Below are 121,528 nucleotides of genomic sequence, written 5' to 3'. Positions count from 1 at the left end.
CTATGCCTCTTTCCTCTCTACTCCGTGTCCTTCCGCGATCATTTATTTCTCCGAGTTGCACTACACTTGGCGAATCTGCACATCACCTCTGCTTCTACACCAACAAACATCCACCCTCACTCTTCTTACCCTTCGTCACATGTTCATGTTCTTTTTCAGGCCAATCTTATATGGCCCACAGCTCACCCATGCGACATCAACAACCTCTTTATCACCAGCGAATAAAGGGTCGGTTGTGACACCGTTATAAGGTGCCCCTTATATATACCGCAAACCCCGGGCCAACTTGTTTCTTTTTGCCCCCGCATGTGCACGGGAGATGCCCTCACAGCCCGTGGAACATTCGTGAGCGGCCCAGCGCATCACCCACACCTGCAGAGCCAATGGCGGGTGGATTCACGGCGGCGGACTACGCGGTGCTGGCGTTCCTGCTGGCGCTGTCGGTTTCCATCGGCGTCTGGGTGGCGTGGCAGGACCGGCGCCGCCAGAGCAGCAGGAACTTTCTAACGGCGCGGGGGCAACTGGGCTGGCTGCCGGTCTCCTTGTCCATGATGGCCAGCTTCTTTTCGGCCGTCAACGTGCTCGGCCTGCCTGCGCAGGTAATAGCCCCTCTGGTCGGTTACCTGAGACACAGTGACTCCTACCTCATCTCACAACTACTCACACTGGAGTTAAAGCTACAAAAGTCAAATGACGCCTTCACAACGTGGGCAGTTCTCACGGCCTCACTAGCCAGCCTCCTAGATTTGGGTGTCGTCGCGTCGCGCTCATATACGTTCCACTCCACTACAGGAATTTGTGACGTGGAGTAAACGGCGCGTAATGACTTGCTAAATAAGGTAATAATAGGCGTGGGGAGTTTCTAGCAACTATGAAAATGAATTGGTCACCAGCGAGCATGCCAACTAATGGACGAGTGAGAAGTGTGCGTGGAGAGAGGAATGGGCGGGGTGGAGGGGATAATATCCGATCGTGATAAGAACGCTGTGATAGGAGCCGCGCTTACGTACTCCTTCATAGCAGTCGGTGATGGTGCTTTTTATAGATCTTGAGACCTTATCATGCGTGTAAGCTTTGCATTTCACTCCAGTAAAGTGAGTCTTGCTATGATGACCAGAAATAGCAGCTGCAAATAGGATGGCGCCTTATTCTCCACTTCATCTTCAGTGTTTCTATTCCAATCAACGCTCGTGCTATAAATAAGTGACTCTCATCACGACGGAACAGAGTATGTTAGAAGGAGAGGGAGAGAGAAAAGGACGGAAAGGCAGGGAGGTTAACCAGGCGATGCCCAGTTGGCTACCCTACACTTGGGGAGGGGAAAAAAGGGGAAAAAAGGAAAAAGTATGTTAGAAAGTTTGAAAAATGGCACCGCTTACAAGCCTTGAGCAAAGTGATCAGCATGCGAGAATCTCTGCCTCTGATGGCGCACTGTTCAGCACTAGCTGATGTTCCAGGCACTGTCACTGCCTATTTTTCACGACACATGCTGCAGTTTACATTTGACCGCCTCTGAGCCCTCGAGTAAAGAGAGATGAGCGCTAGTAAAAGCACATCTTGTGCCAATTGTGCACGTGACGCTGGCTCCTTCTGTTGATGGAGGAACTCGTCTCGCAACCAATAGAAATAGCAGAAGGGCAATACTTTTCTGAACAACCGCACAGTTTAAGTGGGGTTGACTCTGCAGTGCAACTTACCACATTAATATCGACCGCCAAAGTCCGCTGCAGCGTCAGTCGAAGTGGGCTCACCAATGGCCATTCCGCACTCTTTCGCGGCTCTTGCGGCTGCCGTGGAAAGGAGTTCAGCTCGCAGCCTGGTCTTCAGCAGCTTAACGTCTTTCCCTGTGAACAATTTGGTTGGTGAAAAGGAAATTATTCATTACCGCCCACACATCCCAGCCATGCGGCTACAGAAGAAAGGTATACAGCTTTAACAGAAACAGCAGTTGAAGCAAAACTCTTTCTGGTTGCGGCACGAACCCCGAAACGCCGCCTGTCCAGGCCAGTCGCTTACAAACTGAGCAAACGAGGATGGCAGGACGAGCCGATTTCATCTACTCCTCGATGTGGATCCGGTTTTTAAGGTATTCTCCCAAGGTGGAGTAGATTTCCGCTTGAGCGGGTGTTAATAAGCATAGTACTCCTTTACTTAAAGAACACTCCACCTACGGGAATTTTCTTAAATAGATTATACTGGTGTTCGTATACGCTTGGTATATGCTCACCAATTAATCTGCTGTGCATTATAAAGTGCATGAACCATGTATATGCACGCCATGCCCTGAAAACGTACTCTATGAAAAAGTACAGGCCATCTCGCGCGACTGAGTTCGGCACTAATAGGTGGCTTTATAGTGAATAGCAGAGTAGGGACGGGATTTGTCCTTACCCTAGAGAGCACGGCAATCACGGAACACCGCAGGAGTCTGCTCAGGCCCCGCGTCTGCTGGCATGTGTAAACTTCTCACAGCGTGAATACGCTCACCATAGTCAGCATAATCAGATGGCAGTAGGCAGCAATAGTCAGGCGTCAGCACTGCAGCCAGTTGAAGCTGCAAAGCGCGGCTTACAAGAATTCCGCGTTGCCATGTGTGGTAAATCCGTGATGAGGGCGGACGTGCGAAGATAATCTCCAACTGTTTACGTCGCTCCCGGTTGGAGGACCATAAATCATCATTTGGATCAACCGCACCTCCAACTCGTCCTGCCCACTAAGCGTGGGAACCCTGTCTAGAGGTGCTGTGCACATTTGCATAATTTTCTGCACCGCTGTTGCCGGAAGTTACAACGCAAGATACACGCTGCAATTTACAGTTTTACCATCTGATAGGGCCCTTTTTAGAGATTACGCTGTAGCGTTCATGTTTTCGCGTAACCACAGCGCTCAGACACACGTCCAAGGCGCAGGGCAGAAAGACTTCTTGGCACCGTTTTGTATCGTTACCCGGACTCGGCGTCTAGACTTGTGGTTCCTGTGCATCGTGCACGTTCGTCATGCTTTCAAGAGCGCGTGTGGCGGAGAAAGGGGTCGCACTGTTCTTGTTATCCCTTTTTTGGCTACATCAGGCGAACAGATGGAGCCACTTTCGTTGCTTTTGATGCGCAATAGCATCAACAGAGTACATTTGGTTTGGTTTGGTTTATGGGGTTTAACGTCCCAAAGCGGCTAAGGCTATGAGAGACGCCGTAGTGGAGGGCTCCGGAAATTTCGACCATTTGCGAACATAACTAAATGGAGCACGCTATTCCGTTTTAAGCGTAACCATGACCTTCCCATCGGAAATGAAGACACACTGCTCATTCATGAGAATGCGCACTAGCGTCCATTACCAGCATGCACATACTGCAATTTAAATCAGGCGACATGCGAAAAAAATTAAAAGGGAATGGCGTGCTCCATTTACTTTTGTCCACGCCACTATAACACGTACGGTCAGTGGAAACAAAGCAATATTATTGTGCCCCCCGCTTTATCACTGCTTTGCCAAAGTATGCTAGTTTATAATTGTTGATATCATCCTTCGCATTCTTGCAACAACGTTCTAGATAGCGATTGCAACACATGGCAGTTAAGGTCAGTAAATAAAGCGAATATCCTGGAAAGCAAGCCGGGAAATTGTTAAAGCGATCTCCTTTCATCCTTTCCTCTCAGAGTGTGCGGTACAACGCATAACCATACTGCGGCTTAGAAGTAACAAAAAATAAAATGCAGGCTAACGTAACCCTTAAGGAATGGCAGCACAAGGAAGACAATAGACGCTTTTAGCATACCGTGTACCATGTTACCGAGCTACCGGGAGCCCGAGTGCCGATAATGCGCATGCGCAGATTGCTTTGAGGGCACCAGATGGCGCAAGTTACCCGGCGGCTTCGCGCGCGCTTGTCGTGTTGGGACCAATCAGCGCGTGCGGACTGACGGTGGGAGGGCTCCTGTCACTCCGGTAAAGGTAACACGGTACACCAAAGGTATCTATTACTTTAAGGTCATTGAACAAAACGCAACGTTTTATTTATTTTTTTTTCGTCTATAGCGGTTTGCGTAGTTCTTGACCAGTCATGCGGGCAGGGGTTTGATTACCATAGTAAGTGCATGACGTGAGAGCAATGTCGTAGAAAAGCATGAGAATTGGAGGAAACGCATTTAAACGTTGCAGATTGTTGGCTAGTTGTTATTGTAGGCTAGTAGGGAAAATGGCCCCCTTTGGCCGTTTGCTTCCCCGATTCTGTTTCCACAGAAAGTTTTGCCTGTAGCTCAAAATGTACGTTAAACACTAACCAAAACAATCAAATGTTGCTATAATCATTGTAAGTCAATGTAGATATACGCAACTGTTCATGCGCAAAATTTTCTTTAAAAAAATATAGTTATACCTATAGAGTATCATCAAGCAAGCAATGTAAGAGCAATTCCGGTTAGTATGGAGTTATCACATAGAAGTTTACTGCGCAGTAAGTTAATGCCTTAGTTGCACTATGGAGCGTGCATTCATTTCGCTTATCGCACTCAGCATACAGGCGCACACTGATCTGTCAGATTGAATTACGCACACCGAAGGTAATAAAAGATTGAAGCCACCTGCTTGCATAATAATACTGTGCATGCTGAAAATGTGCACAAGTTAACTCGTGACGGCATGCCACTAAGCCGCATGACAAGCGGCAACAGTCGTTGATGGCTGATGGGTTTACCCGAGACCGTCCAACCGTACGTGTAAAAAATAAGTTAAACAAACGTAATCTTAAAGTATCTGTGATAGCCAGTGTGCATGACCGGCTATATATATATACGAAAACGTGCATTGGTAATCGGTACTCTTGAAACGCCAAAACCTCGAGCCTGACATGAAAATGTAATGTGTAAATGGTTGGTTTATGGGGTTTAACGTCCCAAACCGACTAAGGCTATGAGAGACGCCGTAGTGGAGGGCTCCGGGAATTTCGACCACTTGGGGTTCTTTAACGTGCACTGACATCGCACAGTACACGGGCCTCTAGAATTTCTCCTCCAAAGAAATTCAACCGCCGCAGCCGGGATCGAACCCGCGTCTTTCGGGTCAGCAGCCGAGCACCATAACCGCTGAGCCACCGCGGCGGCTGTAATGTGTAAATGTTAATGTACAATGTAAATGTGTGCAATGGCAGTTCGCCATGTCAACAGAGCATTGACGTCACGCTCTCGAAATGAATCCTTGACCGTGATTTCTCCGGGCGCACGAAGGACAATGCATTGCTTATTCGGAGCCGGGCACATATACATTTACCCCACGCTGATAACAGCGCGTGGACAGCATGCAGATATCCGGGGCACGAGAGATGGCACAACGCTAGAGAGAAGAATCCTTACGTTCCGAGAGCTGCGCAAGGCAAAAGCAAAACGTCAAACATGGCGGACGTCAGCGAACGTCAGATGGGCTCCTAGCCCGTCTCATCGGCTGCGCGCTGCATGCTGGGAATAAAGTGCAGCCGCATCGGATGCAGGTGCCCTGGGAGAGAAACCCCCCCCCCCCCCTTTTTTTTGGAAACATTTTTTTCTTTCGCTCTAAGGCCACCTGCATCTGGCGAGGGGAGGTCGCCGAGCCCTTTATGTACCCGTAACGAAGTGTCTCAGTTTGCAGGTTACGAAGTCGTGAAAAGTGATTTGTTGTTTCTGTATAAATTACATGGCAGGTTCTTCCGAATCAACGTTTAAATCGTCCATTTTTAGGCTTTGTGACCATTGCAACTGCTCAGAATCATGAAAACATTAAAACGGCTCTCACTGTAGCAGTCATTGTGGAAGTCATTAGTGTTTGTAACTTATATATAGGTGGCCAAATACGTTACCAGGATTATAGCGCACAGCCCTTTTCAATTTTGACGTTTATGCCGACGAAACCCGATGTTTGGCGTGTGTGCCCGCAGGTGTTCATGCGGGGCTCGGTCCTGTGGATGGGTGTGTTCTCCACTTCCGCCGGAGTCCTGCTGTCGGCATATGTATTCCTGCCCGTCTACCACGGCCTCGACGTCACCAGCATCAACGAGGTACGCGCTACGGGCTGCGCAGTTCATGAAGTGAAACGGTAACTAAGGGAGGGTCACGAACTGGACCGCGTAACTTTCATAGAAGGAGTGGCCGGTGCAACACGGCGTCACAGGCGAAATCTCGAAAGCCATCGAAGGAAGCAAGCTTCGAGTTCTCCACACTATGCGGCATCCATTCGGTGTGCACAGTGACCCGTTGATGCAGTACCCCATTTTCAAACCGATTATCGTTACTTTGAGTTAGTTCGTTTATTCGACGTAGGCCTTCGGGGACGACGCGGTTAAAAACCCGCCCTTGATGCCACTTACTTCTATAAACCCCCCACACCCATGCCACACTGTTGGGCCGGCGCCGACGCCACCCTGTGACCGAGTCCGAAGAGGCGTTTGTTGTAAAAATTTTGGTTTTTGAGGAAAGGAAATGGCGCCGTATCTGTGTCGCATATCTCGGCGGACTCCTGAACCGCGCCGTAAGGGAAGGGAGGAAGGTAGGAGTGAAAGAAGAAAGAGTGCCTGATGGTCACTTTGTGTGCTATTCCTGCCAAGGGTTAAAAAAAAAACTGCATTGGTCGTACGTCGATTTCGCGAAGCATGGTTCCTTTGCTACGGTGGGACTGGATGCTGTGGCAGCAGGATGGATAGCGGTGGCACCGCAATTAGACCGACTGTGGCTGTGATTGGTCCTTCGCTTCCCCCCCTGCTGTTGCTTTCGTCATGAATAACATAACAGAAATGAAACGTTACAAACTATGTCCATACAACCTTATTGTCATTATTCTCCCCGCTTTTATTTCTCCCTCTCTCTCTCTTTTTCTCGTCGGTATTTGAGTGTCAGTTTGGTGTTCGCATAACAAAGCACCACTTCGTTAAGCCAGCTTAGAAAACGGCATGAGCAGGTGTATGAACCTGCGTTTGGTCACACGAAGAGGCTCAACTATATCATCATATCATGCCATGTCGAACAGCCGTGACGAACAGGCCATGCGAGTGCTTGACGGCAACGTTTAATGACGGAGTATAATGAAGTTAGCTTTTTTTGTGTGTGTGTGCACAGTATCTAAAGTCAGCTTCCCTGCGTAACAAAAACTCCTTTACTATGACGGCACCGCACGTCGTCAGGGTCGCAGTCTGGATGCAGTAATGAAGACTTCTGTCGTCTCATGCCCACGTGTGGTCCCTCTATGCACCTGCTGAGCTGCCGTGCAGTAGTTTAGCAAAACCGCACGCTTAATTATTTGCTTAACGTGCTTATTAAGCGGGGGTCAGCGGTGTCCTATAGAAATAGCATTTTTCAATATTTTCATTGCACTTTCAGACTTTTTATGCCACCACTCACATGGTGCATGAAGTAAAGTTTTAAAGTAATCGGCATTTCTGATGTTCGTCCAAAGGACCGGACGTGCAACTTAGCGAGCATGACGGTTTGGTTAATACCCCAAAGCGTCTCAGGCTATGAGGGACGCAGTAGTGTAGGGCTCCGGAAATTTCGACCAACTGGGGTTCTTTAAGAGCACTGACACCGCACAGTACATGGGCCTCCAGAATTTCGCCTCCATCGAAATTCGAGCATGTGAAACTGCCCCGATTGCCTGGCTCTCCTGTAAACGGTGTCATTTTCACAACTTTGTTGGGCCTTGAGTAAAACTTTCTGCGCGCAGCTAGTAGCAGTGGTATTAGGATGACGCCAGATAGCCGAAGTTTAGTTCGGACGATGAAGACCCCCAAAAAAGGCCGCCCAGAGACTGATAGCCATCACAAAGCTTCATTTCCTATCTGGTTCACTGATTTTTATGCTGATTAAGATGCCGCATGGATGTTCGATGTATTGCTGCCCTTATTTATAAAGTATCCACATTATGTGGACAAACTTGCTGCAACCAGCTCAACAAAAAATTCAGTCCGAAAAGAGTTGTCGCATCTCGCAATGGCGCTGTACCCTAAATCTTTTTGGCACCTAAAGGTGAAGGCACCTAGCGGTTCACAAGAGCAGCAAATTTTTATTGCGTGCTTTTTAAAACAAAGGCAATTGTATTTCATCCAACACGACCGAATATGTCTGGATGGACATCCTGAAAAAGCAAACCCAGGCTGAAGTCAATAAATCGCAATAAAAAGATCGCTCTTGCAAAGCCGCATCGTGAATTGGCTTGTTGATCGCGACTGCAACGCAGGGCAGAAGTGCGCAGAAATAACGCCGGAATTATTCTGGCTTTACAAATTTCCAGTGCGAAACCCTCGCGGGCCGCGGCGTCGGTCGCTGTGTTCCCCGCCAGGGGCTCGTGCCCCGAGCTCCAGACGACATAGATGTCTGGGATTCTCGATGGTCTTCAGGATGTTCAGTGCGTAGGCCGTCATGCGAGCTGAAGCTAGTTTTTTTTTTTTTTTTGATGCAGGGAAGCTGTCTTCAGGAGTTTTTCAAAGCCTCAATAGATGTTATTCTCCAGAACTATGCCATAATCAAGCAAAAATGCGTAATAAAGTTCTTACCGAACAGTTACCTTCCAAACACTGCCATCCCAGTGTTTTTGCGACCTCTGTTTGCAGTTATCTTTTTGTACATTTTCAGTACCTCGAAAGGCGGTTCGCCTCGATTCTCATCAGAAACATAGCCTCCGGTATCTTCGTACTTCAAACGGTAAGTGTTTTGTCGTTGTTGTCCGCACCAATCAGCGGTGCGGAATGGCCGGGCGCGGTAAGCGGTATGGGAAAGCGGTACGCGCTATGCGAACGGAAGATTTCGACTAACCGCCATTCAAAAACGCGTCACGCGTAAGGCATTACACGGCTGGCGTTGTGCACCATAAATTGCGTCTATAAATGGCCTGCACAAAGCTATTAAAGCTTTTTCAACAGTGCTCAAAATCTTGGATGAAACGCCCTGGATACGTATTGCATCAATCTCCTAATTCTGAGGAACACGGTACAGTCGGAAGTGCGCCCATCTGTGGCCTTTAACCAAGCCACACAGACCTGTTTACTCGTTTTTCGTGCCACAGGTGTTGTACACAGGGGTGGCACTCTACGGACCGTCCTTGGCAGTGTCATCGGGTAAGCTCCATTTTTGTTTCCCTCTTGTTGGGCCAGGGAGCTCGATAACTGTAGATTATCTTTATCTAGCTCTAAAACAGGGAGGGATAACCACCGGCACGAGACGTGCCCTTTGAAAAAGAGAAAATTGGCTGTGGTTTGACCAATGGCTATCCAGAGTAGAATTGCGGAAGCAACGGCGCGGCCATCGCGGCGGCGGCGGCACCTCTGAGTAACCCGCGTAGCGGAGGAGTCGGCGGTGGCCCCAGGGCCGCAGCTTGCGCCGTGTGACGTCACTCCTCCTGGAGTATGCACTGCTGGCGCTGCGGCGACGGCTCCGCGCTGCTCTGACGTCACTCGCTCCTCGCGCATGCGCAGTTGGGGCTCTCCGGGGCTCCGCGAAATCGCTCACACCTAGCGTAGTGTTTCTTCCGCAACAAAAAATAAATCTCATCCGCCTTGAAGCTATTGATACAAAGCTCCTCAAATATTTTTTTTTACTTTGGAGTTCACTCAATTCGGTGGTCGGTGAGCGTTAATGCATAAAAATACGAAGCCTTTGAAAAAAAAACACAAAAATTCAGACACACCTAATTGCCTCATGTTTTGGCAATTCGATAGCTTCAGAAGATATTGCTGCCTTCACCAGAAAGAACATCACTACCGGTAAGGCATCAATAGCTTCTAATGCTATCGCGTTGCCAATAAAATTTCACTTCCGGTCTGGCGGCGCCACTTCCCTCCAGCCAACGGACGAGTTTGATGACCCACGACCAGCATTTTTCCCGATGAGGGTTTTAATCCTCTCGCATCAAAAATGCGCCCTTTCTTGCGCCTCACTGTTCTGGAGGGGCCGTTTCTGTGCACTTGTTGTTACAATTTCTCAATTATGCGTGACTGCAGCAGTCTCCAGTCTCTCTGGTAGAGCTTCCGCAGACCTCATGAGAAACTACAGGCAGCAGACGGCAAGCAGAGGAGTGCTCTTACTGCACAGAGCATCGGAGTCCCGTAATCTTTATGTGCGTCTATATATGCTGACATAGCCAGTATCCCTCTGCTGTCTTCTGCTAATTTTAGCATTTTTGTTGCGAAAGCAACACTACGCGAGTCGCCGAGCCTTTTCGCGGAGCCGAGGAAAGGCCATACTGTGCGTGCGCAGTATGGCCGCAGTATGGCAGCGACGGCGCACAGCTGGCGCGCCGCCGCCGTCTCTGCGCCGGTGACTCAGAGGTGCCGCCGCCGCGCTTGCCAGTTGCACATGCGCAGTAGCGGCGCATAGCTAGCGTGCCTGGGCCGTCGCCGCTGCCCCATGCTCTCCATCTCCTCTCTCTCGCTCCTCGTTGCTTTCGCAATCCACCAGGTTTAACCAGAGCTAAACCACCACCATTTTTTTTTACATTGATAGCGGCCAGGTGGATCCGTTGGCTTGAGCCTTGTTTAGTTACTTGTACGCCTTAAGCGGCCGCGTGTTGCATTACATACTTCTCTCTCCGTGTCGATTCAAGTGACCGGCATGTCTGTGTGGTCTTCAATCGTCATCAACGGCTTGGTCTGCACCTTCTACACAAACATCGTAAGTGTGGAATGCGTCCCTAAAACTATAGAAACCATCCTCACACCAGTCACAGCCTTGATATAGGCCATTTCAATCGTTGTGAACTTTGAGCTACACTCTGCTTTGCAGCTTTTTGCTACTCTGGCGGCCGCTACAGCTTGCGCCAGTAGATCGCGGGCCTGAACATATCGTATACCAACTGTTCTTGACTGATTCAAGCCCGTCACTTTGCCAATAGCTACAGCAAATTGTATTGCAGCGGAGTGTCGACGACTGACAATTGTTTGTTATAGAATCAAGAGCTTAGTTTCCAATCAGTGTGACTGCTTGGTAGTGCTTCAATACAAAACATGGTGCTGGGCTAGTTGGTAATTCATACTTGGTGGGTAGTGCTACGATCCAGATTCAGGGCAGACACGTGTCATAGCTTTAACGCTGCCATCAACCGGCCAGTAACCTCTTGAGGCAATGTTTTAGACAACAGCCTGACGCAAATCTGAGTCCCTGTTGTAAAACTGACACTCTGCAGAAATACTGACTATCTTAAGAACGCAATGAGCTAAGAACCGAGTCTCATAGAAGTTTTCGGGATGCAGAAGCAACAAAGAAGCTGAAATCTGTCACGACTTGGGTGAGCAGATCGCATTTGACAAGTACACAGCGCAAATAGCACATTCGGTTACTACAAAGTGCACCCATCAGCTCTCTCTGTTGAGCTAAGAGTATATTTAGGTTTCTTGTGACTTCCGTCGCCTGAAAACTTCGGCGTGCTGTTAGAATTATCCTGCCACTCGGAAGCTGCGACTGCGCAATATCTTTCAGCGCAGTAAAGCAACTCGTGCGTCATGGTAGCCAAGTGGATCAACATCTACACGCGTGTAGATGTAGGCCTGGTCCCAAGGACAGACAAAAAAGCGGCTTTCTACAGAGCTATCGTATAGTTGAAGCCACGTGAGTGAAGCTCAAAAATAACAGAAACCGAACCCTTACGTTAGTAGATGTTTTTGCTCTGTCAGCCATGCGACCTTCACCGTATCCTGTATACGATACGTTGGCTCAGAGCACTAAAGTTGCTTTCGGGTATTCTCATCTTTTTTAACGGCGACAGCGTCCCGGATGCACTGGTCGTGCTATTTCCCTTTCCTTTTTCATGCTGAAACCTCCAGCATTCTTCATTCTGTGTTTTTTAGCTACAGCAAGCGGTAAAAAAGGCGAAAAACTGCTTTTTAAAAATACCGACTGGAAATGTTTCAAAGCAGCAAATAATGACGCACAGCGCATATCCACGAGTGCGCGAACTCGGACGTCATGCGCACACAAGGTTGCCCGCATAAATTGCCGCAACTGAGGACTCAAAACTGAAAATTTTGAAATTCATTTGCGCTGCAACAAATCGTCGCCCGGCTGCGACATTCGCCATTGAACATCAGAACACCGCAGACATTGTACCGTCAAAGTTTCTGCCAAATTTGTGGAGGTAGAAAAAACGTTGGAGCTGTCCTTTATCAATTGATAGAACGGCCGTCGCAGTATATTGTGAGACGGCATTGACCGTATACTTAACTTCGGCTGAACAAGTTTCTAAAAGCAAAGCTGTCACTGACTACCGCCGTTCACTGCTCTCGCAGTAAACTACTTTCCAGCATATTAAACCATTTTTTTTTACACGCGTGTTTAAAATGTGCGTGCTATCACCTTCTGCACCAGGGAGGCCTGAAGGCGGTGGTATGGACAGACGCAGTTCAGATGATATTGATCTACGCAAGCTATCTACTGGTCATCATTGGGGTACGTATCCCTCAACAATTGACCTTTATCTGTCGTCCACAGTTCTATAACCGTTTATAACCAATCCTTGAAATAAGGGAGTAATTACTCATTGACATCCACCCAAGCGCAGCCATACGGACAAAGGAAAGCTATACAGCTTTCTCAGAAACTTCGTAGTTAAATAAAAATTCGTCCTGGTCCGGGGTTCGAACCCGGGACCACCGCTTCACCGTAGCAGTCGCTCTACCAATTGAGCTAACCGGGACGGCAAGCTTATGGTAGGGCGAGAGCGAATTGATCAATAACTCGAAGTGGGAACTGTGTTGGTCAAATGTTTAGGGGAATCCCCCAAGGTGGAGTAGATTTGTAATAAGGGAGTAATTACCCTTTTGTAGCCGTATGGCTGCGCTTGGGTGGATGGCAATTAGTAATTACTCCCTTATTACAAATCTACTCCACCTTGGGGGATTCCCCTAAACATTTGACCAACCAATCCTTGAGTGTCAGCCAAACCATTGCCTTAATCTCCGCTTTAGTGCCAATCCTTCGTGGTCCAAACTCCGTCATCTTATAACCCTGTCGCCCACGGCGTCAGTAAGCTATTCAGTTGGAGACTGTTTGACTACCATATAACCGGTTCAGGTTTGGAAAGGCTAGACAAAACAGAAACAGCCTCTGAACTAAGTAACTCTTCTTTGTCGACTGCGGCCTAGAGGGGCCTTCAATGGGCATACGATTCGCTGGTACAGCGGTGTTTTCTGCACTTGCTGACGCGGGAGGACCATTGACTCTCTTTGCAATGGCCTTCCCAATCAACTGTTCGAAGGTTTCGTTAAAAATATTGGCGACACAGGACACAGGTCTATTCCCTATCGTTGGCCTTTTGCTAACAAAGGCGTATTTTCCGAGCGCCGCCAATGCTCGTTCTGATTCGAAGCTAACTGACGTCCTCCATATGTCGTCTGAAAAAAATATTTACGAACTAAGAGACAAAGAGGGCAGTGTCATTACCACTATGGATAAAGTAATCAAAATAAGTGAAGAATTCTACACAGATCTCTACAGCAGCCGAAATAATCAGGATTCGAATGATGAAGCCAGTGGTGCGGACGAATTGAACTTGCCGTCGATAACCAAAAAGGAACTAAAGAAAAACTTGCGTGTAATGCAAAGTGGGGAACCGGCTGGATCAGATAACGGCAAATTTGTTGAAAAACGACGGTGACTTTGTGCTAGAAAAACTTGCCAGCCTGCATACACTGTGCCTCATAATTTGGACAGTATACCAGAGGATTTGGAAGAACGCTAATTGATTTTGATTCATACGCCCTGCCGCGTTGGTTCAGTGGTTATGGCGCTCGGCTGCTGACCCGAAAGACGCGGGTTCGATCCCGGCCGCTGCGGCCGAATTTCGATGAAGGCAAAATTCTAGAGGCCCGTGTGCTCTGCGATGTCACTGCACGTTAAAGAACCCCAGGTGGTCGAAATTTCCGGAGCCCTTCACTACGGCGTCCCTCATAGCCTGAGTTGCTTTGGGACGTTAAACGCCAATAAACAAATAAACCAAACCGATTTTGATTTACAAAAAGGGACGTCAGAACTTGATGAACTGCCAACCAGTGAGCTTACTGGCCGTTGTTTACACCGTATTTACTAAGGTAATCGCTAATCTGGTTTGATCAAACTTAGACTTTAGTTAACGGATGCAGTTGGTTTTCGAAAAGGCTGCTTGGCGATTGACCATATTCACGCCATCATTCAGGTGATAGAGAAATTCGCAGAATATAACCAACCCCTAGATACCAGGGAAAATGATCACTAATTTCTAAAATGAGGGATATTGATGTAAAGAGAAGTTTTTTTTTTTTTGTCATAGTATGTGGACGGACATCGAAAAACACACGAATCTTGCTAACTAGTAAAGTTATTAACTAAAGCATAATGGTGAACTTTTTAAATATTATCGATAGGCGCCCGATGGCAGATAGGCATTTGTAGTCGGCAGCTAGTACTAGTTATATCAATTTTTAAAACATCGAAAACACGATTACTATCTCCTCTGTGGCTCAACTAATTGGTGCCATTTCTCGCGCTATTCTAAAACCGCGAATATACCATATTCGCTCTATCAATCAGGTGATAGAGAAATGCGCAGAATATAGCCAACCAATATACAGGGTGTTTCACCTAAGACTTTACACAATATTTAGAAATAGGCTTTTTGAGTTTGAAGTGCACTTTTTTCGACCATTGGAAGCCGTCTATAACTATTCCACAGCTACCATAGTCCTTCATAAAGTCAGCAATAAAATTCCAAGAAGGAAGGCGGTCAGACAGGGAGGCACTATCTCGCCATTGCTATTCACCGCCTGTTTACTGGAGGTATTCCGGGGCCTGTATTGGGAACAGTTAGGGATAGGAGTCAATGGATAATACCTGACTAAGTTGCGATTCGCTGATGATATTGCCTTGCTAAGTCACTCAGGACATGAACTGCAAAGCATGATCAATGAGTGAAAAAGGCAGAGCAGAACAGTGGGGCTAAGAATCAACATGCAGAAAACCAAAGTAATGATCAACAGCCTCGCAAGAAAACAGCAGTTCACAATTTGTAGCCAGGTGATGGAAATGGTAAGGGAATTCGCAGGTAGTGGCCGCTGATCCGGATCACGAGAGTGCAAAAACTATAAGAATAAGAATGGGGTGGAGCGCATTTGCCAGGTTCTCTCAGATCATGAATGGCAGTATACCAATATCCCTCAAGAGAAAAGTATACAATAGCTCTCTATCTTAGCGGTACTCACCTACGGGGCAGAAACTTGGAGGCTAACGAAGAGGGCTCAGCTTAAGTTAACGACAACGCAGCGAGCTATGGAAAGAAAAATGATAGGTGTAACGTTAAGAGATCGGAAGAGGGCGGAGTGGGTCAGTGGACAAGCGCGCGTTAATGACCTTATATGCGAAATCAAAAGGAGGAAGTAGGCTTGGACAGGACATGCAATGCGAAGGCAAGATAACCAACGGTCCTTAGAGGTAACGGAGTGGATTCCAAGAGAAGGCAAGCGTAGCAGGGGCGGCAGAAAGTTAAGTGGGCGGATGAGATTAGGAAGTTTTCGAGCATATGGTTTCCACAGCAGGCACCGAGAAATGTTATTCAGAGAGGTATGGAAGAGGCCTTTGCCCTGCAGGGGGCGTGGTCAGGCTGATGATGGGGCTGATGACCTAATTACCTTATGTTGTGCGTTGGCAATGCGATAGCATTAGATGATGTTGATGCAGTTACTGGACGTGGCGTCATTTCCGATCTGGTGACGTCATTTCCTTCCAGCCAATGAGTCAGTTTTATGGTCGACGGCGCATTTTTTTTCTGATCAGGAATTTTTGCCCTCGCATTAAAAAAAAAAAACGTGTAGCTCTTGTAGCCACAAAACAAGCTCGCTATATCCTCGCCTGAAATAAAATCCGGCATGAGTAAATGAACAAATATGCGCCTCTAGCAGGCCATAAAACAACAACGGACTAGCACATTTACGAGCCTAGACTTGCGTGAGTTTTATTATTACGCTCCTCAAGTGTCGCAGCTTGCGGAGAGGCTCTGTAAAATTCAGGATTTCCGTCATTTTTTTCACTGATACGGTGACCAGCTCAGGCAAAACTTGTCACATCATCTTTATCAAGTAAAATTCTTTCCGCCATTACGAAATGTGCTACAGCTTAGCAAAATGAGAGCCAGCGATCCCAAGTTTTTACGCTATACAAAAATAAAGTTTCTCGCTTGCAATTGGCGTCCATACCATCTGCGCCAGCTTTACTATAGGCTCAGGAACACGTTACGATTTCATTACTTGGAACAGCTGGATTGCGATGTGCAGCTTGGTTTGGTTTGGTTTGGTTTATTGGGGTTTAACGTCCCAAAGCGACTGAGGCTATGAGAGACGCCGTAGTGAAGGGCTCCGGAAATTTCGACCACCTGGGGTTTTTTAACGTGCACTGATATCGCACAGTACGTCGGCCTCTAGAATTTCGCCTCCATCGAAATTCGGCCGCCGCGGCCGGGATCGAACCCGCGTCTTTCGGGCCAGTAGCCGAGCGCCGTGACCACTGAGCCACCGCGGCGGGGGACGATGTGCAGCTTGCGTTACCCTTGTTTAGAACGCTCGAGGGACGCACTTCCCTGCCTAGAAATCGACGCCTTATCGCAGCCTCTAGCACTTAGAGGCAACGCTTGAGCGGACAACATAGACGTGCAAGATGGGCACAAGCGCGTTGCCTGGATTTTTTGATTGGAAAACGTTTATTGTCAGCACTGAGCCCTAGTGTGCATTATACTAGGTGGCTTCGAGCCCATGGCTCTTGGCGACCTTGTGAGCCCACTCATGTGGCCCGGACTTGCGTCAACGGGTCTGAGCTGGCCAGTATAGCCTCCCACCGCTCTAGAGAAGGGACTGGTAGTAGGTCCGCCGGTGGCGGCGCCTTTTTTCAGCTCCATAAAATGTGGTCATATCCGGCTATCTCGCCGCATTGTTTGCAAGTAGCGTTGTATTGTGTTGGATACATGTGTGCTAGTCTCGACGGGCTAAAGAAGGCTCGCGTCTGGAGCCGACGCCACGTTACCTCCTGGCTTTTGTCGAGCTTTTTGTCTGGTGGCGGATAGATCCTCCTTTCCAGTTTAAACTGCTTGGTGTATTCGTGAAATGATATAAATGCATCTCTCGTGAAATTTGGGGACTCGACCCGGCTAACTGCTCGGCTGACATAACATCGAGCTATACTGTGAGCCAACTCGTTTCCCCTGTTCCCCGAGTGTGCCGGCACCCATATTAGTTCCACCTCTCTTTGGTCCTAGTCTTTATGTCTTAATATTCGTTCTGCCTCCTGGGAGATCATACCCCGCGCAAAATTGTTGATAGCACCCTTGGAGTCGCTAATTATGGTGACTGGAAACTTTGGGCTGCTTTCAAATTTTAATTTTTATTGCACGGTGCACATTGCCCGTGCGCTCTACAGAAGGGTGACGCAGACTGCACGTTTACTGTGATATATACTCCAGAAAAAAAGAAAAAGGTAACAATAAAAGAGCGTGAAACCAGGTAAATTATCAGCCCTATAAGCGATACCTTACCTATTTCAATTAGCGTGGCAGTGTACGATATACACCACCTGCCTCCTTCATTCAACTATTCACGTATGTCGTTATATTCCTCTAAACTCCAACACCACATCTGTGGTTTTCTGTGCGCCCGCTGTATCCCTCATCCCGAACGCAGGCTGCGCTGCACGTCGGAGGGTTCAAGAACATGTTCAAGCTGGCTGGAGAAGGCGGACGGGTCACAGTATTCAAGTAAGCGGCGACGTATATTCCTCAGGGAAAAGCTGGCGAAAGTGGTCGGCAGCTGTAAATGAATAGCAAATTTTCCACTGCTTTTCGCTAGTGCACTGAAGACGACGGCTAGCTAAAGCCCGGCTGCCTTTTGAACTAACCCTTTTCTTCACATGCGTCTCATGAATTCTGCGTGGGATTTATTAGGAGACAGTGACAAACCCCATGGACGCATTTAGAACTCAGCGAGCAAGACTTCACTGCAACCTGGGCCACATGTCGAGGCGTGCATTAAGAGAGAAAACTGCGACAGCAGCTATTTCGCATAAAATGTGAATTCGTGTAAACTGGGCTGATGGAGTTATACTCTTCGGTGCGATGGCACAAAAGTCCCCTTGACGCGAACCAGATCTGGACGGGTAGACTCGAAGTGTGGAGTTTAGAAGAAAAAAAAAAAAGGTCTTTGCAGCTGATTGAATATATATTCGCTGAGCTCGCTCCAATGCACTATAATTCATAAAACCAAGGAAAGGTTGCCGACACACGGGTACAGGGAATAGAGATTCTATTAGTGCTTTCGGCTGCGGTGATAGCCTAGGCACTCAATGGGAGCCTAGGCTATCACCGCAGCCGAACAAGCCTCGTGTTGAACTGCACCACACTCATCAGGCTTCTCGCTGTTGTTGTTGTTGTTGTTGTTGTTGTTGTTGCCTTGGTGGCATGGCACATACCCACGACGGGGGATTGGCCAGGGTTCAGTGAGGAGAGCCCAAAGAAGGCAAATTGGTACCAAGCTAATGGATTACCTTTTGGGGCCAAGCTAATGATTAACTTTGGGTACGTATTGCGAGGAATTAAAGATGGAATTATGGATAGCTGTTGTTGTCTTCTCGCGCTGTTGTTGTCTTCTCGCGCTGTGCACCGCAGAGCGTCATCTTCATCAATTTCCATCTGCTCCATCCCGCGCGCGCTCATCGTCGTCTTCTAAGTTGCAGAAATCCGTGCTTTCGCACTGATTTGAAAGTTTTAAACATTCTCTGTAGTTTTTGTAGCCTGCCGCCAGCCCCCCTCCCTTTACATGTCACTCAGTTCTCCTTGAATCCAAATGGCAGTGATGTAAAAACAAAAACAAATGCTCGGCCATGACAGCTACCCATTTGCAGTAAAATAGACGAACATATTTACCACAACCTTGCCCATCCCTTAAAAAAATTTAAATTTAGACAGTCCATAGACTGTCCATAGACTTTTGTATATGAAGTCTAAGACTATCTATACAGAAAAGTCTATAGGCAATACAAATACTCTAGACAGTCTATAGATAGTCTATAGATTTATGTCCATACATTTTTGGTAGACTTTTATCTATAGACTATGAACAGGCAAAAATAAATATCTATAGGAAGGCAACAATGTTAAAGAAGGGTACAGACTGTCTATAGACCATTTTTATAAGAGAGGGCTCCTTTTTTTGGTTCAAGTAAGCTAAACACGGTATAGCGCCCTCATAGAAACGCAACCAAAATGTTAGCGACTGTATGACGAATGAGCACCGACACCCAAGCAGGTCGATAAGCTGCGACAAGCCAGCCCGCAACGCTACCGCTCGGCACAGCTGGAACTGAGCAGGGCGGTGGGACGTGTGCGCAGCTGGAGCCCGAGCCCGTACGAGACGTTCACCTCGTGGGTGGTGCTGCTGTCGTGGTCGGTGCGCTGGTGCTCGGTGTACTGCGCCAGCCAGACGCAGATGCAGCGAATCGCCAGCCTCCCATCGGCCGCACAGGCGCGTCGGTGAGTTGGCAGCTGGCACTGGCCAGGCTTTGTAAGCTAGGGGGTATTGGCTGCATTCGAGATCTCATTGCATTCTGTCATCCTTGAACGCCCGGGTGGAAACACGCGAGCTTCCTCAACTCCAGATTCTTCGGGACAAAAACCGACACCAAACAATGAAGCATAAACGGCTAAGGGGGACGCACCCTGGATTGAATGAAAAAAGGCGCTCTCAAAAACACACAGACAAGCAAAACGACTCACTCACAACACGTTCTTTGCGCATCTGTCACTTTCTGCGTGCTTGTCTTAATGAGCAGTTCTTGTAGCGAGAGCTACACTACGCCAGCTCTTCGAGCCTTCAGCGTGGCACCCCTTGAGCTCCGTAGCGGCGCCGTGGCCTTGAGCCGGTTGGTCACGTGGTGCAGAGCAGCTGCTGCTGCCAGCGAACCCGAGCTGCAACAGCAGTGCGCATGCGCCGTGTCGAGGGGGGGGAGGGGTGAGTGGAGAGGGGGAGATGTGTCGTAGCTGTATAAGTAGGAGGCTCGGAGGAGCTCTCGCGTCATCATCATCATTTATTTACCCTTAAGGGCCCCTGGGGGCATTACATAAGGGGGGGGGGGGGGCGAACAGTAATCAAGTCACAAAGAACAAAGTTGGAACATAAACTTAGACACATGTAGATACAGCTGTGAACACTTCAAAAGAAAAACAGGCGAGTAAGTAGGTAAACACAAGAAAAAGAAAGAAACAAAAAGAAAAAAAGAAAAAGGGCCTTCAACAGGAATCATTTGGGGAATAAATCAATTAACATCTGTTTAAATTTTAGGGAATTAACTTCATTCACAACACTGTCTGGAAGGACATTCCACTCGGCTATGGCAGCTGGCAAGAACGAGGAATTGAACGCATTGGTTGAACCATGAATGCGTCACTTCAGGTTTGACCAGAGCTAAACCACAGCAAAATTTTTGTCGTCCAAACCATATCCGACCAGCTATAGCCCTGATATTAGGACTTTTAAACGTCCTCTTTCAACAACCAGCTGCGCTATCAAGGCTAAAACGTTGCGAATGCGCCTCATTCGTGGTACTCAACATCCGCACATATTTCATTCGCGCGCACGCACGTGTGTGTATGCGTGTGTGTCTGGGCGTGTGTCTGGGCATGTGCATGTTCGTGCATGCGTGTGTGTGCGTAAATTGCATGTTTTGAGGCACAAAAGCGACAAAGTGGCATACGACAAAGTACGGTGTATTATACTAAATATGTTTGCCGTCTTTTTCTCTCTTTCTCTCTCTCTCTCTCTACATATGCTGGCACCCATGCAAGCGCCGTGTTGTTCAACCTGCCGGCCGCGGCAGTCACGACGCTGCTTCCCGTCCTGTCCGGTCTCGCGCTGGTCGCAGTCTACAAGGACTGCGACCCGAGGCTCACCGGAGACATCAAGAAGCCGGACGAGGTATACGCCTCCACCTATACCTATGCGAGCAGGCTCGATCCCTTTGGAGGGCACGTCTATATCCGCAAGCGCCGTAGTGCCTTTTCGGGAGACTACGTTGTTGGCTACTCATCATGCAAAACATGCAGTCTTGAGTTGTTATTAACAAATGCATGGTGCGCACTGCCACATCTTCGACAGATATTTACTAAGCGCGTAGACAAAATATAGTTAACGATGCAATGCTGTTTTTCGCTGAGTCAGTAGTTAGTGCCTTGGTCTACTAGTCATCTTCTGCGTCAGCAGAAATATCGCGTCACATATGGCGTCACCAGAGCTGCTTCTGCGCGCTGCTGATAACAAGGGTTACCTGCTCACCGTTGGATTTCTCTAAGTGCACCTACGTAGCTGCGATCTTTTTATCGTTCTTTCCCTTTCTGGCTTCCTTGATTGCTTTCCTCACGGCGTCCACTCAGAGCGAGACAGCTTCCGGGCCTTTGATTTCTTTACAACCCTCCTCCCTCTCCTGCTGTTCTTCTTAGACTTTTTTTTATTTCTGCGCAACTAGCAGTATGTCGTCAAGTACTGCGAATTGACAATTTTTCGCCAGTTCAGTATGTGGCGAATCCGGATAAAGTTGCAGTTCAAGAATACTTCCTGAGCACTGCATTTCTAAAAGCAGACGCGGCAGAGCCCTTAGTTCTTCCCTCTTCTTCAGGTCTGCAAGCTTCACTGGCGCTGTAAATTCTACGTCTCATGCTACATAGCGTCCCAGACACGCGGAAGCCAGCTTAGCAGGAGCTATAGGCGCTAAACAAGAAGAAAACACACTGGTAACTGTTCCTAGAGAAGACATTTTTGGAAGTAATTCGAGCACCTGACGACTTCTGCAGCCTAGAACAGAACCTAAATATCCCTGATATAAATTGAGGACAGCCCGGTGAGCTATGGAAAGAAAAATCATAGGTGCAACGTTGCGACATGAACAGGGCAGAGTGAGTCAGGGAACAAACTCAAGTTAATGATATCCTGGAGGAAATCAAGAAGAAATGGGCTTAGGAAGGGGGGGGGGGGGGGGGGGGGCAAGGCGAGGTAACGGATGACTTTTGATAGTAGCGGAATAGATATGAAGAGAAGCTAAGCGTTAAAGGGAGCGGCTGAAAGTTACGTGGGCGGATGATATTAGGAAGTTTGCGAGGATATGGTGGCCACAGCTGGCACCGGGCAATGTTCATTGGCGAGATATGAAAGAGGCCTCTGTCCTGCAATGGGCGTAGTTAGGCTAATGGTGTGGTGATGATGATGATTGTGAAGATTATTAAGACACAACAACAATGACCAGTTACACCGCATATTCGTTGCTAAATCTGTGCAGCTTATGCCTTACGTCGTTCAAGACCTGCTGGGAAAATACCCTGGCCTGTCCGGACTTCTGGTGGCGTCCGTCTTTAGTGGCTCCCTGAGGTGAGTTCATAAAGGTGAATCCAACGTTCGGCCACGAAAAACCAACTTCTTCAGCGCCCAAAAATGTTGCCATTTACTAGAATAAGGTTAGACAGGATGAAGTTTCCTCCAAAGGATTTTTCTGCATAAGTTATCTGGAATTTCTTTGGATACCTGGTTCTCCTGTAGTACCACTCAGCATCGCTCGGAGAATCTACTATGCCAGTGCCAATGTCAGAGACATGCAACATCATTTCAAGCTGAAAAAAATATGCAAAGAGCTGCCCTCATAAATTATGATGAGAGCAGAAGTAGCTATTTGCAGCATTCAACCAAACCAGCTTTGAACTCAAGCGAATCAATTTGGCCCCTCGGTACACGGTTCCAGTATATTGTCGTGTTTGTCTTCTCTCATTCCTTGATTTATTTCCTTCATTTTACAAAAACCTTTCATCTCATAACAAAGTTCTCACTTAGCACGGAGTGCTTCAACTAAGCATGACAAAACAACAAACGTGCTGTTTATTCTTACTATAAAAAATTAAAGCCCAAACCGTTTTCGTAATGAGGACGCCATGATTAAAAATTTCAGCGCTTAAATAATGCAAGAAACGGGTAAACCTAGATGCCTACTGACGCAGTTTACCACTATTTCGCCAATAATTCTGTCAGCGCGTCATGTGTGAGATCTCTGTTGTCTTGCTAGCTATTTCACTGCTTAATTTACATTATTGCTCTTTGACGTCTCTATGGACTTGCGTCATTTCGGCCGATTCGTACTGGGTTTGCCAATTTCCTATTTCGCTGCTAGCAGAGATGTTCGATGACTCGTCGTTGAGCGAACTCGGCCCTTTCCCCCATTCGCAGCACCCTCTCGTCGGGCTTCAATTCCATGGCAGCGGTCACGTGGGACGACCTGATCCGGCCCCGGGTGAAGCTGAACGAGGCCCAGTCCATCGCGCTGCTCAAGTGCGTCGGTGCGTTCATTCCAGGCAGCAAAGGCGCAGACCGCGTGCGCGCAAATAGAAGCCCGCACCCGCTTCCCCCCGTGACAATGCCACCACATGGCAGGCAGTTCCACCACCGGACACAATCTACCGTCCGTACTCTTGCTGTCGTTCAGCTTAGGCCACGCGTAACAAGAACATATCGTAATTTAAGCACGCGCCGAGATGCCGCGCGACGGTGTCACTGACGATGAGGAACCATTTAAAGGTGCACTGAAGAGGAATCTGAACTCGCCTTTTTGCCGCGGGAACTAGATCTACATGTTCCCAGCATTCTTAGAAACTGCGCTTTATTGCCCTGTGCGGCCGATTTCCCTAATTAAATCGGATTAACGTCCGGCTCCTGCCTTTTTTGTTTTAATTTCCCGCAGACGGTGGCAGGAGTCGACCAACGCATGGAGTGCCTTTCAGGCAGTCCTGTGGTGGCTTTGCTTTCGCTTGTATTTTGCTTTTTTTAGGCTTCCGTGAATAAATAGATTTAGTCAGAGACTACACAACTGCAAATTAGGCCCACGGAAATAAAAATACGCGTGGACTCTTTGCTTTCGCCGGTCACTACGTATCACTCCGCCGATGGCAGTGCGGCAAGCCGCCACAGGACTATAGTAGGATACAACTTAAAAAAACAGCAGTTGCTAACACTGGGCCGCGGTTCGCGGCGTCTTGTATTACTTCGCTGCCCAATCGCAACTGTAAACAAAATCAGCTTTTTAATGTTTGACTGTATCAGACAGTCCATGTATAAGAATTCTAGAGCTCATAATTTTTTTGTTGTGATAAAACTTCTTGTTTACGTAACAAAAAACGTTTAAGCAGCGGACTATGTTTTTGTCGTGGAGGAATACTGTGCGCGGAGGCTGAATGTGGGCGGAGCTTCACTGCAGACTTAAGTTGTATCCGACTATAGCTGAAAGGTTGGTCGACTCCTCCTACCGTCTGCGGGGAATTAAAAAAAAAAAAGGCGGGAGCCGGACGTTGATCCGATTCAAATTACGGAAATCGGCCGCACAGGGCAATAATTCGAAGTTTCTAAGAACGTTCGGAACGTGTAGATAGAGTTCCAGCGGTAAAAATACGAGTTCAGATTCCTCTTCAGTGCACTTTTAAAGCCCCTCAACAGACTAAAAGTAACGACATAACGACATCTCGTCCTTCCTCATCCTATGCCGGCGCTCCTTCTCTCGGCTTCTCTCGGGCGCCGACGGTGGCAGCACCTAGGCCAGGTGAAGCTAGCAGACGCTCCCAACGCTCGCCCTCTGGCGCGCAGTAGACCGCGCGCGGGTTTTCTGCCTTGGCTTCGCTCGAAATGAGATCATGGCATGGGAGACTAAAAAATTAGTTACTCAGATAACTGCCCCCAGCAGCGTTGGATTCATTTATCGAAACTTTTTGTGCTGCGATCGATCTGATTCGGTGCAAGCGGTGGAGGTGACGTGCACGGCCGAGAATATCCTGAGTGCTGTTTCGAAAAGCTCGCGCTTTGGCGAGCAGTGGACCGCGCGCTCAAATCAATCGTTTGCATTTTCTGCCTTCAATTCAGCCACAATGCGATCATGGTATGGGATTTAAAAAAATGGCCTGGCTTAGCTTATGGTTAAGCCTAGGATGCGAAGCATACCGCCGGCGGAGGCTGCGCGTCCGCAAGCGAGCGCACGAGTTGAGCCCCAGCTTTCACAGCTGTCGTGACGTCATATCACGTGGTGCGCCGATGTAGGTCAAGTGGTAGCTACGCGGCCGCCCGCGGCGCAGCAAGGAAGAGCTCGGTTGTGCGGCTAGTATGCTTCGCATAAAAAATATAGGAATTATCAAACAACTGCCCCGACCTATGCTGCACTGCTTTATCAGAACTTTTTTGTGCTGTGATCGCTTCGATTGCGTTGCACACGGTGGAAATATTATGTGTGAGCTAGCTCGCGGCACAGCAGTGAGCAACCTCGGAATGTTGTTTTTCGATCGGCGTCTTTTGCCCAATCTCAAAAATTAACTCCGGCGATAGGAAGTTGTGCGACATACGACTAGACACTCGGCCTGGGCTTTATATGAATAGATGGCGGTGTAATGCTGTCATAATATATTCTTCTCTCAAAAGCGCGTTTGCTCGGGCAATCGGCTGTGAGTAGGCGCCTACTCATCTCAGTTTTAATTTTTTTTTTTTAGTGCAGGAAAGCTTAGCGATTATTTCGGAGTTACATATATCTCGGACGCCCCGCAGGCTAACGTTAAAAGGAACCGCCTGACGGTAGTCCCTTATGGTTTGTTTGTAAGTACCTAGGTGAATACGATGCTCTAGTTGCGCACTGTAACACAGTTGTGAACATAAGAATTTTGACGTAAGGTTAATTGTTTGGGTTGAGTAACAGCAATCAAAAAAGGCTTTTAACCGCAGCATCACGCGCAGCTATATATATAGCGCTGCACGACTCACTAGAATGTTGTTTGTTTAAGTGATTGTCATCTTGGGTCAGCATGTGCAATAATGGCTTATAAGAGGACACTGTCTTCAATCGTGCAATTGCCATGCATAATGAGCGGCAGTCTGGACTTCAAAAGTTCATTAATCGCTTTCGGTCGAAGCAGCGCGAAAAAAAGTCGAGCTGAAAAACAAAAACTCGAATCACTCAGTCCTGCTACAAGCTAAACGTTGTTCGTTTAGGAAGTTGCTTCACGCGAAAACTTAAAACACAAAAAAAATGTATGCAAATATGTTTGACGGAGGTCCTCGCATGCATTCTCAAGTATTATACACGCAGATATATCGAGTATTCAAGCGACAGTTCGGTTACTATGCTATAAGCACAGTAACTACCGATTTTGGTATGAACCCTGCGAGAACAAATACGGTCAGCAGTGCTCGCAGCATGAATGCTAGTCCTGCACCACGAGCAGCATGAACAGCGGGGGCTTCAACAGCGAAAACCGCCCCTTTGGTATCGAGTTCGTGAGCTAAGGAGTCCAACTGCAACAGAACAAAGCGTCTGGCTCACATAGCGGAGGTGGCGTTTGGGCTTCTCCTAAATTGTTGCCTTCCTACATGACATAGCGTTTTACTGCATATCTGACGTTACCGCTAACAAACGCAATAAGCTGCAGGCAGTCTATTACTCCGTGTTTGGAGATATATCTCAGTGCTTCACGGAGCACACGGGAAGCCGCTGCATCCATATCAGTGTCACTCAATGAAGAAAAGTTAATCATCCGAGCTCTGCTTCTAGCACGGCACTCCACAGCAAAGCTGTCTTGTGGTGCTGCCAGGGCTCGGGAATTCTTGAGTTTAGGGCAAACCCAAGCCATATCCTGCTGCCGACCCCCCCCCCCCCCCCCCCCCCATTTCGATTCTTTCTGACCTGTGTCCTGACGGTGATCCCGACTTTTCCACGGCAGGCACAGCCTACGGTTTCCTCTCCATAGCCGTGGCGTTCCTGGTCGGCTCGCTCAAGTCCATGATGCAGGTAGGGAGTCCATCGATCGTCTTAGTCGCTCAGGAGCTTTATTTTTTATTCGTATTTAGAAACCACGTGTCTCCCAGAACACCTTGTGACTTTAGTTATGACGAGAGCAATACACTGAGAGTTCGCTGCACAATGCTCTCCTTTCGCAGGGAACGTGGAATTGGTGAACTGAGCATTAAAGAAGCTCCTAAAATAATAATGTCAGAAGCCACGCAGGCAGACCAAATTATTGTGTAATTACATAAGAAAACATCCAGCGCATCCATCAACTTATTTTCCGCTATCCAACATCGCATGGTAGAATAGTTTTCAACCCACTAGTGTAAAATGTGTGTGCGAAGGGAGGGGGGTGGGGGGTGGAGTGGCATTGTATTCCTAGATGTGCTTATATACTATATGTGAAAAAGAGGACGTTCAACTGGTTGCATAAACGCCAGTCGGAAATTAGAGCTTGTGTTTACTGCATGTTCCACAGGCTTCCACTAGTCTCTTGGGGGTCACCTCCGGTCCTTTGCTGGCCATCTTCCTCCTCGGAGTCCTGGCTCCCTGCTGCAAGAAAACGGTAAGCTCTGACTGCACTCTTTGCAGGAGGAACATTCCAGAGGAAAAGAACCGTGGCATACCCAAAATGAGCTCTGATAGCAAATCAGCATTAGTACAGGCAAACGGGCTGGTGCTAAAGTAGTGGTGTCCTCACTATGCTGTTTTGCTTCATCAAATGCGCAGTACGAACCGGTTTATCAACTTGAAAGTTTCAGCAGATGACTTTTAGCTACATCGGCGCGCTCCGACATCGAATTGGGGGCCGGGTCTTCAAGCAAGCCTGACCTCGCATCTCATAAGTTGTGCATAACGGAGCTAACCTGAAGCTGTAGTAATAGCTGTTAGTAATAAGCAAAGCAAAACAAAATTTTCTCTGCAACTGAAACAATTCTAAGAAAAAATGCCGAAAATCTCCTATGCGTTTCTTGGTTCCAGTGACTGTTGGCTCGTGTGACACAGAAATGCGCTCGTAATAAGAGCTCTATGGGGCTCGTTTTTTTTCCTTTGAAGGGCGCCCTTGCTGGGATGCTAGCCGGTCTGTTCGTTGCTTCTTGGCTCGTGGTGGGGTCGATCGTGTACCCGCGTCCCATAGACCAGCTGCCCACGTCCACGGCTGCATGCGTCGGCTTCAACCAGACACTGACGATGGGCTCGTTCGAGCCGGCCCAAACTCCCAGGTACGTACGCACCAGGGACTTGTCCTCGTCAATAGAGGTTTCAAGAAAAAAAAAAAGAACAGTGCATTGGTATGGCAGACACCATTGTTTTGTTTCCTATTAGCCTACACCTAATTTATACATGTGTTGGAACTAACCTAAGAGGCTTGAGGAAGGTAATTTCCTTACTATGCAGAGTGATAAGCCATGTCATCATCATCATCATCCTGACTACGCCTACTGCAGGGCGAAGGCTTCTCCCATGCCTCTTCAACTCACCCTGTCCTTCGCCAGTTGCGGCCACCGTATTCCCGCAAATTTCTTAATTTCATCTGCCCACCTAACTTTCTGCCGCCCCCTGCCGCGCTTGCCTTCTCTTGGAATCTACTCCGTTACCCTGCAATTCAGATTTCTTTTTTAGAGCATCGTAACAAGCGATCTCTGTGTCGCCATTTTGCTCGCTAACTGGAGCGTTGTGTAGATGGTAGCGTGAGCGTTCCGAACATGTCAGCAGCGGCCCTAAGACTGCATGTTTTGGCCTCTCTGCGACCCGCCGCGAATGGCTATGTGGTTATGTATGGCGTGTCGGTGCTGATCCCGACGGAGTTTATGCAAAAACAAAAGGACACCTAATTACCCTGCATTCTAAACACGAATGAGCCTACACGCCGCCGCGGTGGCTCAGTGGTTATGGTGCTCGGCTGCTGACCCGAAAGACGCGGGTTCGATCCCGGCTGCGGCGGCTAGAATTTCTTTGGAGGAGAAATTCTAGAGGCCCGTGTACTGTGCGATGGCAGTGCACGTTAAAGAACCCCAGGTGGTCGAAATTTCCGGTGCCCTCCACTACGGCGTCCCTCATAGCCTGAGTCGCTTTGGGACGTTAAACCCCATAAACCAAACCAAACCGAATGAGCCTACACGTATATGGGTGTAAAAAGTGAGTAAGCTGTCCTCTGGGGCACTCTCTTTTAGGGGCAGGGTGTGTTGCTCATGGCCTGGGGTAGATTTCCATCCCTAAAATACGAAATAATTATGATTGAGAACGGAAACAAATTCCACGTTCAAAAAATGCAAAGTCCTGGCAGTTACGAAGGTTTTCAATTAGGTTTAAACCTCCTCTATTTGCTAACCTCGAGATTTCCGGTGCTGCGTTTAAAAGCCTTGCTAACTGCATCAGATTACTATGCTTCGCAGTTGAAATATTGCCAAGTGACCGAAATCTACCCTGCGACTTAGGCAGCAAACCCTGTCCCTAAAAGGGAGTGCCCCGGAACTCCCATATAGGCTTATTCGAGTTTGGAGTGACATACGTGTTGGCAGCATTAAAATCTGCTGATGCCTTTACTGGAAGTAACGTTATTTGCGCTCTGGTGACACCACTTCTCTCCAGCTGAGGAGAAATTTTATGACCAACGACACATTTCTTTTTTTCGTTGAGGCTTTTACTGGTATAGCACTAAAATGCCCCGGAGCTATGCGATGCGAACGCATGCACGTTAAAGAACCCCAGGTCCCCCCCCCCCCCCCCCCTTTCAACCCTACTGTCACGGCACGGTTCAAGAGTCCACCGTGACTGCTACAATTAGTTCTTTCCTCTCCTTAGTCGGTGAAATAACTCACGTATTTACTCTGCAGACTAGAGTTCGCGAGCATGTAACGCTGATAACTCTGATTATCGCGTGTCTACTTTTCCCCTCATGTCCAGCGGCATGAACCGCTTCTACCACGTGTCGTTCATGTGGACCCACTTCGTCGGCTTCGCTACTTCGATTCTGACGTCACTGGTCGTCAGCCTCATATTCGGTAAGTCTCATTTATAAATTAACAACTTTTAAGTTATTCTGCGTTTCAGTGGCGCTTTTCGTACAGAAATATTTGCATAGAATATCAAGTGCCGCCTGCCACAGCAAAAATCGAAACGACAGGGCGCATGCTCGGAATTACACGTCGTCATGGTTGAGCGGAGCCGACAATAGACGTGCCTGAGACGTATGCGGGGCTAGATAGCATAACTCTAGTTAATTCATTGTTTTAGTTTCTTTATTATCATTTTATTTCCCGTTGCAGTGGTGAAAGGGAGAGAAAGGCAGTGGAATTTGTGGAATCCGCCCGCGCGTTTCAAACAGCACCGACTTATGGACACTTAGTAGAACATTCTGGAACGGGAAACAAGCAAACATGTAACAAGTACGCTTATAGTGTCTGTTCTTCACACCTGGATTGACAAGAGTGGATAGTTTACTGCAGTATAGCTTAGGATATGAATCCCCGCCCGTACACCTGACGGATAACCATCAGAAATAGCGTACTGAACCGGAAGTTTGCATCGACAGTATGCTTTACTGTTTAAGAATGAATAGCTACCAGCATGTGACCCATACAGGCAGCTATCCGTTCTCATAGACTACGTATTATCTGCATAACTTCTTAAACAGCCGCCGCAGGGGCTCAGTGTGTATGGCGCTTGGCTGCTGACCCGTAAGACGAAGTTACAGCTGCCGCGGCGGTCGAATTTCAGTGGAGGCGAAATTCTAGAGGCCCGTGTACTGTGCGATGTCAGTGCACGTTAAAGAGCACCAGGTGGTCGAAATTTCCGGAGCCCTTCACTACGGCGTCTCTCATAGCCAGGGTCGCTTTGGGTCGTTAAAACCTATAAGCCAACCAATCCCAACTTCTTAATATTCCACATTTCGACATAATCTTTCCATGTGCTGTTTCCCGGCCGCGGCGGTCGAATTTCGACGGAGGCGAAATTCTAGAGGCCCGTGTACTGTGCGGTGCCAGTGCACGTTAAAGAACCCCAGGTAGTCGAAATTTCCGGAGCCCTTCACTAAGGCGTCCCTCATGGCCTGAGTCGCTTTGGGATGTTAAACCCCCATAAACCAAAACAAAAACGACGTGTAGTTCAAAGGTTCATATAGCATTCAGTGTATCTGTTCTTAATATTTTCTTACTCAGGTGTACGGGACTTCAACCGAAACAGGTCGTTCTATACACACGCGGGCGCACGCACATACGCATTCACACGCACACATGATGGCATACGTAATGACAGCAGTACTGTCACTTGGTGGTGACCACACCGTGGACAACGGACGGGCAAACTGAAGCTCTGAAACGAATTCTTTATAGGGCTGACTAGCGCCCACAAAGAACTGAACTCGGCTGCGACCGTGCTCAGCGGTCGTCGAATAACAGAATAACCGCCGCTCTCGGCCACGAGGTAACGGGCGCCAATCCCCTACTATAATCTCGAAAAAAAAAAATACGGAGGGCACTTAAGACTACTTCTGTGCTTTCAAGGCGACAGCAATAATCTTTTAGTTTACATTTTTTCCGCCCTTTCTAATAACACACCTACTCATTAGCATACACTCGTGAGCCTACGAATACACTATAGGTTCACATTTATTCGCCAAGAAGGAACGTGGTTTTGTGGTCTGTTGGTTGCGTGCTTGCCCTAGCAACTGAAGGTCCTCGGTTTAATTCCCTGCGCCTTCGGAAGAAATTTTTGTATTTTGCTGATGACGTCATTGGTGGTTTTCTGGACCACTTTTCCTTGACGCCAAGGAAACAAGAACACATTGCAGGGCTTCGCGCCAGCATGAATTGCTGCTCTGAAAGTTCGACTTCGATAAGGGGTCGGAGTAATGGGACACGGGGTGGTATTAGCAGGGCATGCGTATCTCTGATTGATTGATTGATTGATTGATTGATTGATTGATTGATTGATTGATTGATTGATTGATTGGTAGATTGATCGATCGATCGATTTCAGTTTCTTACGGTCTTTCTTGTTCTGCGTACAGAGAGGGGCAGCACTGAAGAAGTCGATGCCAAGTATCTTTCGCCCCTGGTGAAACGATTCAGCAGCAAACAAAGGACGAAAGAGGCGCAAATTCAGGTTTTATGGGTGCCTGAAAAGGTGAGTGCGATTCGATTTCTGCTCCCGCTGCTGGTGCGCGCAGCCAGTATTTTGAAAATGGCTACAACAGGAAAAAGAATACTCGGAGCTAGCGCGGCTCTTGAAAGTGTTGCCACGAACTGACTGTTCTTGGGACGGCGAAATGCGTGCCTTCTTTTATGCACATGGCTAAAATGCGATTCGCTGAAATGGTGTCAGGGTCTGACAGGTCACGTAGTCGAGTATCACTTGCTTTGCTGAACCTTGTTCCAAAATGCGCAAGAATTTCGCGCGCCTCATTTAAATCCTCAATATGTTCGCTCACCCAACTCCTGGCATAATATGTGCACCTCCAACCACACTGTCCTGAGGCAGGCTTGTGCTCGCTGTTCCCCCACTCATGCCGCAGCTGCCTTATACTGTTACACTCTACGCAGACGCGCCTCCCAATTCTCCTTTTTTGTTTTGAACTGGGGTCTTTGCGGCTACCTTCAGTTTTTCTTTTTAGGGAAAGATGTTATTAACATTAACGCGCCGCTGGAAAGGAGGCTATTAGTATACGCCGTGAGTGCTTTCGGTTAGAGCAGGCTTTACAAAATCTATCATGGCAAAATAAAAATAGTGAAATTTATTTGCTTCTCTCGCTTTTAATGTTCAATTTGACCATTGCTGGAAAATCAGTGGAGTGAAATTCAAGACTACCGCATTTCAAAGCGCATTCTTTACACTTATTATCAACGACTGGAACCGATCGGCTTAACACGTCGAGACACAATGTTCCGGGCTCTACATTTCTTTGACAGTATACAGTTGTCCTTTTTTTGTGTTTGCTAACAATGTGCGTTGTTTTTATTTTTCTCTTTTGTTTCATTATTGCATTAGCCTGTAACATTACTCGTGCACTACACCCCCCCACCCCCACCCCCCACGCCTACCCTTTTCACCCTGCATGTACGAATAAGAAGATAACATCTATCTCCAGACGAACCACAGCACTTTGCACTCCTCCGGAAGCCCCGGACAACTGGGCTCAGTCTTACGCACATTGGTATGGGTGGGTTGTGACCACGTCGACGTTTAATGGGTCACATGAATTGTGACCCTTGATTGTGACGGCATCACATATGAAGATCACATAATCTATGGATCACGTGACCATGCTATGCGATGACGTCATTTCATGCGGCTGCAAGTGTTAACCTTTTTTTGACTTCGGCACAACGGTAGTCTACTGCATCCTGTATTTCCTGCATGTCTTTCCTCCTCAGGTCAAGGCTTCGTCCGTGGAGCTGAAAAGACTAGTGGACGCTGACCCGGAGAGGCAACCGTCACAGACGCCACGTGATGACTCATGAGTGCCGCATATACACACTCGCAGCGAACGACACTACGCCTCTCCCTACCATTGCTGGTGCAGCGTAGGCTGCCAAATAGGTCACCTTTGTGTACATATATACATATTTGTCTATACCTGAATAGATACATCAGTGAACCAGCGTTTCTGGTCCCGAATAAACCCTCTACAAAGGAGGAACCGCGGGACAGCCTCAGCTTTTTTAACGATACAACGGATTTTGCACGTTTACACCAGTGCCAAGCCTAGAAGAGGCACGCACAATTTAAAACTTTCCCGCTGCTCGAGCACTTAACCTGAGAATTGCAGACGCACTACTGCTCATCTGATCACGCGGGCTGTACATGCTGCACGTAAGAACGGGTGAATTCATTCAGGGGTGCCGTAGTGAAGGGCTCCGGAGAGACAATAAACTTTATTAGCTGATTGGGAAGGGAGGAGCCCCTCATAACGCAGCAGGTGAACCCCGCCGGATGGCGAGCCTATGCGCCTCGGCGACCCAGTCAGCCCGTCGGAGAAGCCGAACCAGATGGCCCTGCATCGAGCTGCGCAGCGCGGTCTCCCACTGCTCCCACAGGGCAGGCCCACATGATGTGGGATAGGGTAGCGTGCCCACCGCAGAGATCTGCAGTTGGGATAGTGGAGAGTGGGTTAGATATGCGAGAACTGCGGGATTTTATGGGATCATTAACGTGCACTGCACAGCACGCGGCCACCGAAAACCGTGGCGACCAAGCGGCGAAGAATGGGTAGTTGCTTTCTTTACTTTGCTTTTAGTAGCGGCGAAACGACTGCAGGCAGCTTCGGGACGACCTCGTCCATCTTGCGACGCCACACCCCCCATCTATCAACGAATTTCATCTCATAACTCGCGTCTCTACCACTTCTGTCTGGTTTCGTCTTGTACAGCCCCCTTCCCTTTACGCTAACCTGGAACACACTTTTCATCTGTCCCGTAGCCATTCAGTACCCCCATTATCCTAACCCTCCCACCGTGTCTTGGAGTGCCTGGCCGCTGTCCTACGCACTGAAGGATCAACTGGCCTAGGTCCGACAGGTCGCCGACCTCCTTGGCGCTCAATTTTGCAGCAAATAAAGTTAGTTATTCTACGATATAAACTTTCTCACATTTTTGCACATGTACACACAAAACAGCAGCAAATTCATGCTGGCCCTTGGCGATTTGTTCGGCCTCTAAACAAGCAGTATATACTACACATCAGATAAGTCCCTAGACAAGCAAAGCGGATCCAGGGACTCTTAACTTTACACAGATACACCCTTAGATGTCAAATATGTATAATTGGAATAAGTGTATAAAGTGACAGCAGAGGCCAACGGGCGTATGGTGATGCGTGGAATCGTGAAATGCCTTTAGTTATCTTAGCTTGAACTCATTTTTTTAATATTTGAAGTGTTCGACATGCTATTCATCAGATCTATCCTCCCCATGCCATTCCCTCCCTGTGAGGGTCTGTAGGGTTAGCCTTAATAAGCGAAAATATGCCTCTTAGCCATGCTGAATCGACGATTTCCGGTCTGCATTTTTGTTTCGCATAACTGGCACAAGGCAGGTGATGTTATATGCCGTAACGGAAAACTACCTTTACTGAATCGAAAAATCCGTATTTCTTCTTTTTTCATTGCAGCAGTTTGAAAATTCCAGCGTACTGGAAAAACCGAAGAAATTTCGGTTCCAAAGTTTTTCTGAAAACGAGGATACCCTTTTCGCCAATTTCACTCCTAAAATTCCCTGAAGGGAAAATGCCCGGAATAGAATATCACTCATGGATTACTCCAAGGAGGCGCTGGCATCTTTTCATGATATTACAACTCATTACAAATTGGAAAGACGCAAATTTCCACCACCTGACAAAACGTTGGATAAGGCACAAGAGACCACCTGGAGGAGACTCCAAACGAGGTCCTTTCTTACCCCCTATCTATTATCAAAAATGTACCCGGGTGACTATATCCCCGAGTGCAGGTTCTGTGGCGAAACAGCCACGTATGACCACATACTATGGCAATGTAAAGAAGAACCTCCACCGGAGGATCTAGTACGAATTCCTTCTGTTGAGTGATGGGAGGCCGTGCTGGTCAGCTCGGACCCGGGCATTCAAGCCTTGGCCACTGAGTGGGCCGCTCAGGTCGCTGCCAGCCATGGTTTGGTGGCCATCTAGCGCGGACCGTCTGCATCTGCATTTTTGATGGAATAAATGTTTTCCAATCCAATCAATGAACAACAGCGGCCGAAAAAAGCTGTGTTCTCGCCGCCGCACACCCACCTAACCAAAGGAGAGAATAAGAAAGATTAAACAAAAAATGCCCTGGCTTAGCTTATGGTTAAGCCTAGGATGCGAAGCTACCGCCGGCGGAGGCTGCGCGTCCGCAAGCGAGCGCACGAGTTGAGCCCCAGCTTTCACAGCTGTTGTGACGTCAGCGCCCCTAGCGGAAGGAGCGGGCGTTAGGCCGCCGGTGGAGGCTGCGCGTCCGCAAGCGAGCGCACGAGTTGAGCCCCAGCTTTCACAGCTGTTGTGACGTCATATCACGTGGTGCGCCGATGTAGGTCAAGTGGTAGCTACGCGGCCGCGCGCGGCGCAGCAAGGAAGAGCTCGGTTTTGCGGCTAGTATGCTTCGCATAAAAACTTTATTCTGAGGCGTCCAGGCTGTGCTTGTAGAGGTCTGTCGAACACGGAGCGCACCATCTCTAATCCCTGGATGTCACCTGTTGTGGGAGCTTTCGAAACCTGCCAGCAGGAACGTTTGTGCGGCAGGCACGACGCGCACTTCCGGCTCCACATTCCTCGCCGTCGCGCGTGGCTGACGCTGTTCTTGCGGAGTCACCAGGATACCGGTAGCGCAGCACCCGCAGTCTTCGTAATGCAGGCTTTCGCCCGAATCTTCACCTGTGCTCTCCTGCCAGCCTTGTTGGTTGGCACGCCGGCCATTACCTTGGTTCCCGTGTCATCACTTCAGGATGGCAACATGGCTTTCTGCCCCCTGCACACCGACATTTGGCAGCACCTCGGAACACCCCCTATCGGTAACCGGACCAGCCTGGCATTATAGGCTGGCTTATTGGGGTTTAACATCCCAAAGCGACTCAGGCTATGAGGGACGCAGTAATGAATGGCTCCGGAAATTTCGACCGCCTGGGGTTCTTTAATGTGCACCGACATTGCACAGTACACGGGCCTCTAGAATTTCGCCCAACAGTATTCCTCTACAACTGCTAAATATTTATAATTTCATTTCTTCTTGATATTGTTTCGGCTTTGGTTTCAACAGCCTAATTGTGGCTGTGAAGTGTAAGGTGTGTTTAGGTCACACACAGGCAAGAACTGCAATATAATCGCCGATACGTAGTTTTAATTCACTGCAAAGCTTAAGCCAGCCTTTTTAAAGATCTGGAATGACAACAAATGACATTATTGCAGTCTTTTTTATGCCTCACGTGACCTAAATGCACCGTCACATGACAAACTCTCACGTATTATTACAGAGAAGATATGCAACTAAAATTAGGTGTATATACTCCTTCAAACTTTTGAACTCAAAACATGAAATCGCATGAAAATTTCACATACGCCACAAAGCGACTAGAGCAGGGGTTCTCGTCTTTTCTAGCCTCTGGGAACCCCAATGCCTACCAAAAGGGACTGAGAAACCGCACATGACTTGGCTTCTGATCCTTTCTGCTTAACTATGCTTAGTGTTTCATTTTGCAAAAAGATTGCTTTTTTTTTTGTGTTCTTCAAAACAGAATGCCTTAGCTTTGTTTTTTTTCCGGCTCCTCCTGTATCAGGTTTTCGCAGCTAGGACGGCCGGTGATGTCATCTGCTTTCGTCTTTCAGCTTCCGAGTCTGCGAAAATGGCACCGCTATCTCCTACTCGCTTGTTTTCTTCGCCCACTGCGGCATCAAAAACATCTCCTGCTCGCCTATTCTCCAAGCTGAAGTCTCCGAAAATTTCCAAAGACCGCAAGCAGGTCATCGTCAACGTTTACTCTAGCGTAAGGAAGCGCTTCCCGGAGAACACTGTGCGTGAAGTTCTCGAAACTGTGGGCGAGATGACCGGGGTGAGCCCTTGGACAGTTGCGAGGTTCAAGAAAGAAGGTCTCGCTACTGGAATAAGATCACCGCAAAAACGACCTAGCAAGGTGACAATATTTAGCTCTCACAGTGTTAAATATGACAGCTTTGCAGTCAACGCCATCCGACTCAAGTTACATCGTATGTATGCCGTACACTACACTGCCTTTTCCCTTCGAGACAAGTAAACAGCGCTGTGTTTTTCAAAGTAAGTATTAGAGTTTGACAGTTTCGAGTTTATACCTAATAAATCTTATAAGAAAATAAAAAAAAATAAAATAAAAAGAAACAGCCAAGCCGGGAGTCGAACCTTGGCCCCTTATAAAACGAACAGACAGGCGCATGCTTTGTACCACTCAGCCACGACGCGAGGCGGACGGATACATTTGGCTTGTTTTTTTGCAGCGGAATACTTTCGTACCTTTGGCAGCGTTGACTGCTATGTATGAAACGGAGTATAGTACGCAGAAAAGAGCACACACACCTACAGCTCCTAGAAAAATGGCCCAATTATAGAGATAACAAATGGCTGCACATTCTGCTGTAAGCAATCACAGTACAATTAATAGCCTCAAGATAAAGTGAGTAAGGAAATGGTGCAGCTAGAGGTCTGCATAGGTATAGGTGCTCAGGGAATCCAAGAAGCACTCCAAGGTGCCCAAGGGTTCCATGGAGCCCAGTTTGAGAAGCTCTGCACTACAGCAACGTTTTCCAACCCTTAGTCCAAGAAAGAAAAAGAAAGTCTTTCCGTTCAACAAACAGAAGCAAATTTACAGTCTTCCCTTGTTTTTATTGAAGTAAAAATCAGGCACATCAGCTGAGCTTGTGGCTACGTCAAAATCAGTAGCTGGACAACGTGCGACACACATCTGCCACCTGCAGTCAACGACGCCACAAAACCTAACTCTCTGAAAACATTTTTGTACAGATATCTTCATATATAAATAATTACACGCTGCTGGGTGCTGGAAAACAACGTAGAGCAGGAGCAGAACAGGGGATTAAGAGCAGGAAAACTATTCACTGAGCACTGCATGGATGAAGAGGCTTAGACAAAGCCTTATAAGGAGCACACGCTAGCGACCGTCATCACAATTTGGTTTAGGTTGTGCTTGGAACAACTTCCGAGTTTCTGGCTCACAACACTATGAGGGAGGTCAAGTCACAAAGGCAGCCAGCACAGAAAAAAAAAGATGCGGAGGCGGAAACCATTACCGCCCCACACAATGGAAAGAAAGAGAAAAATTAAAAAGTGGCCTCACTAGCATCTGCACCACATATCCGCATGTTCATTCCAATCTGGTCTTCGTACGACGCTACTCGAGAATTGGAGACTTGCAGGCACAAACTAGAATCGGCGTACGTGACGAGTTCCCACTAGCTGGCCAGCATTTTGCAAATGTGCGCAGTCATCACCATCACGGCAAACCGCACCTTGGCTAATTCCAACACAATCCTCACTCGCTCCGAGTGGCAAAACAAGAAGCAGTAAAAAACAAAACAAAAATACAAACAAAAATTCTTTTGGACTGTACAGAGCCAAAGGGCACCGAAACAAACACAGCTGCTCTTGCCTGGCACATTACTAATTATTTCACACAAGCGTTGATGCAACAATGGATTTGAATGTATCGAGTGTCGCACTGCATTTCTGACAGCTGAGACATCAAAGAAAATCCCAGGCAGTTGTTGCATTTCTGTTAAGAACATGGAATAAAAGTAAGCCCAACTATTATGGTGCTCATGAAGTAAAGAAATCTCTACTGATTTCTTTAAATTTGCAGGCGGCATTTGTGCCTGAATGGAAGTCATCATGAAGTCAGTAGAAATGATTGTGCGGCCCAAGGGTACAATCCACATTAAAGAAAAACAGAGATTAGCTCCTGCTCAAAACTTGTGCCTTTCCAAATGAAATGCACTAAAGCAGTCGCCCTTGAACAAAAACGCAACAACAATAATGTTTGAAACGACTTCTGGGAGACGTGGTAGAACGCAGGAACAACATGAGGTCTGACGCGCTTTTCAACAGATCCTTCAGTGACTTGCATTGAAACAAATGACGAGAACAAAAATAGGCGATGAGTGCTCTGCGGGGAAGAGCACCTCTCAGCAAGCCATCACTGTATGCCGGGCTGGCGGTCTTTCTGGAACCGCTGCCCGCTTATCGCGACACTGCACAAAGGCAGGGACAAGCACAACTGGACAAGAATGCAGCGCCGTGCGCAATCGTACTTGTCCCTGCTTCTGCGTCGCTTGACAATGATGGATGACCGATGGGCCCAAGCCTAAAACCCTGTCAGACTGTGCGCTCTTGGCAAGGACCCTCATTTCCTCGTTCTTCTTCCCCTCCCCCTTTTTTTTTGGACCACGCGCAGCACAGCAATGCAGGACAGTCCGTGACGACCAGCAGTGTTCGAGGGCGGGCGACACAGAGAATAGGCCTGCCACTGAACGCCACCCAGCTCACACAGAGGAGTAAGCAGCAGGGGGCAAAGCAGCTCATGCTTCCAGGTCGTGGACGAACACGGTCTCCGTCTTTCCCAGGCCGAGCTCGGCAAAGCTTGGTGGCTCGGGGCATTCGCGTGTGGGCTCGCACGGCAGTGTCCGCCGGGGGAAGTTCGTGATGATCTCGAAGCTGCTGGGTGCATCCGAGTGGCAGAAGACGTAGAAATAGAGGTACTGCACCAACGTGGAATGGGAAGTGAAAAGGGAGAATGAGAAGTAGAGAGATGAAGTCATTCCGGACAGATGCAGGCTAGGCCACTTTCAAGCATATTAATGAACCGCCAGCGGTGTGTAGTCAGACCACGGTGTAAGAACAGTGCAAGAGCAGGCAGATTTATTCATTCCTCATATTCATACGACGTCAGCGTGTCATCATCATCATCAGCCTGACTACACCCACTACAGGGCAAAGGCCTCTCCCATGTCTCTCCAATTAACCCTGTCCTTTGTCAGTTGCCGCCACTGTATCCCCGCAAACTTCTTAATCTCATCCGCCCACCCAACTTTCTGCCGTCCCCTGCTACGTTTGCTTTCTCTTGGAATCCACTCCGTTACCCTTAAGGACCAGCGGTTATCTTGCCTTCGCATTACATGCCCTGCCCAAGCCCATTTCTTCCTCTTGATTTCAACTAAGATGTCATTAACCCGCGTTTGTTCCCTCACCCATTCCGCCCTCTTCCGATCTCTTAACGTTACACCTATCATTTTCCTTTCCATAGCTCGCTGCGTTGTTCTTAACTTAAGCTGAACCCTCTTTGTTAGCCTCCACGTTTCTGCCCCATAGGTGAGTACCGGTAGGATACAGCTGTTGTATACTTTTCTCTTCAGGGATATTGGTAAGCTACCATTCATGATCTGAGAGAACCTGCCATATGCGCTCCACCCCATTCTTATTCTTCTAGTTATTTCCCTCTCATGATCCGGATCTGCGGTCACTACCTGCCCTAAGTAGACATATTCTCTTACTACTTCCAGCACCTCGCTACCAATTGCGAACTGCTGTTCCCTTGCTAGGCTTTTGAACATTACTTTGGTTTTCTGCATGTTAATTCTTAGCCCCACCGTTCTGCTCTGCCTGTCTAACTGATTGATCATGCTTTGCAGTTCTTGTCCTGAGTGGCTTAGCAAGGCAATGTCATCAGCGAATCGCAAATTACTCAGGTATTCTCCATTAACTCTTATCCCCAGCTGTTCCCATTCCAGTCCCCGGAATACCTCCTGTAAGCAGGCAGTGAAGAGCGTGTCATAACTGAAAGCAAAATCTAGTTTGTTACACCTTTCACTCCGTCGCCGCACTGCCAGCCTTTGCTTATTTCACAGCTTTCTCCATAGTCAACTTGGCTGCGCACCCTATATTGCCCACCAGCCCGTGTATCTCACCGCACGCGTCATCCACTTCAAGTGTCCCCATCCATGTGCCACACTGCCACCTTTGCCACTGCTTTCGACACTGGGTAACTTAATGCTACTTCGCGTTCTACTCGCTGGAACTACACGAATGGGCGGTACAGCAACGAGGACGCTGTCCTATGGTCCTTTGGAGCTCGTGATCGAAATGCATTTATTGCAAGCTTTTCTTTATTTATCCGAACGACTGCTGAGCGCATGGTTAAAGGTGCACAGAAGAGGATTCTGAACTTGTCTTTTTGCCGCGGGAACTCGATCTACACGTTCCTAGCATTCTTAGAAACTGCAACTTATTGCCCTGTATGGCCGATTTCCCTAATTAAATCGAATTAACGTCCGGCTCCCGCCCTTTTTTTTTAATTCTGCCTCGTACGATGGGCGGAGTCGACCAACGCATGAAGTTCCTTTCAGCCAGCTCTGTGGAGGCTTTGCTTTCGCTTTATTTTGTTTTTTAGGTTTCCATGAATAAATAGTTTCATTCGCAGATAATATATAGCCGCAAAATAAGCCCGCAGAAATAAAAATGCGCGCGGACTATTTGCTACTACGGACTACTACGTATTACTCCGCCGATGGCAGAGCGGCAAGCCGCCACGGGAGTGGGTGAAAGGCACTCCACGCATTGGTCGACTCCGCCCACCGTACGAGGCAGAATTAAAAAAAAAGGGCGGGAGCCGGCCGTTAATTCGATTTAATTTGGGAAATCGGCCATACAGGGCAATAAGTCGCAGTTTGTAAGAATGCTAGGAACGTGTAGATCGAGTTCCCGCGGCAAAAAGACAAGTTCAGATTCCTCTTCAGTGCATCTTTAAGGCGGAAGAGGGTCTTAGAAAAAAATTTTTATTAAGGAAGTCAGAATTATGAAATCTTCAGAGAACATGTAATTTGCGTCCTGATTAAAAGTATGTCATTTAATTTGATGTATAAAAAGTCCTTGTGCACTTATGCAATGTGCTCTGTAACTTTTTGCCGACAGCTCTAAAAAAATTTTTGCTCCAGGGAACTTGTGAGATTGCATGCTATTGGTTTATCTTGATTTGGTTTGGTTTTTTGGGGTTTAATGTCCCAAAGCAACTCAGGCTATAAGGGACGCCGTAGTGAAGGGCTCCGGAAATTTCGACCACCTGGGGTTCTTTAACGTGCACTGACATCGCACAGTGCACGGGCGTCTAGAATTTCGGCTTCATCGAAATTCAGCCGCCGCAGCCGGGATCGAACCTGTGTCTTTCAGGTCAGCAGCCGAGCGCCATAACCACTGAGCCACCGCGGCGGGCCGTTTATCGACATCAAGCTATGCAATAAGGGTAAAATTATCATCCTGCCTGTCATAGAAGTTGAGTTTGGGATCTTGAAGTTGTCACTTAAGAAACAGAAATACGGCTTGGTTTAGTTTGGTTTATGGGGTTTAACGTCCCAAAGCGACTAAGGCTATGAGAGACGCCGTTGTTGTGGCTTTCTCGCGCTCTCGCCGAGCTGGGGTTCTTTAACGTGCACTGACATCGCACAGTACACGGGCCTCTAGAATTTCTCCTCCAAAGAAAACAGAAATACAAATTTTTCTTCCTATTTGTGAAGTGGGTGGTAACTCCAAAACCCTTCACACGACTTCTATGATAGGCAGGATAATAATTTTACCCTGCATAGCTTGACGTCAAGTGAAGCCGATGGCATGCATTCTAGCAAGTTTGTCCTCCATTGTGCAAAATATGCAACGTTGCTCGCATGTAACACAGCGCAATGGTTATTGCTGGGTGCTCGTATTATGAAACATAATGCAACCATTTATTTTTTTTTTAGTTCGATCAGCTATGTGAGGATGTCGAAAATGATTATTGCTGTAGGCAATTTGCCGCCCGTCAAGCTGCTCCTGACATTTGAGTTTGCAAGCAGATTTTCACTTAAGGGGGGATGTGGGGATCAGATCGCAAAAACCACGAAAAAAGTTGATTTTTGAAAAGTACACTTTTTGGCATCTCACACACTGTTTCTATGTTGTACTGAAATATTTCACCCAAAAATAAACTTTAAGCGCTTCAAATAAATATACCGTATTTACTCGCGTAATAGGCGCACTCGCATAATAGGCGCACCCCTAGTTAGGGCGCGAAAAATCAGATTTTTTTTATTTCCGCGCATAATAGGCGCACCCCGAACTTGGCACTGTGATCAATACTGTATTTACACGATTGCAAGCCGACGCCTCGCCCCCCCCCCCCCCCCCCCCCGCTCCCCAATCTTTATTTTAACAAAGTTTTTGCTGAACTGCCGCACTTCTCGGCCACGTCGTATTTTCCGACCTGCCCCACGCTTGCCGCGTTCGAGAGCAAACTCCCAGCCATGTAGCTGTTAAAACAGCTTGCCCTTCGAGCTAAACCATCAACGCTCTCCGCGGCAAAGCCATAAACCACGATAACTATCGCGCTACCGCAAATCCCGGCACTTGAAAGCAACAAAAAAAAAAAAAAACGAGCTGGAGATGCTGATGGCGATATAGATAGCGAAAGCTCGCGGCGGAGGAACGCGATGATGATGATGATAAGCTTGGCCTTGGGCGCCCTCCTGGGCCAACGTTTTCTCCTGGGCGGCGTCTGGAAGCTCCTGCACGCGTGTGTGGCCTCCGCGATCAAGCGCCCGTTGCGCGCAGCCGGAGCCGATCGCGGAGGCCTCGGCGCGTGCATTCCTAAGGCTATTCCCGCGTGTGTCGTGGAAAGTTTCGGTGCAACCCTTACACGGATCTTTTTTTTTTAACATTTTCTTCGCGAAAACGGGGTGCGGCCCGTACACGAGTGCGTTTACGCGGTGTGTTCAATTTTGCGAGTCGAAAAATTTCCGGAAATTTTACCCCGCGTAATAGGCGCACCCCGAACTTTGAGCCGGATTTTCTGGAAAAAAAGTGCGCCTATTATGCGAGTAAATACGGTATTTGTCGGCATCTACACATAGACAGTGCATGCTAGCTTAAAACTTTCAGGCTTGTTTTGAGCTTAATACCTTGTTCATGGAAAGCACAGCATTGCAATGTGTGCATGGATTTTTACCCCGTTTGTTTTGTTGTGATCACTGAAATGTGGTCTGTGTCAAGACAGTCTCAGATTTATCATTTAGGCTCGCATGTTTTCATTACATGATAATTAGAGCATGATACATTCTAAACATAAAAGAAGGTGCATATTGTGTCCTTTATAAAAAAGAGCAGAGAAATTTAAAAAAAAATTAAGAGAGTCTTGATTTACACCACACTTCTTAGTAAATATTAAAAGCATTTACAGACCTGTAGCTCGTTTTTTTGTCATGCTAGGCTTTCCACAAGCAAGCAACATGGGGACAATATGTAAACAATGATAAAAGGGAAACTACTAAAGCTGTCATTGTGAAACTTTATATCTGATTTTTTTATGCTGTTTTAAGCCAGTCTGCAAAATTTCATCACTCTAAGTCGAAAAACAGATAAGTTGCCTTCGATCCCCTCATCCCCCCTTAAGCACCCACACAAAACCACCACCAATGGCAGCCAGTGACCACAGGCATGCACACACCTTGATAGACTGCGACCGCCTGAAGCGCCTCTCGAGGCGCGTTCCAGCAGGCAGCTTGATCACCAGGTGGATGCTGTGAGGGTCCGAATCCGGGGGTTCCTCGGGAATCTGGTCCACCAACTCCAGCTTCATCCTCTGTATCTCCTGCAACAAGAACGGCCGCACCACCCTACAGTGACACAGTTGGATAGAGCAAAACTGACAGCGGAAAGCGACGCCACAAGTGGGTGCAGGGTGCTTTACACTCTCTCGATGTCATGACGCCTCAATGACAGTTTTCCGTAGCCATGCACTCCTACCGCCCTCATGAGAGTAAACTTCGTCTGTATCGCAGGGGTATTGCAGTTTGGCCGCTTTATGTAAAAGTGACACTAAAGAAATGCACCAACCGAAGCAAGAACCTACACTAGACTGACGGATTTCACTTTCATGTAATCATCTGGTTATTCAAGCCCGTATATGAGTTTGTCCTGTCTTTTTTTCTGCAGTGTTCTTTTTTGCGCAAATCTCCCTGGCATTACTAGGGACAAACCAACCAGCCCGACAACAACTCTTGCTAAAGTATATGCACTAGTCCTGTCTTTCTGTGTACCACGGTTTTTTTTTTTTCACAAATCTTCACAGTGGTACCAGGCACGAACCAACTAGCTTGACAACAACTATGGCTAAAGTATATGCACTCGTCTTGCCTTTCTGTGTGCCGCGGTTTTTTTGCACAAATCTGCACAAGACACAAACCTACTAGCCTGACAACAACTCTCGCTAATGTATATATGCGCTCGTCTTGTCTTTCCGTGTGATGGTTGCTCAAACAAATCTTCATGGTGCTAATCGAGCTTAGAACTGCTGCTGCGGTGCAGTATACAGTAGTAATACCCCTGTCAAGCGGGCAAGTTAAGTGCACTTAAGGAGAGCGTACTTCGCTGTAAGTACACTTTGCCGCATCTAAACGACGCAAGTGAGTGTCACTCGCGGAAGAGTGCACTCCGCTGAGAGTGCGTTCACGGACCTCACTTTGCTGGCCGAGTGCGTAGCCTCGACACCAGCGGTTCCAAGGTACAAAATTTATAGTGACTAAAAAGTACTTACAACTTTATTTTATGTGCTACAACTCTGTTTTCAGAAAAAAAGTTCATTGGTTATAGCTGCAAGCAAAGCAACAAAACAAGTAAACGTGATCAGATGCAACATCGCTGCCTGCCGCCATCTTGTTTGTTGTCGAAATTATGGATAGTCTTGGCTTTTCTTCTATTTTCATTTTCTTTTATCGCTAAAAACTATTGAACTTCGTTTTATTTGCGCTATCACGTTAAGCAATCAAATATTATGAGTCTTTTTTTCTTTTACATCGTCTTGCTCAGAAATTCCGCTCATTTTCTGTCGCCATTTTTTTTTACTATGAGTGCATTTTGCTTTCCCGTTTAGCACTGCGTAGCCCAAAGTGTCACTCAGGATGCCGAAGCGCACTCCCCGTAAGTGCACTTAATTTGCCCGCTTGACAGGGGTATATAAGTTAGAGGTCTCAAGGTCACTCTTTCGAACACTGGTATCAGCACCATTTCAGGAGGATCTTTTCTCTATAACCTTCCATGTTTTGTCCAGTACTGGGGTCCCTCCCCAGGATGAATTGCAACCAGCCAGCTCAGGCAGCAATTTGTCTTAGGGAGCCATTCCCTCACCTCTCTCCTCTGCTGTTCCTGGAGCGCCCTCTCCCTCTGGCGCTGCTCCTCCTCCTCCCTGCGGCGGACCTCTTCCAAGCGCCGCCGCTCCTTCTCCTGGTCCGCCAGCAGGGACGCCTGGTAGGCCTCGTCCTGCTGCTGCCGCAGGCTCTGCGTCAGGCTCCGCTCGTCCCTGGGATTCAAACCGCAGAAACAGGAACTGAGACACGCCTCCCTGGCCCTTCCAGCCAATCATCTGCCACCCTTTGTGCCTTCTACGGCTCCAGGATTGCTTCTCTTCAGTCGCTGGAATGGTTACGCTGTAAGCTGCCGGTTTAGAGTCGAGCTTGCGAGCCCACTCTTCTCTTGCAATGAAAAAGCATCATAAATGAAAGAATGATGCAGGACATTTGGTGCAGAACTGGCTTAACCCTTTCAGACGCCATTTTTTGTTTTATTGAAATCAGTTATTTTTTTCACCTAAGTAGTATATTTAGGCCTCAAGAAAAGAACTTTGCTAGTTTTTGAGCGTGAAAGACCAGCAGGTAAGTTTGTACAACGATGTGCAGAATTCCGTACAAAGTGCCAGATTTGTTAGAAATAGTAACACCGAAATGTTCTCTTGTGTCAGGTAAGCACCCTAGCAATCGTGGAATCATTTTGCGTTTCGAATATGCACATAACGCCCGAAATTGAGCAAAAATAATCAATTTTTTTACTTGCAACAAAATCTCTCTGCACAAAAATGGTGGACAAAGTGCTACCTAGCCCACTGTTGAGTGAAATATTATTTACTGCGTTCGCTACATGGCACAAAAAAACCAACTTATTTGCGACAAGAAGGCTACTCAGTTCAACTCAAAACAATGAAATCACTGCTAGGTGCACTAGTCTCTCAGAAAAAGCTGTGAGTTTGCTGTCTACACAATTGTGTACAAAGCGCCTTAAAGGGTTAAGGGGGGACATGGGTCTTAGAGCATTTTTTTTTTATTTACAGACCAAATGGAATGAAACTGCACAGACTTATTCAGTTTTTTCTGCTGATTTCAAATATGCAATTTGTTTATTTCTAGGCCAATTAGTTCCTGAGATATTATATATATCATGCCATTGTCTGCTGAAACAATAGAAAAGAAATGGGCCACCAGAAATTTAATTTTAATGTGTGGGTAGATACTACAATGTGTGAGGAATGTAACGCTGGAAGCAGTTTTCAGTTTTTTGTCCGTGTGGACAAATGGGCTTAATAGTTAGTTTTCAAGTGAGTTGACCAGACATACAGTGCCAGAAAACTTGACACACATGAAACTAACTATATTAAGCCCATTTGTCAACACAGACAAAAAACTGAAAACTCCTTCCAGCGTTGCATTCCTCACACATTGTAGTATCTACCCACACATTAAAATTAAATTTCTGGTGGCCCATCTCTTTTCTATTGTTTCAGCAGACAATGGCATGATATATATTAATATCTCAGGAACTAATTGGCCTAGAAATAAACAAATTGCATATTTGAAATCAGCAGAAAAAACTGAATAAGTCTGTGCAGTTTCATTGCATTTGGTCTGTAAATAAAAAAAATGATCTAAAACCCATGTCCCCCCTTTAACACTGAAAACGCTACCTGTGCAGCATGGCTTCTGCCTCTTCACCTTGCAACACGCCAACACCACGGGTCCAGAGGAAGAAGGAAAACTCACAACAACAACAAAACGTCAGCACTGACACAAGATGATCCACAGCCTCCTATCTACGAGAACAACCCCACGGCAAATGAAACTGCCTGGAGGCAGGCACTAGGGAAGTGCACAAGTACTGTGTTGTGTTGGGTTTAATGGCGCATAAGCAACTATGGCTATCATGCGCCAAGCACAAGGTATAGAACATTGTTTTATATATGAGAGAAGCCAACAGCCACAGAAACCAAGGGGCACAGGGGATTTTTAATTAATTTATTTATTTTGTGGTGTTGATCAGTTTATAATATTGCTGAATATGTAATCGCTTAAAGCTAATTGATTAGAAAAGCAGAAGAAAAAAAACAACCACATGCCGCCGGTGGGATCCGAACCCACGACCTCCGAATTACGCGTCCGGTGCTCTACCGCTGAGCTACGGCGACGGCTGTCAAACCTTCTGCTTTTGGGGGTACTTATGTTTACAAATGATCTAACCTTGAGAGTGTTCACCAGCGCCACCCACGTTCTTAAGCGGCAGACGTAGCACGTCCTGAGTTACCGCTGATGTGACGTAGAACGTCATCGAACGGCGAGGGTGGAAGCTGTGTGAGTTTTATATAGGATGTTATAAAAAAGTGTAAATCATCGGTGGTGTAAAGGGTCTAAAAAGTTCATTCGTGCAACCTAGTAAAAAAATAAGACAAAATGTTAGATGTGACTTATGGTAAAAGCTTTAAAGAAGGTCAGGTAACCTCTGAAAACCATCCTTGGCAGCGCAAGAATGTCAAGGTTCCCGCCAAATCGCACAAGCAGTGCTCTGCGCTAACCTCTCCATGCGTGCCGTGATGAGAGCGGCCTCGTTGTCGGTCATGATCTGCTGCAGCCGCAGGATGACCGTCTCGGGCTCCATGAGGCCCTCCAGGCGGCCCACCACCGTCATGCGGTGCTCCCGCAGCACAATCACCGCCAGGAACGGGTACGTGTTCTCCCGCAGCGCCTGCGACACTGCACGCATTGCACGCAACAGACGTCCAGGGTCACCAACCAAGAAGGCACGGCAGCGGGTCACCGGACGGACCCCACCGCAGGCCTTAGTTATGAGCTCAGGTTTGGTGCTTACCACCCTGGGGCCCCCCAGTTCAGCACGAGAAGCCTCAGCGGAGCGTCTGTCACACAAGAATTTTCAAGTTCCCCAATTCCTCCAGCTTGTACCTCACTAGTACAGTAGACTCCCTTTAAAGACGAACTCCAAGGGACCATGAAGACTGTTCATCTTATCAGAAGTTCATCTAATTAGGAGTGCTTCTTAAAATGATGTTCGAGCATGCAGTGTGCGTCCAAATACTTCGTATATGTGAACAAAGCCATGAAATAGTCTTTTAGGAAAAAAATAATTGCAACATAAGCATTTATTGCACTACCAGTGCAGTGCATCAGGCACTGTTGAGTGTTGCCCAGTCTGTTATTTTTTTTTTTGTGTCTGCTGAGAAAATCGTCTGCTTGCTACAAGCGTAGGCATATCACTTAACCTTCCAAGATATCCTTCAGTGCCCTCACAGGGGAGGAGCAGCGACATTTCTGCTTTTACAGAATCGCCCTTTCAACGGAGACATGGTTAGGTCTCTGTACCTCCCCGCGTCGCATGGATCGTCGGCGGTGCAAAAAAGCTTTCAATTTTTTAGCTTTTTTTTCCTTCCGCTGAAATACTGCTCGAATGGTCGAGTAAAGCTGCATGGCTTGGGCACGGCTGGTCGTGAAAGTTCATCTTAACCAATTAGCACGTGTGCAGTGTACATCTTAAGCAGATTTTTTTTGCATTGACTCTACGGGAAACCAAACAAATGACCACCACTGGTCATCTTAACCAAGGGTTCATCTTAAGCAAGTTCGTCTTAACGGGAGTCTACTGTATAACCAAAATTCTCTCATGCGGCCGCAACACTTTAGGAAGTGTGCTACGCTCGGGAAAAAAAAAAAGAAATCTGAATGCCCCATTAACTGCGCGTATTACAACTACTACTAGCGCTGTAGTACAAGGGCGTACTCACCCCGATAACCTTCGTAGTAGTTGATAGAACAGGCCCAGAAGAGCATGTTGCCATTGATGAAGTCTATCAAGGGCCGGTACGACAGCACGTCCCTGCAAACAGACAACATGTTCACATGCACAATGAGAAACTGAACAAGTGCGACGAAAAAAAAGAAAAGAGGACAATAAAATGGAGCAAGCATTTGGTGTCACTGACGGTCGTGGTTCAGCTTGCAAGTAATTTGAACAAACAGTGGGTGTCCCTAAATAGAATGTATTGCTTTTATCTCACAACTTCCAGCTCTCCACAAAAAGGCAGTTAAAATTTTGTGCACAAACCATTTTTTCCAGCACCACCTGTCTGCGGTGAGAGGACTGCAAGCCAGTGTTAACAAATTTGTTCTGTAAATCCCACCGGACAACAAAAAAGTCTCGACTTGTGCCTTGAATGCAACTAACTGAAGTGTGCTGACAGTCAGTTTCACTCAAATGGGCAGAGCATCTTTTCAATGCAATTCGCATTCAATTCGAAAACATGCCGACAACCAAGTCAACAACAGATGGCTCTTGGCGATTCAAACTTGATAGGAACCAAAATTTTTATCAAATAATGCAGGTTTTTACAATAAGAACCTTTTTACTACTAGGTGTTTATGGGACCAAGATATTTGTGATAAACCAGAATTTTCATAATTATTAAGCAAGTTCGAAGTAAAGGCAGTCAACTGAGTGCCAAACAAGAGCACTAGCAGCAGCAGTATGTGCAAGTTCTCGTATGTTGTTTTTAACTTTTTAGTGTGCTTTAGGTCACCATCAGCAATGAACAGGGTGCAAAGAAAGACAGGGATAGCAGTTCAAGCTTCTGGCTACGAGGCAGGAATTTCTTTTCACAGGACCTCCATCGACTGCAACCAGCAAATACACAGTACAATGACCACAAAAGCAACAGGTCATCTCAGGATCTACTTTTTGCATTCACAAGAAAACGTTAAAGGGACAGTGAGGAGAGCACTATTAATATCTTTTTTTATAGCAAAATCCGATAGTTCAGCATTTCATGGCTTTGTTGCCACTTGGCCGGCAGCGAAAGATGCATTTATTTCCAAGAAATTTGAATTCGAAGTTGAAAAAGTTTTTCCCGCCACTCTGATTCAAACTTGGGATTCTCCTACGACGACGACACAGGACTAAGTGACGAGAAACATAACGTGAAATGACGTAACGCAGACTCCGTGATTTCTGGCGGCCAGCAGTGCGGCCTAGCAGCAGCCGAAAAGAAAGCTACCGCCGGCCGCACGTTGAAGGCATATATCGGCTATTGCGGCCGTCGCTATAGTTGCTTCACTTACGTTTGCACTCACGTTTTGCCAGCGTTACGATGGATCTTGTTCTCGAAGTCGTCAGCGAAGTTCTCACAAATAGACACCTTTAGCATACCGTGTACCTTGTTACCGCTAGCGGAATACCGGGAGCCCGCATGCCGCCGGCGAGCAGGCACTGATTGGTACCGATGCTTCAGGCGCGTGCGTAGCTGCCGGGCACTTGGCGCCATCTAGCGACGTCAAGGAGATTTGCGCATGCAATGGCTGCGCCTCAGAGATTTGTGGCTTCTCGGTTCCTAGTGTTGCGAGAACCATTGGTTCTAGCAACACTGTTTTGTCCTATGACCTCATCACGCTTGTACTTGCGAGTTTGGCCTGTGGCGGCGATACCTGTATTTTGGTTCTCGCTCTTTTCTACGTTACAAGAGCTTTGTTGTCAGTATGAGTGGCGTTTTTGTAATCAGGAGCTGATATTGTGTCGATACAAGTCAACTTAAATTTCTCCTCAGTGTCCCTTTAAGGGGGGACACTGGTCTTAGACCTATTTTCCTTTTTTTTAGTCACCTCCTAATCAAACTGCACCATCTTGCTCAGTTTTTTACACCGATTTCAACAATGAAATTACCTTTGTCCTAAATTAGGCGGTCCCCAAGATAATTCATTTTAATTAGTCATTCATTAGTACCTCGGTGAAAAAAAAACTGCTCAATAAAAGATCATTTTTAATCCAAGGCTACATAGTATGGTGAGCAAAGAGTGCAATAATCTGAACCATTTTTTCATTTTACCCTCATTAGTAATTTTACAGCACTTGGAATATCAATAATCAAGGCTTGAATGTAATGTATCGATAAACTTTGCGAAATTATGAATTTTTGAAGTGCAACTGAACAAATCTGCTTAGATTATTGCACACACTGTGCCTTCAGCTTCCCTTAGCAAACAGTATGACATCTCTATCTGTCCTAGATGTTGAGGTACTGACATACTAAGACAGCCAGATGTCTAAAATTTTCATGCCATTAAATTGCCTGCTCCTGCATAAATTCAGCCCACACGATCATCTGAATTTAATATTACGCTCAAAATGTTGATTTCTTGAAGGAAAAAATTGGTACAGTTGGAAAATAATACCTGTAGATTCCACAAATGGCACTTTTTGAAAATCGATTTTTGGTCATCTTTTGGCCTCAAATACCAGTGTCCCCCTTAACAGGACCTCCATCAACTGCAACCAGAAAATACACAGTACACTGACCACAGAAGCAACAGATCATCTCAGCACCTACTTTTTGCATTCACAAGAAAGCGTTAATGTCTTGCATCTGACAAACTATAATGGTTTGGATTAATCCGAGGCGATTTTCGTCGTACACACTGGTGAGATAATCAGGCGACTGCAATTACGACATCCTGCTGGAAAATACAGCAGAATCTCGATGACCCGAACCTCACGGGGTCGCGAAAAATATTCATATCATCCAAAGCTAACCAAATTTCAATTCAATTTTATTCAACATCTTGAGGATGTTGGGCGCGCCGACAAAAAGCCAGAGAGAAGGCTTGACAGAGGTCGACGCACCCTACAATAACTTGACAGCAGGACCAGAATGTTGTACAGTCCACGGCAAGTGAGCACACAGGGGAAAAAAAAAGAAAAAAAAGAGAGTACAAATCATGAGTAAAAATTTCCGTGACACGACGGTACCTAGGGTTACAGCAATTTAGATGCCTTATTTAATGAGCACGGAAGGGTATAACAAAGCATTTGGCAACCATAATTCGTTCGAGTTTTTGGCACGAACCATGTGAAACCAGTACGTGTGGTGTACTTCTGTTCTTTACATTTTAAGTTCGACACGTTCATCATAAATGGATTGTTTTGTCTAATACTTGTTTTATACCGCCTTAACAGTATACTTGTATTTGTATGCAGAAGCACTGGCAATGCGTACATGCAGATCTGTTTACGGCAGACGGGACTTATATTTACAGCCGCTGTACTAATTCTGCCTACTTTCCCTCGCTGCAGCTCACAAAATCTCCTGCGCAGTGTCCAATTCCTCGTTTCCTTCCAGACACATGGGTTCATTCTCTTTTTGGTGAAATGCTTCTAAACCACGCGTGCGCCCAGCTCATGCTTCGTGGGGAAAAAAGCTCACCTGCAGAAGGCAGGCGTGTCCTGGTGGTCGTCACTATGCAGATAGATCAAGAGGAACTTGAGCTCCTGCTTTGCATCGTTCAGGGCCTGCGCAAAAATCAAACCAAAAACAAGAGCAACAAGCAGTTAAAAACAGCTGAATGTGCCGTCAACTGCTCGTACCTCTGTACACCGCTGCCAACTGAACCCTCAGCGGCCACCAAGTCCCTGCTTTGATCAAAGGCCAAAGCAATGACATGACAGGGGGCTGTCAAGGCAGAGGGAATCTGTCTCCTACTATTCCGTCACACCTTTTCATAGACAGGAAAGAAGCCAACAGCCACAGAAACCAAGGAGCACAGGGGATTTTTTTTTATTAATTTATTTATTTTGTGGTGTCGATCAATTTAGAATAATACTGAATATGTTATCGCTTGAAGCTAATTGATTAGAAAAGCAGAAGAAAAAACAACCACATGCCGCCGGTGGCATCCGAACCCACGACCTCCGAATTACGCGTCCGGTGCTCTACCTCTGAGCTACGGCGACGGCTGTCAAATCTTCTGCTTTCGGGGGTATTTATGTTTACAAGTAACCTAACCTTGAACCTTGAAACATAAATACCCCCGAAAGCAGAAGATTTGACAGCCGTCGCCGTAGCTCGGAGGTACAGCACCGGACGCGTAATTCGGAGGTCGTGGGTTCGGATCCCACCGGCGGCATGTGGTTGTTTTTTCTTCTGCTTTTCTAATCAATTAGCTTCAAGCGATAACATATTGAGTATTATTCTAAATTGATCAACACCACAAAATAAATAAATTAATAAAAAAAATCCCCTGTGCTCCTTGGTTTCTGTGGCTGTTGGCTTCTTTCATATTTATAACGAGCCCCTCATTCCCCTTCCATTGTTTGCTTATTTTCATAGACAGGAAGTTTTGCTCGAGCATGTACGAATGATCCAACTCTGCTTCCTAATTATAATTACATCAGTCAAATGTGGCAACCAATTCAGTGCTTCAACAGAAAAGCAATGAGACGGCCTAAAAAGTAACGTGCAGCTTCACTGCCAATTCATGGCATGAGCCCAGACTGCAGTTTTTTTTGTTTGCAGCCAGTAAAACCAGAGAACAGATACAAAAATCTATTGTCACGTGCGCACCATTTCACACTTGCAGACAAAGCTAAGGAAGCTAAGGAAGCTAAGGAAGCTGCCTGAGCTGACTACTTTCACACAGCCTGAAGTAACAGTAGGGCTGGTCAAATGTTTTTTAGGGGAATCCCCCAAGGTGGAGTAGATTTGTAATAAGGGAGTAATTACTCATTGGCATCCACCCGAGTGCGGCCATACGGCTACAAAGGAAAGCTATACAGCTTTCTCAGAAACTTCGTAGTTAAAGAAAAATTCGTCCTGGTCCGGGGTTCGAACCCAGGACCACCGCTACACCGGAGCAGTCGCTCTACCAATTGAGCTAACCAGGACGGCAAGCTTATGGTAGGACGAGAGCGAATTGATCAATAACTCGAAGTGGGAACTGTGTTGGGAACACAGTTCGCACTTCACGAACATGAAGTGGGAACACAGTTCCCACTTCGAGTTATTGATCAATTCGCTCTCGTCCTACCATAAGCTTGCTGTCCTGGTTAGCTCAATTGGTAGAGCGACTGCTCCGGTGTAGCGGTGGTCCTGGGTTCGAACCCCGGACCAGGACGAATTTTTCTTTAACTACGAAGTTTCTGAGAAAGCTGTATAGCTTTCCTTTGTAGCCGTATGGCCGCACTCGGGTGGATGCCAATGAGTAATTACTCCCTTATAACAGTAGGTCTCCTGAGCTTGGGGCAAAGGACTCGAAACAGTGCGGGGTCAGACCAAGCAACAAAAGAGGAGCAAAAACACACGCACCTGGCTGTAGCTGCCCTGGTAGAAGACTGGGTGGTTGCTCCCATATCTACTCTCAAAGTACTGGATGAAGGCCATCACATCGGCCACAGGGTCTGCGGCCACTGCAAAAAGGTGCACGAGAGATGGAAGAAAACAACTGGTCATCCATTATTTCCCTTTTTCCACCCATTTTACACGAGACAAAATTTGCTATAAGGGGTATATAACGTTTTAAATATGCTTAATTAAAATCAAAGCACTCAATTTCAGCCTTGCCCAGTGCTTAAACAGTAGCGAGGAGGGACTTAAAAAGCAGCTTTTCTTCTTTAAAGGGACACTGAGGAGAGCTCTATTAATATTTTTTTTATAGTAAAATCCGACAGTTCGGCATGTCATGGCTTTGTTGCCACTTGGCCAGCAGCGAAAGATGCATTTATTTCTAAGAAATTTGGATTCGAAGTTGAAAAAGTTTTTCCCGCCGCTCTGATTCAAACTTGGGATTCTGTTATGACGACACAGGACTAAGTGACTTGAAACATGACGTGCGCATGACGTACCGCAGACTCTGTGATTTCTGGCGGCCAGCAGTGCGGCGTAGCAGCAGCCGAAAAGAAAGCTACCGCCGGCCGCACGTTGAAGGCATCTATCGGCTATTGCGGCCGTCGCTACCGTCGCTTCGATTACGTTTGCACTGGCGTTTTGCCAGCGTTACGATGGATCTCGTTCTCGAAGTCGTCAACGAAGTTCTCGCAAATAGACACCTTTAGCATGCCGTGTACCTTGTTACTGTTAGCGGAATACCGGGAGCCCGCCTACCGCCGGTGAGCGCGCTTATTGGTCCCGATGCTGCAGGCGCGCGCGTATCTGCCGGGCACGTGGCGCCATCTGGCGACGTCAAGGACATTTGCGCATGCATTGGCTGCGCCTCAGGGATTTGTGACTTCTCGGTTCCTGGTGTTGCTAGAACCATTCGTTCTAGCAACACTGTTTTGTTCTATGATCTCATCACGCTTGTACTTGCGAGTTTGGCCTGTGGCGGCGATACCTGTATTTTGGTTCTTGCTCTTTTCTACGTTACAAGAGCTTTGTTGTCAGTATGAGTTGCGTTTTTGTAATCAGGAGCTGGTATTCTGTCGATACAAGCCAACTTCAATTTCTCCTCAGTGTCCCTTTAAAGCATGAACTCAGATACCTGGCATAGCGGATCTTTTCTCATGCACCGTTGCTACACCTGCCTCCTGTTATACAAAAATAAGCTGAGGCTTAAAAAAACCTCAACAAGAGAGAGGACGAAACAAGAGACACCCTTGCCATAGGAGTGCACTTCACGTAACCTAACGCACTGCCAAGTTCACAAATGCTTTATCACGTCCCACATCAGCCATTGTTTATCTGTGTTTATCATGGCAACTGGTTCAGACATCCTTTGGAAACAAACACAAGAGAGGGAGCGATAACTGGCTCTTGCTTCCTAAGAGAAACACTGGCAAAACTGCCCAAGCTTTTGGCTGCAGTATCAAAGACAAAACAAGCGTAAATGTGTTGCTAAAAAACTTTTTGTTTGCATCAGATGATTCATAAGTTCCGAGAAGCCACACGGAGATGGTCACAGCGATGCCCCGTTTTGTTTGTTTGTTTGTTTGTTTTCAAAGTGCACTTGAAATGTAGAGGTGTAGCTGTACACTTCTGAGCCCTCATTCTGCCGTGAAACATTGTCCCCTGCTTCAGAATATGTACTAACCTTTCTGAGCATGTGCAGAGAGGAAACTAAGACATGAAACTACTATGCCCTTACTCGCACAGTCAGCAATGCTACCACTACTTACATCTTCTTGGGCCTGGCCAAATAATCCGCCCTGAAATAAACAACAGAGAAACAAGAAAAGTTAATTTCATTAGGCTCTCAAAAAAATTTAAAAAGGGAAGGGGGGGGGGTGTGTACAGCCACAAGCTTGAAAGAAGAAAGTGCACGGTAAATTCAAAACTCCACCCTTTTAAAGAGATACAAGATACAAAAGACAGCCTGAAACTGAGTCCACACACCGCAGCTTCGGAGCCATAGCTGATGACTGAACTCATTATGAATTGCTCAGTTCATTTTTATATAGCACTCAGTTTGCGCAGAAAAAAATAAATAATAATAATCATTGTCATAGCCTTGCAATGCCTCCAGCAAACCTTTAACCCTGTAATACCTAACATATCATGCAAGACACAGGCATTAAAAATGAACAGTTTTTGTCTCTGCTCGCAAAAGCACATACATTCATCCCAGTACTACAGAAACAGCACTGTCTAACATATTTATAAAACAAACTCAAAGTACCAGCTGCTGAAGGAGCAGGGGGCATACTGGAAGTTGACTCATTGCGAAAGCTGACCGCAACGGCAAAACAAACTAAAATTTCACCACACATACACCACCATCGGTAGGTACTACAACAATTTTTAAAATCACTACGGACCCAAAGTACGCATCTGAATATGGGGGCGCAGTTTTCCAGTTCTCAGACAGAGGAAATTATTGTAATTAGCTAATTTTAATTATTGAAATTAATGCACCTTTAATAGTCAACTTGCCAGTCTCTTGCATTTCAGCAAGGTGGACACAATTCTGGAAAACATTTTCGTTGGCTGGCTATTGTAGGGTTTTTGTTACTTTTGCAGGTTTTTTTTTCCCCCATTCTATGCAGATTTAGTTTTGCCCAGGGCTCTGCAGCAATATTGTTGACCCCTATTAGTGCAGCACTACAACTTACGCGACCTACAGGTCAGTGCAATAAAAATTCGTGCAGCAATATACTGACGAGTCCTGTTCACAACTGCACTGGCTCACGCAAAAAGAGCAAGCACTGATGTGCTGATTTACAGCCGAAAAACAAAATTCAAGCAAACAATGCATCTAGAGAGGTTTCAATGTCTACCCGAGATGCAGTTATGTGCATAAGAAGCAGGCTGACCATTTCACTCGCAATGGGGCTCAATTTTACGACTGCTGGGCGGTGAGTCCACTTACATGCATATCGAATGATGCTCATGAGGGTGCTGTAGACGAATGAGAATGGAAACATGATGATGAATTTGCCCCATCCTAAGAGACCGCTGGGCCGCCAGCTCTGGACTGAGTAGAAGAACCTGCGTTGGGAGAACAGGAGGAAGTAGTAAGAACAGCATGTGTGACACTCCCCAAGCTGCTTGAATGCCTCGCACAGATCTGACACAACAAAGAAACGCGATGCAGTTTAGCCCACTTGCATGAATGCCTGTTCAGAGTAAGAGAGTCACAAGTAAAAGGAAAATGCAAATTCCCATTGAAAATTATTCGCATCAAATGATAATGATTCCAGTCTGCAGCTACAGTAACCTGTAGCTGACGCAATCAGGCCATCTGTGTCGCTGTCCCTGTTATCAGAGGCTGTTGTAAAATGACCAGTGGAGCTAGTTGGTGCATTCTGGTGGAAAAAAAACTGTACAGCAGTGGTCCTGTCTTCTTTCTTGCCCCTTGTCTGCTTTCTTGTCACTGGTGACCAGTGACAGTATCACGAAAGAATGAATCAGGTCCTAGGATCGCTGCACAATGGTTTGCTCAAAAACACAAGAAAAACAAAAACAGAAAAAGAACACCTACTGCTTCTAAAAACACGCACTAATCGCCAAGCAATGGGACTAGGGGCACTAAGTGCTCTCTATACCCAGGCAGAGGCAAGGGTTGTGTTCTGCGTACCTAGCTTTCACATGACTGTGGCCATTTGAGATTGGGTCTAATTTGTCGTCTCCAAATTCATTAGAAGCAGATGGGCCTCTTGCTTTCATTTTGTCTTAAATGCCACTTTTATGCAAAAAAAAAAATCTTTGCAAGTGCATCTGCGACAATCAGTGTGGTCATCATTATAACGGCCAACCTGTTAATGACCTGTGCTACATGACGCCTGACATCAGGTCTTTAAGCAGCCTCCTACACAAAGCTTGCAAAGGTCGAAGCAGGCGATTTGCACGTTTCCTGGAGAGTAAGAGATCGTGTTCACCAGCAAACTCGCGACTGTCGATCAGGAGTGTCAAGCTCGGCTAACAGTCTGTTTATTATGCCACTGTAGCAACGGCCTCGTACCGAGAACGGACTATGCCACCTAAAACCTGACCGTGTTGCAAATCACGACAGCGGCGGGTAGCGGCGCAGCAAATACCGTTATTCGGGCACATGTTTGCCCACGCAAACGCAGCACTGACTCACCTTTGGTCGGCGTGATCGACTACAACCGACGGTTGCCGACTAGAAGGAGGCGAGTAGACGGATGGCGAGCCTTCCTGGATGTTGAGGGTATCCTGAACAGCACCCTGCGCCCAAACGCCACCACACCGAACGCGTTAGCGGCGGTGAAGCACGACGATGCAAATACAAAGAAAATTGCTGATACGGAGCAAACTCTCACCTCGAGGTCCCAGTTGTGCCTATTCAGTATTTCCCGACACCTCTCAAGGTCTTCTATCGTCGTGAGATCCTGCAAAAATCGAGGACGCTGAACGTAAGCAGTTGTTGCACGGACATAGTGCTTTCAATTAGGAGAACACACCCGAACATGTGCTGGTCATCGCGATGCGTTCCACTGTCAGGCGCTCCTCACTATTGCAGACCACAAAACTAACGCTCACTGCGCAAATTACGGGGACAGTGGCATTGCTGAATGACACAAAAAAACATGCAAGACCTGATGGCAAAAACAATCTCGAGATTGTTATTGCTTGGAGAGAGCGGTGAACGCAACGTTAGTTTTAGAAAACAATATCAATGAAAACGTTTCTCTTGAACACAGTTACACGTGAAATGCACAGTATGTTACAAGCGCTAACTAATACTCCAGGTGCCATTCAAAATAGACACTCACCTGAAATTGAAGAAGTTTCTCTGTTTGCGAGGCTGACAAGTCATTGCTTTCCGCCATTTTGCTTGCAATGACCGTCTGCGTCACCTGGCGAACAAAGTTTAGGCAAAGTTTAGTGTATAGCGTTTCATGTGGGCACACTTAAACATAAAACCTAACAAAAATACATCAACACTGGGAACATAAAATTTGGTTGTTATAGTTCATGACCTGGGCACGCATGAAGCCAAACAAGCACCACTTCTGCCACTTCACTGCCCTTGGCACACAACGCTCGCAGCTCCTGCCAATGTCGTAAACACTGTAACCATTCAATCTGAGCGAGAAACATGGCGATGTCAAAACGGCAGAAGAGGCTCGGAGAAGATGAGGAGAGTGACGGTTCAAACAACTCTCAGAATGACAACAGTGACTCCGAGGAAGACGAGATGCTCGACACCGAGGTGAACGTCGACTTTGAAGCGCGCACTCCCGACGACTCTGACTACCATGGCATCAAACGGCTCCTCCAGCAACTGTTCCTCAAGGCACGTGTCAACCTCTCGGACCTCACGAACCTCATTCTCGAGCGCAATTTTGTCGCGAGCGTCATCAAGCAGTGCGACGACGACGTCGACGACGAGTCCATGGAGGACGATGACGACGAAGACGGCGTCTTCGGCGTCATGAGCGTCATCAACGTCACCGAGACCAAACAGCGCGAGTGTGTCCGACAGATCATGACTCTGCTGCGCGACCAGTGCCGTGCGTCCGCCAGCGGACTGGCGGCCAAGTTCGACGAGTACTTCACCGAGGAGAGCTACCAGCTCGGCCTGGTGATCAGCGAGCGCTTCGTCAACATTCCGCCGCGGATTGCCTTGCCCCTGTACGACGCCCTGATGCGAGACGTGGAAGCGGCCAAGGCGGCGGGAAAGAAGTACGACTTCACGCACGTCTTGCTCATATGCAAGCAGTACAAGCCGTCGGAAGAGGACCAGGGCGCCGTGTTCGCCAACGCGGAGGAAGAACTGTTCGAGGAGGAGGCTGAGCTGCAGTTCGAGTACAACGTGACTGGAGACGCCGATACCGCAGTCGCCGGCGACTGGAAAGAGGAGGATGCGGAGATGACGCAGATACGCAAAGTCCTGGTCATACCCACCACCAAGTGGGACCGCATAATGGAGAAGCTCAAGAGCGCGTTACAATAAAGCGCGCGCTGTTTGCACGACGAAGAGTATCGTGCCCGCCCCGACTTCTTGCACGCGTGCTCTGCGCTAGCCGCACTCGCCGTTGGCTACATGCTGAATCAAACAGGGCGGCCTTTCTACTCAAGTGTTAGCTCGTTTCCGAGCGCAAGTGTTGAGCAAGCTCGCATGGGACGAATCTGTTTTGCGTTTCACACCATTCCGAAAATTTGCTTAGCTTAAAGTAGGCTGTTGCGGCAGCACACATGTTAAATATAATGTGAATGGAGTGAGAACATTTTCTTTCTTTCTGTCTTTCTTTTGGTAAAATGTGTCCACTGCATCGGATTTGGCTTGTCCTCTCTTTTTTTTTGCCTTTGTCCCCCGTTTTCCAGCACAACTCCAAAATGCAGTCTCATTGAATCACCAAGTAGCCTGCTTCTCTGCGTGCCACATCACAGTTTGCCTTTGCTGCATGTATAGGCAACCTGCAGTGTAGTTTGCAGGTACATGTGGCGCCGTCTCGCGGCCGAAGAGACAAGCACTGAGTAGGCAGCTCGGCGCGGCCCGACCGGCTCCGCTTCCCGAGGAAGGCGCAAACAGCGAGGTTGTGCAGCTTTGCGGATTTTCTGGAAGCTTTACCTCGGCCATCCTACGCCATGGATGTCGGTCGCACTCGGAAAAAAAACCAACCGGAGATACTGTTGCGTGAAGGACTGTCATACCCGAGAAGGGAACGGAGACGTGAAGCTGTTTCGTTTCCCTGCAAGGCCGTACTGGTCAACCCGGCGACTGAAGTGGATCGTCGCAGTGCGTCGTGTCAAGGAAGTTGCACTGGTGTTATAATTCACGTGAAGCTAAGAGGAGAAAAAAAGTATAAATGTGGAGCTGCTGAATGAAGCTATAATATTGAGCGTTCATTAATTTCGCCGCTAGTAGTTCTCTTGCTTGGTATCGTCGAATTGCGGTCGCGCTCTCGCGTTAAGAAGCCGTTTTTCTGGTTCTGTCAGAACAACGGTCTTCAAATCAGGATTCGTCGCGTTCGAAAGCAGGGCTCTTGGTCGCGGTTTTGTCCTATACTGGTACTCAAGTACGTGCGCTCAACGTTAGCGCGTACGTGTCGAGGTACCATGAATTAAAGGCAGCACGCCTCGCGGGGTGAGTCGCAGGTGATTAATTCAGGTCCCACTCCCGTATGTCGTTCCCTTATGTGTTTGCCCGTCTCGCGCAGATTTACATGCTTTGCCTAAGGGGTGAATTGATTTTGCAGAGCTGTGTGTCATACAAATTTGGTTGCATTATATTTGAGTGGTGAAGACTTCTTCAACTGCAGCAAAAATGACAACACAAAAATATGTTCAAAGCACTTTGTCCGTGGTGAAAAGAGTACCATTGAAACGCATCCCGGTTATCTCCCGACAAGCAAGGTCATGCATGAAACTGCCCTAACATTATTAACAACCTGAATTCAGCTGTAAACACCTGGATACCGCGGGAGTCATAAAGAGGCTCACTGTGTGGTTGCTTGGACGTTCAGTCTGGGCTCGATAGATGCAATTCTTTCTGTACACCCACCACTGTTTACTGTGCTTTCGATTACACGCTACGGGAAAAATTCACATATTCACGGGTCCCGTGCATCTAAACTTTGTCCCTTTATGTTTTTCAAAATCTATTTTCCATATCAGTTACCAATGCAAAGCGACGAGACGGTTGCTTACACATGCACTGTACATGCACAAGTTGAACGTCGTACACGTGTTTGTCCCGCTGAGACTGACACTTCGCCGAAATTTCAGCGCCGTCCGTTTCCTTCACTGAGTGCACATGGTTGCTCTCGTAAAGGCGACATCCTTTTTAGAGCTCCGGTCGCCGAAAATACACACCGATGGCATCAATAGGCTTGAATCCGCAATATAAAACAACCGACATTTTCAAATTCGTACTGGGCATGCACGCCGAAAAGAACGACCGCCTACCCAGTACCAAAAAAACATATGGTGGCGGCGCTGTAAGCAGCGCGACAGCGGCGCCGCCTGGCTATTGCAGGTTGCCTATACTCCGTTTCATACATAGCAGGTAACGCTGCCAAAGCTAGTGCGCCTGTTCGTGCAGGCTAAGTCCGCACGCAAAAAGTAGTTCGCCATACAATCAAAGCGAACACAAACATATTTTGTAGCGACAAATCTTAAGTGCTATGACTGGCACCTCCCGGACTTCGCTTTACCTCTTGCCACATTTTCGTCCTGCGACTCGTCGAGATTTTGAGAAGCAAAAAGTACACGTGGTGGTATGATACGCGGTTGGTAGGGCGAATCGCTTGTACTAAATCCACGCCCAAGATGTAGTTCACACTCCATGAAAATTATGGCCAGAAAGTCCGAACACTGAGTGCCTCGCAGCTTCGACCATGATTTTCAATGCTACTACATCGTTTTATGTCGCTCTTTGTATTCGTCCGAACAATGACTGGAGTTTCGAGAAGAACGAATGATACCTGGCGGAGTAACATAGTTTTGCGGACGCACTACTTCAGCAACCTCCGCAGCGTTGACTGCTATGTATGAAACAGAGTATAGTGATGGTTGCTGCTTGTGTTAGGTAGTCAGCCATGCTGCCACTGTTCCACTTCCTTTATTTACAGAAAGGTAGTTGCAACCCAGTGATGTTACTTTCTGTAATTAAGAATTCCTTGAATTAGACCTAAAAATCCCTATATCAGGCCTCTTTATCCTGCATCTATTTGGACAAGATGATATAACTCTGGTTCTAAAAATTCCTTAGGGACCCATGATAATTTATTTTTACCAAATTTTATTCCTAAACTTCCCAAAGAAAGGGTAAATTTCCCGAATTGAACATCAGTGTTCCAACCTTGCTGAGATTTTGCAGACGCACCCTGGGTACATGTTTTTTGGTTTATTGTTCCAAAGCGACTCGGGCTATGAGGGACGCTGTAGCGGAGGGCTCCGGAAATTTCGACCACCTGGGGTTCTTTAACGTGCTCTGACACCGCACAGCACACGGGCCTCTAGAATTTCGCCTGCATGTTTTGTGTTGGTTCATAGCATTAACTCAACAGTCGTGCCTCGTTGTTTATGGACGTTTCGGTTCCCGAGTTGTCCGTGTTAATGATTTGCAAAGTTAAAAATAGAAAAAAACACCCCATGATTATTAGGGTTTGCTTCTGTACACAGTGGTGGTCAATGCATTTGAAATTAGATGCAATTTTGGGAGCTCCAAGCATATTATCCTGGTTGCTATAATACTTGAAATAATGTTGTGCAGCTACATGCGCCTAGTGATTTATGTATGATACGTGTGATGGCGTCTCATGGCGAGATGATCAAACTACAACTGTTAACATCCTATGGCCCCACAATTCAATTGGCTGACAGCTACTGCTTATTTTTTTTTATTTTATTTATGTACATACTGCAGACCATGGTTAGGTCCAAGCAGGACGGGCACTGTACAGACTGAGTAAATCAGAAAAATCACATGGCAACAAAAAGTCACATGGCGAAAAAAAAAGAAAAGAAAAAGAAACATGCATACAATTACAAAGCATGGCTGATGTCAAATATGTCAGTGTTGGTCCGTGTGGGGCAGAGAGTTCCAGTCCGCTATTGTGCGCGGAAAAAAAGAAAATTTGAACAGATTTGTGCGTGCGAAATATGGTGCTAACAGGCTGGTGTGATAGTGGCGTGTGCTTCTTCCGGGCTAAAGGAAAAGATATAATGACGGGTCAAGTCCCAACTTACGTTTGAGCAAGAGGGAAAGAAAATCTAAACGAGTACCTTGTCGACGACACTCAAGGCGGGGAATACCATGAAATTGCATTATTTCAGAGGGTGAATCAGATTTGGAAAATTTAGAGAACACAAACCTAACTGCCTTCCTTTGTATTTTTTCAATCTTCTTTATGTTGGATGCCGTATGCGGATCCCAGACTACACACGCGTATTCGAGTTTTGGCCTGATCAAAGATAGATAACTAAGAAGCTTTACATTGGGAGGGGAATTCCGAAGTTTGTCTCAGGAAACATGTAGCACAAACTGCCGAGAGTTTTGTTCACAGTCATTCATGCAATGCGGCAAATGGCAAGGGGTGTTGACTCAGCAACTTGCTACTGTAAAGCATGAAACCTAAATCAGAAGTGCCATCAGTCATCATCATCATCAGCCTGACTACTACAACTGCAGGGCAAAGGCCTCTCCCATGTCTCTCCAATTAACCCTGTCCTTTGGCAGCTGCACCCACCGTGTCCCTGCAAACTTCTTAATCTCATCTGCCCACCTAATTTTCTGCCGCCCCCTGCTACGCTTCCCATCTTTTGGAATTCACTCCGTTACTCTTAGCACTATCTTCCCTTCGCATTATATGCCCTACCCAAGCTTATTTCTTCCTCTTGATTTCGACAGGATTGAAATTGAAACATTTAGTTGCAGCAGTGGGGATTTTGTCCTCATCGCTCTTAATATTAATGCGACAAAAATACATGGGCCCCAATGGGCTCTGTGTATTTTGTCCCTTTCTTCCGTTCGCACAGCAAGTTGTTTGCTTCATATTAATGAGACGTTAATACGCTGTAGAAGTTTGGTCCCCAGAAAAATTGCCCATAATTTGAGTCATCCATATTAATGGAGGTTGATTAACGAGGCACAACTCTTGGCAACGACTTTTAGTGGCAGTGAAGCGAAGGCTTCTGGTGGAGAGCGTCCGCAACTGTGTCGTTCTGCCAAATAGTTCGGCTGCAGTGCACTGTGCCTGGCCACCTAGCTCATCGCTATTTCCGGGGTAGCTTCACTCACTCACTGGTGTAGCTGGCCCCATCAACAGAAGCTTCGTGTAACAAGACCTGCCTGGAAAATTGGTGGTAATCAAGAAATCTGCTTTTCCTTCACTTTTTAGCGTTGAAAGTTGACAGCTTTGTTGGCAGTATGCCTTAAGTGATGAATATCAACAGGTAGTTTATTGTAAGAGAAAATAACTGCTACCGGGATATTCCGCTGCTTAGCAGGAGACTCTCTGTAGCTTTGGCTCTGTAGCTTCCTCTCTATTGCGAGAAAAAGTTCTCAGAAGTATAAAGGCTTACTAAACAAAAGGCCATAGTGATTCTGCATGCATGCTAGCTGCAAATGAAAGGTTGTAGAAAGCGAATGCTCTGTCCCATATCAGGCCTACTCGGGAAAGCAGAGCTGTTGAAGTAAAGCAGGTGAATAGACAATGCCAAGTAAGCCAGCTAGCGGAACAAGAAATTTTTCAGAGCACCTTGACGGTCAAATGAGGTTCATTAAAATGTTTTGAAGTGATCAAGGCTGTAGCAGCAGTGTGGGGAGGTGATTAACAAGACTTTAATATGCTCTTCATCTGTTAGCAGGTTAAGTGATGCCTTGCTTATGTTGAATAAAAAGCTGCCAAATTTCAAGGCAAGAAAGGGACGAGGTCAGTGAAAAATAGATGGCCTGCACGTGACGTCGCAAGTCTGATGGTGAACCACGCATAGCTTCCGCAGAGAAAGTGGTGATAAGCGAATAGCAGGTGGCTTGCTTGCAATGTCATGGGTGCCATGATCGCAAACCACCACAACTTTTATGCTGCAGGCAAGAGCAGATGGTGATAAGACCTGCGCATGACAGAATAGGCACAGTTTCCACCAAGATGTTGTGGTGCACAAGGCAAAAAATAGATTGTGAAGGTGTCCATATTTTCGCCATACTCCTGATCCTTTAACTTAGCAGTCATGTTGATGGCGGTTCAAGCCATGGGCATATTCTTGCTGTGCACCTAGATCAACACAGCAGCTGTTGTGATGTCAGTGCAAGCCATCAGTTAAAGGGACACTGAGGAGAAATTGAAGTTGGCTTGTATCGACAGAATACCAGCTCCTGATTACAAAAACGCCACTCATACTGACAACAAAGCTCGTGTAACATAGAAAAGAGCAAGAACCAAAATACAGGTATCGCCACCACAGGCCAAACTCGCAAGTACAAGCGTGTTGGCGTCATAGGACAAAACAGTGTTGCTGGAACCAATGTTTCAATGGTTCTAGCAACACTAGGACACGAGGAGCCACGAATCACTGAGGCGCAGCCAATGCATGCGCAAATCTCCTTGACGTCGCCAGATGGCGCCACGTACCCGGCAGCTACGCGTGTGCCTGCAGCATCGGGACCAATTGGCTCCTGCTCACCGGTGGTAGGCGGGCTCCCGGTATTCCGCTAACGGTAACAAGGTACACGGTATGCTAAAGGTGTCTATTTGAGAGAACTTCGTTGACTGCTTCGAGAACGGGATCCATCGTAATGCTGGCAAAATGCCGGTGCAAACGTAAACGAAGCGACGGTAGCGGCGGCCGCAATAGCCGATAGATGCCTTCAACGTGCGGCCGGCGGTAGCTTTCTTTTCGGCTGCTGCTAGGCTGCACTGTTGGCCGCCAGAAATCACGAAGTCTACGTTACGTCATGTGCACGTCATGTTTCATGTCACTTAGTCCGGTGTTGTCATAAGAGAGTCCCAAGTTTGAATCAGAGCGGCGGAAAAAACTTTTTCAACTTCGAATCCAAATTTCTTAGAAATAAATACATCTTTCGCTGCCGGCCAAGTGGCAACAAAGCCATGAAATGCCGAACTATCGGATTTTGCTTTAAAAAAAATATTAATAGAGCTCTCCTCACTGTCCCTTTAATAAAACAAGTGCTCAAAAATGTGTACTTCACATTTGCTCGAATGCTTCTCATGTCATTGCTTGCAATTACGGCCTCTAACTTTCTGCAGTGGAAAATTTCAAATTACGTGGATGCAAGATAACGAATTCATGAAATTCGACAAATGCAGAAATAAGAATCCATGAAATCCTATGGAAAGCGTCAAATGCATGAAAGAAACGTGCATATTTATTTTCTGAACACATGCATTGCATGCTGCAGAGATCCATATAAAAGTGAAGGTCGCTGTTCTAACTCAGCATCAAGTAATGTTTCGTGTTATGTTCCCTCAAAGAATGGCGCTTTTTTGATGCAAGATTTTTATAACGACTGCAGTGGAAGAGAGTGTTGGGATCACTTCTTTCAGTCCAGAAAGCCAGGACATCGAAATCTTCACATTGTTCGTCTTGCATAAAAAGAAATTGTGCGATGTCTCTGTCACTGGATTTCAGTTCTCAAGCAGTTTTCAGGGGTTTTGGGGTTTCGTTATAGTCATAATATTTCTTTTAAAATTTTTCTGAGGTTTCAAACTCCCCTTAGTGTTGTATCCGTGCAAAAAAGGTAACTTAGTCATATTTCCATTGTTCTCTGACTTTCCTGCTGTTATCCGTAACAACAGTTTATAAAAAAAAATGGCAATTTAGCTGCCAGCACAAAATCCTGCAAAAATGCTTAAACTAGCGTTTTTCGTGGGCTCATGGAAAACTAGAGCCCCTAAGTACAGTCTAAACTTTCGCTTACCACAACCCAGTGATGAAAGAGTGGACATCAAGCTACAGTCGGATACAACTTAAAGGGGCCCAGAAACACAATCTTAGTTGACTGTTTTGCCTGTTGATCGCATACAGTGAGTTATAATGGTGCTATTAGCATCGGTAATACCGCGTATATTCCGTTCTTTAATATTTTAATGTCCTCCCAAAAACAACTTGATGGCTCTGATGGTGTCGCCACACAGTGGCGGGTTTTTAGCAGCAGATATGACATCACCTGGCGCGAGCTTGATGATCGGACAAACAGTCAATATACTTCAAATTGTGTGAATAAATAGACACATTTTGTCACCTGTCTGCGTTTTATATTAGATCAACAAAAACAACTTGTTTTTCTTAGATAAAAGACCTGCAAAGCAAGTAAAATAAAAGAACACCACCAGGGGCTCTGGCATGAGAACGACGCTGCCAGTCTCAGCAAGAACGAGTTACAGAGAGCAGGCAACCATGGAGTACAAACTTCCGCGACGTGCTCTGGCAGGCTGTTTTGATTGGTTGCGCCAGGTGCCGTCATTGGGAGAGCGAAATAGGAGTGGGAAGCCCCGCCAAAATCGAGTTGAGGGAAGCGTTTTGTTTGCTTGTATTTTGAAATTTCTTCACTGAATAACTCTCGTTCCTGTGCATCGATTCCTGTCATTCTTTTTAAGTCAGCATCTGTGTGACATAAACAACCCACCTGAAGTATAGCCGGTATCCCCCCAAGCAGTGTTTCGCAGCCCCTTTAATCTGCAGTGAAGCTTCGCCCACATTCAGCCTCTGTGCACAGAATTCATCCATGACGAAAAAGTAGTGCACTGCTTAAACATTTCTTCTTACGTAAACAAGAAGCTTAGCACAAGTAAAAAATTATGAGCTCTAGAATTTTGATACATGGATTGTTTGATACAGTCAAACATTAAAAAGCTGATTTCGTTTACAGTTGCGATTGGAGAGCAGAGTAATACAGGATGCCACGAACCGCGGCCCAGTGTTAGCAACTGCTGTTTTTTTAAGTTGTATCCTACTAAGCAAATGTACTGGTTGCCAAATAAGACAACATTTGGCACGTGGAGGGAGCACTTATGGAGGTCTCATTTTGTTCAACTGCTTCAAGACGGTCTTGGAACTTCAGGTGTGCAGGCAATTTTTTCTTGCTTCCAGAGTGGCCACATCGGTTCTGCAATCCTGTACTGTGTCTCGTTTCACTCAGGACAGCAAAAATATACCCAGGAGAGGAAGATTATGAAGGTGTCTATACCCGTCTACTTTCACTATACAACTGATGCATACAGTGGCTTCCAAATTTTCAGGCAAGCTTCAGCGGTGTTGGCACTTCTGTGGTACCCACGAAACATGCCTGCATGTTGAATGAGATGCTTGCATGAAATTGCTGTAGACAACGCAACTTTCGTTTTCTGTGAGTTGTGAGCAACTCGTGATAAATAATTCCCACGAATAATTTCGCTAAATGTAGAGAATTTGGAAAAAAAAAAAAATGTCTCTAAGAAGAGCATGTTGTTCTTGTCTTCAGTATATACTTAATACAAATGAGCACTGCCATCCGGAATTCATGCTTATGCAAGACAGTCATTTCAGAGTTCAGCACATCGTTCTGTACAGCATCTCTGTGCCCTTTTAGTTTACTTTGCACCTGACTGAATAAAAATGCATGAATGGGCTTCATTAGGCATACTGTAATATGTCTAATGTTAATTCCACAACAATTTATCCCCACTGCAAAGCTGTGCTGTCCTGCTGTCCTTGCTGCAATTCTATGTGACAACTTTTCCAGGCAATGGAACCAAAATTAGAGCCAAAATGCCCTCTTGTGTTATGCGCTCTTGCCCTACGCATCAAAATGCAGTAATGGTTTTCACTTAAAGGGACACTGAGGAGAAATTGAAGTTGGCTTGTATCGACAGAATACCAGCTCCTGATTACAAAAACGCCACTCATACTGACAACAAAGCTCTTGTAACGTAGAAAAGGACAAGAACCAAAATACAGGTATCGCCGCCACAGGCCAAACTCGCAAGTACAAGCGTGATGACGTCATAGGACAAAACAGTGTTGCTAGAACCAATAGTTCTAGCAACACTAGAACACGAGAAGTCACGAATCACTGAGGCGCAGCCAATGCATGCGCAAATCTTCTTTACGTCGCCAGATGGCGCCACGTACCCGGCAGCTACGCGCGCCCCCGCAGCATCGGGACCAATCAGCGCCTGCTTACCGGCGGTAGGCGGGCTCCCGGTATTCTGCTAATGGTAACAAGGTACACGGTATGCTAAAGGTGTCTATTCGCGAGAACTTCGTTGACAACTTCGAGGGCGGGATCCATCGTAACCCTGGCAAAACGCCGGTGCAAACGTAAACGAAGCGACGGCAGCGACGGCCGCAATAGCCGGTAGATGCCTTCAACGTGCGGCCGGCGGTAGCTTTCTTTTCGGCTACTGCTAGGCCACACTGCTGGCCGCCTGAAATCACGGAGTCTGTGTTACGTCATGTGCACGTCATGTTTCACGTCACTTAGTCCTGTGTCGTCATAAGAGAATCCAAAGTTTGAATCAGAGCGGCGGGAAAAACTTTTTCAACTTCGAATCCAAATTTCTTAGAAATAAATGCATCTTTCGCTGCCGGCCAAGTGGCAACAAAGCTATGAAATGCCGAACTATCGGATTTTGCTTTAAAAAATATTAATAGAGCTCTCCTCACTGTCCCTTTAAACCATAGCACACTCGTAATGTTCATTACTTGGGGCATATTACTTACAATTCCCAATTTGCAATGTTGGAGAGCCATGGCAAAACCAATCTCTTTCACAACAACGAATCTTCTGGGCTTCCATAGACTGCACCAGCTACACCAATGACGAAGCTAAGCAACCATGCAGCGAGCAGTGCACTAAGTGACCAAGTGCACTGTCTTATGGCCAAAGTATTTGGTGGAGTGACAGTGTTATACTCTGCCCTTTCATTGCTAAGATAAGTTGTCACTGAGTGCAGTGTAAAACTCTAGTGGAAGAAGGATCACTACTGCTACTTCGCAAAATTTAGTGCTCGCAACATATTCTCAAATCGACTTTAGCTACAGCCGCAAAATACTGGGCTCAGGACAAATAAAGCATTCACAGTACGTGAATCATAAAGCTCTTAAGGAACAGACTGAAGCAGTGCGAAAAAGTATCTAGAAAGGCAGCAGTCAGCAATACGCCAGTGACTATAGATAAGATTCTCAAAGTACTGTGTGTATCAAGAAGAACAGACTTTTCCGAGCTGTTGTGTTTACAAATTCTGAATCGCTAATCACTTGCAAACTTTCGTGCCAGTTTTCTATGCTGGGAGGTGTTACGCTATTTTTGTGATGTGTATCCTCCCAAGCTCTCGGCGGATCATAGGAAATAACGCAGCCTTTCTCACCAGCCAGAATACACTTTGCTTCAGTATTTATCAACAGATGGTGTTACCACATAGGGCGTTTTTTCCATGCTGACTGGCTATACTGCTTGTCTTTGAGTTGCTCACGGATAGTAGCTGTAAGCTGCCACAAGAGAGGCCACATTGTTTTACACAGCGGCATCTTTGGAAGTAGCATTAGGCACACACATCAGTGCACAAATGAATCTGTAAATGATTGACAAAAGCATCACAACGGACTAGCAAGAGTGTTTCCAGGCATTTATGAGCTTCCATATAAAGGCATTAGCCACCTAATGCCTTTATATGGAAGCTCATAAATGCCTGGAAACACTCTTGCTAGTCCATTGTGATGCTTTTGTCAATCATTTACAGATTCATTTGTGTACTGATGGCGTTTATTGTGCTACCAAAGGTAAAAGCCTATGGGTGACCCACTTCCTTCCATAAAAGGAGGGGATAATGTGTTCAGCAGTATGTTGTTAGAAAAGATTATGAAAAAATGCCCTCCTAAAACACTGAATATTCTGCATCACAAAATAAGAACTCCACTGAATCTGAATTTTTCAACACACACACACGCGCGCGCGCGCGTGAAGAAACCCTCTGAATTTGCCTTGGAAGCAAATTCTAAATATGGAAAAGCCTACTTAAAACCCAAGTCCATATCCCCTCCAGGTACAAATTATTCAAACTAGGGAAACTGTTGAATTCTTCATATTTTATAAAGAAGCATTCCAGATTGCAAAGAACAACTTTTCATATTCACACAGGCTTAATAATGCAGTTTAATTTATCTCTACATCGGGACTCAGCATTGGCTTCACAATATTGGTTTGGTTTATGGGTTTGGTTTATGTCGGTTTAACATCTCAAAGAGACTCAGGCTCTGAGGGATGCCGTAGTGAAGGGCTCCAGAAATTTCGACCATCTGGGGTTCCTTAACATGCAGTGACATCACATAGTACATGGGCCTCTAGAATTTTGCCTCCATTGAAATTCAACCGCCACGGCCAGGATCGAAACGTGAGTCATTCGGGTCAGCAGCCGAGCACCATAACCACTGAGCCACCATGACGGCTTGCAAGAATGGAGAGGAAACAAAGGTGTTAAGAAATGGCAGGAAGTTTTCAGCTCACACAACACATGCGTGAGTGATGGTTGTGAATGTATTACTCGTACTTTTTCTGCTTATAACACCTGTGATTTCTTTTCAATGATCAAACAATTAGAAACCTACACCCATGGTGTCATATTTCTTCATGACTCTCTCCTGTTACCGTCCTTTCCACGCAGTTTTCTTTTCCTTGTTGCCGCGAGCTTGCTTAGGCACCTTTCCAACACATTAGCGTACCAAAGGGAGAGACTGGAAGCTTCAGAGACAGCGTGATGAAATGCATTCTGGGCCCCTTGTTCCTCCCAACGCATTTCCTATAACACAAAACCAACACATTTCCTATAATACAAAAATTTATTACTGAAAGTTTGTCATGACAGTCTGTCACACTACCAAGGCCAGTAGCACATGATCTATACGCTCAAATGGGCAATGAATGTACAGAGGTACATTTGTGCGGTGAGGGGCAAAATCTTGCTTGAATCAAACAGTTGCACTCTTACAGGGAAAACTCGGCCTAACTAGAAACAGCAGTGCGTAATGCAGCTTTGGAGCACAAGGACAAATTAAATTATTTACGTAAATGCTGACTGACATCACTCTCATTCAGTATACAGTGCTGGCTACTCGAAACACATCCCAAGTAAATAAGGTCAGTTGTAATTGGCCAAAACATAATTAGAACCGATTGAAATCTAATTGGTTTCATAAGGTTTCCAGATGGTTCCAGTTGTGTTTTGGCCCATTCCATTTAGTATTTTCTAACTGGGACATAAAGCAGAAGTAAACAAAATCTTTCTCTATACAAGCACCACCAGTCTGACAAAAACAATTTTCAAAGCTAGTGTACATGCCACAAAGAAAACCTATGTCTGATACACAATTCAGATTGCATCAAGCATAAAACAACCTTAGTGGGAAACAGAAAATATGTACTTCACATCTTTCTGAAGAAAGTCACTAGCTTAGTGATGTATGATTATTGAATTCACTCACAAATTTTCCAACGTACTGCGGATAAATGAAAACATGAAGCTATTTCATGCAACATCATGTTTTAGTATTGTCATTTGAACACAAGCTAGGAATCCTGTGCAAATAAGTATTCCTTGTTCGTTGTCTGTGGTGAATGTAATCACTAATGTAACTACTGATTCGCCCACTGTCCCAGTTCTGTGCACAGCAGTCACATGGTTTCAATAGGGACAATAAATATGACTAACCGGTTATATATTATAAGTGATACACACTGCATGTAAAAAGCAAGTTTACAAAAAAGAGGTTGATGACCTTATTTGAGGACTGTTCGGAAAGCAGCACATTTTTCACACATATTGGGAAAAAGTAGTCAGTCAGTAGGCAGGAGTAGTCAACTTGCAGTGAGAGACTAATCTACAGAATTATGCGCTTTGTCATAGCAGTGTTCTCGACGACCTTTACTGTTGAATTTTTTTCCCAACTAGGTAATCACTATTTAAGCTTTGTTCTTTTTCTGAGTATCCGATGAGCGTTAAATAATCACCTAGTTGCTGTCTTCAGTGAATACTGACTAAGTCCTGCAGTTCTTTTTCTGACTGGCAATCAAATAGGGATTTGCATTTAGGGCCAAGAAGTTGGTTAATGACCCCGTGTCTAAGTCTCGGGCTGAATTCACAAGAAATGATATTTTTCTTTATTGGCAGTGATGTAGATGTTCACTGCGTTGAATTTTTGGAAGTAAAGTTGCAAGTGTCGTGAATCCATAGAACGCACAAGCAATGGAGATTGATTGCTGAAGTGCTGCAACAGATTCCAGCAGTCATGGGTATATTCGTCTGCTCCCAGCACAATTAACGCAGCTGGCATTTTCTGCATTTTGCCAACAAACCTACCACACAAGACATTTAAGAACCATCAGAATTAGTAGCCCTTTATAAATTGCTTCATGAAAAAGTCCCCTTTTCAGCCTTGCTATTGCAAAAATTTCTTGCCAACATGACTTCACTCTAACAGCTTGTGTATACACTACGTCAATGGCACAGTTGCTCACTCTTACCCCAGCCATCAGAAAAGCTCATGACTTTAGATCCCGCATAGACAGTTTTAAGCAACTTTATATCAGCTCAACAGAATATCGAAGAGCATATTGCTTGATCGAGTATTCAACGCACTGAACATTCACACCAGCCTGTTTGCCAGAAAGGCCTGCCTGTTAAACAAAAAAGCTAGTTCAAGTCATCTTTAGAACAAAACTAACATAGAAGCACGCTTACAGGCTGGTGTCTGGGCATCTAGTGATTATGACTACAATAGAGTTATTGAGCACACAAGCACTATAGTTCTTCTTTGCTAATCAAAAGTTCAAAATATAAATCAATTCTGGCTGCTTTCCAAACAGACCTCATATTATGGGCTTCACAGTAGAAAACATTTCATATTCTACAAGAAATTCTTTAAAGCGAAGTCGTCAAGAATGATTCGTAAAGTAAAAGTTTGTTCAAAGCAAAATAAAGCAGTACAAATTTTGAATAACAAAATCTTTTCCCACTGCAGGAATAAAAACTAGCCTGGAACCTTCTAACACATAACAAAGAAAAAAGAAAAACACTTCCCCTTGTTCAGCAACAAAAAACATGCTCCACTAAAGATCTTGTTTGTTTACGAACAAAGCTGTGATTCGAAGGCTGGTGAATTCAGTGGCTGTGCAAGTTGGAATGGAAGACAGTTTCTTTGTTTTACTAGTCATGATAGTCGACAAGCATCGCAAAAGACACAGAGCGTACGTGGTAAATCTCTCCCTGAAAACTCTGACAGCAAGCGCTAGCAAGCAGACAGAACAATGACATGTGAATTATTGCAAATAACCTCTGGCTCAAGACTGTACACTAAGCTGTTGACAACACGACACTCCCTAAAAGCAACATGATATTGTGCGGATAAGTGGTAATGAACGCAATGCAGAATCCTGTCACATCTTGTATTTACAGCGTCAATGCTAAAAACAGTTGCTTACACACATACAACAGCTATAAGACATGTAGTATATAAACATGCTCAAGACAGAAATGCAGCCCTCAGAGAACACTCTATGTAGGTGCGTGTACATAACAGAATCGTTTAGGTCACAACTTAAACCAGCAAGAAGCTGGAAGGATTGTATCAGCAAGTTGATTCCTTCTTGGTGGAGATAACCAGGCAGTTATTGCTAGTAATTTCCCCTCTTTGCCAAAGCTTCGACAGCTGTACTCTCAGGCACTCTCAAGTCACAATCAATGCCTTTAGATAAGCAAGCAGGCATTTGTCTAAAGCAACGCCAGTAGCAGTTTGTCAAAATAAGTAGAAAAAAAAGCACATAAAACAACTTTCACGTGTTAATTGTTTGACAAGTCTTCACCCATTCTTATTTGCATGAGAATGGTTAGATTGCAACCGAGGTATGAGACAGGCAGACATGTTTTCCGATTTTCCAAAACATTCTCCGCATTCTATTACCAACCACCGATAGTCGCATTCTTTCAGGTGTGCCTTGCACTTTTCTTCAAGATATTTTTTTTTTCTAAGGCCACTTCCACAATTGCTCAGATGCCTGGTAGTACTCGACTTCATTCCCTCGAGTTTCCAACTTATATATATGCCGCAATTATCAATGACAACACAAAGAGCAGTGGGTCGATTCAGCATAGACACGGTATTGTATCAGCAAACCTGGCCAAGTCCCAGATTCCAATGCGCATCATGGAGAAGCCTTTGCTTCCCATCATGAACTCCAGAGGCTTCTCATTCCTATCAGTGTAGGTTATAACAAAGTTCAAAGTCCATTCTAAAAGGTATCCATATATGACCGACAGTTCCCAAGAATTGCATGTCATCAAGACCTTGTTAAACAAGTGGTCCCTCCTAACACAACTCTCTTCTTCACTTCACCTTTGAAAGCATGGTAATGTTGTGGATAAAACACATGGCTGGGCTAACAAAAAAAAAAAAAAAAAAAGAAATGATGCAAGATATGGAAATGCCTGAAAAGAGGACCACAACGAATACATGACACAAAGTGAAAGCTGCTCACTCGTACACTAGAGCACAGCAACGCAAGCAACAATTCAAGTCTGAATATTTACACTTTCTGAACAAATGACTAGAAGTATTATACAAATGGCACAGAGGGCAAGTTAAATGCAGCCTAGCAAAGATGAAACTGGTGACAACAACAGCTAATATGTGGGCTAAGACGGGCACATCACTCACGCTAAGGGCTATGCCAACACACCAGTGCCTTTCTGCAGATTCTCAGCTAAAAGACACACCAAGGCAAAATTAAAACTGAAGAAAGACAGCAGGAGATAACAAGAACCAACAGATAAGATATAAATATATGGCAACTTTTTCAACCACACTTTGTTCCCTTTTGCGCCAACATCAAACCCTCAGCAAAAAAAAAAAAAAGAAAACCTGGAAAGCAATGGCTTCAATCATGCCCTGAATGATGAATTATTGCTAAATTGACTCTGCAAAAAAATTTTAAATGAAAAAATTACAACAAAAGATCATAAAACGAAATTAAAGCATCTTACTGAGCAAGACCAGGGCTTGAAGGCTCAACGGTAACTATACTTTCTCTTCTTTCGACAGTGCACTTTCTTCAGTACAGAGCTTATAAAATGGTATCTGGTGTCATAACAGTACTTGCTTCCTTCATTCAAATTATATACGGCTTTTTTTTTTTTTCTAGCATAGAACACCGATGTTGCGTTCAACCATCTTGCTTGATTTCACCATCTTGCAGAACCTGGTGAAATTCACCACGGTTAACACATACACAATTTGCAGATCAAAACTCTCTGGTAGCAATGCTCAACACACAGCCGCACCTACTCACAAAATTTGATGCATGCAGGCCAGTTGGCCACCATGAAATAAACATGGCAAGCTCTCAAAGACACAGCACAAAGTCAATAACAAATCAATACAAAAGTCAGGGCAGGCACTTTGAGCTGCTATCGATTCCTCCTTTAGGAAATGATTGCTTTTGTAGACAATTTTTTTTTTCTCTGAGATCCACACAGGTAGGCACATTTGTGTCGCTCGTGTACACAAACAGTCGCCATGATTCTTCGGGTAAGCGTCAAGAAATGGATCCAAGTTGAGCTAAATATCACGCCCTCAGTTATCAGTATAAAGCTGTGCCACAGACAGGTTTTCCTCATGCATCGAACCTCTGGCTGTCCGATTACTACATTACTGCGTCCAATCGTATAAGGCTACCATTTGCTAATCCATAGGTGAATGCAGAAATGCGAAAGATTGTTTGTATTACAATTTATGCTCATAGCACCTAACTTTACTTTCCCACATGCCACAGTGTGCGCATAACAACCAGAAAAACTGCCAGGAAAAGACTTCTCCAGCCTGAGAAGAAGTCCCAAGATATCCAATCACCCTCAGCTAATTCAACAGAACTCTCAGACAGTCTAGATGGTTCATAGCTGCAAGTAGTAGTACAGCGCATTTGCAAGATGTACACAAAGGCCGCAACGCTCGTCTCGTGTCTTTCTATCTTTGCGTTCACCTTACAAATGCTCTATACCACTTCTTAAAACAGTCATCTAAGCAGGGTCCCACAAGTCAAATGTAAATCAAACATTACTCGCACTGCACAGTCAATTTGCTATTCCAATAAGTGCGCACCCACAACACATGATTTACAGTTTCAGTCAAAAGTCTTCAAGCCAAAGGGTTTGTTTTTAGCTATGTAGCTGAGCAGTTCCGGCACGCCCGAAGTTCCCAACCTACAGAAAAGAGAGGGAGACTCTGCAGGCATTTTGAGCTTCGTCGGTATAGTTAGGTACCTGACTACACAGCTCAAAACCAAACCCTGTGGCCTAAACACTTTTGTCTAAGGCTGCAACAACCAGTTCCCGATCCATTCTGACTGCTGTCAATACAAGGTGGTTTGGTGTTGTGTACTGGAGCATCAGTCACCAGTAGTCTAACGTAACCCGTGTCACATTTTCCTGATTTCGCTAAGTGCACTATAAGAACACGAGTGAAAGCTGAAAACGAGATGTGGAAACAAACAGCACTACTCCAAGTCAGACATGTGCACATTTGGAGCTCCGAGTGAAGTGACTGCGATCATGCCACGGATGCTGCCTGGAAACGTGCACCTGACAAAAGCACACCGGCATGTGCCATTCAATGCACTTGACGTGCAGATGAATGCTGAGCTCAGTGAAGATCCACAGTGCTCCTATACTTTTAAGTTACAATGAAATCAGTTATTTGAAATAAAAAATTGATAAAATATGCGTTGGTTCAATACAAGTGAGCTCAACTATACTACCAGAGCCATGCGACTGTTCACACATCAACTCTACTTGGTAAACATCTTTCCTTCAGCAGTCTGGCCAAAAGTAGCTTTCGAACAAGGAAGTGTGACCGCAAAATGCCTGCTTAAGAAGCTGAGTGCACAATAGCTCAAAAATGCCACTCAAAGTGAATTTTGAGGCTTCTACGTGAATTCAGCAACGTTTTGTACAAAGATAAATGTAGCATTTTTAATTAACCCACAGTGCTTGATGCCATTTTAACCATCGCTTAGCGACACCAGTTGAGGTCACTTTCTAAAAGCGTTGAAGGGTAAAGGTCATTTGTCATGGTGTACTTCACGTGTAAAAAGAGAAAATAATCACCTCGGTGCGTTTCGGAACATAATGTGAACAGGAACCTGGGGTAAGGAAATACCTAGTAATTAGCCAGTCTACCTCTGACTTCATCTGAACGTCAACCCAGCCTGGAGCTAAAATCGATCCTACAAGCTACAAGAGCGATGACTGCCAACCTCCAGTAATGTGCATAACCAGTGCAGAAAACCTTAAACTTTCTCAACAGCCTCATACTACCCACAATATGTCTCTCATTACTTGTGACAACAGAACTACATTTGTGAAGTGCACCAGATGCCTGACACCAAAGATGAAATATGGTTAAAAAAAAAATATAAGTCTCAAGAAGCACGCTAAAAGCTGTGAAATAGCAGCCATCGAGCCACTTTAGAAATGCAGGGAAGCATCGCTACCAGTGATTGGTTAAGCGATCCAGAGATGAGCGCTGGCAGATCTGTCAGACCACAATGCTGATGTTATCACTACGTGCAGCACGTTAGGGTCAGTTCATTCCAGGCCCATTCGCGAACGTTGCAAGCGTCAGTAGTAGCATGCTAGGCTAAAAGAATCTGACATCGCAGTACTAAAGTGACAAAGAAAACAAGAAGCCTACCTGAGAGTTTCAGCGTGAAACAGGAAATTGTGACAAGCAAAAAAAAAATGTGCCATCCAAGAAACATCTCGCACATTGCCCCGCACAAATTTGGCTATGCATGCACAGAGCAAAATGCATGAAGCCTGACTGCACTAGCTTTCTTTACATCTTTACAGCAGCACATTAAATACAATGACCTCATCATTGAAACAAAAAGCAGCACCCTTCAATGGCAGCTTCTGGCCTACCTTCGACATGCAAGATATGCACTACTAACCGTTTCCAGTAGCTAGAAATGACAAGTGACCAGTACGGGCCAATTCTAGGCACGCTCCAAGCATTATGCCAAAACTCGGCTATATTCCACCATAAACTAAGATAAGTTGTAGTTTAAAGCAGCATCTTCGGTCAATAAACCGTTAGCTTAAGGAACTAAATGTGATGGCTGACACACAGTGCTGACTGGGTAGAAAGCAGGTGCGAACAACAAAGAATAAAAGCTTACCTCAACCTTAAAACCACCTTCAGGACAACAGAGCCTTGCTTTGTTGTGAATAAAGACGAAGCTAAAAAAAATAATGATAAAAATAATGATGGCACTACATTTGCAGTTCTTACAACAGTGCCATCTTGTGCCTTGTCTCTTCTCTCTTGTGCGCAATCACCTATACACAGTCTTTGTCGAAAGTTCACAGTCCACTGAGACCACGGTCAAGAGTTTGGTCAAGAGAAATGTCCCTCCTGCTGTCGTGCTCTTGCTCATGGTTAAGTCTCACGAGAAAAGAGGACAACAAGCCTTCTCATCTGACACAACCTTGGTGCCGCTCCAGCCACAGTCGCAGTGGGCAACAAACTTTTGACGAAGACTGTACCTTGTGCTGCATAGCATAGACTCGTAGTGAGTGTTGCTGATCGAGGCAGATATAAACGCTCCTGCCAGTCAGACTACATGAGGTACGCCGACAGTCTGTTTTGCCTCAAATAAATAAACGAAAAATTCACTACCTATAGCAATGATCAACCAAAACTGCACAACTCTGCAACTTAGTGATCAAAGGGGTCCTGCAGGGCACTCTCTCTAGTTCCATTTTTTTGTTTTTCCTTTCTCTGCGATCGCCACCACAACCATATAGCGCCATTTGTCACCAAAAAGTGAAACACCAATCATCTTTCACATTCTCATCTTTGGCAAGCATTTGACGCTTCAGGTTCATCAGCAGGCACAACTATACATTAGCCCTAAAACCTCTGTGCGCACATGACAGTGTATTTGGTTTGTTCTGAACGAACCTGCCAACCTCAAGCTTGGTATTTGTCGCAACCAACGCAGGGGTGTCAGGGTCACGTAGAGCTTCAGGCAGCAAAAGCACTTATACTATGTGACTTCGTTCAGAGCGTAATAGTCACCAACAACAGCTACAACCCTTTTTCACTCATCGCGAAGTCCGCTGGTGTTGGATTACCAGCTGCCGGCTGTTGCAGCAATCTGTGTGCGAAGACGTGCGCAGAGTGGAGCTCAGATGAACTTGAAACACTTCTGCTTGTCATGGGGGATGCGTGTCTTGAACAGAACCGAGTCCAGACGGAACTGGGTGTACAGGAGGGGCATGTAGCCGTACACCTTGACAAAAAAATTCAAGCACGTGTGCCGCTCCTGGAAGTGCGAGTTGTCTTCCGACAGCGACACCGTGCAACCCGGACATCGGAAGGTCCACCGCGACGTCACCTGAGAGTGATAAGGTACGAAACGCAAATGGTAACTCAGTGTGTGCACACTGCTTTGAAAGATGCTGACAGCCCAGAAGCGAGTGCAGACAGTGTGAATGCATTTTTCGTTGCGAGTGAATGGTACAATTGCTTCCACAGATTCGGTTAATCCATGCGGTGCTTCCGTGGGTCAGTCATTATGGGGACTAAAGTCAGAATATACCGTATTTTCCGGTGTATAAGACGCACCCTTGTATAAGACGCACCTGCCATATATGCAAGCTGTCACTGAAAAAGTTTGTATATAAGACGCACCCCAGTTTACCCAGTTAGGCTGGTGAGGCTTAATTAAACACGCTTTCGCGACTATCGCGAAATGCACCGTACCTGTGAGCAATTCTTAAGCAACGCTAAGTGATCGAAAAAGGCAACACTCACGCCATACCCGTCCATGTTTTAGCAAAAAAGAAAGAAAAAATGATACAGCTCCCCATATGTCCATAACAACATTTTATTTCTACTTGAAACCTTCGAAGTCTTCATCTTCAGATGTGCTATCAAAAGGTTCACCCATTTCTGGAAGCAACTCGGCTGAAACATGCACTACGTACACGGAGCAAAAAAAGTTGCAAAGGGTGACTAAAAAAGAACGCCGGCTTGTCTTGACAATGGCGAGAAGCGCGATTGTCACCATCTTTTGGCGCTTCTCATTACTTTTGCTTGGCGCCTCCGAAACAGCCGCGCGTTTGTGATCCCGGAAGTCGTCATCCCCGCCGTTTCATGATAAAGATCACCTAGAATGTCGCGCACGGCGGTCCCGGTATTGAAGTATTAACCGTGTTACAACCGCGTTATTGGTAGTGACATTTTTTAGGTGAAAAAAGCTTGAACATGAACCGGAGTAATCGATGAACTCGCAAAAAAAGATGAAAAATTCGCATATAAGACGCACCCTTGTATAGGACGCACCAGCAAGATTTTCGAAAAAAAGCCGCGTCTTATACACCGGAAAATACGGTACCTGGACCTCCACTGACATCTGGTGCATTCCTAACTATACTCCGGAGTTCTTACCTTGAGAGGTGGCTTCCGAGTGATGTGTGAGACTAGGAAGTTCATGGCAATGTCCTCGCAGTTCATGTACTCGTCCACTTTGTCCCTGATGGCTTGAGGCATCACGTACGTGTACACGTACGAGTAGTACTGCGCATGAACGCATAGAGAGACGGGGTCTCAGTTTCCACAATCATACAAAGACTTTCTTTGCTCTAATAAGCACTTTCGCACAGCAATACTGCAGAGATGCTTGGGCTTCTCACCTGAACTGGTCACAGAGTAAGGGTGAAAAATTGTCTTAAAAGCTGGCATAATTAGCAGAATGCCATTCAAGAACCAAAAACAACTGGCTTTCGAATGATGTCCCATAATGCATAAAAAGGAACTTCAATGTACTCATTCACAGGAAGCCGCCGCGGTGGCTCATTAGCTATGGTGCTCGGCTGCTGGCCCGAAAGACGCGGGTTCGATCCCGGCCGCGGCGGCTGAATTTCTTTGGAGGAGAAATTCGAGGCCCGTGTACTGTGTGATGTCAGTGCACGTTAAAGAACCCCAGGTGGTCGAAATTTCCGGAGCCCTCCACTACGGCGTCTCTCATAGCCTTAGTCGCTTTGGGACGTTAAACCCCATAAACAAACCAAACCAACCATCATTCACAGGAGGCAATGTGCTGTCCTAGTGCAGAGCGTAGTGCATTTGTCAAAATCAATGCACACCGTTGACATCTTATCAAGGGAAATGGTGAACAGCTTACCAGTGTAGTACTATACTGTGAAAATAAATGGCCTAGTTTATCGGTTGCCATGTGCCGGCTTTTGTCCTTCATGCCAAAAAAATAAAAATGACGGCATCTCCATGGAGAGCCTGCTTTCAATTTTTTTTCATTCCCTTCAAACTCTTGGCCCTTCTAGGCGGATTCTAGCCTCTCGGCAGCTGCCAATATTTGCTTGAAATTGATTCTTGGTCAATAAGCAGAGGGCACTACTGCAGAGCCTTATGGGACATACAATATGCAACTGTTAAGCCTTCACATTGCAAACACCTTGCTACAGCAAACAACTAATGCACCAAAAGAGCAATAATCAAAATGGCCCTAAATGGTTCTCTCCCTTCCACTGGTACCCAACCAACGCTTATACAACCTTTGCAAAATCATACAGCCTGCAAGGTTTTCTTTTCGGTGATGCAATATAGTAGCTTGTTTTGCATCATCAGAATTCCAAAACCTCGTGGAAGAAAGATACCACAGGTGCTCAGGCTTTCCCCAGGTGCTACAAGAACCCCGCTATACATACCTTGGAAGCAAACTCCTTGAGTTGTACCGCCTGTTCCGTATATATCTGTCCGTGTTAGAAAAAAGTCTCCTGCGCAAACTACTGGACTATATGGGCTCAAACGCCGACTACAAGGTAGCTTATGATGGTCTTTGTCTTTCAATATGTAATTTAACATCTAAACTTGCCTGCATTTTCAGGAATCGGTGAAAAACTGCATTCGGCTGCGGCAGAACTTTTCGTCCAGGCGAGCAAAGAAGCCACTTTGACAGGCTGCGCCATCTGGCGAGCGGTGAGGCAACCAATGTCAAGGCTTGTGGCGGGAATGCGCACCTTCCTGGGGTGTCCTTGCGCGGTTTCTTCGGATGTGCGTGTCGTCTGCTCCTTGAAATTAACACCGCTCGCCAGATGGCGCAGTCTGTCAAACTGGCTTCTTTGCTCGCCTGGACGAAAAGTTCTGCCGCAGCTGAATGCAGTTTTTCGCCGATTCCTGAAAATGCAGGCAATTTTAGATTTAGATGTTAAATTACTTATCGAAAGACAAAGACCATCGTAAGGTACCTTATAGTCGGCGTTTTGAGCCCATATAGTTCAGTAAATTGCTCAGCGGAATTTTTCGTAACAGGGACAGATAAATACGGAACACGCGGTATATATTTCTGACAAAGACTGCGCACATGTCTGCTTCCTCCCCTGTTTGCTGCTACTTTTAAGAGTAACACTCCTTAAAACATGACTAAGCTTTAGAACCTAGATGGTACAGGTACTCCACTTTATAAAAGTGCAGTGCAATCAATACAGACGTGCTCTGCACCACGCACCTTGTGGAAGAAAGCCGCCCCCATGAGCACCATGGACAGCTCACACGAGTAGTTGCTGTTGTAGTACCACGACTTGTGGCCCATGTCCCATGCATGGTAGCGGCCTGGGAAGCCCACGATGCGGTCCCGAGCTTCACGCCACACCCTGTAACAACAAAGTAACAAATGGCAATACCAGTGGGAGCGGCAGCTGGTGAAGCTTTTGCTCTCAGTTTGTTCAATAAAAATTCAATAAATATTGACGTCGCTAGGATGTTTCCACCAACTCCAGATGTACAATGAAATCTCGTTATAGCGAATTGGTAATAAATCGCAAAATAGTTCAATATAGCCAAAATTCGCAATACAAAATTTTTCCAAAAACTCGCGCTGGAGAAGCGAAATTTAGTCAGTGAAAGAATGGCAATTTGGAAAGACTTTTTCCTTACATTTAGCACCATTTCGAAGCCGCTCGCGACGATTTCAGAGGCAGGAAAAAAAGAAACTTAAGTTGGCTTCCCCGCACAGCATTGCAGCACTCGGCAGGTCAAATGCCAGCTAGGGTGGCTTCCTTGCATAACGGCAGTTTCACGTAAAAAAATTGGATGACAGGTCGCCGTTTTCACCACCTCCGCTCCGTGACAGTCGACGTGAGCTGAGGATAGCTGCTCGAAATCTCCAACAACCGACTGTATCATTGGTTCCAGGGCACTATTGATGGGTGCGCGAAGGCCACAAATGGATGCTAACCGCCTAGCTATGAACTGTTATCACCGCTATATCTTCTGTGACGCTGCTGGCAGATGTGAGATAAAGTGTGAACTGTGGCTTGAATGCTTGCCACACTGCCACCTACCGCTTGCTTTCCAAGTAGGCACAGCTTAGTGCTCAGCAGTTCAGAACATCCGTTTTATGGCAAACCACATTTAATATATTAAAGGGCAACTGCAGCACTTTTTTGAGAATTTCGCGACATTCAAGGATACAGATCTTTATAGGCTGCAGGTAAAGCATGCCAAGTGTTTTTGCACTAGCATTTAAAATAGTGACGTAATCGACGATTGAATTTTGCGCTTCTCCTCAATGCACCGGAGAAGTGCAGGGAAACTCGGCGTGACGTCATGGAAGGTATGATTTCAAATTACTGCTGTCGTCAGCCACACCCTGCCCTGACGCGTTAGACACTGCCAAACAACTCTCGGCAGGGTTCGCCTTCGGTGGCGTTGGTTTTTTTCCTTCAAAGCACGCGTTTGTGCGTTGGAGATGTACCCATACCTTCGATGACGTCATCATGCGCCCCCCACTTGGCGTTGTGCGCTGCGGAGAAGCTGGAATGGCGTCCGGATTTTAATCGGCGATTACTTCACTATTTCAAGTGCTAGCCCAAAAAGACTTCGCATGCTTCACCTGCAGGTTTCACACATTCGACCCTCTTAAGCTCGTTGATTTCTAAAACCTATGCAGTTTCCCTTTAAAGGGACAGTGAGGAGAGCTCTATCAATATTTTTTTTACAGCAAAATCCGATAGTTTGGCCTTTCATGGCTTTGTTGCCACTTGGCCGGCAGCGGAAGAAGCATTTATTTCTAAGAAATTTGGATTCGAAGTTGACAAAGTTTTTCCCGCCGCTCTGATTCAAACTTGGGATTCTCCTATGACGACACAGGACTAAGTGACGTGAAACATGACGTGCGCATGACGTAACGCAGACTCCGTGATTTCTGACGGCCAGCAGTGCGGCCTGGCAGCAGCCGAAAAGAAAGCTACCGCCGGCAGCACGTTGAAGGCATCTATCGGCTATTGCGGCCGTCGCTACCGTCGCTTCGTTTCGGTTTGCTCAGGCATTTTGCCAGCGTTACGATGGATCCCGTTCTCAAAGTCGTCAACGTAGTTCTAGCAAATAGACAGCTTTAGCATACCGTGTACCTTGTCACCGCTAGTGGAATACCGGGAGCCCGCCTACTGCCGGAGAGCAGGCGCTGATTGGTCCCGATGCTGCAGGCGCGCGCGGAGCTGCCGGATACGTGGCGCCATCTGGCGACGTCAAGGAGATTTGCGCATGCATGGCTGCGCCTCAGTGATTTGTGGTTTCTCGTGTTCTAGTGTTTCTAGAACCATTGGTTCTAGCAACACTGTTTTGTCCTATGACGTCATCACGCTTGTACTTGCGAGCTTGGCCTGTGGCGGCGATACCTGTATTTTGGTTCTTGCTCTTTTCTACGTTACAAGAGCTTTATTGTCAGTATGAGTGGCGATTTTGTAATCACGAGCTGGTATTCTGTCGATACAAGCCAGCTTCAATTTCTCCTCAGTGTCCCTTTAAGTAGGAAATAGTGTGTCTGTTAAAAATATTTACAAACAGTTCAATGTAGCCAATAATTTGCAATATCCGCATTTGCTACAACGAGATTCGACTATACAAACTGTGTCTTGACTAAGGCTAGTTGGAAATGGGATGTTGTATTGGGTTATTTCAGCACAAACAGGAACGATCGCCACATGACAAGCGCTGTCTCACAACTAAAGGCTTTCATTGACAGAGGGAACAAATGACACACACACAAATGAGCAAAACTAGCGTGTGATCAGTGCAATTTTTCTTGATTTTTTTTCTTGAATCTGTCAATAAAAACCTCTCATTATGAGGCAATGCTTGTCCTGTGCTCATTTTTTTCTTTGTGCACTTGCCTATTTTTGATGAATTAACGTAAGATGACAAATTCATCAACCGCAACACACAATCCTTGACTGCGTCTCGAACACACCAGAAGACAAGTACTACTATGTGAGCCAACCTGAGTGCAGTAATTTTACTTTGCACCTCTATTTTAGGCTCACTTGAAATTGCGATTAAATTCAGCAGTACTTTCTCCCTGGTCCATCATGTTGATAATACTTAACGAAATTGTATACAAGAGCGTATTAAAACTGCAAATAACTTAAAAATAACAAACCAAGTTAAAACCTTTCCTACAAAAACTACTGTGTAAAAATTATGCTGATGAGGATTGCTGGTCACTGGCCAAAGTCAATAATGATGGAAAGACGTTTCGGGAGCGCTACGGCTCCCTTGTTCACTATCTATATCTTGTTCACTATCTTGTTCACTATGGATAGTGAACAAGGGAGCCGTAGCGCTCCCGAAACGTCTTTCCATCATTATTGACTTTGGCCAGTGACCAGCAATCCTCATCACCATGATTCCTGACCAGACGGTATGCCGTCAAACCCTCGACTACAAAAATTATGCTACAGCGCTAGCTAACAGCAGATTCTCTAAAGCTCTAAGAGAATAATTAGCTGGTTCGCAACGATTAAACAGTAACCACAGAAACTTCAAGACATCTTATTGGTACAATTTACACATCATTTATACTCCACCAAAAAATGTAATTTACAACCCTTCCCACAGGCACAAGTGGTGCTTAGTAAAATTTTTCATATATGAAATTTTTCTCTTACATGGGAAAGAACAGACGACCTACCCTGCGGCCCATTGTGAGATCTTACACACACATACCTGAATCCAAAGACTATTTCATCGTGGCGCAAGTGGGTGTCATCGTCGACTGAAAGCACAGCCTCTGTTTCGATCGAGGAGAACGGCAGGAAACGGTTGTTCAGACTGTTCTTCTTTGCACGGACCACCTGGCAGAGAAAGAAAGCTTTCTGAAGTTTGACTTCAACTGCACGCAGCAAACCAAACACTCTGCAAACTGATTCAACGTAGACTTCCGTCAAATCAAAGGAGCTGCTTCAGAGGTCTTGTTGCCACTCATGGGCAACAGACTCTCATCTTTGGATGACATTACAATGCTATTTTTTATAGCATTGTAATGTAGCTATAAATATGCTATTGTAATGCTATTGTAATAGCATTGTAGCTGTGTCAGTTTATGAGATCTGCCTTGCCTGGAACTACTGGTAGCATGAGAGTGCTGTGGAATATTTATATGGCTAATGAATTCAAGCAATTCTCCAGTGCTAATAATAATTATTATTGTTATTATTAGTAGTAATAGTATTACTATTAATTAATGCTTCAGATAGGGGGTGTGCAAATTACACGATGATTTCGCGAACACTTCCTAAAAAACTTTGCAAAGGTCGTAATGCGCAATACATAGTACTATATTGCTGCCTATACGTTGGCCCCCCAACTTGCACTTCTCACTGACCAAAAAAAAAAATGAATGGCAGTTTAGCATTGCTAAGCCCGAAATATTGTGCGTAAGTACAGTTTTTTTGCAGGTGGACACACCACCATCACATACCTCAAAGTGAGACTAAGGTGTCCACTGACCCAGGGAGCCAGTTATGTGCATTACCTCGCTGGTTTTGAGAAAAGAAAAGGCGCATAACTGCCTCAATGCGATTGAGGTGTCCATTGACCCAGTGAGCCAGTTACACTTGCTACTCAGAGGCTTCATAGAGATACCACTGAAACCTGGGGAGTGCTTCTAGAAGTGCTTTCACATTAAAAAAATTATCGGATGGTTCAGCATGGCTAAGCATGGAATACCGCGCAGTAGCACTAGTTACGCTGGGCACTTAAGGCCCTTATGTGCCAAAGGCATTTGACCTAAAGGCCTTTACCCGAAGGACATTTATCATGAAGGCCTTCCCCCTGAAGACCTTTAAAACAAAGGCCTTTACCCTGAAGACCTTTAAAACAAAGGCCTTTACCCTGAAGACCTTCACATAGGTGTGCCTTCACCCAAGCATTCACTCAGGTGAGGGCCTTCTAGGTGTACACACCTGGAAGCAGGCTTCAGACACAAACGTGTGCCCAAAAATGTCTTTTTCTAAGCCCTTTTTCTTTTCTTCAGGCCTACGTTAAAAGTTGACTCCAAATGTAAGACGCATATCCCCTCCCGCTTTGCACTAGGTTATGTAGTTCCCCACAGGATGGAATAGCAGCACATGTGCAGCTCAAAGCAATGAGTGCTCAATGATACAATTGCAAAGCCAGCAGTCAGAGGCAAATGGAGATATAAAGCGATAAAACGGCGCCCTCGCATGCGACCCGGCTAACTAGTGATAAACCGAACACCAAACAGCGAGCGGTTGAGTAGTTTCGGATTCCGGCACGCGGCAAAGGTTACCGGAAGTTTGCTTTCACAACTGTTCCGCAACTGTTTATATAATACAGGGTGTCCCAGCTAAAAGTAACCAAGCTTGTAAAAAAGAGGATGATCCCTAGCCGAGTGAGACCAACTGAGGGTTGTTGCCAGTCGCGTGTCCTAGTCTGTAGTATTTTTTTATTATGCAAACATGATTAATTAGCAGAGACTAATTAGCTAACTTTTTAATTATTGCCTACAGGAAGAAAGTGTCAATGCAGGAGTTGTAGATCCCTTAGAAAAATAACCGTTTGCCGTGTTTGCAGCCAAGTGCCACTGATACAGCTTCTTTTATTTGACTTAAAAGAAAGCCCGCGAAATACAAAAAGAGCCACGTGATAGGGAAGCAGTTTCAGCGCTCCCAGACGACCGGCCAAGCAATGACATTCGCTTATCTTTGCAACGCTGTCCCGAACGGGGTTCGGCGTTTTGCGATGGTTGCGAGATATACGCCAGCAACTCTCGTATCGGCGCTAGGGCGACCGTTTCTTCAGCGCGTGACGGTGCAAGTTAGCGGCACGGCCACATTCCTATCACTCGAGGCGAGGTTTCGCGTGGAAAAGCGCTCCATGCGAGCCGCGCTTCACTTCCTTGAAAAGCAGCACCCGCTCACTTTCCATGATGCATAAGCAGTTCCTGGCGCATATCTCGCCACCACCTCAAAACGCTGAACCCTGTTCGGGACAGCGTTGCAAACATAAGCGGATGTCGTTGCTTGATCGCTCGTTTGGGAGCGCTGTAACTGCTTCCCTATCATGTGGTTCTTTTTGTATTTCACGGGCTTTAAGTCAGATAAAAGAAGTTGTATCAGTGGTACTTGGCTGCAAACATGGCAAACGATTATTTTTCTATGGGATCTACAACTCCTGCATTGAAACTTTCTTCCTGAAAGCAATAATTAAAAAGTTAGCTAATTAGTCTATGCTAATTAATTATGTTTGCATAATAAAAAATACTGCAGACTAGGACACGCGACTGTCAACAACCCTCAGTTGGTCTCACTGGGCTAGGGAACATCCTCTTTTTAACAAGCTTGGTTACTTTTAGCTGGGACACCCTGTATATATATATATATATATATATATATATATATATATATATATATATATATATATATATATATATTTGGTTTATTGGTTTATTGGGGTTTAACATCCCGAAGCAACTGAGGCTATGAGGGACGCCGTAGTGAAGGGCTCCGGAAATTTCGACCACCTGGGGTTCTTTTACGTACACTGACATCGCACAGCACACGGGCCTCTAGAATTTCGCCTTCATCAAAATTCGGCCGGGATCAAACCCGTGTCTTTCGGGCCAGCAGCCGAGCGCCGTAACCACTGAACCACCGCGGCGGGGATATATATATATATATAAACCCGGGGGCAATAAGCGGTGCACAAATTACAAATAAAAGAGGGGCTCATCACTTAAAAAAAAATGAAACAATGCACTGATTCTAATGGAATAAACCTCATGACCTTCTAATCCCAAATCCAGTGTGCTACCTAATGAGGCATGGTCCCATAAGGATAGGTAAGATTTCTGAGAATCTAACGCGGCTGGTGAATCACGAGATAGTATAAGTCAAAGGAGAAAGAACATTCTCAGATGCTGTGTCTACTTCCGGCTACGCAATATTATGACAATCTTTCATCCTTTTTCATAGAGAAATTGAGAGGCCCAGAACAAGAAGATACAAAGAGGAATGCAAGTATGACTGCACTGACCTCAATGGGAACACCAATATCAGGCCAGCGCAGGTCCGGGGATGGTGGCTTCAAGCTGTTCCACACAACTATGACCTTGTTGAGGTGAGGAAGGCTGTGCAGCCTCTGAAGAGAGTCGATCAGCACTGCTTCCCGCTCATAGGTCAGCATCACCACTGCAAACAAAAAATGGATGGAATGGTGACCACAGGTTAGGTTCCATGAGATGTCAGCATGCTGTATCTTTGCTTAGTTTCGTCTAAGTTGTCCTGCTGTATCTTTGCTTATACTTTGCTTTGCTTATGAGAAAAGTATACAACAGCTGTATCCTACCGGTACTCACCTATGGGGCAGAAACGTGGATGCTAACGAAGAGGGTTCAGCTTAAGTTAAGAACAACGCAGCGAGCTATGGAAAGGAAAATGATAGGCGTAACGTTAAGAGATCGGAAGAGGGCGGAGTGGGTGAGGGAACAAACGCAGGGTAATGACATCTTAGTTGAAATCAAGAGGAAGAAATGGGCTTGGGCAGGGCATGTAATGCGAAGGCAAGATAACCGCTGGTCCTTGAAGGGTAACGGAGTGGATTCCAAGAGAAAGCAAACGTAGCAGGGGACGGCAGAAAGTTAGGTGGGCTGATGAGATTAAGAAGTTTGCGGGGATACAGTGGCGGCAAATGACAAAGGACAGGGTTAATTGGAGAGACATGGGAGAGGTCTTTGCCCTGCAGTGGGTGCAGTCAGGCTGATGATGATGATGATGATGATCTTTGCTTAGTCTCGTCTAAGTTGTTGAACATCGCAAGGCGACTCAGGCTATGAGGATCGCTGTAGTGGAGGGCTCCGGATAATTTCGACCACCTGGGGTTCTCAAACGTGCATCTGACATAGCACAGTATATGGGCCTCTAGCAACTCACCTCCAAGTCTGTATTTCATGACCTACAAAAGCACCGCGGTTAGCTAAGTTCAGGACAAAATGCAACTGGGACCGACTGGGAACTAACTAGAATGAATTGAATTCCAGTTGGCTCCAATTCAGTTTTGGCCAGTTCCAATTGGTATTTTTTAACTGAACAATCAAGAGCTAGCTTGCCTGTGAACTGTTCCCTCGGAACATTGCCACCAAGGACTTCACCAAACTCTTTTCCAGAGCCACCAGCACCTTGGGCAATTGGCCTGAAGCCAAAACTGGAACCTGCATGGTGGAAATATGCGTCGCTTAGAAGGAAAGGTGCAAATGTTATACACAGGCACATAGAGTAAGTGGAAACTACACAAGCGTGAAAGTAAAACCTTCATGTAGCGCAAGCTGAATTGCTTTGGGCATCAACAATACAACAATCTTTTAACAAAATGAGTACAGTAATGAAATTCTCGGCCACATTTTTGAATACCTGAGATGAATGCCATTAAAACACCTGTGGGTGCCTTTACCTACCGTAAGTTGAGGGAAGAGCAATTAAGGGCATGTTCAAGGTGCTGATGTCGATCCACACTCATAGCTTCGTTAAACAGCATTCTGGGCCTTTTGTTATTGTGCCAGCAAAACTAAAAATACACACCCTACTTGCTCAAAGTCAAACCTGGCATCAGTATTTACATATATTGTTTGAACTAAACAAAAGAAAGCCCTTCTAAATATAAACATGGCCCCGATGCTCGTTCTACTGCTCACTGGTTTGTGGCCATATTATGCACAACAATAATTTTTTGTCGATTTCAGATGGACTGGGCACGCAATGGAGCCTCATAAGTTTTCAAACACAACAGAAGCAATACGCAACCTCTGCGTGTATGAAGGTTGACTGTGAAAAAGTGATTTCAGTTTTTCTAGTGTATGTGCAGGCAAAACTTCTGTACTCTTAGTATACAATGTGTAACTCAGAGTGTAAGCAGCAATGCCCATTTCACACAAACAAATCAATTTAAAATGGTCACCCTGCCACTGGTTCAATTAATGTCAACAAAGCCAGACTAACACTGTTATTTCAGTATTCATACTGCTGGAAAGTTAAGCTAGTCTGCTACTAAGCTGAAAAATAATCACAGGTAAACTGTTCCAAGACAGTTTGTAAAACACATCAGATGTAAACTGTACCACATGGACTGAGAATCCAAGACAGACCCACTCATACTATTCCAGGAACAGAAAAATATAGATGAAAAGCATTTTGCATTAGCATGAGAATAGAATTAAGAACTGCTCTTGCACAGCAGCACACTTCCCAGAACATAGAAGCAGTAAGTCAGAGCTCACCCCAGTATGTCCCATAAACTGGCTCTCAAGGGACACCTTTTGATTTAAAGGGGTCCAGAAACACTATCTTAGTTGACTATTTTGCCTGTTGATCCCATACAGTAAGTTACAATGGTGTTATTAGCATCGGTAATACCGCATATATTCCGTTTTTTAATATTTTAATGTCCTCCCAAAAAGCAATTCATGCCTCTGATGGTGTCCCTACACAGTGGCGGGTTTCAGCAGCGGATATGACATCACCTGGCGCGAGCGTGATGATTGTACAAACAGTAAATATACTGCAAATTTTGTGAATAAATAGAGAAAAATTTTGTCACCTGTCTGCGTTTTATATTAGATCAACAAAAACAACTTGTTTGTCTTAGATAAAAGCCCTGCAAAGCAAGTAAAATAAAAATACACCACCAGGGGCGCTCTGGCATGGAAACAACACTGCCAGTCTCACCAAAAACGAGTTACAGAGAGCAGGCAACCGTGGGGTGCAAACTTCCGCATCGTGCTCTGGCAGGCTGTTTTGATTGGTTGCGCCAGGTGCCGTGCCGTCATCGGGAGAGCGAAATAGGAGTGGGAAGCACCGCCAAAATCGAGTTGAGGGCAGCGTTTTGTTTACTTGTATTTTGAAATTTCTTCATTGAATGACTCCCGTTCCTGTGCATCAATTCCTGTAATTCTTTTTAGGTCAGCATCTGTGCGACATAAAGAATCCACCTGAAGTATAGCCGGTATCCCGCCGAGCAGTGTTTCGCAGCCCCTTTAAGTAATTTGTAGATGCAGATTCAACCTTTTCTAACTCACTCACCCATGAACTTGGCCTCAGAAGGGAGGATAGGGTCTTGGGCTCCATATGGATACATGGTGTGCGGGTCAAATTCCTCATTCCACACCTTCATCCGGTCATTCAGTGTGACAGAGAAGTTCCGCTGATATGTCAGCGACGGAAACGGTGGCTCGATGGGGCCAAGCATTTCATCCATCTCTGTGTTCGGAGCAGCTTCCACCGTGAGTGGACGAAAAGTGCTGTTGAACACGCTCGGAGATGTTTCCTCGTGTGCAGGCGGAGCGGGTATTCCAAGTCGCGTACGAACAAGCGAGAGCGTTGCCTTGATCACACGAGACGTTGTGGACAGGTAGTTCTCCCAAACCAGACGGCCGCGGCGGCGAAGCTCCACAATGTCCACGTCCAGGTAAGTCCGCAAGACGAAGTGGACTTCAGTGATACGGGCCAGCGGTAGTACAAGAGCTGCTCGAGACCAGTCGACAAACTCTGCAAATGGCAGCTCGACGGCATCTCCACCGAGAATGACAGGAATGGCTCCGTTCTGGAGGCTTTCACGGACACGTGTCAGAAAGCCAGCGGTCGAGATAAAGTCAGTGGGAGGGGCAAAAATGAGAGAGAATGTCGACTCTTGCAAGAGCTGGGCCCGACTCGAGTGATCCCCGCACAAAGCCCACTCATGTGGTACATAGGACGAATTCTCGACTGCTGCACAGGTAAAATTGAAGTTAAACTCATTGTCAAAGCCCTGCGACATCTTTTTGAGAAGGTTTACAATCATTTCGTTCGCACGGGCTGTGACAGTCATGTTAGCGCCATGAACGAGTTTGCCGTGAAAACTCAGGAGGTACCGTCGTCGAGCAGGTACAATCACCGGTGTTGACTGCCACAGGTGTTCTGGCTCCTTGCCAAAAATTACCGGCGGTATGACGAGATCAAACTTCTGTCGGAAAGCCATCGCTCCTGCGGATGGCTGTGCAATGATGGCTCGCTGCACATAATTTTCGTTAAGAACAGCTGCGCTCCCCAAGTTGATCACAACGTGATTGCGCCCATTGCCATTCCAGTGAATGAGCTGCTGAAGGTAATTTGCCACTGAGCCCGACACCAAGTTGTTGTTGAGGATAACCACATAGACACATGCAGTACTTGGATCAAAAGTGGCGTGAACATTTGTGTCAAGGATATGTGCGACAGATGCCCTGACATTAGGGTCCAGGACCGAGTCATCAGTTGGATAGAAATAGACCGGAAAGCCAGAGGTGAGGGAGCAGTGTGAGTAGTCGAAGCACGAATGCATCTGGCACTTAGGCGGCAGCTCTGGCGCCGGCAGGTACAACTGACGAGCATCTTCTCCTAATGAGAGCTTCAGAGGAGGGTGAAGTAGTGGTATGTTTCGACTTTCTAATTCTTCTCGAGCATAGGCGGCTTGTTTCAGAGAAAGCTTAATGCGGTCCAGCTCGAGGCGATTTTGGGTGTAGCCACGCTTCGATTCTTCAACGCTCTGAGTCAAGGTAAAGATTTCAGCCTGCAAAAAAAAAAAAAATGAACAAATAAACAATGTACAGAAAATAACAACGCATGCACTAATACAAAAGCTCGTGGGTAGCATGTTCGAATTAAAGCGCTACAATGCTGTCAAAATTTGACACACGATAAAGCGTGCCTGTAGGTATGTAAATGTTCAGTTATCCGTTGCAGCATTACATACACCAAAAAATTTACACTTACCTGAAGTTTCTGCCGCTTCTTTTCAAGGTCTCGGAGCTCGCTGCTTACAGACAATTTGATGCGAAGAAATTCTTCAATTCTAAGTTTTAAGTCCTTTAGTTCTAAGATGTGAATGTCGTCAAGATGGATCCTCCTCTGCAGATCTTTCGTGGAGTCCACCGAGCCCACAAACTGCAATGCATTTCGAAAATTGAGCTCAGAATAATGCGAAAGGTTATATAACGAACATTTGATTGCAGCGAGTAAAATCAGAGAGCGAAAACCTAACCAAATGAGATTACATTAAGTGTTGCTGTCGGTGACAAGAGGACGGAGATCGTTCCGAAATAAGCTTTGCACACACCCAGCTTATTTAGCTTTTCAACGAAAATTCTCCGCGCACTTTCACCGGATGTGTCAAAGAAAAACAAAGGAAAATGTCCATTCCTTTTTTTTTTCATGCACTGAAAGTCAGTTCGCAAAACGGCACTTCAACGACTTTCTTTTCCACGCTTGGCTGCACAGTACCTCACGAGAACCTGTCAAAAGAGTGAAGGTTGAAGGACAGTAAATCCTTCGCTGTAGACCAAAACCTACGATCAGTTCGGAAGAACAATGACATCTAAGCGCAGGCAACGGTAACGGCAAAAGCAACAAGGAAAAGAGCTCACTTTTGAAATGTAGTGATGCATAAATAACGGCACAATAATCAAGGCGAGGAGAGCAAGCACCAGGAACCTTGAGGTTCTGACTCCGGCGAACCATACGCGCAGAGGTTTTGAGCTGAGACATCTCTTTAGACACCGCTCGTGATAGGCCATTCCTCAGGTTTTTGGTGCTAGCCTTAAGATTTTGAGGGCCGAAGAGGAACTCGCTTGAAACTTTACGAACGACATCGGCTCCCGGAGAGACGCTCCGCGTCTATCGGATGCATGGGCGCCGCCATGTTTACTCTCGCCGAATCACGTGAGACCGCAGTGGGCAAAGTGAGGGAGAGCGGCCTGTCATATGATGGTTAGGTGTGCGGACGGTTTGCGCTGATGGTAATGTTCGTTCTTGTGCCGTTTCTTGCTTTTTGCTCTCTTCTAATTTGTGTGCGTCTATGCGTGCGTGCTCGATTACGAGATGTAGACTGTTACAGTTACGTGTTCTGTGTTCGATCTCCTGCTTGGGTGCGCGGGGCCTGGGCGTTCACGACGGCGGTGTCGGCGGTAGCAGCCTGCGAGCGAGGCAGCCTGTCGGTGGTAGTGCGTGTAGCCGCTGGTTTTGCACTGCAAAGACACGCATTTTGCACTGCTGCCGGGTGCACGCACCGCCCTCGGCTTTCCTCCCACGGCGTCTAGTCGTGCGCAGCGCAGCTGCATCGCTTGTCCGCCGAACCACGCGGCTCTCGCTCGCCGTTTTCCGCCGTTTGTGACCGCGCCGACCGGGGCGGGCGACCCGTTGTCAGTGAAGAGAGGCGTTATTGGATGTTGCGACGGTGTTCGTCCACCCCGGCACCTTTCGCGGCTCTCCGTGCTCGTATTCAAAAGCCGCAACTTGTGACGGCCGTGTTCTGACAACGCTTCGATGTCGTTTCAGTCTTTCGCCGAGGACGAAGACGGGTACTCGTCGAACTACCACGTCGGGTCTTTGCCGCGTGATTATGCCTACGGACCCGACGACGCCGAGGGAGACCTGACACATGCCACGCAATGTGCAAGAAAAAGAAAAATCCTTCTCATGGGGTCCAAGGGGTAAGCGCGCAGTGTCCACTTGCTTTTGTCTTCGTGGTGATCGGCGATCCTTTTTCGAAGCTTATGCAGATCGCGACCGTTGCTTGGAACACTTGGAGCTAGTAAGTGCTGTCATTCTTTAGATTATAGCCCGTCTGGTCTATCTGTGCGGTTTTTCAGGAGCGGGAAGTCATCCATCGAGAAGGTGGTTTTTCACAAAATGTCACCCAATGAAACGCTGTTCTTGGAGAGCACCAACAAGATTGTCCGAAACGGTATGACTGTTCCCCATTTTGTCGCTCTTCTGATGGGTGTTTCTTTGTTGACATGCACACAGTAGATACTTAAGCAGCCTGTTACTGCATCTCTGATTGCCAGATGAAAGCAAAACCTGCAGCAAGTAGCCATTCGTATGGCATGTGAGGACACAAGTCGTTGCATTAAGTGCAGTACCGTTGATGTGATAGGCGTCTTTATTAAAAGGCCTTTAGGGCATTAAGAGATAAGCAAGTCTCGCCCACTCTTCAGAATTTATCTACACGGTGTGGCTTGTGATAGAAGAGTGCATGTTGGACAGTGTTCACGACTGCAGCTGCTCCTCTGTTAACTGTCTGGTGCGCAGCATTCTGCTTCTTGCAGAAAGGAGGGTTGAAGTTTTGGGAAATGGTAAGACAAGCCTGCATTTCAACATGAAACTTCACATTGGAACTACTGAAGTGATGATCAGTAATGCCATCACACAGGCTTGCTAGCCGTGATGTGTACGCAGTGGTCAGCTTCAGTATAGGCAAAGATGGGAGTTTTCAGTATTTCCCACTAAACTTTAAAAAAGCCCTGCCAACTTCGTTATTAGCTTAGCTTATACTTCAAAAAAATGTCAGATTCAGGGAATTTTTATGAACCGATCGCAACTGTTTTAAGGTGGGCCTGAAATCGGCACATGTTGACCAGTAGTGAGTTTTGGCCTGTAGGAGCAGCTGTAGAAGAACACATAATTACCTAGCCGCAGTGACTCTCACTAGTGGGAACTGCTCTACAGGTGAACAGCAGAGAAAAGCAACCGCTGTTAAGCATATAGGATAGGCCTCGAGGACTTAGAGAGAAGAGGCACTAAAATCTTGCTAGATTAAAAGAACACTGGTAGTGGTTAGCAAGCACCATATAGCGCAGGTGATTTGAACAGAATTTCTGTATTGTGCCTGTGAGCCTCAGTGGTTATGGTGCTCGGCTGCTGACCCGAAAGACGTGGATTGATCCTGGCCATGGCCGTTGCAGTTCGATAGAGATGAAATTCTGGAGGCCCATGTACTGTTCGATGTCAATGCATGCGAAAAAGCCTGAGGTGGTCGAAAATTATTCGGAGCCTTTCACTACGGCGTCCCTCATAGCCTGAGTCACTTTGGGACATAGCCCAAGTGCTAAAAATGGTGGTTGTGGAAATGTCGAGGCTCTGTATTTCTTTAAAACGCACCATTCTGATCAGCCATGTCTATTGTCATTGTCTTTTTTTCAATCTGGTGTCAACATGGAATGACGTTTAGTTCTTTAAAATGGGAGCTTCAAATAGAATGAGCGTGTAACTTTCAGATGATCACCTTGATTAGAGAAAAAGTTTGAGAACTGAGCAAAAATTGGAAAATTAGTTTTTGAAGAAGGGAAATGGTGCAGTATCTATCCTGCATCTCAGTGGACACCTGAATCCCGCTGCGAGGGAAGTGATAAAGGAGGGAGTGAGAGAAGAAAGGAAGAGAGAGGTGCCATAGTGGAATTTCGGCCACGTGGGGATCTTTAACGTGCGCTGCCATTGCACAGCGCACGGATGCCTTCGTGTTTCGCCTCCATCGAAACGCGGCCTCCACGGCTGGGTTTGAACACGAGAACTCCGGCTTAGTAGTTAATCGGCCTAACCACTGATCCTCCGCGGCAGGTTGAACTGAGCAGCGCAAAATCTAATGTGTAGACATTAGCAGTGTAAAATGCTCTGTCTTGGTTGATATTCAAGCCGTAATTCATAATAGAGCGAGCGTTTGGTCATGTCATTCTTAGATGATTTGGAAGGAAGACTGATTATTTTGTCACAGATTAGATATGTTCTTTCCACATAAGGCTTTCCTATTTTTCCTTATCAGCCTTGTATCTGGTTTTCATTTCATGATAATACTGCACTGTGCATTGTTCTTCTCGGCTTTTTATAAGTAAAAATATTAAAACCTATCAAAGTGATAGCGTTATGACCTTAAATGTTCATGTTTCCACGTAGCAATCTGTGCCTGTGCATTGTTCCACTAACTGCCCCCGTGTGAACATTCTGTGAGCATCTGCTTCGACTTCCATGCCTTGCAGACATCTCAAATAGCTCGTTTGTCAAGCTCGACATATGGGACATCCCTGGCCAGGTTGACTTCGTTGACCAGGTGTCGGACTTCAAGAACGTCTTTGGTGGCTGGGGAGCCCTTGTGTTTGTAATTGACGCTCAGGTACGGCCTGCATGGCACATGTCATCTAAATTTCACCAATGTGCTGTTATCTTGCAGGCTTTGTAATAATCATTTTTCCTATTACTAATAGCTTTTTTTTTTATGTTTACAAAAGTCTACGTGTGCATGCAGCCTTTCTTTGGCTTGGACTTTCATATATTTCACTGGCTAGGTATGATGTACAGTGGTGAGCAGCCTTGTCTAGAGCGCTTAAGCAGTGCGCACTTGGTAACAAAAACCGAAATTAGAGAGCAGCCCCTCATTACAGGGCAAAGTTTTCGTGCCTGCTTTGTTTACGAGGCTATCTGGCGCTACTTCCGTGCAAGCGTTGCAGCTGGACCCTAGAGGCTGCCACAAAATCTGGATTTGCTTGCAAGGAAGTGCACCGCCCGAGCGCTCTAGACAAGGCTGCTCACCACTGTACTGTAGGCGCCTAACAAAGTGTGCACAGTTTACAAGAACCAGAATGGGCACTTTTGCATTTCCGTAGTCGCTGGAATGAGCGGCTGGTGAGATTCCTGTTTCGAAGAGAAAGGTCATGCCCACTGCTTACTAATGACTGATCAAGCGCTGATGCCAACATTGCAGACGTGTCTGATAGCACACATGTACTTGCGAATTTTTTCTTTTATTTCGGTGCATGTTAGACTAATGCCATATTCCATTCGGCGATCCGGGGTACATTTTCTTGCTCTGCGAACCGAAGGGCTTGCTTCAGTGGGTGATTTGAATTCAGATCCCGCATTCTTATTGGCTGAGACGAATTTTGTGCTCCTTTGCGGATTCAGGGCTCTGCTCCCAATTGCCGATTGGAATAATACACCATAAGTTACTGGTGTGTCGTAAAACCAAATGCAATACAACCATATTCATGTCTTATGTGGCCATGTAGTAGTGCTGTCCATATACCTCTGGGTCTATTTATGATGAGGGCGCTGCTCGACCAGCATTAGTTTCAAAGAAAAATCGCGCCCCTGATGCATGACTTACTTTCCCGATATCATTCGTTTCTTCACAGTTAAAGGGACCATGCAAAGAATTAAAAGCCGCTTGTAAATGTTAGAAGTGATGCTCAGAAGCATTGACACCAAGTATGAGTCTTCGGAACTGAGCCGGCAATTTATTATGAATTTTTAAAAATCGTGTTTTTTAAAATTCGCGGGCCGTTTGGTGTCTTCGTAGGGAGCCATTTTGGAACCAAAATCGGGAAAACAGGCGTCACTAGTCCCATGACGTCGGCAGGCCACCACACGCTGTCATTCGCTCGAGCCGCGGCAGCTACGACGTCACGGGCACACTTCCGGTAGCGGTGAAAGTCGTCTGCTCGAGCCGCCGCGCGACCCCCTCGGGCAAGCGCGAGCCAGCTAGGCATTGCCTTTGCGCGTATGGTTTCAATTTACCTCTGCCGCCTCTTTCTGGCGCGAGTTCGGGAGCCAAGAAAGCGCAGAGACCAGAGAGACGCTGCCGACACACGCTGCTCCTCGGGAGTGCGACAACCGGAAGTCGTAAACCGAACGTCAGCGAATGACGTATTCATGGGCGGAGCCCAGTCCTGGAGCTGTTTTCTTTATTTTTTTATGGTGCCCCGTGCGTACGAGTTGAGGGGGGAGAGGAGGAGCGTGATTTTTAATCGTCTGTAACTTAGTTGTTATTGATGCTAGCTCAAAAATTCTTGCGCTGGGGTGACGAGTGATGGATTGCCTATCTTTACGTAATCTCTGTAAATTTATTTCATAGTCCCTTTAAGTGCAGTAATGCCCTTGTACAGAGGTCTTGGTGCATGTTAAAGAACCTGATGCCATTGTCATCAGCCTAATAACCATGTTCACTTTAGGACAGAGGCCTCCTCCATGTCCCCTCAATTAACCTTGTCCTAGTCTTGGAATTCACTTCATTACTTAAAGAGACCCTTGCTTATCTGTATGCTACATTTCATGCCCTGCCCATGCCCATTTCGTCTTTTTTTATTTCACGCCCTGTCATTTATGTGGGGAAAGGGGGTGGTCGTTAAGCCCAGGTGGTCGAAATTAACTTGTAACTCCAGAATGGTACTTCACTGAGCTGTAGTTGGATACAACTCAAGAATGAAGTGGCGAATGCCCCTCAAACAAGGGGCCCACCAGTCACTAGTGTTGGCCACTTGTCGTGACATCACGGTTAATCACCTTGAACCTGCTAGCTTGACATCTCAGGGTGCCGGCAGGTGAACTGTGGGTTCATCGGATTAACCACGACAGTCTGTGGACGCCATTGTCGACAGACTGCCTTTGAGGGGCATTTTCCACTTCGTCCTTTAGTTGTATCTGCCTGTAATTTTTAGATGGTTGAACACAAAGAAAGTGTGCGGCTGGTACACGACGAGGGCAAAGTTGACAACCTAGAGGGGAGAAGGCATTAACAACCCATCTGCTAGAAAACAAGGCATTGCATGGTAGATCAGAAATGAAGTCTAATAAAAGCAACATAGGTTGAACACACCACACTGCCGTCTCAGTTCATCTAAGTACTCTATTTCCTTGCGTGACTGCGTAACTGTTGTTGCCTTGCTATCGCATGTGTCCTGCTCCCAAACTATCTGACGCTTCTATGATTTCATGTCTGTGCTGGTCCTTATGTTTGTAAAGAATAGACACCTGATTGAAAGGCAGCTTGAAGTTGTGCTACAGCCATTGTAGCACCAGGTTTGATATAGGATTCCGTCCTGAATAGATTCCATTATTGAATCTCTCACCCATCGTCATTGCCTAAAGTGATGCCATGCCTTAGGCTCCAGCCAGTAATTAAAAGCGAATGCAGGGTGCGGCATCACTTCATCCAGCGGTAAAAGGGCGGGAAATTGAAAAATTACGTTAAATCGGTTGCATAATCGTTATATTTATTAGGAGGCGATTTCAGGGAGCATTAGTGCTGTCCGAAATGGTCATTGCAACATCTCTCCATTTGGTTCGTATTAACATATTGCCCGTAGGATAGTGGAACTCGGCAATGTGACGTTTAATCTACATTGTTTTCTGGTTGTGGGGTTGTTTTCACCCTCTCCCCTCCGTCTATTTATTGCGTGACCATGGGACAAACATGGGACAGCGCTGCATCTGTCAGCTTCTTTGCCCTCATTTTGTCTGTTGTGTTGTTCCTTTTTGTGTTTACCTGGAACCCTCTGTTATGGCTTGCCTTGCAGCATTGCTTTAGCATGTACAAACCCAGTTCACTTTTGTACCCTTCTCTTGCTTGGATGGTGAAGGCGACCGCAGCATAATTTTGGCCCCCTCCTCCTTGCAGGATGACTACATGGAGGCCCTGCAAAAACTAAACAAGACAGTGGTGATGGCAACCAAAGCGAACCCAGACATGAAGATCGAGGTGTTCATACACAAGGTGGACGGCCTCTCGGACGACCACAAAATCGAGATCCAAAGGGACATCCACCAGCGCGCCACAGATGACCTTGCCGACAGGGGACTCGACAGCGTTCAGCTCAGGTGGGCTGGCTCTCGTTTTAAATTTTAACTCTTACTCATCACATTTCGAGATTTCGTGGGGTCTGCTACCACCCTGAGATCACAGCGCCATCTGTGGCAGCAACTAGAAAACAGCACATCTCGCATTGAGACTTGTAGCGCCATCTACAGTAGCATTGTAGAAACAACCACCCGCCACATGCTTTAATCTCATTCATATCAATTCTAGTAAATCACACAACTAACGCTCATTGCTTCGTTTTCCAGACGGTGGCAAAGCTGTAAAGCAAAGCTGATAGTGAGACTCACTCCAGGCTTTAGTGTTTGTGCCTGTGTAACACATCAAGTGGTCACAGTGATGCGGCGTCACTGGCAGTGAGGAGGCAACTGAGCGTGCTTTGGACAGGTGTTGGTGGAGTCTCTTCATTTAATTGCAAACGCACAAACAGCTGTGCTGATCAAACTCATTGATAAGGGAACGTAATTTTAGAGGCCCCCTTTATTTTTTTTTAAAGCATTTGCATTTCACGGACTCCTGTACAGGGATGTGAACTGCCTGCTGTGTTGAATGCAAAGAGGTGGCCAGGCAACTTCTTGCTTCAAGAGAAAGTGTGCGGAAAGACTATGACGATAAGAGTGACAGTGGTAGCTGGGAAGATGAAAGACAGAAACTGCTAGGTTGCCGTGGTAACTCTTGGCTGGACAGTTGTCTTGCTGGCCACTAGATGCTGCCAGCAGGCAAGTGGCTCCGGGCCATCTGTGACATCATGACATTTCACCAAAAAGTGAAACTTTTTCATTGTGCATTGTGATGCTACATCTCTTGGAAATTCGTCATCATGGAGGGACTGCTAAATTTCTGCCTTGAGCGAGGCAGATAGAAGCAAACAAAAACAAATCGAGTTGTAATAAATTCTGTCCAAGAGAACAAAGATAAATGTTGTGTTGCAAATTTTCATTGCATGAACTGCATTTATTAAAGCAGCCACTGATGATCTATCCACTTTCTTCAGAGCTGTGGGAATTCATTCTCTGGTATCTTTGTGCGTTTTTATGTCTGCCATAAGAATGGGCTTATTTTCTAGTCGTTTTTCTTGCATGATTGAGGTGCCATGGAACAATTGCTGCGTAAATTTCCATCTGTTGCAAAGGCAGGATTCTGCCTTCCAGTGTTTCTTCTTAGCGAAAACAAGCAATGTGGTCAGGTAGTTTGCTGTTGTACATTTTTAAGTTGGTCAGACTTCTGGCCCAGGATTATTTTGCGGGATGTTTTGGTGCGACCGTCTTCACAAAAAAAAAACATCTGTGGTGTCTTGTGCATCGCCAGATTGCGTGACTTCACTATCTTAATACTTTTCAATTTGCCTATGCTCATATCTTACAAGAGACCACGGCGTGCAAGGAAAGTTTCTCTGAATGGCCTCATTTAGTGAACACGCTGAAGCAGAGATGACCACAGAAATCTTGGCTGTGCAAAGGTTGTGCCTAAATAAAGCGCAGGCCATCGCGTTATCTAGAATATCTTATCATCAGGCTGCGTGAATGGTTTACAGACCATGTGTCTTGCACTCGAGGGACAAAAAGATATGTTGTCTTCAATTTGTCTAGGCTAATCTTGTCTCCTGTGGACCATCATGACACGGAGTTCTTGCCGTGTAAAGTTTCAGTGGCAGTATTCTTCAACCGTATCACGAGAGCCTGGTGTACAGGGCGTCCACCTAATTAAGGCCCGGGCTAGGTAGCTGATGTCAGCGGGTGGATTTCGAGGAAGGCCCTCTCCCCCACCGAGCAAAGAATTTTGTAATAAAAAAAAACATCGAGTTGCCTGTAAGTTCTCCCCAGCTGATGCGTTGCAAAAAAAAAAAAAAAACTGATCACTTAAAGGAGTATAGACACCTGACATTTGAGTGCGTGTTTTCATTGTTTTAATGAGGCGTAAGCCATTACTATACACGGATTACCATGCGGTATTCTCCGAAGACCGCTAAATAATTTACAATCGAATTTCCTTCCCGTGCTGTTTTGGTTTCTGTTTCAGCAGCTGGCTGTGACGTCAAAAATTTGATTATAAATTATTTAGCGGTCTTGGGCAAATAGCACATCGTGATTCATGCATAGTGGTGTCATCCGTATCATTGTAGAGGAGAAAACATGCCGCCAAAGTTAACGTCTGTACTTCCTTAAACCATGTCTCATTTTTTTTAATAAATGAGCATATTAACATTCAATTATTGCATTTTCACTATTCAAGGTTTGTGGATATATTCTTAATTGGAAGGTTCTAGAGCATCATCTGAAATAATTTTTCAGTGTAGTATTTGACAAGAAAGGACATAATAAAGGAAATGGGTGCCATCACGGAGCATGCATGTCACTTTTTCCTTGTCAGCTGTTTGAGCTTTTAAACCTCTGAATAATATCTCACCTGAATGCCATCTCAGCATGCTAACACAACCTTCACGTGTGTTGGCGATAAAGAACGCCTCTAGATCTCCCTGCCAGCTTCGCCTTTGCATGTGGCCAGAACTCAAGTCCTTTCCAAATGTTTTTTTTTTCCTTTGCAAGCTTTGCAATTTTTGCTCTGATCTGCCAGCAAGCCTGGTTCACTGAGGTAACCCAGGTTTCCTGAATACTCCTGCAACCTAACATTTAAACAACGATCAGTTTGTCCAACGTAACTGGCACTGTAATACAGAAAGTTTGTTGGGACAGGGGAAAAGATTTAAAAATAAAGTGTCCCAACCCGTGCCACTGATACTGCATGACAAAGGAATGCTGTGATTGCTCCCTTATGGCAAACCCACTAATGTTTCCTTATACTGTAGGCCACAAGAACAGGAAATGCCTTGCATTTCAATGAGGTTTACCTTTGGGCACATAGACTTCAATTTTTTGGGAGCAGAGAAGACCAGGGGTGGTATTCTCCCGGTGTCGCCTTTTGCGACATGTCGCATTCGCTCTTCGCTGATTGGCTCGAGCCGCGGTGACGGCGGCGTGACGACACGGACCCGCCTTCCTGCTACGTCATCGTGATGTCGCCCCAATTTACTACGCTTAGTAGAACAACGGAATGCGCTGAAGCGATTCGCGCGGGCGACGGGCTGCCGTTAGCGTACGAACGCAATCGGCAGTTGCGGCTTTTGCGCCCTTGGCGTGAAAACATGGCGACGTCCTTTCAAGCGAGAGCCGCCCGCTTCAGCCAATTCAGCAGTCCTTGCGATTCCGGTCGGCTTGTTTACCGGCAACTACTGGTGTTGTTACTTTTTGCTGTGACTTACCTTGCTTCGACGATAAAGTTTAAGCTACAATTCAGCCTAGTTTTTTAGATACGCTCTCGATTCTGAAGCGCGCAAGCCTAATGGGACCTCCAGCTACACTGCTACCGTCTGCAACTGCCCGAAACGCAGCCGAAACCTAGCACAACCGTCCGGAACGAAAGAAAAATAGATTTGGAGCTTTTTCGCGGTGTTTTATAGACTTAAATGAAGTAAAGCGAGTTTATATTAAATTTGCAAATGTTTTTTTGAACATTAGACGTCATGTGATGGCAAATATTCTTGCTATAAAAGATACGAAACTACTGCTGCTAGTGAATCAGCAGTGGTAAATTGTCGCTTCTCGGAGTGAATGAATGCACCGCAGACAAAAGTGCCGGCGGCTTTTTCCGTTTCTTCGACCATCTGTAAGCACTTTTTTAGGCCCCACCCATATGCGACATGTCGCAAAAGGCGACACCGGCAGAATACCACCGCAGCTCGACTTTGTGTCTGCAGGCTATCTTTTTGATGCAGTGCGAGAGTGGCTTCACGCTTCGAGCCCTATATGACCAGCACGTGTGATCCTTGTCAATGTTAATGCAAATATCTAAAAACTGCAAACAACCATGTTTTGGTATCTCCGCTAAAGATGTCATGCCCTCACGCGCTGCTTCAACTCTTGTTTCAACTCCTGTCCCCAACTGTCAAAACCAGATGTGAGACCTGGGGTACAACAGCGCACCAAGCTTGCTTGCAGATTACTGCAAAATTTGCAAACCTTGCAAAAAAAAAAAAGGAAAAATACTGTATTAGAAGAGACTTATGTTCTGGCCACATGCAAAGACAGAGTTGGCAGGGAGATCATGGAGGTGTTCTTTATCACCAACACATGTGAAGGTTGTGCCAGCATGCCTTCAGTAGCACTAACACCAGGTGAGACAACAGTCACAGGTAAACAGCTCAAACAGTTGATTATAGGAAAAAGTGACACGCATGCTCGGTGGTGGTACCCATTTTCTTTACTATTTCCTTTCTTGTCAAATAAAGTTTCAGTTGACAGTTGTGCTATGTACAATCTTCTTGTTTCATCCTTGTCGCCAACCAGCGCATTCAAGATACATAGCAATGCAGTACCAACTATCCTTTCTTGTCGCCTTGCTAAAATATTAATTACAGTATTGCCTAAAACACAACTAAATGTGACTGAAGGATGCGACTGCATGAAACTGGTGGCCTGTTACCGAATAATTCTCAAACAATTGTCGCGCCGAACACACCATTCACGAATTCATTTGCTGGAACCCATTTTTGCAAAGACTGACTCATTCAAGCACAGTTTTTTTCCACGGACTGTTTCCGACTGGACCTCTCTTCCCGAGGCCATTTTCCAGTCCTCAAATTTTAGTAAAGCTCTTGAGAAGCATTTTCTCGAGTGAATGAGCGTTGTATTTCGTTATTCTGCTCATTGTTTGTAACCCCATGTATTTTCTTGGTATTTGTCATTTTCAATGCCTTGTATAACCCCTCCTGCATGGGCCAATCTATTGGCCTGCAGTATTTTGAAATAAATAAAATAAATATGCTGGATGGAATGGGGTGTGTTTGTAGTAAATCCTACTGGAATAATTAACAGGTGGTGAAAACAGATTTGCTGCCTGTCCTTTCAGTGCTTGACCTTTTGCTCTCCTCATTCCCTCTGCAGTTTCTATCTCACCAGCATATACGACCACTCCATTTTCGAGGCGTTCAGCAAAGTGCTCCAGAAGTTGATACCGGAGCTGCCGACGTTAGAAAACCTCCTCAACATATTCATCTCGGTGAGTGCCAGCTCCTCGTTGGTCGCGCTATTCAGGTGCCGTCAGACAATGGGATTTGCTGTTCTGTTTTTGCGTGTGGTTGAAAATAATGGCTGATACTGTGTTTGAGAAAAATGCGTATGGCAGTGGGAAGCTACTGGCCAAGCTCCCAAAAGCCGCCCTTGTGGTGATTGGCCATCATATTACAGTTTGCAAAGAGCGTCCATGCTGCTTATTCAGTAATGCAGCTTTCACAGGTTAGGCATGGCCAAACGTAGGTAAACAGTATGGTTGGCGTCATTGATTTTTCACACTAAAACTCTAGGACAGTGTTGTACAGGCGTAGGTAAAAATAATTGTCCTTTTGTTTGCGGAGACAGTATGGAAAACTCCTGCAGGAAAAAAACATAATCATTGCTGCACTGGGGTGCAAGGAAGAAGAAATTGAAGTACGTTTTAGAGTGACATCAAGTGGCCTTGTGGTGTCTTGGAAGTTGAGCCCAGTTGAATCTAATTACAGGAGACTCTTGTTAGTTTGAACTGCCAGTTTATTTGAAGTGATGTTCTGGTCCTGCCAAAATCAAGTGTGCTAAAATACTCTCCTCATAAAGACTCCGCATAATTTGAATAAATTCTTGGTCCCCTAAAAGTTTTAATTATCGAGTCAGCTATAGGTTTAGAAATTTTGCTTTCGAAGAGCGTGGCTGCACTGGTGCAAGGCAAGACCAGTTGGAAGTCACTGGGAAGAGGCCTCTATCTTGCTGGAGACTAAATGCAACTGATGATGACAATGAATAATGCAGTCGTACCACCATTTATTGCTGCTTATAAGTAAACTCCAGCTGCCGCGGTGTCTCAGTGGTTATGGTGCTCGGCTGCTGACCCGAAAGACGCGGGCTCGATCCCGGTCACGGCGGCTGAATTTCTTGGGAGGAGAAATTCTAGAGGCCCGTGTACTGTGCGATGTCAGTGCACGTTAAAGAACCCCAGGTGGTCGAAATTTCCGGAGCCCTTCACTATGGCGTCTCTCATAGCCTCAGTTGCTTTGGGACATTAAACCCCAATAAACCAAACCAAACCAACCTAGCTGAGCGAGCCGGAGAAACAGTGTGCAGTTCTAATTTTCCATAGTGGAATTGATTTGCACACTAATTAACTGCCACAGAGCGCGTACTACCTCTGGGTCTCGGCCGAAACTACGTTAGACTCCGTGAATAGGTCAGCTACGCATACAAGTCAACCCCGTAATTTCAGATGGTTGTTTTTGTAAAAAAAAAAAAAAATGGTGGACTTGCACGCGGCAGTATATGGTAAACACCAGGGAGCATCTCTATGACATAAGCAATAGGCGGCTTTAAAGTTGATCGCAATAAGAAAAAGACTACTACAGCAGAACCTCGTGCTTGATGCGAATTTCAGGATCATGCGAATTTGAAAAATTCTCTGGCTCGGGGTGCATTGTGTGCAATGGCCAGAATTTCAGATGTTCAGTACGATCTCCCGCACCATTACGGGTGACACAAACATGTGAGCTGAGACAGTACGTGTCCTCAAGCACTGAGCTCTGCCTGCACATTGCCAACGTCACAATCACCAGTCTTGTGGTACATACTGCAAGCGGTACATACTGCAAGTTGTGATCGGCAGTCACGCAGTACGCACCGCAAGTAGCGAGCAATGGCCGCACAGTCGTAAATAAAGGCTGAGCTCCATGCATGCAAAATTTCGCACGAAGGCCCAAGCAGAGGCAGCAAGCGACGAGTGACGCCGTACTGCGATGTGCTTTGCCCTTGCCTCTTGCCTCGTTGCTCGGTTCTGCCTTCCCGTCAACTTTCGCTCGTCTTCACCTTGTGGGCGATTCCTCTGCGCGGGGACGCACAGGCAGTGACTCGAGGTAGGTCTTTGTACGAAAGGGTTTATTCTCACATCAGGGGGGTCGGTCGTCGTTGGGGCAGCGGGGTCAGGTGGTCCACTCGCAGGGCTGGTCCAAGAGCGAGAGAGCGCCAGCCTTCGCTGTCGCGCCTTAAGAAGGCTTTTTCCTAGCCTCGCTCCCCCCGCCCCACCACTCGGGAAGAAGGGGTCCGAGGCTACCCGCGGTGAGCGGCGCGAGATTTGACCTGCCCGCGAGCAGACCCTACATCTCCCCCCCCCCTCAAACGTCCGTCCCGGGGTCCGCCAGTAGGCGTTCGATGACCTCCGGGTCCGGGTCGTTATCCATGGAGTCGTCGCAGAGTGGACCAGCCCTGCCAGAGGACCACCTGACCCCGCTGCCCACGACGACAACCGGCCCCCCCTGATGTGAGATTAAACCTTTTCATACAAAGACCTGCCTCGAGTCACTGCCTGTGCGTCCCCGCGCAGAGGAATCGCCCACAAATAATGGCGCCAGACCCTCGCTGGCCGTTTCCGGTTTGACACGTTGCTCCTCCATCGTGGTCTGTTTTTGCCTCAACAAGCGCACTGGCTCGGTCGTTGCCGTTTCTGCTGCACTGCACCATTGAGAAAGTATTCCTTTTGCCGTGGCTGTAAGGCAGATCTGCAGTATTAAAGAAAATCTGCTTATCAGTAGTGAAGGAGGGTTAACAGTTTGGAGTAAGCTACAGACGGGTGAACTGCAGGGTGAGATGAGTGTCGTGCCGCATGCTATCACTGGATGCTTAGTGCTGATGCAGTTCAGTGGTCGGTACAGAATCACTTGCAGTGCATATGCTGACTTTCTTGATTTTCTCGCTTGCAAGCAAATCAAGGTGTTTACGGGAGTGCTTGCTAGGCTGGAATGCACGGGCACCGAACAAAAGCACATTTCTGCTGATCGCTGTTGCTTGCATGAGGTTTCACCACTACCCGATAGGGCGAATACCGTTGGTCCTCGCCGCACTGCCTTGTCGCTCTTTTTCAGGCAAATGGGGCTCGCTCTTACGTCCCATTAGCCATAAACAGATCTGCGTGCATTCATTTTCATTGCTTTTGCACATGGATTTTGCTCATTTTGGACGATGTGAATTTTGGATGATACGAATATTTTTCGTGGGCTTGTAAGATTCATATCATAGAGATTCTACTGTACTTGGTTCCTATCTTTTGTTCTGCAACGCTTGCTGCAATGGCCTAATTTTGATCCCCTGCTGCATCAGAATGTTGACGTGTGCTCGTTCAGTTTTGTGAGGGCTGGATCCAGCCTTGAGCTTAGACAAGCTGTCTTACCTTTGTTGTGCGGAAAGCTACTTTGAGAGTCTTAAAAGCATGACAAGACAGTAGTAGTGACACGTAAGTTAATGCTGCGCAGTGTCGCTTGACACGCTTGTGTCGGCAACATGGGTGAAGGGTGCTTCATAAAGGAGTCTGAAAGCAGAGGAGTGCCCGCAAACATCTCTTGCCTCTTCTTTCGCACAGTCACAGATTCAAAGACGAAATTCTGGCATCTGGTGCCGCAGTCACCAGATGCGGATAGAACCATACAAGTCAGTTCCACCTGCTTGATCCTCCCGACTGACCTCATCCCCTGCTGAGGATTAAGGCTTAAAATTTGCAAGAAGTTGCTTAGCTGGTCTTCACTGGCAGTGACGTTTACTAATGCTGCATATAAGCTGACCTCTTGTAAAAACGAGCATGCAAATATCGAAGTGGAAAAAGGGACCAAAATCTGGAGCGGCCTGTTTGCGGGGTAAAAGGTCCATACAAGATGCAGAAATGTGCTGTCTGCCCCGTAACCAAAACTGGCGACTGTTACAAAGCATCCGCAAATGTCCCAACGAGCTGAAAGGACTTGCTAGGCTCCTTCTTGCAGCTCTAGTCAGTAACGGTCTTCCCTGATTTCCACTTGCACCTTACTTCTGAAATGATGCTCCTTTGCATCTGTTGGAGACGTGAAACTGCACTCTGTTTCTTATATAGCAGGCAACACTGCCAAAGGTAGCATGCCTGTTCGCACACATGGAGGAAAAAATAAACTAGGAGGGAGCATGACATCATGCGCTGAGCCTCTGCAAGCCATCCTCCTCTGACGCCGCTGCCGAGGGCCCTTTTGCGCACTGACTCTTGGGAAATAGGCCCTCCACAGTTACCAGACTGCCAACCAGCTTGGATCGCGGTGTTTTTTAGTGAACCGCCCGTGCTCCGATTTAGCGCAGAAGCACAGCGCCTGTCTTGCAGCTTTGTCAGAATGCGTACCGAGGTTGTCTGAAGGCTCCGCGTCTCAACACTTCTGCTGATTACACTCTTAGTTTTTGGGTGCGCTGTAGAAAACTTCAGGTAAACTTTTTATCAAAGGGTTCATCGGGGGCACTATGCACATTTGAACTAACGTCGCTGCACGATATGTACGTGTACGGTACTCCAGTGCCGACGTGAAGAGGCGTTTTCATGGTCTTGCTAGAAATACAAATTTGACATGCCCGCTTTGAATGTCGCTAGAATTCAGAATTTTTCCCAGCGGCGTGCGGCTGCGATCTTGTCACTGTTCAACTGTGGTTCATAAAGAGAATGGAAATTAATTTCTTTTGTCGTTATACACACATACGGAGCGTTTATTTCAGCGCATGCTATAAGTGGAGAACTCGAAAAGAGGCAAAGAAAACGAGCCTGTTAAAAAGGGCGCAGTGGCTTCCAGAGCACTTACGGCGGACGAACGTGTTTAACGAGCGCTCCGGCGTGCTGCATAATAATCTGTTTCTCGGGCAGGTGGACTTCGGCCTGCCCATGGGCCCGCCGTTCTCCGCTACCCTCGAGGCACAAGTTGTGCCGAATACACTCCTGCACATAAGCGGTTCCAACGTGAAATGCAGCAGTAAAGTATTTCTCTCTCTCGCTGTCGAGAGAGTGTGCCGACGGCTTTACGTCTGCCTGTGTTGCGCGAGGTCTCCCGGCCCTGGGCGTTAGCTTGTTTTTCGGTTTCAGAGCCGATGCTCGGAGTTGACACGGTGCTAGTTTCGTTTCTCAAGGAATGAGCTCAGCGTATTTACTCATCGATGGAACGAAACCTCAGGACGGCGTTCTTCCGTACGGCTCCTGCATCCCGGCACGCAGCATTTCATTGCGCAGCTCAGACGACCCAGCCGCACTTCGCAAAACGCACGGGCGCACTGAGGCACTGGCCTCTCGGCACACACAAATCTCCAAGCTCCATTGGCCTGTGAGCGCTTCTCAAATTTCGAGCGCAGCCGTTTTGGTCGTCTGACACAAGTACAACAAGAGAGCGTAACCGAAACCGAAATCTGGCTAAGAGCTACCGCTGCCTTGTCACGTGAGGGCCTATTTCCCATGATGCTTTCCATTATATTTTTTATGACTAGGCTTTAAGATTATGACATCACGCTCGCTCCTAGTTTTTTTTTCCTCCATGTTCGCACAGGCTAAGTCCGCGCCCAAAAAGTAGTTCACCATACAACCGCAGTGACCACAGACATATCCGTCCGTCCGGCGTTGCATCCAGCACCTGGGGCGACTCATCGACGAGCGCAGCTGCCAAAAGGTGGCGTCATATTCTTCGACAGGTGGAGCTGTCGGCGCAGCGGCATCGAGCGCTGCTCCGTCTTCAGTCGGTGTGTGGCAGCTGGTGGAGGAGGATGGCTCCCAAGCAGTGCAGCCATAACAAACATAGGCAGTCATTGGCAGTCGAAGTAGCGCGACAAAGGCCTAGCGCACTTGAGGCCACCAAAGTGCCCCCATAGTTTTTTCGTTGTGGCAGATCTCAAGGACCATGAATGGCAACCTCCTGCACTTCAGTTTACTTCTTGCCACATTTTCGTCTTGCAACTGATTGAAACTTCGAGAAGTGAGAATGACATGTGGTGGTATGAGACGCGGCTCTTAGGGCGAATTGCTCTTACTCCATCCGAGCCTAAAACATAGTCCACACTCGGTGAAAATTATAGCCAGAGAGCCCGCACACTGAGTGCCTCACAGCTTTGATGGCAATTTTCAGTGCTACCACTTCATTTTATACTGCTCTTTGTTTTCGTCCGACACACAGCAAGGTTTTGAGAAGGACAAATGATATGCGGCGTAGTAATGTGGTTTCGCGGACGCACTACTCCGCAGCCTCCACAGCACTGCCTGCAATGTATGAAATGGAGTATAGAGTGATAAAGACGAACGAGAAGGAAAGTGGCAGACGCGTTTGGAAGGGCTTCCGAGAGGCTGAAAAATGCTGCGCGGCCGCACCCGCTTAGCCTACAGCAACACCAGAGTGTGGAGTGAATAAGCAAAACATTGGCAGTAGCATGAAAGGTGTTTAGTACTACAGCCTCTTTTGTCACATGGTGTTGTATGGTCTGGTAAATTAATGTGTTCGATCTGCCTGTATAAGATTCCTGGGGCTGACCCCCCGTCTTGCTGGGTTTTATAGCACCTTTCTCTCACACTGGGCATTATATTCCAGGCAGTGCCTTTCATCTAAGCACAGCACAATGGTGTTGCATTCTCTGAGAGGGGTCTGCTGCCTAATGATTGGTAGGTAACAACCTGCAGAATTCAATTAAAACTATAAACGGATTTGTATCAATGCATTTCCTAGGGCTCCGAGGTGCAGATTGTTTTTTTGTTTAGGCGAGTGTTGGGTGACACAGATGTATTTGTGAGCCTGTGAGATTCTTGTCATTGGTATTTATTGTGAACGTATGCTTGAAACCCAGTGTATTAAAGTCGGCAGGAGGGTTGAAGGATCAGAATTCTGTTGTGTGAGAAGGGCTCAAACACCCAGTAGCCTGCTGTTGGGGAGTGGCCTACTCACTGAACTGGGTGACTCATTGCCTGATGTTTTGTGAAATCGGGCTTCAGGTACCTTTCGGTGTCGTACTTTTGAGCAAAGTCTGTGTGTTGCCTGGTCTAAACTCATCTGCTCTCAAAACATGTCTGCAGAACTCTGGGATCGACAAGGCATTCCTGTTCGACGTGGTGACCAAAATGTACATTGCGACCGACAACTCACCCGTGGACATGCAGTCATACGAGCTCTGCTGCGACATGATTGACGTGATCATTGACATCTCGTCTATCTATGGGTGAGTGTTAGTCGAACAGGATTGGCAGGGCTGTAGGATCACAGCCTAGATGTCAAAGTTGAGTATTTTATTGAGACAGGTTGCGTGGGAGGTAGACAAAAAATCGAAAATGCGTGAATCTCTCCCCTCACCAAGCTGACAAAGATTGGACGGAAAGTCTCAGAAATTTTGCTTCATGTTGTCCTTCCTGTTCGCCGCAGTTTCTGGATAGTGTTTGCATAGTTTGTGGAGCACAGGAGCTAAAACCTTTTGTGCTTAAAGGTGCACCGCATTGTTCTCTTCAGTTCCAATTAATCTGGTTATACAGTTGAACCCCTCAATAACGAAATTCTCGCGGCAACGAAAAATTCTGGCGCCCCCGGCGAACTCCCATAGGGTTCAATGCATTTGTCCCCTCTCAACAGCGAAGGGTTTTTAAACAGCAGTCCCGCATTAACGAAAGTTTGAGGTAGTGATCTGCAACATTTTTTCGGCACATCAGCCAGTCGGGAACATAGAATGGGCAAAACTGCAGCAGCACACTCATCCGACAAGTCGGGCCCATTCATTTCACCTGCCAACAAGCACCGGCGCAGCCATTTTTGTTTACTTTCGGTTGGTTCGGTAATGATGATGATAGCAAAGCAATTTCTTTTTTTCCCCGCTGAAAGCGGCTTTTTGCTAGCCCGTCTGTTGGCGACTACGCACGCACGTGACGTTTCACGTGACTACACCGCCAGCCAACCGGGGAAGAGCAAGGAACCTTTTTTTTCTTTTCGCTAGTGCGCCGACCACGCTATCTCGCTGATCTCGCCGTCCACCTTGTGCAAGCCGAATTCGCCCGCGGCTTGCTTGTGTACAGTGTTTTTTGTAGTTTTTCGACTGTCGCAAGCATGCTGCCTCCTGTAAAGAAGCGCAAGTTTTTGACGCTGCAGGAAAAGGCTGCAATCATCGCCGAAGCTTAAAAAGGCAGAATGAAGACGGACATTGCGGAGGAGTTCAGTATCCCGTGCAGCTCACTTTCTACGATTCTGAAATCAAAAATGGCATCATGACGGCACTCCAGAACGGCGCGCGCGCTCTGAACAAGACTTTGGCAACGCCGGTCTACGAAGACGTGGACAAAGCCGTATTTCAGTGGTTCCTGAACAAGAGAGCGAACAAGGTGCCTTTGTCTGGAAGCCTTCTGCAGCAAAAGGCGATTGACTTCGCATGCATTCTGGGGCACGACAACTTTAAGGCGAGCGCCGGATGGCTAAGTCGATTTAAAGCGCGGCACTGCATCGTCGCCAGTGTTGCCAGGGGAGTGTGCGCGCGTCGACGCTGAAGCAGCATCATCCTGGATGCAGGAAAGTTACGCAAGTAAGCTCGTGTGATGTGCTTGATACTTTCGATGTTATCCGGACTTTTCTCGGCGACCACGACGACGACGAAGCTATGCATAGCTTATCAAGCTGCGAAGCCAGAGTCGTCAAGCTCCTGCACAGCAATGTCAAGCAGAGCAAAATAAGCGACTTTTTTCATTAAATTTTGGTTCTGGAAGGTAATGGGTGTGCTTATTTGTCCATTTTCGCGACAGCGAAATTCTCACGACAACGAAAAGGTTTTCCTTCCCCGGCGGTTTCGTTATTGCGGGGTTCGACTGTATGTATTTTTTATGCCCTGCAGAGACGAGTCAAAAAGAATTATTGAAATTGGGGCATGCAAACGAAAGTTATTGCACTTACAAAATTCTAAATAGAAAGATCAGACAAAAACTTGTTTCACTTGCCCATTTCACCCACTAAGTGCTAAGACTGGGCACTACCAATACAAACTGCCTTGTTGGGGCAACCCACAGCTACGCATTGTATCGTCCCTCTGCATACGCTCTGTAGACAGGGCAAGGGCGATGAACTTAACAAGTGAAGCTCCGTTTTGTTTCTTTGTCGGCAAGATTGGAAGGAGGCTAACTCATATGATATGTTATGACGCATAGTGTGTTGTGAAGATTGGCTCACCACAACACATGGGGAAGGAACCCCGACGTATCAAAAACACTGTTTGAATGGCTTGTCGCTAAGCAGCTTTGCGATGTTTGCAGCCTTTGTTTGTCGTTGTACTAGGGAATTTGTGTGTGCGCCATGTCACAAAATTTTTGTGAGAGGAGACGACTCTTCCCCTTGTTCCCTTAGCCTGCAAGCGGATGGTGAGGGGAGCACCTTTGACAGTGAGTCGGCCAGCATCATCAAGCTGAACAATGGGACGGTGCTGTACCTGCAGGAGGTCAACAGGTTCCTCGCGCTCGTCTGCATACTCAGGGACGAGAACTTCGACAAGCAGGGTGAGTGACCGAGGTGGTCGCATAACCGCCTGCTTTTTCACCGAGCTAGAAACTTGAGGGGATTCACAGCTGTGACGCCAGTTCTCGCTGGCCAGTGGGCACATTCCTTACTGCATTCGTCGTCACTTCCAGGTGCCACAGCGGAATCGTAAAATGATCTGACAATATAGTGATGTTTTTTATGTGGTGAGATCGAGAACTCTGCAGCATCCCACAAAAGCAGTGTGCCGTACTTCACGAGCTCAACATGTTCCGAATGCGGCTAAAGCCGCGGTTTTGGAAGTATTCCACCGGTGCTAAATTTCGCACAGCTAAAGGGGTCATGCTTTGGTTTCGATTGTAAGACGACCTCCCCAACTTTGGATTTTCAAATTAAAAAAGAAAAGGTTGACTTGCAATCGTGTAAATACGGTAGTCCTGGTCGGGTATGCTGTTTGTACCAGTGAAAAGCTTGAAATGGTTTGTGCCAGTATTCAGCATCATCACGGTGTGGTGTACTAGTGTTTGGAAACACTGGCACAGATTGCGGGTGCGCCAAGCCTGGTAATGCTGGCGTGGGTGTTTTACAGGGCTCATCGACTACAACTTCCAGTGCTTCCGTCAAGCCATCCACGAGGTGTTTGAGGTGCAGTGCCGCACGTCGCAAGCATCCGGTACGCCGGGATACAACAGCTCCGCAGACCTGAACCTCAGCAATGGCTACCCGGAGGCCCGATGAGCTCGTCCAAGCCCCGCCTTCTTTCCCTAAAACCTGCCACCTTTCTCGTGTACATAAGCCCTTTGCTGCTTGGAGGATCACAGACAAAGATCAGGTCGCGGAGAGTCGACGATGAGGACACCCCAAAAAGATTTAGCCTGCCGGCCCCCCCCCCTTAGGTATCGAGACCTCACACGTGCACTGCGGAGCACACGTACTGAAGCTTTAAGAGGAGACGTTTTAACTCATGCGACCCCCCCCCCTCCTTTTCCTTCTCTTTTTTGTGTGTGTGTTCCGTCAGTTATTAAGTTATGGGATTTGTGTTAGTTGAATAAAAAAAAAAATGCTATGTTTCATTACAAGGTGCTGCGTGTTTGGTCTTGTTGTTTTACATTGGTATATTAGGCCACACACTGAAATCTCAGGCCGATGCATAAATTGGTTACGGACTGCATGGCTGAAGCAAGCTAACTGAAAGTTTTTGGTTGAACGGTTGACTACAATATGGAGACGGGTACATTTTTTACCATGTGCTAACAGCTGCTGAGTTAGTGCAAAAACGTGCAAGCCTCTTTGCACAAATTTAAAGCACTATAGACACCTAACTATAATTCCATGCTTTTTTCTTTCAAATGCAGTGTTATAGATTAGAATACCTTGTTCACCACGTGGTATTCGCCCACAACCGCTAAACCATTCTTCTCGTGCTGTTTCAAGTTTCAATTTCGAATTCATCCCAACGATGGCTGTGACGCTTTGGGAGCATTTCAATCACACGAAACATGAAAAACTGCTATGTAACTGCTAATACACAGTTTTAATTCACTACAATACTTAAGCCAGCCTGCTTCAAGACCTAGAATGACAACTAAACTAACGACGTATATATAACCAGTTATTATTGCAGTTTTTTTCATGCGTAAATACTCTCAGTGCTTTACAGCTATCTTTTGGTTGATGAAGACAAAATCAAAACAGCATCAAAAAGAAGTTTAATTCTAAATTATTTAGCGGTTGTTGGCGGATACCACATGGTAAACCATGTATTCTAATGTCTAATGCATCGTTTGGGAGAAAACGTGCAACTAGGGTGTCTGTGGTCCTCTAAGAAAAATTTACGACAAAATTTGTGCTTGCCCCTTTCATACAGAAAGGTCCAGTTGTGCGCTAATATAGCGGTGAAGATAAATAGTGCTAAAAAAGGAGCTACGTATTTTTAAATTTCTGCTCACGATGTTTGCACCTTGGTGGTGTTTCAAGAAATGTCTCTTGTTGCTGCAATAGCTGTCCACCAGAGCTGGTTATGATTTTATTCAAATAAATTATGAACCTAAAAGTGAGAAATGATCTATGTTCGATATTCCAAACATTCACAGGCTCTTGCCTCTCACCCATGGTAGCTGGTCGACGTTGCTGAACAGACAAGCAAAAGCCAGAGCTTGCATTTTGATAAAAGAATTGTCGGAAAGGGTTACTCGAATAACATATCATGCTGCTGCCCTGGGGGCCAAAAGGTTGAGATGAGGGGACATCGGTAAAGCAAAGAATTGAAGTGGTGCTTTGCAAGCAATACAATTTGCCAAGGTCTCTATGAAAGGTAATGCTAGCGCATTGCAGGGGAGCC

General features: G+C 46.3%; 5 protein-coding genes across 8 annotated transcripts in view; 3 read left to right on the top strand and 2 right to left on the bottom strand.

Moving 5' to 3' along the window:
- The window catches only part of LOC149359509 (sodium-coupled monocarboxylate transporter 2-like), a 38,104-nt gene extending 4,669 nt beyond the window's left edge, over positions 1-33,435 (top strand). The window contains exons 2-18 of one of the 2 annotated variants that reach the window (XM_089571709.1): positions 332-599; positions 5,904-6,023; positions 8,590-8,658; positions 9,020-9,071; positions 10,556-10,623; positions 12,313-12,393; positions 17,643-17,716; positions 19,346-19,486; positions 20,798-20,927; positions 22,282-22,370; positions 23,217-23,326; positions 26,738-26,805; positions 27,281-27,367; positions 27,859-28,025; positions 29,710-29,807; positions 31,814-31,929; positions 33,177-33,435. In XM_089571709.1, the coding sequence (XP_089427835.1) occupies positions 384-599; positions 5,904-6,023; positions 8,590-8,658; positions 9,020-9,071; positions 10,556-10,623; positions 12,313-12,393; positions 17,643-17,716; positions 19,346-19,486; positions 20,798-20,927; positions 22,282-22,370; positions 23,217-23,326; positions 26,738-26,805; positions 27,281-27,367; positions 27,859-28,025; positions 29,710-29,807; positions 31,814-31,929; positions 33,177-33,263 (1,773 nt within the window). In that variant the 5' untranslated portion in view covers positions 332-383 and the 3' untranslated portion in view covers positions 33,264-33,435. The remainder of the gene's footprint in view (positions 1-331; positions 600-5,903; positions 6,024-8,589; positions 8,659-9,019; positions 9,072-10,555; positions 10,624-12,312; positions 12,394-17,642; positions 17,717-19,345; positions 19,487-20,797; positions 20,928-22,281; positions 22,371-23,216; positions 23,327-26,737; positions 26,806-27,280; positions 27,368-27,858; positions 28,026-29,709; positions 29,808-31,813; positions 31,930-33,176) is intronic. The other variant, XM_089571710.1, reaches the window with a different exon arrangement.
- Positions 33,436-39,719: 6,284 nt separating this feature from the next.
- Positions 39,720-60,481, bottom strand: Faf2 (Fas-associated factor 2). Its single transcript, XM_089571711.1, has 12 exons — positions 60,398-60,481; positions 59,945-60,013; positions 59,746-59,849; positions 58,531-58,649; positions 57,341-57,370; positions 55,536-55,636; positions 53,658-53,743; positions 50,193-50,284; positions 48,972-49,149; positions 46,484-46,655; positions 44,805-44,948; positions 39,720-40,035 (listed from the first exon to the last, which is right to left on the bottom strand). The coding sequence occupies exons 1-12, from the start codon at positions 60,452-60,454 to the stop codon at positions 39,856-39,858; spliced, it is 1,332 nt and encodes a 443-aa protein (XP_089427837.1). The 5' UTR covers positions 60,455-60,481; the 3' UTR covers positions 39,720-39,855.
- Positions 60,482-60,642: 161 nt separating this feature from the next.
- On the top strand, positions 60,643-61,605 carry LOC149359507 (BRCA2 and CDKN1A-interacting protein). Its single transcript, XM_089571717.1, has one exon. It carries the CDS (start codon positions 60,724-60,726, stop codon positions 61,579-61,581), a length of 858 nt encoding a protein of 285 aa, XP_089427843.1. The 5' UTR covers positions 60,643-60,723; the 3' UTR covers positions 61,582-61,605.
- Positions 61,606-73,891: 12,286 nt separating this feature from the next.
- On the bottom strand, positions 73,892-98,172 carry botv (exostosin like glycosyltransferase 3). Its single transcript, XM_089571708.1, has 9 exons — positions 97,873-98,172; positions 97,223-97,393; positions 95,516-97,019; positions 93,550-93,651; positions 92,478-92,632; positions 89,148-89,275; positions 85,651-85,795; positions 83,574-83,702; positions 73,892-82,518 (listed from the first exon to the last, which is right to left on the bottom strand). Exons 1-9 carry the CDS (start codon positions 98,020-98,022, stop codon positions 82,309-82,311), a joined length of 2,694 nt encoding a protein of 897 aa, XP_089427834.1. The 5' UTR covers positions 98,023-98,172; the 3' UTR covers positions 73,892-82,308.
- On the top strand, positions 98,095-120,266 carry RagC-D (Ras-related GTP binding C/D). 3 transcript variants are annotated; one of them, XM_089571713.1, is made up of 9 exons: positions 98,095-98,244; positions 98,783-98,937; positions 99,097-99,191; positions 101,260-101,393; positions 104,673-104,872; positions 109,811-109,925; positions 116,763-116,905; positions 119,059-119,207; positions 119,777-120,266. In XM_089571713.1, the coding sequence occupies exons 1-9, from the start codon at positions 98,242-98,244 to the stop codon at positions 119,923-119,925; spliced, it is 1,143 nt and encodes a 380-aa protein (XP_089427839.1). In that variant the 5' UTR covers positions 98,095-98,241; the 3' UTR covers positions 119,926-120,266. The 3 variants fall into 3 exon arrangements, with proteins under 3 accessions (XP_089427839.1, XP_089427838.1, XP_089427840.1); XM_089571712.1 differs by lacking the exon at positions 98,095-98,244 and having other exon boundaries at positions 98,771-98,937; XM_089571714.1 differs by lacking the exon at positions 98,095-98,244 and having other exon boundaries at positions 98,932-99,038.
- The last annotated feature ends 1,262 nt before the right edge of the window (positions 120,267-121,528 follow it).

Source organism: Amblyomma mixtum, chromosome 2 (genome assembly GCF_055824585.1).
Source record: "Amblyomma mixtum isolate Tamu chromosome 2, ASM5582458v1, whole genome shotgun sequence".
NCBI classification, from domain to species: domain Eukaryota; kingdom Metazoa; phylum Arthropoda; class Arachnida; order Ixodida; family Ixodidae; genus Amblyomma; species Amblyomma mixtum.
The sequence above is the reverse complement of the archived record's forward strand: the minus strand, read 5'-3'. Positions and strand labels throughout refer to the sequence as shown.

What these genes read in the sequence shown, in the direction of transcription:
- Faf2 (XM_089571711.1), bottom strand. Translation starts at nt 60,454, where the DNA reads ATGGCGGAAAGCAATGACTTGTCAGCCTCGCAAACAGAGAAACTTCTT. An exon ending in GAGCATCATTCGATATGCAT is followed by an intron (nt 57,371 to 58,530) that starts GTAAGTGGACTC and finishes TGTTTATTTCAG; the next exon opens with GGCGGATTATTTGGCCAGGC. An exon ending in ATCACGGCACGCATGGAGAG is followed by an intron (nt 46,656 to 48,971) that starts GTTAGCGCAGAG and finishes TTTGAATCCCAG; the next exon opens with GGACGAGCGGAGCCTGACGC.
- LOC149359507 (XM_089571717.1), top strand. Translation starts at nt 60,724, where the DNA reads ATGGCGATGTCAAAACGGCAGAAGAGGCTCGGAGAAGATGAGGAGAGT.
- botv (XM_089571708.1), bottom strand. Translation starts at nt 98,022, where the DNA reads ATGGCCTATCACGAGCGGTGTCTAAAGAGATGTCTCAGCTCAAAACCT. An exon ending in ATATTGGTGTTCCCATTGAG is followed by an intron (nt 89,276 to 92,477) that starts GTCAGTGCAGTC and finishes TTTCTCTGCCAG; the next exon opens with GTGGTCCGTGCAAAGAAGAA. An exon ending in GGGCGGCTTTCTTCCACAAG is followed by an intron (nt 83,703 to 85,650) that starts GTGCGTGGTGCA and finishes GTTCATGCGCAG; the next exon opens with TACTACTCGTACGTGTACAC.
- RagC-D (XM_089571712.1), top strand. Translation starts at nt 98,771, where the DNA reads ATGTCGTTTCAGTCTTTCGCCGAGGACGAAGACGGGTACTCGTCGAAC. An exon ending in TGTTTGTAATTGACGCTCAG is followed by an intron (nt 101,394 to 104,672) that starts GTACGGCCTGCA and finishes TCCTCCTTGCAG; the next exon opens with GATGACTACATGGAGGCCCT. An exon ending in CGAGAACTTCGACAAGCAGG is followed by an intron (nt 119,208 to 119,776) that starts GTGAGTGACCGA and finishes GGTGTTTTACAG; the next exon opens with GGCTCATCGACTACAACTTC.